At 39.2% G+C, this 126,741-nt stretch overlaps 3 protein-coding genes across 6 annotated transcripts; all 3 read right to left on the reverse strand.

Annotated features, from left to right (window-relative positions):
• Positions 1 to 6,561: 6,561 nt before the first annotated feature.
• Positions 6,562 to 34,886, reverse strand: cd82b (CD82 molecule b). The gene is made up of 9 exons (XM_042495812.2): positions 34,729 to 34,886; positions 28,390 to 28,462; positions 25,890 to 25,962; positions 19,482 to 19,606; positions 17,344 to 17,418; positions 14,877 to 14,975; positions 12,313 to 12,486; positions 9,728 to 9,811; positions 6,562 to 8,534 (listed from the first exon to the last, which is right to left on the reverse strand). The coding sequence occupies exons 2-9, from the start codon at positions 28,450 to 28,452 to the stop codon at positions 8,457 to 8,459; spliced, it is 771 nt and encodes a 256-aa protein (XP_042351746.1). The 5' UTR covers positions 28,453 to 28,462; positions 34,729 to 34,886; the 3' UTR covers positions 6,562 to 8,456.
• Positions 34,887 to 38,751: 3,865 nt separating this feature from the next.
• On the reverse strand, positions 38,752 to 89,184 carry LOC121950345 (tumor protein p53-inducible protein 11). Of its 3 annotated transcripts, XR_006106317.2 has the most exons (9): positions 85,880 to 86,033; positions 82,115 to 82,224; positions 54,237 to 54,376; positions 46,867 to 46,925; positions 46,647 to 46,695; positions 45,672 to 45,768; positions 42,600 to 42,701; positions 39,345 to 41,342; positions 38,752 to 39,257 (listed from the first exon to the last, which is right to left on the reverse strand). XR_006106317.2 is itself a non-coding variant. In XM_088080434.1 (8 exons), the coding sequence occupies exons 3-8, from the start codon at positions 54,363 to 54,365 to the stop codon at positions 41,209 to 41,211; spliced, it is 570 nt and encodes a 189-aa protein (XP_087936560.1). In that variant the 5' UTR covers positions 54,366 to 54,376; positions 82,115 to 82,224; positions 89,098 to 89,184; the 3' UTR covers positions 38,752 to 41,208. The 3 variants fall into 3 exon arrangements, 2 of the variants coding, with proteins under 2 accessions (XP_087936560.1, XP_042352241.1); XM_088080434.1 differs by lacking the exon at positions 85,880 to 86,033 and adding an exon at positions 89,098 to 89,184 and having other exon boundaries at positions 38,752 to 41,342; XM_042496307.2 differs by having other exon boundaries at positions 38,752 to 41,342.
• Positions 89,185 to 112,944: 23,760 nt separating this feature from the next.
• On the reverse strand, positions 112,945 to 123,645 carry LOC121950755 (tripartite motif-containing protein 14). 2 transcript variants are annotated; one of them, XM_088080435.1, is made up of 7 exons: positions 123,319 to 123,645; positions 116,784 to 117,745; positions 116,553 to 116,648; positions 115,229 to 115,477; positions 115,094 to 115,116; positions 114,156 to 114,304; positions 112,945 to 113,987 (listed from the first exon to the last, which is right to left on the reverse strand). In XM_088080435.1, the coding sequence occupies exons 1-7, from the start codon at positions 123,566 to 123,568 to the stop codon at positions 113,443 to 113,445; spliced, it is 2,274 nt and encodes a 757-aa protein (XP_087936561.1). In that variant the 5' UTR covers positions 123,569 to 123,645; the 3' UTR covers positions 112,945 to 113,442. The 2 variants fall into 2 exon arrangements, with proteins under 2 accessions (XP_087936561.1, XP_042352791.2); XM_042496857.2 differs by having other exon boundaries at positions 114,156 to 114,310.
• Between the last annotated feature and the right edge of the window lie 3,096 nt (positions 123,646 to 126,741).

The raw sequence follows: 126,741 nt of genomic DNA on the forward strand, positions 1-126,741 counted from the left end.
CTGAAATTACCTCTGATAAGCAGTATGGAGACATTTTGTGGTGGATTTTTATTTTTGATTAGATGCTAGCAATCGATACACACATTAAACATATTACTAAAGTCTCTACTAAGACTTTTTTGTTTTCAATGTGATTTAATGGTGCATTTGACAACCTAAGAAGAACCTAGCCAGAATTTTACACACAAACTTGGAAATGGACTGACAAATACTGTGGCTGGTGCAAACCCAATTTTGGTCTTGTGAGATAAAATGAAACACTGACCAGAAGGAGAGATCACATCTCTGACAGTCAGCGAATGAGTCAACTCAGACTGCGTATGTTGTGTGATGGCACAAACTGTTAGCCATTTTAGAGAGGCGACTGTCGCATTTGTAGTCCATAAACAAAATGCATCCATGAAAGGCTGGAACAGTTGATCCCCTACAACCCTGGTCCCGGTGGGTTAGTGAACACAGATCCTATTAAATACTGGAGCTGCTGCGTTCTGTAGAGGAGGGGGAGAAACAAACATGCACAAAGCTCCATCTGCTGTGGTCAGCTTGGGCACGGAGTCATCACGACTCTCCAGCTTACTTTCTATGTGTTAATGTACAAGAGTGCGGAAGAAATTGAGAGAAAGAGGAGAAACAGAAGGAGATAGATGGAGCAGGGAGGGAAGTCAGGCGAAGAAAAAAAAAAGTGAAGAGGCGAGAACAGCCATCCGCAGCAAATGTGCTGCGAGGCTTTCGTATCAGGGTGACAGGTGCATTATCATAGGTTAATGAGAAGCCTCGTGCTGCCTGTAGCTTCAATCAGGGGAGCTCTGCCTCCACCACCACCTCCATCAATCAGATCGGACATAAACTCCCACTCAGGCACACAGAGGTTTATACAGTATGCCAGCACACACAGTCACACATGCAAACACCTTGAAGTATTCGATGCAGAGATAGCTCATTGTAGCTTGTGGGATACACTGATGTGACAATATTGTGGCCCACAATTTGGTACAGAAGATTACAGTGTGATTATGAAGTATTTATGGATACAATGAGAGATAATTAGCGCCTCAAGCACAGCCCTCAGGTGTGATCATCTAAAGATGTTAACTACAGCTGGTACAGTCTGTGATCTCAAACAGTGGTGTAGATTCTTTACTTTTAAAAACCCCTGAAAATCTGATTTGTAATATGGACTATGGTGTGCTGCACGATTGGTAGTATTTGTGTTTTCTCTGTGCTCTTTGGTGAGGTCTGAAGTCAGCAGAGTGCTGATGAGAAAAAAAATGATGTGATATATCCATGTTACCAGATAGAGACACCACTGTCATTTAAACTTGATCAACCCACACAATGAATAAAGTTAATAGCCAAGGTTTTAATTAACCCTTGAGAAAGTTGGTTTATTTTTTTTTTTTCACCAAAAAGTTGTGAAGAAGACAATGAGCAACTTAAGAAATGGCTGCTTTTTTTAAAATGTATTTTTTTACTGAAAATATATTTTTAAAAAGGCAAAAAGGAAAGTAAAAAAACAAAGAACAAAAAAGAATATGAATAGAAGAATATGACCTAAATACAGTGACTGATGTCAATCCAGGTTTCAAAGGGTTAAATGTTGGATTTTTATTTTTTCCTAACTTACAGGGCTGCACTAAATGATAATTTTCATGATGGATGTATCTGACTCAATTAGTTGATCATTCAGTCTTAAAAAATGTCAGTATACTATCAAGATGAAAAACAATCACCTTTGAAAGGCGGGGAGTACATCATTTTTGCACTATTGGTTTACAAAACAATTAATTTATTATCAAAAGTAGAACTATGGTCTTTCTAATCAATCACTAAACTATAATTTCAGCTCTACTACCTTCATCTTTGATTTCTGCTTAAAGATGTAAGATTTAAAACCAGGTTTCCAGGTGCTGTAACAGATGGAGCAATTTAAGCAGAAGAAGCTGATTACAAGTCAAAGTTCTCCATTCATGTCAAACTAACTCACATGCACATGTGGCCAAGCCAACCAAACAAGCTTAGCCAGCAACTATAAAGTGTCAGTGCCTTCACCTGCAAAATGTTATACAAAGTCATACCGACCAGGCAAAGACTCAAACTGACCTCAAAGAAACATAAAACAACTACAGAGAAATGCAAAACAGCTGCAATAAGACACAGAGACTCACCATGAATACAAAGAGGAGCAAAACAACCACTAAGATGCACAAAAAGACCACAAAGAGTCAGAAAACAACAACAAAAAGAGGCTGGACAACTTTTAAGTGGAGAGCTGGTGTGGCCTTCTACATGTCTGTGCTCAGCCGCCCTTCTGTCACATAATCCGAACAAATAGATTGCATATATATTTTGTATTATTTTAGAAAAAGTATTGATAAAAACAAGGGGTAATGATCAGTAAGCATCAGCGGCATCAGCAAGTGTTTTTTTTTTAATCTGATATCTATGCATTGCTGCAGATTGGACCATTACAACACTAAATCAGGACAATCACAAGAAATGTGAGTAATGTAATATACCACATCATGATGACATTACACACAGTTTAAACACATATTATGTACTTCAACAATATGATTAATGATTAAAATGTGCCTTACATTTCATTCTGGCCTCACAGTCGATCATGCTTGTTGACAAAAGGGAGCTATTTCTACTGTAGTCCACTTTAGATGATGCGGTACACTGTGATTGGCTCACAGACACCAAATCGAATATCTTGGTGCATTTGGATGACATCATAGATTTAGACATTCTTGGAAAATTTCTTGAATGTTCAGGGGATCTGTGTTTGTTGAAGTGGATTTTAGCTTTTATGATTTCATAAGATGATTTTTTTATGTGAAATCTTGATCTGCATAGTAACTATAGTAGCGAATGCTTTCAGATAAATGGCATGTGCTGCAAAATACTACAATGATTAAAGTTCAACTTAATATTTTACTTAATTAAACTACTTCTACTTCGAAAAGGCTTTTTTCAAGCTGTTGTTGTTGTGGTATTTTTGGTGAATGTAAGTGTAAATGACTCCCAATTGTTTTTTCTATTTTGGCGCCAAGATTCTCTTTTTATGTCCATCTCACCAGGCTGGAGTGGAAACTGTGTGTTTTCACATATTCATATTGCTGATGCTCACCGGTGTTTGGCAGAGTGCAGCTGCAGCAGAGTGATTTCAGAGGTCTTTACTCTCCGCGGGCCAAAGAGGCCACATGAAGAGGAGAGCTTGCCCTTATCACACTGGATTAGCCCACAAGAGGAAAGAGAGAGAGGGAGAGGTATAAAGAGGAAGAGAGAGAAAGGAAGGTGGCTCGGGGTGTGAGTCAGGGTATCACTCTTCTCTGCTGCTGGAGCCTACAAGCCGCTGGGCAGGAAATGAGGCAGAGGACACCCGCTGACCTGCAGCCACTCGCCGCCTCTCAGCCTATCACAGAAACAATTTAAACAGCTAATGGAACTAGGCTGATCGTCTTTCCATCTCATACAGGAGCGCTGTGACTCATACTGCTCATTTCTGATTAGAGCTCCTCAGGCCGAAAAGTAATCTGCACCAGACTGGGGATAGACCCTGCTAGTTATGTTATTATACATATCTAGCAGGCGGATATGTGTGAGCGAGTGCGTGCACACAGTTTGTTTATGTGTGATCCCTGAAAGAGATTAAAAACAGGAAAGCCAGTGAGGGTCTGTGCAGGAGGAAGGGGCCAGGCAGACGGGTCAGTGTGCAGGTGGAGGTGGGGTCCATTGTGGGGGTGCTGCCTGAACATGTTTGGTGACACAATGTGAACAGGATGCTGGGGAGCACGGCGGGCAGTGGGGGCAGCCGCAGAGACCCCCACCAGTGTTGGATGAGCACCAGTGGAGCGGAGAGCTAACTAAAAACACACACTGATAGGGAGACAAATAGTTACAGAGAGAACATCCTGGCAAACGTACATCTCATTTGACCCTGTGTTGTAAAATGCTTGGACATGCTTGAACCTTTAGGGAGTGTTTGGTGCATTTTACTTCATTTTTTGATAATTTTAGCAGTGTTCATGCATATGGCATACATTTTGATAAGACTATGTGTTTTTGTTTATTTCCAGCTCAGATCCGACAATAAGTCTAAAAGACAAACAACAAGGGACACATCCATGCCCCTGCTGTAAAGTTTAACACGGGGGTGGATGAGGATTGACTTGCTGTTGGAGCCAGCCGCAAGCGGCCATTTAATGAACTGCAGCTGATGGCACTCTTGCATTGGCCTCACTTTTCAGAGCCCCCCGTCGCCACTCAGCTAAAACATGATCTTATCCAACAATAACTAAGTGGTTTTTGTGCCTAAGCCTAACCACACCTTCACTGAAGCATTAAGAAACGTAAAGTCTCAAAGTATCAGATAAAAAAATGGTTTGCACAATTGTATAATGCAAACAACTTTTTGGTCAATTGGTGGATTTTTTATGTTGTTTTTGTTAGTAATTTGTTGTTCCCTTTTCCTTGAAATGTATAATTACTTATTTACTCTACGTAATTATTATGATTGTCAAACTATGCTAATTATGAATATGTAATGTTTTTCTGTGTGGACCCCAGGAGAAGTACGTGTTACCTTGGTTGTTGCTAATGGGGATCCAAATTAGATAAATAAAAAAACAGTATAACAATTGCTTTACCTGCTTATCACAACATATGTTATTCAGATCAGCATATTCTTTTAACTGACTCCGGGGTACTTCGTGAACACGTGGACTCGACATCTTCATTATTCAATCTTTTATTTCATTTGGTGTCTCAGAGGGATCATCATCTGTCCCACTTCCTCCGGCCTGGACTCACTGACTGACAGCTATGTGGAAAAAAACAGAGGAAGCTTTCCTTCCTCATTGTCTGTGTGTGTGTGTGTGTGTGTGTGTGTGTGTGAGATGAGCCCAGCAGAAGCAGCACATTATCCTTCCTACAGGATACTTACTACTTATTTTTCCACAGCCTGAATACAAAGATATCATGTGCACTGGGGCAGAAACTATTTTCATTATCGATACATCTGCAGATTATTTTCTTGATTTACACTTTGTCTATAAAATGTAAGAAAATATTAAAATACACCATCAAAATATCTTTGAGTCCGAAATTACGTCTTGTTTTGTCCAACCAACAATCCAAAATCCAAACATATTCAGTTTACAATCATGTATGACAAATAAAAGCAACACTCACATTAACCCATGATAAAAAAAACAAAAGGCCCCATTATAATTCCCCACAGCTCAAGGTTATCCCTCACACAGCTTGTTTTGCTCGAACAACAGTCCAAAATCCAAATGTGTTCATCTTATTTTGACAAATCCTCAACTCTTAGGAACCTGTGAATAACTGAAACATTTTATTGGGTAAATTACTTGCTGAAACAATGATGCAGTAAGAATAGGGTTGACAAATCTATATAGACAGAGAACAGTAAGCTATATTGAAAATCGCCACTTGAACATTTTTCAACCACGTTTCCCCTCACTTCTCAATTGCAAGAATAATGTATGATTTTGTAGCTATTTAGATGTTTTGGAGGATTGTCTGCAAGTGCTGCTGACTATTATGGCACTATAATGTCAACAAGATGTGATCAGTTTTGTGCCAAAATTATTCCCTTTGTTCCTTGTCATGTCCTATCGCCTGATGAAGATCCTTTCTTTCGTCCAATAACACTTTTAATCCACTTTATGGACACTCTCCATGTTTTTTTCCTCCATGTAGCCCACAGTTGTTCTAAAGTCTAACATGGTGTTATTAATGAGAAGTTGATGTTTGGCAGTGTGGACGAAGCTCCCTGATGAGATGCGTTTCTGTCTAGTTTCGTGAAAACAGTCTCCAGAGAGGGCACTAAGCTGTACTCATTATACCGAGGTTAAGTGTCCTAGACAATAGTGGATTAGAGCAGCAGGGTCGCTGCTGTGATTGCATTATTTTGCTTAAAAGGCAGCACTGGTGAGTCAGTGGTGAGGTATTAACTCTTGGCATGACATAACATCACGCGGCTTCCTTTCCTTGATAAGAGTCACTGCACTTATCGAGAGGGGGTCTTTTGTAAAAATCCCGTTATCATACTGAAATGAAAGGAAGTGGAGCTCTTTGTTCTGTTAAGCCACCAGGTAGTCAGACTAAATTAACAAGAAAATACAAAGGCTAAATTGGGAAATAATAATAAAAAAGAGAAATGAATTAGCTGAGAGATGTAGAGCTGGGAGGTAGTGAAATAAGTGGTTTCTCGAGAATCTGCATTAAACTAATTAAACCTGCAGCTTCTACAAATCAGCTTTTTTATAACATAATGAATCCACTGATAATGAATCTTTCCTTTTACACTTAAAGCACCATAACATACTAATTCTGCTCATCTTATTCAAATATATTTCTGTCTGATCTGTAACACTGTTTAATATATACTGCCATCTTCTGGCTACTTTAGGTAAGACAACAGTCGATCAAACTAACCCACCCAACAAAATCTAAGTCTACATGTCAAGTTCTGTTAGCACTGTTTAACTTGGGTTTAAAAAACACAAAAAGATAGAAATGCTCAACAGATTCTAGTGGGTTCAGGTTTATTAATAGTTCTCAATAACAAAAAGAAACATTTGTTTTTAAACATGACGTAAAATATTTCTTCTACTAAACAGAATCTTTTTTTGTAAAAGTGTAAAAATATCTTAAACACAATAAAAAAAGCCTTCATCTCTTATTAAGATAAATTATTATTATTTTTTTAAATTTGGCAGGTCATAAAATAAAGGCTGACAGTAACTCTAACAGCTACAATTGTTCTTTTTTTTCTTTACTGGACACTTTCTGCCCTCTTGTGTCATTACAGCATGATGCACATGATTTGAAATGACTCATGCGAGACATTAATCACATAAAAGTGCAATCTATACACTAAATCAACCATGAATTCAGCAACAATAGTGTGTTTGAAATTAAGTGGAAGAACTGAGATGACGAGAAGTGGCATGAGGAAACTCAAAGCAATGTCTTTTTAAGCAAAGGCAGCATGAGTTGACGAACATTTTCTGGTCATCGCGGCCTCTAAAATATGCAATCAATGCCAGCTTCCAGCATTTTTCTCTGCTCTTGTTACCGATAATATGAAAACCAAGCAAAATGACTTCTGGGGAAAACAAACAATTGTGCAGAGAAGGGAAAATCCGTTGTGGTTGCACAGCTGCTATGATGGTAAAAAAACAGGGTTTTTCAAAATGAAGGCAGGTGTGAGGAGTTTAAATAAAAATGTACAGTGCAGGCGCTATGATAGGTTGTTCATGAACTCATGCTATGCTGAAGGAATGAAAACATAGTTCCAAGAGTAAGCACAGATTCACTCTGAGGGCTCCAACTTCTCTGATTCAGACCTAAATAGTGCTGACGAGCTGCGGTGGCAGCCACATTCTGTACATCATAAACAATAGAGAGGAATCGAAGAACAATATGACTCTTAAAACAAGAGCATGTGGGTGACGGCTTTCCCATATAAAACGCTGACCAAGCACTGGTGTGCCATAATCCCTACCAGTCATATATATACAGTTGTAAAAAAAACAGAGAAGACATGAGAATATAAAATAGGAAATAAAATACTCACTCAACACATCATACACACACTTACTTCATGCAAAACTAGTCATTTTGGAAAGCTACCGGTTACCAGTCAGACACACCCGAGAGGAGGACATGATTTAGAGACGTTACAGATGATGGAGAGCTGGAGGGAGGAGGAGGTGGTGGCGGTGGGTGTAAACGGAGGTTAATATCAGGGCTACTGGGTACAAGGAGCTGATGACAGAAGCCAAAACCTCCACCACAGCAGCCCTGCCCTGGGCCTCTCCTCCACACTCTGCACCAAAAATACCAGCTGCAGGATCACAGAGTGGCATTAATCCTTGAGAGCGTCTACCACGCACACACCCTCCCGTCTCCCTCTCATCTCCATGCCTCAGAGTCAGAGGATGCTCTCAGCTCACCAAATGTCACTACTAAAGTGCTCTCTCTACTATCTATGTTAAGCGCTTCATTGAGGTCAGCGGAGAAAAACTAAATGCATAAATGAACATTTGCATAGTATCAAACCACAAAATTCTCAGGCTTACACCAAATGTCAGAAACAACACAAATGCCTCCTGAAAAAACACATCTAATAAGACCATAATGATAACTTGTGGACTTGTCCAACAAGTGTGTCAAAACTTGATTGAGAGGTGTGTGTGTGTGCTTGTGTGTGTATGTGACATATGGGGCGTGAGAAATCTGCACAGCTGTCAAGGCAGGAGAAGCTCGAATGGTGGAGACAGCTGTCTTAATTTGTGTGTGATCATAACAATGTGAGGCATGGAGAGAAAGAGAGAGCAAGAGAGAGGGAGAGAGAGGGAGGAAGAGAGGAAAGGAGTCCATCCATCTGTGTGAGGTGTGAAGCTGGCTCTGTCTTCAGCTCAGTACTTTGGTACTTTGGTATAATCCTCCTGGACGACACTCTTGCACAGACACATGGAGAGGATCATCCCGAGGAGCTGGAGGAAATGGAGTTGGCAACTTAGTTATCAGAGTTGAAGCTGACCAGTGGAGCACTCAGTCACACATGCAGATGTCGAAGCCAGAGAATTCAAAAACAAATACAAGTGCAGACAGGTTTCTGGTCAAATCTGGGGCAAACTTTAAACAATTTCGGAGAAAATTAGCAAGAGAAAATGTCAAGTAATGTGAGTTTCTATTCACTATTGTTATGCAAATGTCAGTGCAGCAAAATCTCCAGACAAGTGCCATTAAATAACTGCAGAAGAGGATGTGACAAGACAACTTAGCGCCAGTCAAACCTCAAATAGTGGAAAACAATTAGGGAGCAGAATGTAAATATGACCTTTATGCTGCTTTTCATTACAGCGTCCTCATCGTTTCACAAAGATCTGTTGTTTGTCATCTGACACCATTTTTTTGTCAGTGAAGTGTAAGTCACATGCTTCATGTACATCATAGTTTGGCCACTAAGCCCCTTTTCATTGCACTTAGTCATATTTGCTTTTATAAATACAACTTTTGTTCCAAAAGAGGGTCTGTTACCACAGGGCTTTTTAAAAGCAGAATAAAAACTTTTTTGCAAGCTTTAAGTGAGGTTTAAAGTGTGTCACTAATGGGTAAAACTTATTTTACAATCAGCATAATAATAATAATAATGCATTCTAGTGACTTTTTATAGCACCAATTTGTGCTTTTTCTATATCAGTTTATTGTGTAGGTGTCTTTTTTCATGTATTTACTAAAGGGGACAATGGACATGTTCTAAATATTGACGAGGATGTGTCCTCTGCGTCCCTCTGAAATCTACGCCTATGGTTAAATACTCTAGGCAAGAAACAAAAGAGCCTTTAAGACATGACATGTATCAGATACCAAGCTCATGTCAAGTCAGGAAATGGTGAGCTTAGCTTGGTGCACAAGCATCCAAAAATGGTACACTGTTCCTTTAATTCATATTACCTTTGGCTAAACTACAAATGCATTTTTGGTCAGGATTTCGTCTCCTATATTTTACAACAGAGTGGCATCAGGGAGGGATTGATTCATGGCCAGTATGGTCAAGAGGAATGATAACAATGACCAAACTCTTTCAAAGTACAGTACGCAGGGCATGTGAGTATGGTAACAAGAGTAGAAAATGTAGAAAAACTCAGTCTTTAATGTCTCGGGGGAGAGATGGATACTGTACCTCCACAACTGCCACACCGACACAGATTCCCAGAATAACTCCACAGTTGTCCAGGAGCCATTTCTCCACGCTGGTTATACAGCCCTACAGCAGAGAACAAGAGAGAGAGAGAGAGGTTAAGAAAGACATGGAAAGAGGGGGGTTGCAGACCGGCGTGCAGAGCAGAGATGAATGGCTACGTGATCCCAGCCGGACATGAACAGAGCCTTTTCAAAACACAACTGTTGTCTTTGGACTGAGTCAGTGAGGGGAAGAATAACACGGCTTAGCGGAGCGGAGGAGAACGGTGCAGAGAGACAGAGACAGAATAAAGTTTCTGAAACATGCAGACCAAACAACAGAACAGTGGAGCTTTCCTGCTGTTTGAACAAATCACACAGCACAAACAATGCAGCATTCACAGTGCTGATTAAGTTATGACCACAGTGCCACACTGAGCTGGCAGCTGCAGTTACACAACACCAGCCAAACTGACTTACGTAACGAGTAAAGGTGTGAGGTCTGTTAGAACAATGCAGGCGTGCTGTAGTATTGTGCACCCAGCTGAAGGAACACTGACCAGGGTTTAGACTTAGGTCTGTTAGCATTTCCAAAAGTCACCATTGATATAAACCTCAGTGGGGCAAGGTAGCAAACCCAGGTTGCAAACCCTGTCATAAAGGCTTTATTGTGCCACTTAAATGGGAAATGTTAAGCCAACAAAAGATAAAAATTATTTAAATGAATGTTATATTCAACATTGTGGTATCACCTAAAAATAGGGCTTGAACAGTTCAATGAATGCATATAGAGGTCACGGTTAAAAGCACATGAAGTCCCTCGCAGAGTACACAGAATGTAGGAACTGATGCAGAAAATGCAGAACCAAAGGTCACAAGTGGAAGAGCTGCCTGCAGACTTTAAACCGTGCACCATTAGCAACATATGCTGAGGTTAATTCAACAAGCAGATTGATATGCTGGTAATTCACACTACAGCGAGTGCAAATAAAACACCAGAGCTGGAAGACCCGCCTGCAGGTTCAAGCTCAGCTACAACAGTAACAGACAGGGACAGTTGTGTATAAGAGGACAGTTTGTCCGCATTCTTCCACTGTTGTTTTGTATGTAAATGAAGATCGATTAACATGCTAATGCACAATTGATGGCATCATTCACATGTTTACATTTTCGGGCTCAATGCAGTGCAATATGTAAAGGTCGGGTGCCAAGGTGGAGCTAACTGAAATAACTAACTGAAATACTCTTCCTAATGCAAAAGGGTTATTTTGTATTATTTTATGCATTTTGTAATTTTTATTTAATAATATAGGAGATGCTTTTCAATTTTATGGCTTGTTGTGACCTCTTGCCCTTTGGGAAAGTGTTTATTCATAGAGTGAAATATATATGAGTGTTTAAAATGTTATTTTTTCATGATGAAAATAGTTTACCAAAGCTGTCAAATGCTCCCAGTCCCCAGTAAGAGGATGCTGTCTGTCTTTGACACTTCAATATTAATAAAAACTAATACATTGGATTTATTTAATTTTTTTGCTGTACTAAACGCTCACTGAACCGTGACTTATATCACACCCTTACTTTAACCATTTGAAACCTGGAGGGACATCACTGTTTTGAGCTGCTTGCAGATGCGTTTTACAAGTATTTAAGCCTTTGAACCCTGAGCAAATTGGTGTGGTTTCTTTAAAAATCATGGGAGAAAAGGCGATGAGCAAATTAGTGAGAAATATTTCACAAATTACAAGATATTTTTAGATTTAGAAAAGCGAGAGAAAGATATCTAGGGAAAAGGAAATAGCTAAGGAAAAACTATATTCATAATTATCATTCTTACATTTTAAAAATTATGTTACACAATTTTTTAAAAATCATTTTTAAAACTTGTTTTTGGTCATTTCGTGGTGTGTGTGTGTGTGTGTGTGTGTGTGTGTGTGTGTGTGTGTGTTTTGTTTTGTTTTGTTTTTTATTTTACTTTTTTTAAGTACTAATTTTCAGGTAATTTTCTTGTACTTTTTACTAATGTCTTGCTAGGTTTTGGGTCACTTTTGTAGTTGCTTATTGCCTTCTTCTAATGTTTTTTGAAAAAAAATCAAGCCAAATTACCCAGGTTTCAAAGAGTTAACATATTCTGAATGAGAGTAAAAAATGGCTGAGCTGAGTGATATCCAACATGTCTGTACTGTGAATGAATCACGGCTGACCATCAACTACAATTAAAACTACGTCCACAAAGTAAAAACCTGCACTAATGGGGAAAGTCCCGTCTCAAATAAAGCAGTTGGTTCAGCACAGTGAGGCCGTCTGGAGCTGCAGCTGCTCTACACAGCAGTTTCACACGGTGGCTTAGTGAGTGACTGACCACAAAAATTATGAACCAAGGAAGCACAGTCGGAAGGGTTTTACAAGCAATCACAGATTTATGCCTCTCTAAACAGAAAATGTATTCACATATACTTTGATCAGCATTTGCCATACACTTGATACTGAAATGAAAAATTGAGTTGTTGGCTTCAACAGTAAATTCACAATTATGATTTCCAACTTTGGTGCAAAAACAATGAGGCAGAATAAAGCGTTCTGTACCGTTTCATAGACGGGTACATCTGTGGACAGGTGGTTACACAGGCCTACGTCCTTGATGTCCGTGCCAGGCAAGGTCTCATTGCGACAGGAACATGGGTAGAGGTTCTCGGTGCTATTCTTGATCAAAGTGTTCTCAGACCAGTTGCCTGGACCAGTCCATCCACAGCACTTCATCTGGTGAAAGATAGGGAGGATGTGAGAGAAAAGATAAGGACATAAAGAGAAATAGCTATGGATAGAAAAGTATAAGAAACGGTCACACGAGACAAACAAACATTTATGGTAAAATGAGTAAGATGAAGACAAAAGTAGCAAATTTATTGGCTCGACATGAATGAGCATTTCTATTATGATGTTTGAGACCAATCTGTCCTTGGCAGCTGTTTTCAGAAAGATCAGGGGAAAAGAGGCTTGGCAGGACAGAGAGGGAGAGAAGGAGGAAGGAGATAGTGAAGAAAATGCATAAACTTCATCAGAGCATGAAACAATCTCACTTCAGCTGGCTTCAGAGCTGTTTTTATTTGCAAAGTGCTGATTAGTTTTATGAGTCACTTCATCCAAAGTACAAAAAAAAAATAAACAAAACATATTTTCTCTCAATAGTTTTATGTGCTGAGATTCTGAGATATCCTTCTCTCAGACTTCTGCTGCCAGCCCGAAACAACACCAGTGAAAGGAATTTTGTTTGTTCCCCTAAAAGCAATGAAACCCACAGACCTCACAGTAGAAAAAACTTCCAATTAAAACTGTTAACTGAGAGGTCTGTGGGGGATTCAAAGTGAGTGACAAAGACAAGTTGATGTCCTGTTATTAAAAGCAGTTTTCCAATGTTGAAAGCACCCTTCACACAATTCCCATCCCCTGTATTGTGCTGGGATGAAGGTAGAAAAAAAGATAAATTTTAAGACCTGGTAACATAAAACCAAAATTATCTCTCTGTCCAGATACTACAAGGGGTACAGCTACAATACCCCTGCTTGGAGACAAACTACACAAGTGTCACCAAAGCTTATGGAAAAATGGAAAGCTCCACCACTGGCAGTTATATCTAAAAAATATCCAATATTAATACCAATACTATAATTGATTCAGTTAATTTAAAAAGAGCTATACACAGTTTGTTTGTATTTTGTTTAATTTTTTAATGAACTGCTCCAAATACATCTCAAACGTGGCTGAGGCTGGCAGTGGATTTCTTGGTGTTGCCATTCTGCCGACACTGTCTAGGGGCGCATTACAATGGAAAGAACAGGTACTAAGGGGTTAAGAGTTCAATTCACACAGGAGACACTCGTTCTATAAATATACACACTCATGTTACTGTAACAGTCACTTAAGATAACATCTGTAAATCAAGCTGCTGCTGTTCATGTTGCTACATAGCATATATTCTTACAACATTACTGGCATGATGCCATGAGCTGTTTTTTTAGACTAAAGGGGTATTTATAGTACCAGCAATGCAATCTGTCACTTTATTACAGCAGATTGTCTGATGCATTCAGTTTATGTGTTTTACATTAACAGTTAATGTATTTTACATTTGAATAATTTGAAGTTAGGATGTACAAAGTACTCATCCAGTCAGGAGTACTGACACAGAAGCCGAGTAATGTGCTGCTGTGGCAGGGTCAATAACAAAACTTTTTCTTTTCTTTTCTTTTCTTTTCTTTTCTTTTCTTTTCTTTTCTTTTTAAGATTAATTTTGGGGCTTTTTTGCCTTTATTTACATGACAGTTATAGCATGAAACAGGTAGAGAGAGGGGATGACATGCAGCAAAGGGCTGAGGTTGGAACTGAACATGCGGCAGCTGCAGTAAGGACATGGCCTTTGTACATGGAGCGCCCAGTCTACCAGATGAGCTGGTAAATAAATTATTATGAGTTTAAGTGTACACTATATTTATAATATTTTCACTACGCTACCTTGTTGTCAGACAGCTGTTTCCGATGGGGAACCAAAGCTGTGTCCTATGCTCTTTTCAAAGTCAGACTACTTTGAGAAAAACAGTAATTTAACATAGCTGAACACAGGAGCTGCTTATCTACTGCTGCATTAGTCAGTTTGTTTCTGTTATTGTGTGAGTTTGGTGTTTAAAAGAATTAAATTAGATTCACCAGTCACACAATAACACAAACAAACTGATTGGGGCAACTGTAGACCAGCAGCTCCTGTGTTTAGTGAGCTAAAATGACTGTTTTTGACAATGGAGTCTGGTGGCTTTGACTTAGATCTGGCACCAGTAACAGCTTCCCTGTTGAAAAATACTGTCTGAAGCAACGGTAAAGCTATACAAATATTATCAATACACAGCAAGTTTAAACCGTTATTATTTTTTTAAGTGGCTAAATTAAATTCGGCTGCTACCCTTCATCCACAACAGTACATTACTTGGCTTCAGTGGTGGTATCCTGCCTGCTTCTCCAAAATGCAGGCAGGCCAACTGCCATCTACTGTACATACAATGTATAAACCTCATACATCCATTATCTACACCTCTACAGATCCAAACTATCCCTTTAAACTGTGAGTCTTGTGTGACCAGGTTGAAGGGTAAACTCACCGTCCTCTGAATGTAGTCCCAGGTGTGCTCTGTGGTCCTGTTCTGGCCAGTGTAGTTGGTTATCATGCCCTTTATGATGTTGGACATTTCATATTTCAACTAGAAAGGAGATGAGAATACATAATCAGCAAAGTTTATGTGTCACACCAATGCCTGCTTTTAGTTGATGCAAATGCAATAGATAGCAGTACGTGAACTGAATGTGTGTGAATGTTTGTCTGCGAGCAAAAAGAATCAACAGATTGTGTCACTAATAAATTAATCTTTGGTGCAGAGTAGAGAGACAGTGTTGGAAAAAAAGAAAACAAACACACCCACGCTAAATCTTTTTGTAAAATTTACTATCAACATCTGCACTTAATGTTTCTTAGGGCAACAGCTCGGGTGGTATTGCTCTGTGAAGTCCCATGCTGGGCTGAAACATTGCACAAACAGCTTAGAGGGAGCATGACTCTGTGTTTATGTCAGTAAGACCACAGAGCAGTAGCAGCAATGTATCTTCAGAGCGCTACAGGAGATCAGTTAGAGCCTCTCCCTATTCTGGGAAATGGCACCACCCTGCCCTGTGGTAAGCCTTAAACACAGGGAGGGCGTCTAAAGGCTGCAGACACACACGTGCTCTCAGAGATATACAAAAACACACATGTAAGGACACACATACATGCTGGAGGGCTAACAGCTAAAAGGGCAACAGCAGCCACCGCCTATCGAAAGTCCTGCAGGTGTGACGTTTATCAAAGGAAAGGCTTTTTATGTCCTGGGAGAGAATGGCCAAGTTCAGAGTATAAAACTGGTCCAAGTGGTTGGTGCGCTCAAACACAACACTCCCCTCACATGCACAATGCAAACACACTGGCTTCATTATTTAGCTGCGTTCACATCCTGCTTCTGTTGATGTCACCCTCATTTATGATGGGCATGACATGATAAAAATCGCAAAGGACATGTGATTTTAGGATGTAATTTGTAATCTGAATGCATTTTTGACATCCAGCTGTAATGTTTTTTTTATTTGAAAGGTTCGGTTTCGTATGCACTGTCTGTTACATGGGTCTTCAACATCTGCCTCATCAACATCTACCCCTTATAGGTTCTTAGAGCTGCTGCAAGGAGGCCAACATGTTATTGTTTTTTTTCTGCAAAAATTACAATATGTCTAAAATTTTGCATTAGCATGATTACAAACATTTTTACTTTTCCAACCTTTCTTTGTGAAAAGCAAATAGAGGTCAACACTGCAGCCTGAGGCTGATGTGGCCTTCTGTTTGACAACCTCCATATGTCCAGTTTAATATGCAACTCAGTTTTATCCAACATATGTAATAGAGGGTCCATACTTGTTCTCTCTTTCAGCTAAGTGGTCCTCGGCCTGAAAGACGTTGAAACCTCCAGTCTATTATATTGGTCCTGTTATAGGTAAATCACCTGATATTCGTCTTTGAACTTATTGGCTAGGTAGGGCCCTGAGCAAAACAGTCCTCTGGAAATGTGTGTTGGTGTTGGTATTGCAGTGTCAGTAAACTTCAACATAAACTTTTCAGAAGAACAGTCTTGTTTTCAGCTTTGTGACTATGACTGTGTTTTTTTTAACATATTGTGATTGGTTTTTAAATTCTTTATTTAGCTTAAGAAGTGGTATGCAAAAAACATATCAGCTTTCAGTTTACAAGAAGTATTTATGACATTGGTTTTGTTGTGACTGTCTGAATATCTTCAAATTAGCCCTTTCCTGTGTATTGATGATTACATTTTCACCCTGGGCTTATTTATTTATGTATCAAAGCCTCAATTCAACTCAGAGATAAAGGCTGAAACATATTCAACTAACTCTGCTGAGTTGCCTGTAGGGGGCACTGTTTCATCAAAGACATCAGCAGAAAGTGGTTTCTGTCCGAGGAGTGATAATTACTGTTTTAGATGAGGCAGTGTTAGACATGCCAATTTAATGTGTCAGCATATGACAGCAGCTTTAACAACGCTCATTCACCATGGATTTGTTTGTCTTATCTCTCCAACACCAACAACAAAAACACCCAACGGGGGAAACGAGAAAAACAACAATTGAAACACTCTGTGTAAGGCTGTGCTCGCTACTTCCTCTACAGTTGTCAAATATCTCCTTCAGTCCCTCTGCTTCATCTCACTTTCTGCCAGCAACTAACGTCACTTCTGTTTTAACCGAGAACACGTCACTCTCCACGCACTGAGGCACAAAACTGTTTCCTCACAAGATGCAGGGGTTTCCCTAACAGGTTTAGCTAAGACATAAATTGTGGCCAGTCACAGCTGTGAAAAGGGAAAGCAAAAGCACCCAGTCAGCCCAAGTTGTACCAGTAGGGAGAGAGAGGGCTTGAGAAAGAGAAGTTAAAGTGCGAAAGATCAAATTAGAACAGAGAGTGAACAGGGAAAAAATGAAAGACAAACAATAAATAGGTTGAAAAGGTGCATTACAGAGACTGTGTCCTACCCGATCTCTCTGGAAGTAGATGAGAACTCCTGCAGTGACCTGAGCAATGAGGATGAGTAGGAGGCAGGTGAAGTACTGTGGAGAATACAGGAAGAGTCAAAAAACTTTTAAATCACTAAAAATACTGCAAAATCAATATCTCTTATTAACAAATAATGGGAAATTAAATAAAGAAAAGGGTCATTTGAGTGGTTGTAATTGACTGCATCTCATGATAATTTTACAACGATGTGACAATGTGAAAGGTGTTGCATGTAGTGATGAACCCAGAGGGAATTAACACCAGAATTTGCAGCTCCCCTCAGCTTTAAGAAGCTTTATAGTGAGTTTAAGCGCATTGTGTATCTGTACAACCTGCACCTTTACTGTTTTGGATCTCTTTGCTCTCACGGATTTGGCAGTTAAAGAGCCAGATATTTCACACAGCACAGAGCTAAAGGCTCAAAAGAATGAACACCGGACTCATACTGATCAGTGAACACAAAGATGGGAGCAAAATGCAAATAGTGTGGCTCTGTAACTGCTAGATGTGTAAATAGGCAATTGTTTGCTAAAAGGTTTGCCATCACAGCTCAAGAGATCTGTTACTGCAGGTTTAAAAATCCCACATTATATAACTGAGAAGAAGAAGAAAAGAAAAACTCTTGGGCATGTTTACCTTTCATTTTAAATTGATGATTATCTGTGTTTTAAGTCTTTAATCTTTAAAAACCATCTGCAAGAATAATTTCAGCCATTAAAGATTTTTCTACAGCCTCATATATGTCCTCCTTTAGTGTAAGGGTGGTGTGTGCGTGTGTGTGATGGGGGAGACCTCTGCCAGCTGGTCACTGTCACTGGGAGAAGTAGGTCACAGCAGTTCTTCAGTTAACCCCCAGCAGGTTTAACGCTGTAGAGGTCATGCACCCATCCCCACTCTTGTTGTACCCCCTGTATCTCACTGGCTTTATCCCTGTCAGCCCCCTCCCCTCTGCAAATCCACACATGCTGCGAGGCCTCGACCAACACATAAGCATAAACGGGAGAGGGCTTTACTGTCAGCAGGAATCTATCATGTGTTCTTAGCCAAGCTTGAGATCTCAAGTAGGTGCATTTACAAGGATGTTTCATCTAAAATGTAGGTTTACAGTCCATGGTTGATTAGAGAGCCAAACACTACTGAGTTCACAGAGTATACATTTTGGGCATTGTATTCTGTATTTAGAGACTCAATATTAGAAATATGACGGAAAGAGAGATATGAATGACCTAAAGTAAAGGCCCCCAGTCTCCAGACTCTAACAAGGGACACTGGAGTTCATGGTCAGCACGTTTAACCCCTGGATAGCCTGGGCGTCCCTCTGCTTGGATTAGGCAATAGGACTAGGGCTGCACAATATGCAAATAAAATAAAATAAATAAATACAAATTACACCACAAAAAATTATAATCTTATGTTGTGACACATGAAACTTCATCCAAAAATTGCAGCTCCTGCAATTTGGAAAAAGCACTTTAGCCATATTTTGCATTTCTAATAATCGCTTGATTAATTGTGCTGTTTCTACTGCAGCAGCTATTCTGTGGAGGCTATGTAGCAAATCATGTCTGGATCCTTGCCAATCCAGCTACCTTTCAAGGTAATGTGATTTATATGATTTGTGGAAGTTCCAAAGGAAAGATGTGTGATGAAGTATGACATGGTTGTGTTCAATAGGACTGTTTGGCTCTCCATTGTTTTATTGCTGTCTATGTATTCCATTTCTGCTTTACTTTGTTAGTCAAATCACTTTGTAAACTCTGTTTTTTAAAGGTGGTATATAAATAAAGTTATTATCATCATCACCATTTTTTGATTGAATTTACAGAGCATTTACTGTTTATTTATTATGATACACAATTCTGGCCATAATGCTCACCCCTACTCAAAACTACAAATTCCTCACCTGCAATGTGAAACCTATTTACTTTCTCTGTCATAGAACAGAACATTTAGTTTCCTGTGTTATAACTATGGTCTGATGTTTCACACACACATTTCATTTAAAACTGCCTTTTCTCTCTGTGGTGGTGGCATTAACCCTATTTCAGCCTGTTTGAAAATGAGACCAAGCTGTAGCATGTTAGCACTGGAGTTTAAATTAAATGGCCTTCCTCACCAGACCCAGCAGACAACGGATTTCGTAGATGGCTCCTATGCAGCCGAAGAAGCCCATGGCCATTGACAAGGAACCCACTCCGATGAGGATGTAAGAAGCCACCTTCACTGTGTCTGACGATTCCTCTGCAGAAAATAGATATAAGCAGACAGAAACACAAAGAAAGAGTTAAACCTGACACAAACCACTGAAACCTTGATGGGTGCTGGAAACGAAACACCTGCAACAGCATTTTCTGCAGCTTGTAGTTAAATTCAGCTCCTTTAAAAAAAAAAAACCACAACCAGTTAGCACACAAAATGCACTGATGATTTTCATGACAGACAACAGCAGCAGGGCCCTAATCTTTGCTGCTGCTTTCCTCTTAAACAACAATGGTTGTGTGTCTACAAACAAATGTAGCTCAGAGGAAGGCCTCTTCACATGCAAAACCATTTGATACAGATAGTTACAGCGAGGCCAAAAATGATTCACGGCACAAACCTTCTACTTCTCTAAAGTCAGACTATTCTGGTGCTTTTCTCCCACAAAAGATTATTTTAATAGGCCACCAGAGAGAGTTGGTCCAATGTGTGGCGGGATTAATTGATTTCCCTCTTTGGTATGTGGAGCGGGAGAGCTCCGGCAGGAGGAGGGGGCAGGGACCGAAATGGAAGATTGGAAGGTTGGAGAGGAGATAAACTGGAGCCATTATGTGGCTGTGTGTTATCTGGCCTGGAGGAGCTCCAGAGAGTTGGAGCTCGGTCGGCAGATGAAGCCAGAATCCGAGCTCTGTGAAATGGCTCCAGCTCTGAAAGATTCCTGGGCCAAGCAAACTGGCCAGAGCTATCAGATAACTCACTCCCATCCATTTGGTGAAGAAGCTGAAAGACACAGCAGCTCCTCCATCACCGCTGCTCAATGAAAATAATACATTGTTGTTTCTTGGCTTCCTCTAGCATATTACTTGCTGATCATACACACTTTGGCACCATGAATATTAATTAACCCACGGACTGTAAAAACAAGTTGTTTTTCCAAGCACAACTTTACGCTACTACATGCACTGAGCCAACATTTGTCTACACAGACAAACAAGCCAGACTATAAGTTGCTTCAAGATTTAGCACCACCTTCATCTGCAGACATCCTCAGTCTTTATGTTCTATCACGTACACTCAGTATCACAGGATGCAGGTTGTGTCATTCCTCCAAAGATAAATAAGCTATTTGTAAGGCGGCAGTGCATATTTCTACCATGCCCAAATTCTTTGGAATAGACCACTACACCCTACTACAGATGTAGATTTTTAAACAGAGACAGAAAACCTTTTTACTTTTTGCTGTCATCAGACTAAATCTATAGGTACAAAAATAATTAGTTTCGCATGAATTTAAATTGTTGTTTACCTGTCTGCCAACAGAACACCCAATAAAAACACCCAATTCTATACTTAATCAAGAGTTGAAACGATCAGTTAATTAACTCATTAACAGAAAATTAACAACTTTGATAATAATCAAGTAAAACTTTCCTTCATTTTTTTTAAGCAAAATCGTGAAGCATCTTTTTTCAGATTCTCCAGTGTGAGGACTTGTGAGGAATGTTTGACATCAAAGTGCATGTGTTTGGGTTTAGGACTGTTGGTCAGACAAAAACAAGACATCTGAGGACCTCACCTTAAACTCTGGGAAATTATAATTCTGTTATAATAAATTGATAGTTGCAGCCCCAATGTAAAAATGGGGTGGGCTTAGTATTCGACTACTCGAGTACTCGTGGATGTCAGTGTTCATATAACATCTTGAGTAGTCCATATTGTTAAAATGTCTAATATGCCATCCCTAATATCTATCTAGTATATTTTGTACATAGATGGTGTAGTGTACTAAAGCACTTACTTACTTTAAATGTACTAGTAACAAAGTACAGGCGCTCGCACAAAGATGTCATTACATGCACGTATATTGCTGACTCTACATAGGTTACCAGAGCAACACATGTTGAGGCGGCTGAGAATAATTGAAAGCTAAAAGTACGTCAGTCGACCAATGCAGAGTGTTTATGTGGCTACAGGGTAGCATTTAAAGGGAGGCAGACAAGCATACTGTATGTTCTATATACAGCATTCTGTTGAAGCATGTTATTTCATTTTCTCTCTCTCTAACACACACACACACACGCACACGCACACGCACACACACACACACACACACACACACACACACACACACACACAAACACACACACACTCACACTCACACTCACACTCACTCACACACAGAGTGTCTGCAAAAGCAACAGGTGTCCACAGGTTCCTTAAAAACAGGAATTAACTATCTGACAAATTTGGGGAGATGAAATGGTTTAAGCAGAAGCCTCAGTGGCTGTCAAAAGGTTTAGTTATGGAAACACATTGAACATGTGAGGTACTGCAGAGTATCTAGTAAGTGGCACAACAGATCAATATCTAGAGCAGAGAGAAAATAAAGGAAGCAGTGACGGAAGTTTTAGTGTCAAACAGTATGATACACTAAATCATTTTTTTCTGCTAGATACAATGATTTCCTTTACAGTTGTTAGTATCAATGTGGAGCAGAGCCATTTCACTATTGCACTAAGTTATGGTTCAATAAATCGACACAATAGAGATTTAGTAAGTAGGCATTCCAAATATTTTTTCCGTGTAGATCATAAGCCATTTTTCTACAATTATTAAAAGTGGGAGCTGAAATTGAAAAAGATGTTTGAGTGTTAGTTTCCCTGCAGCCTTGTGATTAAATGAACACTTATTCCAATAAAAACAAACACCATGGAGTTAGAGGAAACATCATGCAACACTAATGCAACCTCAAAACAACTCTCTGCTGTGACCACTTCTAAAGTTTTAATTAAAGGAGTTTTCTAATATCCTTGGCATGCTATGACAAAACATCTAATCTTTGGATCGTTTTTTTCTCCAACATCAGCAGCTAACAATGGAACATATTCAGAAGAACTTTTATATTCCAGTTGCTATTGATTTACAAAAAAAAGGTGCTTCCTGTGAGCCCCTCCGTCAGGTGTTTTAAAGATGCAGAGCAACAGATACTGAACTTTACAACCTTCCTGCTGAGCTGCTAACATCTGTGTTCAGCGGGAGTTTCACAGACACTTTTTCTGAAGTCAGCATGTGTTCACCTGGTCACTGTGCTGTTCTGTTGAGTACCATGGCACATGTCCATTTAGGTCACTGGTAGATATTTGAAAATAGTTTCTCGGGTGGTTTCCGTGGAACTTTCCATTTAAAGCGCTAAGAATTATGGTGCCCTTCAAGAATGCTGCAGAGGGAGGAGGGGGAACTGTTTGGTATTGCAGGTCCTTTTGTAAACATGATTACAGCCACACATTCAGCTTGTATAGAGCTGAAGAAAAGTCACAGTTGACATTATATACACATTTAAAATGTAAACGTAAGCGGATCAGCTCTGTGCTTAATTTATAGGGTTTACGCAGCCCAAAGAAAAACTATTTTCCAACAAAATTGTCTTTTCTCTGTTCACGACTTTGGAAAGTTTCTGAATTAATCCACAGCATATTTCCAAACTGTGCTTTGGTACGCTCTCTGGCTCACAGACCTCCTTTCCAAGGTTGACTTTTTCTTTAAACATAAGGCAAGCTGTGTTTTGGCAAGTGCCAGCCAGATAAACTCAAGGCATATTGTCACTGAGGTAAACTATTAACAGCACTGTATTGATATAGAGGGTGAGCACTGAGGGACTGCGAAATAGGGGTCCTGAAACCAAAACATTCCCAAAGTTCCCCTGTCTGAAGTCACTGGGACAGCTGCAGAGGCCTCTATTAATATAACTCATAAAGAATGGAAACTGAAAACACAGAGATCCTGTTTATGGTCAGGCAATAGTACAACTTCTGAGGGGAACACGCAGAGTCAATAAACAGAGTTGCCTGCAGCTTTGGGTTTTTTTTCCTCTACAGAGTGGTAAGAGATTTCCAGTGAGGTTGGAAATCCAGGGAACCAGTGCAGAGTTGAAGTTTACCCATTAAGGGTACATGGAACAAAAATACATGGAGGAGAGAAGGTCATCAAGCTGCACATAGGAAGGGATATCCTCAGGGTATCAGTAAAGCAGGATCTTTGCTATCTTAGGAGGAACAGCTGGATTATCATAACAATAGGACGGGGGCTGGCAGGGATAATGGATACTGTACTGCCCTTATATTCTGGACGCCTGGCTGGAGATAAGCAAACTCAGCTCAATAACAACCTCGGAGTTATTCCTCTCTGAGCAGAGACCTCTGGGGCTGAAATATGAGTCAGAGGAAGACAAGATTCAGTCTTACTAGTTTAGGACACAAGGTCAGTTCTGGTTGGTCTTTGTCATAACTTCAGCCTCTTCACAACTCATTAGTCAAAGCAGCACAGACCTCCAGCCTAAATATAGATTTCTCCAGTTCTGCTCAGCCCTCAGAGATTGGCCTTCCTCCTCATAAAACTTTCCATAGCCATGGACTGCAAACAGAAGCTAAAAAACTAGGGCTGCAATTTACAATTATTTTTTACCATTGATTAATCTGCTTCTTACTCTCTTGTTTAATCAGTAATTGTTATGTTTCTAAAATGTCAAAAAGTAGTGGAGGTTATCAACCACATAATGATGTCAGAATATTATTGTTTTGTCCAACCTTACAGAAATGATATTTGGTTTATAATTATATGAAAACCAATGAAAGCAAAACATTTCAAAGATCATTTTGAATGTGTGCTTGAAAAATGATGTAAACAATGGATCAATAGTCAAGATAGTTGGTGATTTAATTTTAAGGAGCAGTATGTAGGTTCAGGGGGATTGAGTGGTATAGTATAGTGGCGAGGATTGCAGATTGAAACCAGCTGAAACCAGCACCTCCTAATTTGTATTCACTTTTTTTGTCTGATAATGTAAGATCCACACGTTCAGGAGGTTTTGAGATGCAACCAAATTATTTGCAGCGGTCTCTAGCTCTCCAAACAAAACCCACCCAGGGATAATAACAACAGAGACTTTAAAGAGAAATCAACACTTTTCCAACAATGCTCATTGCAGAGGGGCTGTTAACTATGCAGAAAAGAAAATGGTCCTGTCTAGAGCAAGTGTCTGGTTTGTCAGCTCTGGGCTACTGTAGAAACATGGTGGTGCAAGAATTTGATCTCCATGAACGAGGACCTGCTCCAAATGTAAATATAATTGTTTATATATATTACATTATACACTAAAGAAAACATTTTGATACATTATTTCCCATTCCTGCCGATATATCCCCCTAAATCCTGCACACTGAACCTTTAACTGACTAATGGTTTCAGCTTGAAAGATGTTATTCACTCAGTAAATCTCATAGTCCTCTCAGATTGGCACAGTGCTCATGCTATAACCACATCTGAGATTGATCTGAATGGGTTAACACTCATCATCAGACGAAGCGCTACGACCTGCATCACATGCCCATTCTCCTATAGGAAAGCAGAATCACAGTTTAGTTTAAAGAAACGCTGTATTTGACTTCCAACGCATATTAAGTTGCCAGATAATAATTTGAAGGAATTCTTCTTTATACACTGATGTTGGAAGAAAACCTCACTGCTGCTGTCGGCGATGCTCCATCTGGGATGAATACACTGAAAGCATTTATAACAAGATTTATGGCAACTAAGAGTTTCCATCCGTGGTTCTCTTTTTCTTCTCAGCTGGAACTGGGTTTCATTATGCTTTCTCTAGTGTCTTCACGGGCAGATAACCCAAGTTACACATATTGTTGTATATGACAAAGCTGATAACTTTGTCTCTTAGGGGGATGCCATGCGGAAGTTTGGTTTCTTCTTCGCTATGCAGAGTCTACAAATAGATCTGCAACAACATCTGTGAAGGTGAGAGATTATATCTGTGCACCCCTGCCATCTGGGGAGCCTAGAGAACCAGCAAGCTCTAAGTACATCACTGAGGAAACTGTTGGGGAAATAAAGCTGCTATTTCCTGACATAAGATAAAATAACTTGCTATAGCTTGGTAACTGTCACCTCCCCTGACTAACCTGCTCCCCAGGATCTCCACAGATGTGTCTATCAGTACGAGTCGCCTCTACAGGGAAGCTGAGGAAGTCATAAAGTTTCATCTGCAAGTCATATTTTTGGTATGTTGCAAAAATCCCTTTGTGGTTCCCTGGGAATAAGTCCTATGGGATGAAATTCACATAAACTCTGCAGAGTAGGCCAGAGGTTTTAGGATTTGACAAGCACACGCTCCAATCTCTATTTCCCATTCTACTGCGCTCAGACAAGCTGAACTGACATGGGTCCAAAGTGCTGAATGTTTGCTGACATGGGTGCTATCACTACAATGAAGTGGCAGCAGGACTGCGGAGGTGTGTGTGAGTGTTGCAGCACTTACGTAGAACAGCAATGAAGCTCTGGTTATCAAAGAGGACCCACAGGCCAAAGCCCATGATCAACGCTCCGAAGATCTGTGGAGGGGAGGCAGAAAAAAAATCAGCCACTAAATATCATGTGAGAGTAAAACACAAAATCTGTGCTGCTATGTCTTAAAACAGAGGGCCTTATTTATGTGTCCCCAGTCTGCCACATCTGGAATTAATCAGATTCACTTTGTCTGCATGTCTCTGTCTCACAGCAATGTGCAGGGACAAAGAGGATGTGGAGACGGTGAGAAGGCCCACTCTGCTGGATTTTCTCACAATTAAAAGCAAGCCACAAATCTACAAGTCATACTCAGTCATCCACATCCTCTTCAGAACAGCAAACTGAACAGTGATAAGCGAGGATAAAGGAGTCAAGACAATCAGAAATGGCAAGAAAAAAAGAAGAAAGAAATTAAGAAGGAAGCTGGTTACTTAGAATTCAATGACTTATGAAGAAGAGGTGCGATTAAATACATTTGTACTTCTTCTCAATCTTTTTCAAATAGGTAAACTAGAAGCGGGCGATATATCAAATATACTCTAGGTATCGCGGCTTGTTCCACTGTGATATATAAAATGACTCTACTGCAAACACTGAGTATACATTCTGACGTGGTTTTTACAGGCCACAGGCGTTTGGGCTCTCATGCTGTCTTCTAAGGCTCTCCACCTCTCATAGACACACACACAGAGCAGGGCTATTGCAGGGCTACACACTGTGACTATTTTGTCACATTTTGCTACTATGGAGGACCACTGCGATTTGCAAATACTATGGAGAGCTGTTACTTTGTTTCCAGCTCACAAAGAGTAATTCATCAAGTTAAACAGCCCTGCAATAAGAGTCTAACTTAATGAGTGGTAATGGTGGTAGTGTGAGCAGGTGAGGCTTGTGTTTATATTGGCAGCTCCGATCATGACTATTTAGTCATATTTTGCGACCACGGAGCACCAGTGCAATTTGCTGATATTTGTAATACATGAACTGGAAAGCCGTTTGTTTGTTGCTCACTCACACTGAAAGAATCTTCACAGTTAAAGGTGCTGTGGTATCTGTTTAACTGTCTGCTAACACTAACGTCCCACTGTTGATCGGAGGCTTCAAGTCCACACTTCTGGCTTGAGACGAGCTAGATCCTGCTTTGATTTATTTAATTGAACAATACTTTTCAAATTTCATTATGAAAATACTTTATTTGACCTCTTTATAACTGTATTTTATTAAATGTTTTTATAACAATAGTGCATTCAGTTTTATTAATGACAGTAGCTACTTTATTGTAACTGCAGTTCATTCAATAATTTTGTATTTTAGTAGTTAACATTAGTTTAAAGGACATTTAAAAATATTAAGATTTATATATTGTATCGTGATATAGCCTTTATATATCACAATATTATTTATAGGCCATATTGCCCAGCCCTAATGTAAACCAAGTCATCATGTGTTTGACCTTTTCTTTTGCTCTATGTTTTTCATTGTCTGTAAATATTACTTTCTTTGTATGTCTGCTTGTTTGTATAATCATTTCTCTATTTTCTTTTTTACATGTTTGAAATAAATCAACATCAAATCAAACTGAATCAAATTATCACCTCTAGACTGGAACATTTTATGAGTGGCGTCTGAAAGCCTCAGATAATTATCAGTTTCACTTTGTGTAATGCGGAAATGAAGTTGGGAACTTCTATGTAATTAAGAGGGCCCTTGTTTAGAAGTTGCGGGGGCACTGTAGTGGGGGCAAAATCCATAGATGAGAGACTCTGTTGACTCACCCTACCACTCTGCCCCAGCCCCACAACACTCATTAGAGCCCTGGTTCAGTGCTGTTCATTTAGAGGGATTGTTGAGCTCCCGGCAGTCATCATTAGCCCACCACTTCCTGGCTTCCCCTAACCTCCACAAGTCTAATCTGTCCACATGGACAAACACTGACACAAACACACACGCTTCCTATTAGGCACCAGTTGAGTGTTCACATCAAAAGGTCTGTATCAGGTTTACAGCCGCAGTCTCATTGGAAAGGTCTGGACATCCTCGTAGAGTTCGTTTTAGGAGTCTGGGGTTTTATCAACCCCTGGACTTTATGTTGTAGCCGATGTGAGAGAGGAAGAAACAAACACAAACCATCTGCTGTTGTTTAAACCTGGTTGTGCTGAGGTACTCTTTAAAGTCTCTTGCTCCAGGCAAAGTTGCAGCAACATTTCCCTGTGTATCTCCAATAATCTCTGGTGCTATTTGAATAAGTTTGCCTAATCAAATAAAAACTAAAACAGTAAAAGCCATTAAGAGGCTCCCGATGCATCACAAGTGTCTGATTCGGCTGAAGCAGCATAGCATACCAATCATTCGATCGTTAGGTAAATAAAGCCGCTGACACAGTGGAAGTCACATGACATGATTCTGACAATGCAGGCAACGCATTTGCAACTATTGCAGCACTGCAGTGATGAAGAAATGTGTTCACTTACAAAGAAGAGGAGGTTGAAGAGGAATAGAAAGTACTTGGTGACTGTGATGCATCCTTTCCCCATAGCTGCGCTTCTGGAAGACAGAAATAAACAGAATGTATTGGTTAAATTAAACATCAGAGGGTAATATAGAGGCCTGGTGTGGGTGTGTGGGATAAAAAGAGAAGACAGACACAAGATGGAGAAATTATACAATAACAAAACAAAGACAGCTAGCCTTGAGATAGCCCTGCATGCCATAAAACAAGGACAGGAAATTCTGCATAGTTGGGTTCCTGATTAAACACAGCTTTAATCTTCAAAGCAACATCCAGCCTAATTCATTTTCAACAGCCACGATTATCCAGTTTTAAAAAGCCAAACCTGCTAACGTTTTATAAGACAAAAATTGGCCTCAAATATTGGGTTTTATGACAGTATGGTATGCTTTTGAAAGCAAATTTGTTAACAAATATAGTTTAATTCCTGACAAACAAGGGGAACCACCCTGGTGAGACAGATTGGAGGGAAGACCACCACAAAGTGGGGAGTGGTGAAGTCATGATGAGTGTGTGGAGACCATGACAGCATGTGGTCAGACATGCTATTGTCATCACAAGCAAAAGAGAACCAGGCTGATCTGCAACTGTGTTTACTAGCAGTAACAAGCTTGGTTAGAAACACAGTATTTTACAGTCAATTTCATTGACTATTTCGAGACATGTGTACAACAAGAGTAGCCTATAAAACATATCCAGCCACATTCAACAGGTCTGAGTGATGTCATAACACTGTATAATCGATACTGTTGTGAATCAGACCATCAAAGCAAGCTCAGAACTGTAGCTGTCTGACTTTTCAGGTTTGGGCATGTTACACCGACATCTGCATTGTTTTACAATCAGTTTACCTCCCACTCATCTGTATTTGAGTCTCCCATGTACACAGATGTACACATGACTGCACAAGCCTACACATATGACTGCATTCAGTGACTTTTCTGTGAGTAATATTTTCCTTTCTGGAAACACCTGTGGGCCAGGCCAGCACCAGACATACAGCACAGTAGGGACACTCTATGAAACTCTGGCAACATGGTTCAGCCTGGACTCCACAAGTCAAAAGAAAATATTTACCACAACCAGACCTACTCCCTCACTGGGAGCACTGAAAATATAACCAGCCATTGTGGTTGTTGGTTATTTGAGGAGTCTGAAAATATCCTATAGAGACTACTCCCCGTGTATCAGATGACAAGCTGTTCTCTACTCTCTGTCTTTTACATCAAAACTGTAGGTTCTTCCCAATGCCTGGGCCTATAAAAGAGTCTATTTAATTCTATTTTAACACAGTGTAAACTACTTTTGGAAGCAAAATTCATGACATGGTGCTTTTTGTGTATTGTATTTAAATGATACAGTCACTTACAATCCTTTAAAAAGGATTCATATTTTGTTTGTCTTTGATTTATCTAATTTCTTTCATAACAGGGGAATCTTGGGGAAAGTGGTGGCTGGTTAAGTAAAAATTGCAATGTTTTATGATGTAAAATATCCCTCTCTGCAAATATGTAAATGTTGTTACCAGTTCAGTTAAATCATTTTGAGTTACCTTGGAGCATTTACTCTGCAGACATCTTTCAGTCACATTTGACTGCTAGACTTTTATCTTCCCCTTTAGTTGGTTAGTAGTGTGTCTGTATATACATGAAAAGGGAAGCATCACAACAGGAAATGAGTTACAGCCTAATTTAAACACGAAACAGTATTTGACACCTCTCTAAACTGTGTATATATATATATATATATATATATATATATATATATATATATATATATATATATATATATATATATATATATATACTGTTTACTTCCTCAATTAATTTCAAAAAAGTAATGCACTAATTTGCCTACATACTGTTTACAGTGACACTATATTAATGTAAGTCATACAATGCTGCATCTAATTTAATCAAATGAGATTCATGGCTCAATAGAATGAGAAAAACACTAAAAGTTAGGATTCGCAAAGTAACATAAATTGGGCTACTTATAGCCCTAGTTATTTAACCAAATCCAAACATGGGCAAATACTGTATCGCTGTAAAAAATAAAATATATTCATGTGTGGCTGAAAATTTTGGCACACGACTAGCTGAGATGATGTCACATTACACAGAGGCATGTTGGATGAGAATAAATGTTTGGTTGATGTTAAGGCACTTTTTACTAATTCAAGCATTGCAAACAATTTTTTTTATCACATGTAATTTGTAACATGACATTAGGTGTAACACATAAGTTGTAGATGTTCGCGTAGACTTAGATTAGTTAGGAAAGTTACTTATTAGCATTAATCCTGGTAACAAAGCAATATTTTAGTGGTTTTCGGGAATGTACTGGTGCAGCAACAAATCTGTTACTTGGATAGCAACATGAATCTTCACTTGGACATTTAACACTCTGAGCAATAAAATACAACACATCTTCTCTGAAGCGTCCATGTTTTTTCCACATGACAACTTAAAAGCTCATTAACATGCTGAAGTCGGAAGAATGATGAGAAGCATGTGAACGCAGCATATTGTTCCGATTCAACGTGGTTGGCTGTTAGGCACAGTCTGTAGAGCAGGCCTGTAAAGACAGCTGAGGTCAATATTACTAACCACTGATACTAGGCTATTATATTTATTTGATAACCTAAATACCAACACAATCCATGTTTACAAAACTGAACACAGTACAAAGCCCAAACCCCACAGCAGATACCCCTGCAAAGTAGATAATCCGTAAAGGAGATTGCTGGTCTTTGTGTCTAGATGGTGAGCAGTACAGTGCGGATTAAAACAGGCTTAGTTATGACAACCATTGTTTGTTGATGGAGCCCTGGCTATCTGATCACAATTCCAGACAACGCCTCAATGCTTCTTATTATATTTTTCAAACAACAAATTTACTAGGTTAAAATGAGCAGCCGAACTCATTCTGCAGCAGCCCACTGAACATATTGAGGTTAGCAGCGAAGCCAAACCAAACCATAAATACACTCTTTTGCAGAACTTTCAGGCAAGCTCACACATTGAACAGATACTGTAAACTGTGGGGCCATTTTATTGGTTTATTTTTGCTCAACCTACCTAGACAAACCCAATCACACGGGACTCTCTGAAAGTGAATGACAAATCTGTTCCAAGGCGAAAATAAGGCCTGGAAAGTGCAATGGAAATTTAAAGCAGAACCAAATGGCAAATCCAAGACACAGTAGCCTTGTATAACAGTTAGTATTCACAATGCTGCTGAAATCAAAAGACAATGTAGTTTGACAGCAGAGGAAGAGGACAGTAAAGCTCAGGCTTACGACACAAAAACCACATGAAAAAAAGAAAACGACTCTCCAAGAAAGCTGCAAATGAGTCACCTGAGCTTTTTTTAAACTCTGTGACCTCATACAGCGTTTTTTTCCTTTCATAGCCTCCATCTCCATTTATGCGGTTTGGCATAAGGTGTGATCACCATAAAAAAGTGTTTGGGGTGCACTAAATTGAAATTAGAGTTTATAATACAAAAACTAGTGCACAAGCATGCGGTGCAGATGATTATGAAGGCAGCATTAGCGGCAGATGGCATCGACTGTGTTTGTAATGGACCCAGCGTGGATCAACAACAGCCCTGTTGTACACAAAAACTGAGGCGATGTGCCAACCTCCATTTCCCACCACTTTCTATTATATTCATATATGACCCATTTAAACATCTGTGAGGCCAATGTGCTCGCACGAATTTGCCTGTGAGTAAAGCCCTTAATACCATGGCAGAATCCTGCTTTAACATCTGCAACAATGTTGTTTGTCCCTCTGTAAAAAGGGACTTTTTTGATTAAGATGAAACAGCACATTTCCAGACACAGTTGTTGGTGCAAGTTATTTTAATGCCGTTCACGAGGGTGAGAACTAGGCTTGCAAATAATGATCATTTCCAATATTGTTCATCCATGTTCATCATGCAAAATCTGTGGTCTAGACTATGTTCATCACTTGAGTTGCTTCATAAGTTGATGAGTGTCAATAATTCATGTGGGTTGGAGGGGATTTCTCATTAAGTATCAATGGGACTCTTATGACATAATGGGGTGAAATCCCACCATGGGTTCAATGCCAGGTAACTTTCCACCTTAAGGGGAAATGATGAAGTATCATTGGCAACAAGACTAAACAGAGCAAAACTGGTTTTGACCTACTACAAGATATACTGATACGGATCAGCTTTTTAATGATTTTGTCAAAATCAAAAATAATGACACCTATTACAAATGACTTAATATTGCTTTCTTAGTCTGATCAGCTAAAACCAAGAACCTAAGAATTTATTTTTGGGATCTTTTAAAAAAACAAAAACAAAAAAAAAACCAAAGAGGAAAAAGCAGGGATGCCCAATATTGGATTTTTTGCTGATATCCAATATGCTAAAATATAACAACTCATTTGTCCGATAAGCAATACTAATGTCAATATATCCTCTTATTTTCCTAATTTAAGTGATCATCAAATCCCTTCTGTAGTGGAATCTTAACATCATATTATGCATATATGCATAATTATCGTGATGGCCTACCAGCAGATGGAGACATAAAATAAATTTCTATGAATGTTATATTCATTCAGTGCACAAAACAAGACAAATAAATCAACTTTGGGCTGACGTTTTGTATATGTTCACTTTGTCAGACTACATATATATATATATATATATATATATATATATATATATATATATATATATATATATATATTTGTGTGTATGTTTGTACAATAACATGTTAAATCTTTTGGCTGAATTTTAAGTCACAAAAATCAACAATTCAATTTGTGCTCCCTCAGTCACTACAATGGAACCAGAAATATGAGGCTGAGGCAGCCTGAGGCTGCGGTGTCCTACACAGCATCAAACAACTCACCTCTGCACAAATGTGGCTTTTTAAGACACATCATGTGGGGCACATGAGCTGTTAAAGACTTTGTAATCCAGTGCTAGAGCAGTCTGTAAACTTGACACACAGCCACCAAATACACGGCTAACTGAATGGTTGTGGTGGCCAAAACCCTGAAGTAACTTCTGCCCCAGAATAATGGATTATTCTATTTATGATTTCTGCAGTAAACAAAATAAAACTTAAGTACAGACAAGAAACTTTTGAGCAGACATAAATTTGCTTGCTTCATTACAATAGGGCTTCCTGCTCAGATATGAGTTTCTGCTTGTACACCACACTGTTACTAAAAAGCTTGCACCTAGTGCAGGAAGGCTGCAAGAAGACTGCAAGAGCACTGAGGCAGCTGGATGTTGCCTCGTATGTGGTGGGTAGACATTTTACTCTTTGCTTCTCTTCAGTTTTGCCAGAGGAATCCCTCTTTATAGCTCACAACCTTTTTACTATCAAGCCTTGGTAAACACACAAATCCTAACAAACATAAGTTTATGTCCCACAGATCTCTCTTTGACAGCTTTATTATAAAACAATGGTGCAGACAACTAACAAAGAAGACAACAATGGAGCTGTATCAAAACTCGTCCATAATAGGGAATTCTTGTTATAACTGCTTTGGCACACAATCTTTTGATAATAAACTTAATCTAAGTTTATGGCTCCATCACTTTGAGTGAAAAGTCTCTGAGGACGCTGAAATACACTTCAGAGTTAGGACACCTGACTCTAAGCTGAGGACACACGTCCTGACAAACTGTACAGTCCCACTCCCTGCTGATTTTTCACTATTTCACATTTCAAGCAAAGCGTATCCTGAAAATCATTCATTTTTTGGGACCAAACATAGATATAACTCAATGAAACTCATTATATCAATGCCACAGAACATATTACAGCTGTTAGACCGACGGTAACAAATTTTCAATAAGCTGAGACCTCGCAATGGCAGGCACGTTGCTACTTTACATCACGTTTTCTAACTTATTCCTTCTTTCACTGACCCTGGACGATAATTTGACACTAAAATTGACAAAGTAAAACAATTTTACAGTTAAACTGAGCCCTTTCGTTGAATCATTTCAGCGATTTAAACACTTTAACGTAGCTATCAAAACCATATCAGTTTGGTCGTAAATGACGTTAGCTCACTTAAAACTGCCAACCGACGAGCTTCGGCTATGCTAACTTAACTGCAGTAACATGTTTGTTAATTTTCGGTAAGTTTAGCAGACATTTTTTCATTAACGGCTTTTTTATGAGGTAAACAAAGTTTTCTACAGGCAAAGAGTAAGGCGGCTAACTGACAACAACGACTCTAGCTTAAGTTACTCTTTATCTACTCGCAAATGCAGACAAGATAAAGGATAAACTTACTTTGACCTTTTGTCCGAGAGTGGAAACAGCTGAGTGAGGGTCGACCGTCCTCTGTGTCGCTTACTAAGTGACTTAACTGTCTGTTGAGGAACAAGCCGTGTGTGTGTCTGTCTCTGTCCGTCTGTGAGTGTGTGAGTGTCTGGGAAAGAGTTCACACCCCTACCGCGCGAGAGACGTGGTTACTTCATTAACCCTCTCCTGCCCGGCAAAGCCAGCCGGGCAGGAGAGGGTTAATGAAGAGGCCACACAAGTGCATTTTCTTAGGATAAATGACAACTGAATTTGCAGACTTTCATAAAATAATTATTTTCTAAGTTGTGGGAAGCAACTAAGTACATTTACTCACAGTTTTGTGTAGTCTGCTACTTTAACAGGGAAGGCTGGGTTGGTTGGCACAGATACATTCTGGTCTTTTGAAGGTCACAGTAGCAAAATGTCATATCAAAATGTTTGCTTTCCTGACCTGCACTCATCTACTGTTTTAAGACGTCTAAAAGTTTTACGGTATCAAAAAAAAATGTGTAACTTCTAGATAATGACCAAAATGTGAGTGGGGCTGGTTAGCACATGTGCCAAATAATTGTGAAATTAAGAGTTTTAATTGAAGCCTCACTGTATTTTTGAGATATTAAAACTGTTTGCTAAAGATTAAAGACAATGTTTATATTTTTTTAATATTGATTTGAACTACCAATGGCAAAAGCAGTTAGACATACCGACTGATGAATTGCTTGAAAATGTTTGTTGGTTTTAAAATTGCACAGATATTCACTTAACTTTTCATATCTTCCTCCAAGTTCTTGTTTGAATTAAATGCTTATATTGTTTCTACTGGTTGCTTCATATTTTTTTGTAACCTCAGCACTTTGACCTTGTGCGAACCAACCCCCTTTATTCACAAATCACTTACTTTTGGAAAGCATTTGTGCAACGCTACATTAAAACATATTTATTTATAGCTGAAACCTTAACCTTTCATTCACTGCTGGCTAGAATATTCTACATAAATTATGCAATACATAATAGTAAAAAGTAAAAAGAGTAAAAAGTGTGCCAACCAACCCTGGACTCCCCTAATATTATTATTGTTTTTTAAATTAATTAATACATTTATTTTTTACGAGTTACTTTGCATGGTAAATTTAATACCAAATATAATCAACAAATTAATTAGTCTATACTTTATTGATCCTCGGAGGGAAATTCACAAGCTACCAGGTAGGTAAATTAAATTATATAAACTTTAAAGGAGTTAAAATTAGCACCACCCTAACCAGCTACACAATACACACAATGTGTACACAATAATTAACAAATTATTATTATCCAATAACGTAATATATTGTACATTTGTATGAAAAGGGTAATTCTACAGGATGATTACTTTTCATTGCTTGTCAGTTTTTACCATAACATGATACAAATTATATCAGAAGATGATAAACCAGTTCTATTTACATGTATGTTGATCATAAGCAAATCAAAAATGTCCTAGACTGCCTTTTAAATGATCCATTGTAAGCCATTTTAGATGACTGTTTACCAAAATGCCTTAAGAAATAAACCAGGACTCAATATATTAAGCGGAAAGTATGGGGAGAATGCATACACAGGGGCACATGGAAGCTTTTTGCCCATAAACAACCCTAACCACACACACATTTCCTGTGCCACACAAGCCCTCTTTTCACCCTCTGCGAGAGCACTGGGGATGGGAAAGGTTATGCAGGAATATGTAGCAGGAGACACCAGGTAGATTCATTTAAACTCACAGAGAGGATCTTTATGCAGACGTGAGGAAGGTCATGTTATGACATGTTTAAAACCTCCCAAACAGAAAACATTAAACAAAAGGGTGAGCTTACACAACGGCTCTTCACTTTTCTTTGTTGAAACCTGTCAGAACAAAGTTGTTGGCTCCGTTTTGTGGTTCGACGTGTTTTGCTGAATTAAATAGGAAATTCTGCTGAAGGCTCTTCAGTGTAGTGGGAAGGTATCTTGTTTGAGGCCACTCTAGGCCGCTGGCTATCAAGTTAATGATATGGTTTATCTGTGCCTATAAATGAAAGTCCCACCCTTGCTGCTTTGAATCAGTAATAAAATATGTTTAAGGCACACAATGCTCAGGCTCATTTCATAGAGAGAACATGAGTGGAGTTACACTGAAAGTTTTGACTGAGTGGAACACTTTCCTGAAGACTCATGAATGTGTATAGTAGAGGTCAATAAAATATCAGCCTGGCCAATTATTGGGGCCTATATTTGGCATTTTGCAGATTATCGGTATCACTATTTAAATGATACAGATAATCTGTAATTAATTTAATGATTGCCAACAGAATTAATTATTAAAATGTGCAAAGAAAGTGTCAGTATGGGAGGAACCTTAACTTTGTAAAATCTCAGGGAGCTTTTTTTATTTAGTCATTCTTTAATAAAAAATTTTGATTGGTTTTATAAAAAAAGTTGCTGGGAACTTGCTGCATATGATATAAAAACTGGAAGGAACCTAGGCACTTGGAAAAAAGTAAACTGACTGATTACTGATTGCTGTATGTGATGTTGAATGTTTCATGTTTTAACTTTTACCAAAGGCATTTAAACAAAGTTTGTGTTGGAGTTTGTTATATTTCAAATTCTAAATATTGACAAAAATATTTTAATTTTTATTGTAAATAAATGCATATTGGTTCCAAATATTAGTGATCGGTCTCATTAACTACTAACAATCAGTATCATTACTGGCCTTGAAAAACCAATATAGGTCGACCTCTGGTGTGTAGATATTTCTGATATTTCAGTATGTTTGAAGTGGTTACCTTTAAAATAAAATGAATACATTATCATTCCAACAGACAGTTGAGGTTCAATGTAGCTGCTCAGAAAGTGATACAGTTTACGTCAGAAATCACCACATCCTTACGGTGAATGTGTTTACACGTACACTAATATTCCATATATGACAATATTCTGATTTATATATGGGGCATGCAAACATACTTCTGTTTGGATATTTTGCATAGGCCTTTTCCAAATACAGCACTATCTGTAATATGCCCATATTATTTGGGATTTAGGAAGAGTCTTTAGACATGTATAGCTTGTATGGATCTCAACTGGGCTTTTTACTGCAGATTGCGACAGACGGCCTCTTGCCTGTTTACAGTCAGCTCTTTGTATGCCACAAAGAAATGCCAACGTTTGGTCAGAAGGAGAAAACACACATACTTTTAAACATTTTGAAACACTTGGGTATCAACAGATCTTATTTTCACATTTAGCAAGACAAAATTATCTATGGCACATTTCAAACCCAAAGGCAACCCAAAGTGCGTTATAGATTTGTCAGGTCAAGTCAAAGTCGCCACACAGGGCTGTACAGATAATAGTTTCATTTCAATTTCAATTCCAATGTTATCTATAAAGTCCAATATTACAAATCATTTGTCTCAGAGGGCTTTCCAGCATACAACATCCCTCTGTCCTTGGACCCTCATAGCAGATAAGGAAAAATCCTCCAAAAAGCCTTTAATGGTGGAGAAAAAAGCAAAATGATAAGCAGCTCCAACCGTTCCACTTTTCCATATTTTAATGATGAATGACATGTTAGGCTGCATTTATTGAAGTATGCACAGCTTTAATCAAATTTGAAGTTGTAGCCCGCTGTATGTAGCATTTAAGCTAAAACGGTTTATCAATTTATTAGTTGATCAAGAGAGAGGACTGTTTGGTATTTATTTTAATGATCAGTGAATAATTTTGGTCAATTTTCAAGAAAAAATGTCAAAGAATACCAGCTCCCAGCTTCTCAAATGTGAGGACTTGTTTCTTTCTTTTATAATATAGCGACATTAAACTCAATATCTTTGAGTTTTAGACTGCTGTTCGGAAAAAAGAAGCGAATTTACGAAACATTGAACTTCAGGGATTTCATAATAGATAATGAAAATAATAGCTTGTCATAACAATACATATTTCCATCACAATGGATGAGGAATAAAGATGATTATATCACTTCTGAAGTCTTCAAAATAAACAGTAGTGTCCTTTATTTCAAACTAAATAGTGGAAATCCACAACAATTCATTTTTGAGGTACAATATAGCACATATATACATAAAAACACAATGCTACAACTTGAAACTGTTCGACCTGGTATGCTATTCACAACAGTACAATATATGTTAGATCTACATCCGAGGGAATGAATAGCTCAATTTACCATTCCTCTAAAATGTCAAGGACATATCTTACTAATGTCATTTTTGGACTAATTTACGTCAGAGAACCAGGAGGATGAAAGAGCTGTTTCTTTGCCTGCCTTCTTCTGCCCGTCCCCCCGAATCTCTCCTAAAATAACCTGCTGCACAGGCCTTTGAACAAGTCACAGGGCTGATGATTTGAGGCCTGAAGTATCGACGGAAATGGAGCGACGTTTTTCTTGAACTCCATAATTACCACGCTAGTCAGGACGGAGCAGTAGGTTGGGGCACACAATGTCACTCGGGAGAGCTGCATCTAATTAAACACTGGAAAAAAGGATAATTACAACTTTTCAGGAGTACGGTAGACCTCACCCATGTTTCATGTTTTCTCTATCTGAACTGAAAACTCACCCAAGTAACAAGCACATCTGCCTTCAGTGCTGGACTCTCAACTGCAAACCCACAATCACTCCGACCTCAGGACCACTCCCTTCAAGGGCAGGACTGAACGTGGTCATTTGCAACAATATGGATGGACCACCTTTGGAAGAGACCTGCAGTTTCTTGTTCGACTCAAAATAAACATACAAAAATGAGTCAGCTATTTTTAAAGTATCTTTTCTTGACTGGCTTTTTTGAGTTGCAGAGATCATCTGATGATAATATTATTGGCAGAGCTCTAAAACAGAGTTAGGATGTCGCGTACCTGAGGGCGTGCAAAGTACTGGGAGGTAGAAAAAGTATTTGATTGGGTGAACTATTATGTGTTGTATCTGTTTTAAAGCACATATAGTTTAACCGCCTTGTAAGTCAAAATTCCTTTTTAAGGCTTTTTTTCTTTGCTATATTCGACTAATGCATCAATTCACCGCCATTAAAATCTTTATCAACTTTGCGTTCTAGTTGGTGGCAGCTTGCTACACACTTCTATTTCTTTTGGTGGATTATATTGCATGCATGACGTCAAAAACACAATTAAATAGGTACAAAATAAGACACACCGAGAGAAAGATCAATCTTTGAAAGTCGTTTAACTAATACTGAACAAGTTCCCTGTTCGGTTCACAAGAACACCACGTAATAGTAAATACTTTTATTTACATATGTACAAGAAGACGGATGCAGTGTTAATGACTGTTAAGTGAATTTTAAGGCTAAGGTAAGGTGTATGTAAAAACTGTGCTACATCACTAAAGAGGAACCAGCTCAGGCTTGTTGGCTTTGCACACCGACATGCTCGGCTTGTGACGCCAGCTTTACTATAAGATCACTCCAGCTAAAGTCCTGCCCACCAGCGCACATACACACAACAAGGAGACGCTGCTGCTCTTCTATGAGGCAGTTTCAATTTCTTGACATTACATGTATTCATCTCAGTAGTTTAAATATTCCGTACAAAATAATTCCTATTCACTTTGGTAGAACTTCTTGACTGACACCTCGAGGAATAAAAAAAAAATCACTTTGTCCCTGAAAAATGTTTAGATTCAGCATTTCTTTTTGGGTATCTGAACATGGTGGATGGGCATGACTGAGAGTAAAAACTGACCTTTGGGAGTTTCCCCAGTGTGCTGACCAAGAAAGCCATCAGCAGTATAAGAAAAGGTTCACTGTCAATCATCCAGCATTTAGCTTATCTGACTATACCTGAATCTTGCACTAAGAAGATTTTCTCCATTTGGTGTGTTCAGTGGAGCGCTGTCAGAGAAGAATGCAAGAGCACAGATATTGAGGCTTCACTTTAGCGTACATACAGTGTGAGTCAACATTGACAGCATCAAACAGGAAACAACTCTTGGTCCTTTGGTGGGATTAAAAAGCAGTGTCAAGATGCAACTTTAGATAACACTAAATACTGAATATAGAAACCATGTGGCTGTACATTAACACAGTCATATGTACTGTACAAATTAAATCTATGTGACACAAGGAACACAATGCACTACAAACGGCTAGCTCCTCTTATAACCGTACTCAGAACTGCACAAAGGAGGAATGTGTGTCAAGAGGGGCTTGACCTCACAGTCCGGCATAAGAGCAATTCACTTTCACTATGAGGTTTCTCGTTCTTGTTGTAGAGTCTGGAATGCGAGACTGTGCTCATCTGTTGAATACTGGGGGTTACAATAGGCTAGGTCCCATGGACAGGGGCAGGGGGCATCCACTGGCAAAAGTAATGCTCCATGCCCCAATCAAATCATATTCCAAACCTTCTGACCCCTTGTTTGTGATCTGTGCTCTGCTGTCCCCTCCCTGGAAATATCACACGGTCAGCTCAGATCTTCTTCGGCTTACGGCCCAGGTGGTAGTAGTAAGCCATGGTGACCACTAGGAAGAGCACGCGACTGAGGAGCAGAAGCATGGCAGCATTGGGCAGGATGCCGATCTCCATTAAGGTGATGGATGTCACTGAAATCAAAGAGCAACATTTAGTATTGAAATATGATTTGTATTGTAAACACAAGGCACATTATCCACATATTTTTAAACATGATTAACCTCTGGAAAGACGATCCAACAGGAGGAGAAGTTCACATTTTTTTCCAAATCTGTCTTAAAACAATACTCACATATCAGTCGTGTAGACTGGAAATGTTATCTGTCACTGAAATCGTGTATTTTTTTTATTTTATTTTTTTACTTTTACCCTAGTCTATTTCACATATACAAACAATAAATTGTGAACACAATAAAATCCCCATAAAATAGTGTCATATTTAAGTGTTGTGTGTGACTTGTCCTGGCTTCAAATGAATAAAGGAAAGTCTGCTAGCCACTAGGCTAATATATGAAGTATGAAATGTCATATGCTAATGCTAATAATGTGAGCATGTTGTATTTGTGGGGAGCTGAATTCTGCACTTGCGTTTAAGGCATGTTTTATGTGTGTTTTCAGTCAATGAAACTTTAAAGCCCTCACAGAAACACAACACAGTGATTATAGAAAGCACACCTCCAATTACATTACACCTTGTTAGCATTTTGGAGGTGTAATTGCAGAGCGACACAAGTGTAAATGCTTACAGCAGTATAGACATTTGCATAGGTTACAGCAAAGGCATAGACATAATTCAGCCTTTAGACAGCTCAAGCAGGTGTAATTCAAAGTTAGTCTTGGTATAAAATTTACTTTTTGTGTTTTCCTGAACGTGCAGAGCTAGGGCAGAGGGTCAGTATTACAAAGAGGGTTTTTGTGCAATATCACTAACTTTGGAATAAACCAGCTTGATTAAAAGCCTTACATTAGTTTCAGCTGACCTTAAGATTTTTTTTTCCCCACAGAAACAGGACTGTGGAATTTGTCCCTCATCACTTCTACTGAATTGCTTTAGGAGTGGGTGTCCAGTATTGGGTCCAGTATGGACACAAGGAAAATTTTTGGGGACTTAAAACTGTGTTAATCTACATATGAGCATGTGAGTATTTTAAATACAGACTAACATGTAAACTTGCCCTTAAAAGTAATGCAAGGCTGTGACTCCTCACTTTGAACACAAGAGGGCAGTGTCAACATATACATTACAATAGTCAAAGGTCAAACGAATTCTGTCTAGGTTTGTCTCAACACTGTCACTCTCAAAGTGAGAAAGTGATTTAAAGAGAAACCCAAAAACCCAATAGGAGACAAATACAAGTGCAAAATAATGTCTTGGAGAAGTGTATCACCTAGAAACTGGACAGCAAAGTAGCAGGCTTCACTGAGCAGAGTCCACTGGATGACGATCTTCTCTGCTGTGTAGAGACCATTCCACATGATGAGCGACAGACCTGGAAAATGATGTGATAAGAGGGAATATACAAGTTCAGAGGCAATTGGGAATGAAAACAGCAAAAAAGAGGCAGGTTAGAAATATGGACTCCAACTCGTCCAAGAGCGAGTCCACTAACTAAACTTCTATGAGAACGCTTTACTTTTCAGCTGCGCTCGAACTGTAATCTGCGATGCAATGTGCACATGATGATAATTGGCCTATTGATTCCGTTGAATGCTGTGACTCATTGATTCTGATAAAAGCCTGTGCTCAATCATTTCATTCCCTGCCATTCTTCCAGTTTATTTTCCTATATTTCACTCCCAACCACCCACCCACCCACATACCCGCACATACACACACAAACAAGTGAAGCGATGGAAGCGAGCACGGGTGGGCAGAAAGGTAGGAGGGCTTGATGGACTGTATCCTCTCCCTGCCAGGTTCCATCTGTGTGGCAGATGAGACCCCATCCTTCGCCCCCTTTACTGCTCCTTGTCTTGTTAGACGTCAACCTGTTTCTTTGTTAATCCCCACAGCCCCGCTGACATTTAGAATGCAGAAGCCCCTCTTTTGCAGGCTTTATGAGATTGTAGAGCCGGTCCTTTCATATCGTCCTCCGCAGTGCCATATGTTTAATGTTTTATCTCTCCTCAGGAAATGCAATAATCATCCAGAGGGTTATTTTTGATTTGTTCAGATGTTACACTGATTTATCAAGATGTGAGTACAAGATAAGAGCTCAGTATGCATTTTTTCAAGTGTTCCAACAAATGTCTTGTGAGGAAGGAGGATGTAGTCTGACTCACTGGATGTAGAGTGTGGCTATGAATGCGATTTAGGCCGGTATGCCCCCCCCCCCCTTCCGCTATTTGCATGTAACTATTGTCAAAATCCCCTTTGCTATGGGAAACAGCAACAATATCCTAGCTATTAACCTTTCAAACTGAAATGGCATGTTTTGATGAGTAGAAAACACCAGTAATGAGTCCTTAAACCCAGATATGAGTTAGCATTTCCCTGGTTTACTTGTCTCAGAGTCAATGGATTTTTTGAATGGATTTTTGGTTAGATACCTGAAAAAGGTCTGTGGTAAACACAAGCTTAAAAAGACTTTCATGTTTTGTTCTACGACATAAAGTATGTCAGTAAATACCCCACTTGCGAACTCCGAAGCTTTATGTGTCTTAAAAAAGGTGGTTGCTAACAAGTGACTAACTGAGACTACAAAACATCATCACGTCAAGCCGTGCCAAACAGATTTACAGCCTCGTAGTGATGGCAACACAACCGTACTGTAGTTTGTTTATAGCCAAACGTTAGCTTAAAGCAGCTGTAAACAATTTAAATCAAATGCATTTGTGCAGTATAGTCAGTATAGTAGCACACCAATGTATTGCGATCATATGCAAAGAAGGTTTATGGCATGTCTGCCTTGATTTTTTTTCCACTTTGTAAAAGCCCAGATGCTGTCTTGGAGGACCCTCTTGTCTGGCGCTGATCAGTTTTCTGACACGGGCATTTGGAGTTGATTTGTCATTTTTTTACCCTGTCAGTGGGATACGCCAGCAATGTTGACTTCATCAGTGTGCTGATTCATTGCATTTCACATGAGCTCCTGTGATATTGTCTTGATAGTGTATAGAGCCAAATAAAGCTAGCAACTTGTCTGTGGTTTTAACAGATCTAATCAGCTCCCTTAGAGCTTGTGTATAGTCAGGCTTTACTCCACTGCACTGATCATCAAATTATGTCTATGTCTTTTTTATCAGTAAATGCTGAATCGCTGTCGACATACCTTTGTTACTGTTTTTTTTTTTTTTTTTACATTTTAGCAAAGAATTAGCCATGTTTATGACAGTGCTCACCTCTCTTTGTGCATATATTCCAACCAAAACAAGACCAAACTCAATTTTGCAAGTGCACTGTCGCTGCATCCTGGGCTTAGTGCCGCCTGATATAATTGCATTTGGTTTTTAAAAAATACAAACAACCCAGAGTGTTTTCCCCCTACAGCACAATGATAATGTGTGCTTCAGACATTTCTCTAGCTGACACATACAGTGTTGTGGAGATAGGTTTGGCAACAAGAGACTAAGTAGGAGGGAACACTTTACACGGATGAAATATGTTGCACTCTTATGTCAGAGCGTCAGCATCAGGACCTTGTATAGACATATATTATGGCCTGATTTAGCTTAAAGTGACATTGAGATGAATACCTGCAAGCCTTTGCTCTCACCCTTTATTCCCATGCTTCCTTTCCCATTGAGGAGCAACCTGTGTGTCACCTGCCTCTCTGTCACAGTCACATTGTGCCTTTCACAAAACCTTTAATCACTTACTGAGTGACTGACTCATCGACATGTTTCAGAAGGCCATTAATATAATCGCAAATGCCATAATTACCTGGCATATTTATGAGCTCTGATTGTCTCCTGTGATGTGTCACAGAAGAGCAACAAAAAAAAACTCAATTTAATGCGTGACTGAGTGAGAGAGCTGCAAAATTTGAATATAGAGTAATACATTGCCTCCAACCAGCACACACACATACAGTAAATACACTGTAGTGCCATCCCTCATTGTGTTCCTGCTGGATTTAGATCTGATATATGGCGCCATAGAAACAGAGATTGGAGCTTTTGCTGTGAGAATTTTGGAGAATTAGTCTCTGTACTGCTGTCAAGTCCTCATAGTGAACTGTAGATACACAGAGCTGAATCAAATTATGTAGCCTAAAGGGACGATTTTGCAGCAAGAACAGAGCTTTTTGTTCGTCATCTGAATGTGCGTGTGTGATCTGTAATGAATGCAACAGAAGGCATTAACAGAGGGGACCACGTGCATTTGTGTACATTACTGTGCATGTACATAAATAAATCAATACAAAAATGCTGCTGAATGAACTCCCACATGTTGCAGTACATTCACTGTACTGCAGCTACGTATGAAGAAGCATGAATAAGAGGGAAACAAGACTTACTAAGCAGTGCTCCTCCATAAAGGCGAATGGAGATACTGGTCGTGGAGAGCTCTTCCTCAAAAACGACCTCATATAGCTGGTTGGGAAACAGCAGGGCCTGTGTGGGAAAACAAAAGCACAACACAACTCTGTCATTTCGTCAACACAACAGCACTCTGTCCTCCGAAAATGCAGCAGCAATGACAAGGTCTTCCTGTTAGTGAGTAAGAAACACTGCGTATGCCCTGAACACTGTGGATATTGAGCATTTAGCTTCTACAGTTGACACAAATTGAGCTGATTCTCCAGATGCCCCTCAGTGATAAGCTGGGAAAGAATCTACACTCACTCACTGCTGAGCTTGCAGAGTTTTATTTTTTCTATTATGAAAATGATTTCTTTCTCTACTTAACTGTCTTATATACTAGTAGACTATAGAGAACGTATTGAATGATTCCTAAAACCCAGGAAATGTTTGCATTTCAGCACCACTAGTGCCCTCGTCTCAAAGTCAGTGTTTTTTTTTTTAAAATGGGTTTTTGGTTAGCTGCTTGAAATAAGGTCTGTGTTTAACACAACCTTAAGTTACTTCCATGCCATGCCACGCTATGCCATGCACTGTGGTAGGTGAGGCAAACTACCCTACGCAACCATGGGGTAGTTTGTTTACAGCCTAAAGTTACCTTTTTACTTCTGGCAACTGCATTTAGGCTTTTAAAATCCTAAAAATGGTGTTCATTTATAAAAAATTATCTTGTAGAATAAAATGTTCAAGTATCATGAAAGTTGGTTTGCCACAGAACTTATTTTCTGCAATAATCCAAAATCCAATGGAAAAATCCCAAAGGCTTTTTGACGAGGGAACCAGGGTCAAACTTCTGGGTCCGCCTACAGAAAAACCTCATCCCTAGGGCCCTCTATTAAAATTGAAAAATGAGTGTGAAACATCCTCTTTATATCCTCTTTACTGTGATGATGACTGTAAGCAACACTTACCATCAAGGCCATAACTGTGAAACCCACTGCAGAGATGAGTATCCACACCCTAGGAGGAGAGGCATTACACTAAGTACTGTATACTTCCTGTAAACACTACTGATTGTGCATTTGTTTTCTCAGAGTTTACAAGATGTGTGGTATAGTGGAAGTGACACAGAGATGACTTTCCACAATCTGTTGTATAACTGTGAGCTGGTCTGAGCAGTTGAAATCTCACCTCAGCCCAATGGGCTCTCGTACTGCGAACTTCATCTCATTTCCGAGCATCTGACTGATCTGTTAACAAACAAGGCAAGACAAAAGAAAAAGGAAATGAGCGATGAGAAAGGAAATGTAAAAGCAATCATGTCACCTTAACAGATATATATTATGACATCCCTAAACAAAGTACCACATGACAGAGAATAAAGTGCTCTCCATGCACCTGCATTTCATGTTGCCAGCACATCTGCAGCAAGCTACTGCAAAGAAACACATTAAACAAAGCGGTAGGGAGAAAAGGAGAGAGACTGAGCGTCATGAAAGACTCAATAAGATGTTAATTAGAAGCTGTGAATGTTTTCACCTCCTTAATCACCCCCTGCAGATTAAGAGGGTATGTCATAACAACATCTTGCAAGTGAATTCTGGATGATTAACCAACCACCAAGTCTATGCCTTTTTTTCATTGCTATAAATTAACTTAATCCTAGCAACATGAGTACCATGCAATATATAATCCTGAGAGCCTGAAGCAGTTAGTGGGAGAATATTTTGACAAATTGAAAGCAATTGTTAAGTCCTGTTGAAAAGAAAAACAGTTAATATTTCATGAAATGTCATTCAGAATGAAGTTCATCAGACAGCAGTATTGAGAAGGCACACCCAAGTGTTTCCTTAGCAATATCTGTTAAGATAAACATCTCTTATCAGATGCTAGAAGACAATTATCTGGCAACTTGTTTTTTAAACTGTGCTCCATCAGACTCAGTGGCTACATTTCTCTTTAGTCTGATGATACCTGCGTCTTAAAGGAACACTTCACCTACAAATGCTGATTTGAATATCAATAACGCACCCCGTGTTATTTTGAATTTGTGCAGAAGACTTTCTTTTCACATGCTTTCGTGAATAAGAATACAAACACTGAGACTGAATTGAAGTCATGGGGGCTGCATTTAACAAGCAACACCATATCAAAATATCCATTTACAAATTGTCCCACAACCCGTGCAGTTCAATCAGTGTCTTATTTAGTCGTGTTTTTGGTCGTGTGCTTCCACATACAGGTGGTGCACCTAGTTTAGCAAACAAGTATTTCAATTCTGCTTGTGCATTCCAATGAGCATAGTTCATACAAACACGCTTGCACAGGCCCTTTTCATCTGTGCACAAAACTGAAAGTTATGTTTTAATATAGTTTTGCTTTTGTTAAATTCGGCCCCCTATGACAAAAATTCATCAATAATTTTCTCTTTCATTGGATTTTTTGTTCACTGTGGAGGCATGCAAGGAAAACTAAGTAGTTTTCACAAATTCATGGTAACCTGGGGTGAATAATTGATGTACAAATGATGATTTTGTGGGTGAGCTATTTATACTAATGTGCTGCTGTCTCAGGGCCAATAGGATGTGCTGATGAAACAATAAATGGAAAGATGGCTGCAAGCTTTAGGCAATCAACTCGAGCTGCACTGATTCATGCATATGTGACAAACCTTACACTTCTTATCATCCACAAAACACAAGCTGCCTATTTGACGGTCTATTCTAAGGGATGCTTTGCTGATTTCCAATCAGCTTCGTATCATAACAATGTGGGTAGCATGTGTAAATGAACTATGGTAACCTTCTCTCGATCTAACCAATGCCTGGATCTCCCTGCCCTGAAATACTTCAAGTTGCAAAAATCTCCCAGCACTCCTTCTGGCAGTGGGGAATATGTAAATATATCTGGGGGAGTGAAGAGGTTGGAGTCTAGAACCAAACTATGTTCTGCTGTGGTAATAAACATCTCAAATGGGAGTTATCTGAATGAAGTCAATTCAATCAAATTAAATATATACGGAGAAAATGTATTGATGATACATCTGATATTAACTTAATAATTCAAGTCTTTTACATTCAATGACAAACACTTGTTGGCTCCAGCTTCTAAAATGGGAGATTTTCTGCTTTTCTGTGGGTCTTTTTTTTTATGGAATATTTTTGCATTTCAGACTGTTGGTCTGTCAAAACATACAATTCGAAGACATGTCTTTGGTCTCCGGGAAATGATGATAGACATTATGTAGACTAAACAAATTGCAAAGACTGGTGGGAAAACAACCTGTAGATTAACTGATAATGAGGAGAATCGCACACTGAATGCAAATGTGCACGAACTCTAGAAACAGCGAAAAATCCTTGTGCTAAGGCTGCATGCAATAAACAATGTGTATACTGCATTGCTGCAGTAAATCATCTAAAAAGGAAAGCGACAATCTATATGTATCTATGTATTATATACTTAAATTCATGGGAAAATGTCAAGATATCAGCTCTGAAATATTGCAGATAAATTCAGATTTTTTTTTTTTTAAACAGATAAAAATATGTAAGGACATGGAGGTAAACAAATGCCTCGGATAAATCACAGACAGGGCAAGAGAAAAAATAAACCCAGTTTTCTGCCTGAACAGACAGTAAACCCACAGAGAAATTATAACTGTTGTTTGTCTGTGAATCTGAAGTCCTTCATCCAAAGCCTTCAGGTCTTATCACTTAACACAAACATCAATGAATTCCTTCATCATTAAAAACATCTCTTCCCTCAAAAACTGCTGGGTTGCAGTGAGACAGGGCATCATCGAAACTTAAAATACACTGAACCATGAAAACCACTAAAGCAGAGAAGATTAATTATTTTCTGGCTAGCAGTGTTTAGAGGGAACTCACTATCAATTGGAAAGTAGTTTTCCGCTTGATGCCCCTGTGAAATGTCAAAGTGAATGAAACAAAAGCGTTCATGACATATACTGGAAAGATTAATCAAGGGTTTTCAAGGGTTTTTTCCTTCTATCATCCCCCATCATGTATTATAAATGTTACTGAGTACTGCATCTGGAAAAAACAAAACAACTGCATTCCTTGAACAGCAGACAATCCATTAAATCTTGCCATGAGAAATATCCTCATTAATGTTAGAGATGAAGGTCTGAAATAAAATGAGACTCCTAAAATGTGCATATGTTACTTGTAACACAAATATGACTGATCATGTTATTGTTTTGAACAGACAGACTTATACAAATGGTCTCTTTAGTAGCTTCATAGAACTAGCTACTATTTTATGATGGAAAAAATAGAAGAGAGGAAAGTATGAGATTGTAATTGAGATGGAGAAAAAAAGAAATCTCTGTTTCTTAATTTTTTTAAAAATTTTTTTAGTTTCTTAAACATTTCCTCTTGCCAGTGGCTGCAGTTGTTTTTATATCATTGCAGAGCCATTCAGATAAAAACAGCCCTGAAGTTAAACTCCTAAAACTATAGAGAAAAAGAGTTTAAGACTGCACTGCAGGCTGAAGCGCCTGAACATGAATCCACTGGCTCTGATCCAGCTGTGATCATGTGACCAGGTGCACATCCTTCCTGTGCCATGGTTTCAGTGGGCTGTTTTTGACAGGAACACATAAATATTCATGACTGGCATGAGAAATACTCAAAATGAGCGTCAACTGATGGCACAGCGTTGGCTTGGGCCGGAAGAGAGCGGAAAGGAGTTAAGGGGAGAGAGAGAGAGCGAGACCGAGAAACAGGAAAAGGAAGAAATACACAATGCTGTTTGTGGAGAAATGCTTTATCACAGCTAGTATGGCCTGGCCTTGTCATCAGTCACTTAGTCAGCTCAGTAAACAAAGGGTGACTTGTCACCAGAGAGCATGAAAAATATTCAGAAGCAGTAGAGGAAGTAGAATCTCTTATTCACCAGACTAAAAAACTGTGTCTTATTTGATGGATGTTGTCACTTGGTGCAGCCACATTAAGAAGATAATAATCACTATTTCAGATGTCTTTCAGATGTCTGGTAATGCTCTGGGATGCAAAATATACACAAACCATTATGATTTGTCTTATCTGTGAAGGCCTGGGCTCAAGCTTGATTGGTGCGTCATAACCTAAGCTGTTAAGAAGTGTTACAGTTGGTTAAAGAAATGGACAGCGACACCAAGAAGGGCAAGATTTCCTGGCACAGTTCCACTCATATATGCAGTGATGTTGATAGGTTTGTTCATGGAGCGAGTGGGTCTCAGGGAAATTATGTTTTTTGACAACTGAAGTGTTAATATCATGTCATATGGTTAAAATTGTTGAATTATGAATTATATTAATATTTATGCATGTTGACGATGAATCTGAAAATAAAACAAAAAAAATCCCAAATATTATGAAGTAGCTTTATTTAAAAACATAACACAAATGCTTCCAGTTCTAGTCTCCCACTCATTTCACCAAATCAGAATATCAACATATATATATACTTTTTAAGAAAAGCTTTATTTATATTTTGATATACATTTTTCAACATGTTTTAAAGCGTTATGTACTTTAACCGTTAGCCCACATTACCCGTTGTCGTAACAAAGGTTCCACCATAAATTTGACCATATTTCCACTTTAAAATATTGTAAAACTGTTATATAAAAGCAAAATCACATTCGAGATCGTGATCTGCGGCCTCATGCCTACGACAGAATCACAGCCATGCTGATATTCAGTACAACAGCACTCCCTCTTGTGTAATAATGCTTGAATATTTTTTCAGAATGTAAGTATAACACTTTATTTAATCACCAAAATTTAAATATGCTACTGTATGAAGTTAACGGTTAAACATTTTGAGAAATGTGCTTACTCTCTCTTAAGTTTAGGTTTTATGTTTTCCGTTCAATCATTGAGACTATGAGCAAAAGGGGATCTCGTTTTGGGCAAGATGCACGGTAAGAAAATGGCTGTTTATAGCAAAAATATTATTTCAACACATTGCATCCCCTGGATTGTAAAGCATGATTGGGTCATCATCAACATAAATGAGCACAGCATCGTTCAGAGAACTGATTTATCAATATCATGTTTTCAGCAATGATTGAAATCTGTGAAATCTGTCATGAGCACTGCTCTAGTTGCAGGAAAAGCATTTAGTCTAGGGCTTTGATTTTCTGCACGAACCCGAATGGGCCCAGTCCGACCCACCTGGTTATAATTTCTCACTATTCCCTCAGGCTTGAATTGGGTGGGATTCTCCCCAAATTAACGTTTATTCATTTTTTTATGGAACTGTTGTGAATGATCTCGTGCTTACATGGTACTTTAGCAGGAGTTTTAATGGACTGAATCAAGACGGAAAGAGAGAGAAAGAGGGTGGAGAGAGAGGGAAAGCGACAAAACATGGAGAACCAGGGGAGAGAGAAAGAGAGAGAGAGAGAGAGAGAGAGAGAGAAAGAGAGAGAGAGAGAGAGAGAGAGAGTGTAGGCGAGAAAGGGAAGGAAAACCAGGGAAAGAAATAGGGGGACTGCAAGGCCATTGGTTGGCAGTTTCCCCTCCCCTGCAGTTGATGTAAGATATAAATAACATGCAGTGGAGAGCTGGGATCATAATCTATGTGCTGCATGGCCATGCATACAAGACGCACCGAGGGCAGCTGCCTGCTTTGCTGAACCTGTCATGCATGAGATGACAGAATAACAGAAAGAAGAGAAGAAGTGGTGTGAGGAAACATGCCAGCCCTTAGGTTATATACATATTTTAATATTAAAAATATCTATTTTCTAATATATTTAAATCTAATATACTATAGGTCTATATTTACAGTACAAATTCAGGTTTTTAAAGCGGTGTGGGCCCAAAACTACTGCTGTGGGTCGGGCTTGGACAGAAACTGTACGGGTTCATATAGGGTCAGACCTGATTTTATGGGCCCAATCTAAGCTCTAATTAAGGCTCTCTTGACATGATTGAGACTATGAACATGGGATCATCTGTGCAAGATAGACAGTTGAGACCAGCGGTGAATTATTATGATTATTTTGACAGTAAGGTTTCCTTTGTTCATTTCTAACTCTAACATTGAATGTTTGCTCACAATGCAGCATTATCAGGGATAAAAAATAGGGTGTATGTCCTGGACATGTTGATAGAGAGTTTACTGTGTCCTTCCAGATTTTGATGTGTCAGAGACGCAGGATGCGTAGCTAGCGACGTCACTACATATATCAGCAGAAATCCAAAGCCTCTCTCTCACTGAAGTTGAAGTAAAAGGAACAATATTTCTTATCTGTAAGCAGTAAAAGAGGCAGGAAGAGACAGTCAGTGGACTACAGGAGCACTTCCTTCCTTTGTTTACAGGGACCACTGGGATAAAGATAAAGTCAAATGTTTCCCCTCTGAACCAACTCTACGCAGCTAACTGTTCGATCCCATGGGTTTCTTTACCACAAACACTTGTGGCAAGGATAACTAGAATAAAAAAAGAGTATCAGCACAATGCAGTTCATTGTAAGAGCAACAATTTAATTTCTAACTTAAGGTCAATGCCACATTTAAATAGGGAAACCTACTACTCAAAAGAGCACGTAGCACAATAGACCACATTAGTCAAAGTACTGTGTTACTGTACTTTGCCTTGACTGTTGCTGAATCACCACTCAATTATTAGTATCTGTCCTCATTAATCTTTTTCAGCTAAAATAAGCTTTGTTGGCATGGATGTTAAGGTATTAAGTGTTTCTCTTGCCCTATCATAGCGCTCTGTGAAAAGGATCTGAGGGGCAGATGTCTGGGTTAGGCTCCTCGCTAAAACATTGGGAGAGAAAACAAACACTCTGAAGGGCTGAGAAAGGGGGGGCGACATCTCATCACAAGCTATCAGCCACCACCGTATGCCTGCTTCCTTCTGTTCCCTTCTCCCACTTGCTCGATCAATATTTCAGTAGGGAACAGTCAGCTCCGACTATGCTCATTTTAATGAAATCTGATAAAAAATAATAATTAGGATCTTGATATCTGAGCCCACTGAAACAAAACAAGACATTATTGTCTGTCTGCAACTGTGAAGCTCAGCGTGCATTGATATACAGAGGCGTCTCCTGGCATGAACCATGTGTGCTGTTGTGTTTTGGTATACACATCACTGTGCACAGTCTATATCAGTGTGTGCATACATGAGGCGGGGATATAATGCATGAGATGCAAAAGGCAGGGAGTCTCTCATGGGAGCCGGTCACATCTCAGTGGAGCGGCGAGAGCTCATGGGATTACGTGATCTAGATTCATTGAAGCGTGAGGAGCAAATGCACACAACGGGACACAATGAGAGTGATGAGCCAATTAGCAGGCCATTGTGGCTTTTAAAAGGAATCCATAGCTCTTCTCAGTGTTAATGAATGCATTTAAGGGTTGAATGCCATTTTTGCATTGCTGCAATATTATCCATTCGACTGATGAACACGCGCTCACATTTTTAACTATGTTGTTTGTCGTGCAAATGCACTGACTATTTCCCTTTGTTGTCTGCATCACTGACTATATAGAATAAAAAATAAATAAATATATTGCGTGACTCAATCTGACCTTTGAGCGATGTACTTCGCCATCATCATCCTCGCCACCGACTCCAAGGATCTTCCGGCTCTTCAGACGACTTATCAAGTCTGTCTGACTGTGCTTCTTCATCAGAGGAGGGTGTGGTTTAGATGCCATGGTGCACACACCTGACAAAGAAGCGGAACAAGAGGTACACAGTTAGTTTGGAAGGCGAGCAGTGTCTGTGTGGTGGTACTGGAGTATTGGCGGAGGAAATGAAATAGAGAAAGACCAGGAGAGAAGATGGGCAAAAAGGAAATTATATAAGAAACACTATTGCATCAATGGAGCTTCTTCTCTGTTATTACCCCTTGCTCTGAAGAGGACACCTCTCTACAGCACAGGCAGGAAGAGGCATCTACCAATCTACCAATAATCCCTTTGAGGACTTCACTTATGCAACACAATTACATAACATGGGTCTGGCAACCCATAAAACCTTCCTCTTAAGTCAGATTGGAGGCAGAGCCAGATGTCCGCGAGGTCTGCTGGTAGACTAACAGATGCAGGTGCCTGCTCAAAGAGCCAATGGATTTGATATTGACAAAGGCTATTGCTGTACACACACACACACACACACACACACACACACACACACACACACACACACACACAGAGGTGTAAATTAAGTTGAACAAGTTCCAATGAAAGTGAGAGATTGGACAGAGGTTTGTATTGCCTACACAGGATTATGCCCTAATCATTGCTACAGGTACATCTATTTCTCAATGGAAATGAATATTGGGGGCTGCATGATATATACTGGTTTTTATTGTGATGACAACTTGTGCAATAAACACATCATGTGAGAATGACAGATATTGCATCGGGGGATTTTTTGAGTTAGTTCAAAGAGAGTGTTAGTAGAAAACTGCACTTTAAAATGGAACTACCTTTAATTTTTTGGGGGGTATCTTCTGTGTTCAGTTCAATATGTTCAATAAAAGAAGGCTGGAAATAATTTCCTTTTAATTTTTCAATTCAATGAGGCATTTGTTGTATTTTAGCAGTAAACTGAAAGCAGCAGAAAGGCTGAAATGAGCACACTTTGGAATCTGTTTATTAGGTTATTGTGTTTATATAAGTGAATAACTTTGATCATCTTGTGTCAATGCAATGTTCTGCTGGGAAACCTTTAGTCCCAACATTCAAGTGGATGACACACTCCACCAACCAAAACACTGTTTAAGGACAAGTACTGTTGTGGTAAAAAGTTGACACCTCTGATGATCTCTCTATAATTAACTTTAACTTGAAACTAATTTATCTAGTTCTTGCAAGCTTTCTTCAGGTTGGTACAGATGTCTCAGTCAATGAACGCTGGAGAGGAGCAAAACCAGATGCAAAAAGGGTTTATTGCAGTCTTTGACAGGACAACAAACTCCAGTCAATCCCGGGATAAGACTAAATAATACTTTTGATACAGTCACTTTTATACTCTTTCTTTTGGGGACTGCTGGGGTCTCTCCTCCTTCCCAAGAGTCCCCACCTTTCTTATGCTCTCATCTTTTGGCTTTGACTCTAATGGTGTCTGGCAGTCCAGCAGGGCTCTCTGTACTTTTCCACACCTCAACCCCAGCTTTCACATACCACCATTATTTTCGAGAGCATCAGCACTATATTTTTAAAAAATCAATATATCTTGGTTTATTCACCATACACAGGTTACAAACTGGTTAAATGTTTACTTTGTTTCACGCATAGATTACAACTACAGCATAATAGACCACTCAGTAGATAAACACAAAATCAAGATTCTATTTACTTATGTAAAAATCATATTCAGCCACTTTAAAAGGGTGTGTATGTGTCGTTAAACTTTTCACCTCTGCTGTGTGTGTGCTGTTAAACTTTTCACCTCTCCTGTTGCTCACATACAATGAGATGGAGCTACTTAAGGCCTCATACCAAACAGATACTTCTGGCCTTGAATCTCCCCATTAGCCTCATACAGCAAGATGTAGCTTTTCGCAGCCTAATGCCAAAAGTTGCTCTGGCCTTGAATGTCCTCATTATGCCCAGTTCTTATCTTGGCAACTACTCCTTCTGTTCCTCTGTAGGCTGCAGCATGACAATGCACCTTGTCACAGAGAGCAATGGTGGCAGATCCTTAAAGTCCTGTGGGTTATGAGGTGGGGTACTGGCACATCTCACAGATGCTCGACAGATTGGGATCTGGAATTTGAAGGCCAGATCAACACTTTCAGCTCTTTATCATGTTCCTCAGGCCATTTCTGAGGGGGGGTGTCCTTGCTACAGGTCTGCTACAGTTTTTGGTTGTGGTGGAGTGTGTCAGGTGGCATCCACATGAATGCCGGGACCCAAGGATTTTCAGCAGAACACTTTTGAAAACATGATCAAAGTTATTTACTTCATCTGTCTGTGGTTTTAATATTCTGGCTTATCTGTGTATTTTTCTCATATCATCGTGCAGCCCTAATAAATAATCACTGGCCTTATTCCAACAATCTACTGTCTTACTTTTGGCACATTTTCTAGCTTAAGCTCTCAGCATGACTTATTTTTATCCTTAAATACTGCTGTGATTATAACAGACCAAAGCTAAACTGCTGCACAGCCAGACAGCTTTGTTTGTTTTTCATGTAATAAGAAAAGTGTTTTGTTTTTTGTTGTTTTTTTTTAAAAAAAAGTACTGTTTATAGTTTGCTACACTTTTTGAACTGTGATTGGTTCCACCTGTTTTAGAACAAATGGTCTTCAAGTATTAATAACTTAGACTTTTCAGGGTTAATTAATACAGCCCATTATTATCAACAGTTAAAATTTCTGCTACACATTCAGTCATTTCCTCAATGCATAAAACTAGAAACAACTAAATGACAAATGTTAATGTGCGATTTGTTGAATTTTCTGCACATGTTGGCTGCTAACTGTGACAGCAGGATGCACTGCTGTGGTCCTATTGATCAGTTTTAATGAATAGTGCCTCTACATTCAATGGGGACAAGCAACAGTCAAATCAAAAGAGACTCTCATTGAGTCAATAGTGTAACCTCCACCATGGTTCAACTGGGGGCGAAAAGACCCAACAAATGTGCACATGCACGCAACGAGACGGCCTGTCTAAAAATTGATGACTACTCAACAGGGCAATTCTCCAAAGCAGTAAAAAAAGAGGAATTATTGAACTACTCTCTCTTCACGCTTCTGTGAACAGAGACCTTTTTATGCAGGTAAGGGAAAAAAAAACAAATAATCAGTGCTTCAAGGAAACAACAGGAAGTGCTCAGTTTTCCACCGATTAGAAAGTACACTGTAAGAGTTAGAGGCAGATGGTAGGCATTAAGTAAATACAAACAAATCCACTTCACAGAGGGCAAACAGTGAGGTGGTATTAGAGAGTTGATTGCTAAAATAAAAATAAAAAATTGAGCTGATGCTCTTACATGCAATAACACAGCGGCTAATTTTATGGGATGTATACCATTTCAGTGATACCTCAGCCAGAGAGGTGTTGACTCACAATATATTTTATTTTCTGAGGATGTACAGTTTTTTTGAATGTTGTGTTGGCATTTTGGCTGAAACAATTTGTAGATATATTAACCTTAAGCTGAACTAATCAAAATGTTTCCAAATGATTAATCATTATTGTCAATTACCCGGTAGAAGATACATGCATTTGCTGGTTCAAGTGTCTCAACTGTGATAACTACTTCTCATTCATTCAGTTTAATATTTTGTAAGGATTAAGTTAAATATAATTAAACACATGCTGCAGCCTTATTGTACTGGGACAGCCTGAGATTGTAAGGTTCTCCTAAAACTTTGTTCTCCTCACCCTCCACTTCCTCCTAATGATGCCTTTGGCTTGAACAAGAATGTGTGTTAATCTGAGTACATTTCTGTCTGTGATACATATGGCAAGGCTTAACAGCACTCTCTTGTATTGGCATGCCTACATAGGCTTGCAGCGGTCACTGAAGGTTACACAGCATGTGTTCAGGCTTCTGTTGTCAAACATTCCACTTGGACTCCCACACAGTGTATGAGGCACTAGACTTTCCCTTTTCTGCAACTATCAGCAAGAAAGAGGCCCCACAGAAGGAAAGTAGACAGGAGGAGGATAAATTTGGCACTAATAAGCAAACCTATTTTCACAACTGGGACAGGGAATCTGACAACAGCATGTGCAAGGGCTGAAACTTGCTGAAAATAAATAAGATTGCATTTTTTTTTTCAATTTTCCAAATAAGTTGCATATTTTAACCATATATACAGTATGCTGTTTTAAAATTTTGTAGCTAAATTGACAAAGAACATCTGTCTTTCTTTTTTTGCTAAATGTAAAGTTGGATGCTCACATACTTCATGAATTTGTGCACTCTCAGTCAGAATGATTGTGAAGAGACATTACATTGGTTCCCAACATTTTAAGGAGTATAAGAAAAACTTAAGGTCTTTATCTCAGATTATTATTCAAGATGTTAACTTAAAATAAATCTTACTGGATAAGGGGCAGACCTGAACACAAGCTTTATCTGGAGAGTTTTCGCTCTCTGCTAAACAGCCTCCTCCTGCATTAAAGGTATGCCGTTAATACAACTATAAAGTTATGACAACAATGGCCAAGCACTAGGGAGAAGAAAACACTGTTTTGTTTTGTTTTTAAAGAGCTATTAAGTATGTATGATTGTTAAAATAAAAATAAAAATGCCCTAAAATTATTAGGAAAAATCTTACCTTATCTTCAAATTCTCCCTCATTTTGTGCATAAAAGTGACCAATTGTATTCTACAACCTCCCCATTTACAGAGACGTAAACGAGCAAATCATCCTTTCATCCTTTGCCTTTGGTGTGAAGTAAACGTGCATTGCTGCAAATGACGCATAACAACAATGGCATTGTGGCCCCCTGAAGGTTGATGCTTTCCACCACTACAAAATCTACAATAAAGCCATATACATTACACACCTCACTGCATGCTTTGGTAAATCACACATTTCTCCACACATGCTAAAATGCCACTGCATGTCTGAAAACCTGCTTACCAATGCTCCTTGACTTGCCAGAGTAATGCTGATGCAGTTGCCTAGCAACTGTCAATGGACCAATGGCTGCTTAATTATTGTTAGCAACTTTCATGATTGAAACCACCTTTGATGATGAGGTCTCTGCTGAGAGCCATCATTGACGCTGCTGTCATTCTCCTCGCTGTCATGGGTGACATTTTAGGCTAAATGGAGACTTTGATCTTTGTCCAGTCAACTGGAGAAAAGACACGCTTTCCTAATGAGGGGCATCTTGTCAGCAGAAGAGGAACTAACTTATGTTGTACCTTGCTCCTTCAAGATGGCAGTTTACATATTATCTCAAGTGGTGAACAAAAAACACATCTCATCTGGATGATAAGAGCAGCGTCAAACTGATGAGAAGATGAGAACAAGGTACGGGGTGTGTAAAACAATTAATTATTGAGTGAGCTGGACAGGATGAATAAAGAGAATCTGCATTCAAGTGCAGATGAAGTGCAGACAGCAATCCATTTATCGGCAACCTAGAGTAGAATTTTAGCATTTACAGAAGATGTATTGAAAGGTTGAGAAGATGTGTGTGCAAAGGACTTGGAGCTGTCTCAAGGGTGTTCTGGTTGTTATTTAAGTACAACTTTAAATGTCTCAGAGTCCTATTGACAAGTCCTGTTATCTCTACACTGATACCTGAGTTATATTTTTCCAGGGAGAGCACAACTGTTCCTGCAGTTCTCTAGCAATTATATTTATTATTTATTTAACCTGAAAAACTAACTAAAATTAACTGCTCTACATCACTTTGTTAAGATACTACAGAGCGCGGATTCCTGTTCATCCAGGTGAAAGGTGGTCCCTCCACTCACCATGTTATCCTAAAGTTTTTTTTTTCTTTCTTCTAATTAGCGTTACGGTATTATTGCTATACTTTTTTCACTATACAATATTATTGCAATTTTAAACATTGCTGAATGTGGCAGTAACATATACTGTATTACAAGATAAAATTTTAAAGATAAAGTTTCTCACTTCAATGCTTTTTACTGCTGCAATTATCTAATGGACTGAAAAGTTATTGATTTTATTATTCTAATAGGCCACCAGAAGTTTAGTTTGTGTTTATGATGTTAATAACTTTTATAATAAAAATGTGATACTTGGTGTCTGTGTAAGGATACAAAATTGCCACACAAAGTATTGCATATATTGTATCAATTCCCCTTGATACAAACTTGTTAGTTCATCCACAGTTTTGACAATTACCAACTCCGCTTTGGTTGAACTGAACCCTTAATTCACCAATTCTTTTCTTTTGTAATTCAAGTTAGATAAGAAAATATGATGTTTTTATTACCTGCGACCTCGTTGATAGCTAGTTGTTTACAGTCCTGTAACGTTATCCCTTATTTTTATACATCTATGTGTTACATGTATACTGCCTTTTAGTTAGACTTCAATGAATGAAATATATTTACTGTAGGAATAAATATATTATTTTTAATGTGAACAAAACAAATAAATAGCAAATACATTAGTGTTTCAATGCCATGTTCAATAGTGCTAATTTTACAGTTTCTGCCTCAGTGGAACCATTACACTAAGATGCATTAATTTAAAACAAAAAACAACAACAACAAATTGTCATTACTGATGAGACCAGAATAATGGCAGGTGAAATCATTACTTAAGATGCGCTTATATGAAAGTAGCTTGCATTTAAAACTTTGTCAACATCCAGAATTTCCTCCAGAACCGTTTTTTTTTTTTTATCTTGGCAAAACAAGAACTCAAACAGTCAATAATAAGCCCCATATAATAAAAGGGATAATTTTCTAGAAGACATAAGATATTCCTGGAGTTGTTTGTTAATTGTTAATGAGGGAAACCTATTTTTATTCCAGAAATCCTGTTTCCCATTTTAAATGTATGCCAGTTGAAAGAATTTCAAGACATGGTAAATTAAAAATACCCAGACTAAAATAAAGCACACCCACTCGACACATTTCAGCAATATGACGGTGGTTAAAGAGACTATCAACAAAGTAAAAAGGCATACCAGCAGATTTCTCAAAGGAACTGCGTGTGTGAGGATGAAATGCATATCATACCCTCAAGGCAGCCTCAAGAGGATGGTGTGATGTATGCGGGAATGCAAGCTATTGATGCATCCTGAAGAGATAAAGTTTCTTTCACTTTCTGTGATCGAGCATGTCTTTGCAGAATATCAATGCATTTACCTCCCAGTGGGATAAACAAGGAGAGAAGACAGAGCCTTATCATAGAAGACCATTTCGATTAATCGGTGTGTGTGGGGAGAAGGCCAGGTTAATCCACCTGAAGTGAAGAAAAGTGCCAGCGACAGTATGAGTAACGAACAGTTTTCTCTGTTCCTTCGTAAGGCTGTTGTGACAGAACATGTGCTGTGAAAATGAAAAGCTGCTCAGCAGAAAGAAGATATTGTGGGAACTGTGCGAGCTCCCCGTGAGATCTCTGCTAAGTGACAAGAAAGACTTTTGGTAGAAACTAATTGTATCAGATGAACAAAGGAGTGTGTGGGTGTGGAGGAGCAACTGTGAACAAATGTGTTACTCAAAATAAGAAAGCAGACTCCACAGCCTGCTCATCTCCTCCTGTTTTCCATAAATAACATGAGACGCAGTCGCCCAGTAGCCTCTAAATCCCCTCACTGCCATGTTTGGGATATCTAGCAGCATCATATAGTGCCAGGAGATAACCCACAAAACAACACCTCTACCCAACAGACTCTAAACAAGTCTGAGCAGTTCATCTTCAATGAAATGTCTGAGCCCTCTTAGAATAATTTACTAACCCGAGTGAATTTATCACCTCTCGTGGTTACTTTGTGTTAATGCTTTGGATTTATCATTGCCCTGAGGAATAGTGGAGCTTCAGCACAGTGCAACTTTAAGCTGACCACAGGAAGAGCCAGTGTCCTGTGATGTGATGGGAAGAGATTAGGCACACTTGACTACTATTGAATTCAAGTGTCAAGAGTTGCTTCTTTGTGTTGTTTTACTGCTTTAAAAACTAAGCCGACGCAGTAAAATCAGGATCAAGAAGAGGAATCTGGAAATGTGGAGAACTTCTTTTTAGCAACATTTCACCATTATATTTAGTATTAACAATATATTCAGGCTGCTGAAAGGTTGAATTATTCTGATGTTTCCTCACCAGCATGTCAAATTTTGAATTCTTGTGTCTTTTAAAGGATTACTTTTGATTCACCAAAGTCACACACTCAAAAAAACCAACCAAACAAACAAAAACTACAGATAAAGAAAGCAATATACCAGCAACTCCCGTATTTACTAAGGTAAAATTACTAGCATAAACAAGTTTCACTTTTTGTTCAATTTCTTGTCGGAAAGGGCAATGTGTTTTGCAGTATTGAGCAACAGACTGCACAAGTGATACTTGGATCATACTGCACAAGTTGTGTGCAAGTTTGTAAACAAATGCTTGATGCTCTTGGTGGTATAACTTCAATTCTTCAGAAATTTTCTCCATTTTTGGACTCTTCGTTCACCATGGAGGCATGCGAGAAAAACAAAGGTATCTTCACAAATACAACATAACATTTTCCTGCGCAATCATTTATTTTTTGCCGCCCGCCGCGATTAAAACATTTGCCGCCACAAATCGATTTATAGTTTTGGAGCTGGGCCGTTCACTGGGAGCGCTCAACCCACGCTGGTTCACAGACAGAGACAAACAAAAGACATTAAAGTTTGCTCCCATGGTGAATACATTATGTACGAACGGTCATCTTAGTGGCCGCTTGTAGACGTCTGGTCCTTAACTTTACCACTGCATCAGAGCTATGTGGCGACTAAAATGCATCAGCACAGCAACATCAGCAACAGCTGTGTTAGTTTGCTGGTGGGGAAAGTAGCGGAAATATCATTATGATAAGAATTTGTAGTTGCGTTTTCTCATGATTGTATCTCTAATTATGTGTGACCACATCCAATCACTTCAGACTGAGGCACCAGTTTTCCTTGGTGCAGGCAAACATGAATGTCTGACGCCCTAAAGCAAGTGAACCTTGGTAACCATAGGACTCCACTTTGAAGTCTGTGAGTGCTCATTCCACAACAACCTCACATACTCGACAGCGACAAACTGATCTACTCCCACTACCTACAGGAAATGTTTACAAGATCTGCTTTTGGATAGGTATTTTCAGCATGCAGCATCACGGGCGACTGTGATCAGAACCAAAGGTGTCCAGAGTGTTTTGATGAAATGGGAACAGCATGAGGGAAAGGCGTTGTTTACCTTGACAATGTGTTGGGCATTTGAGGTTTGTCCCAATCTGTGGAAAAGCCCCGGGGAGCCTACAATGTTGCTTGTCTTAAACCTTCACTCATTTTCTTTTCTTTTTCAATGTGTTTGGTCAAAAACCATAACTGTACAGCCAACTGCTTACAGAATGTTGTAATCATGAGTTATGCTATGCCTCTGCACTCCAGTCCTTACTATTCAGCTAATTATAGCCTTATTGTTGTTGTTTTATTGCTGTGCTTTATCAGAACTGCAATGAGGTGTGTTAATTCCCCACAATGATTGATTAGATGAAATGAGCACTAAGCAATGTTCACGTCAAGGGTTTTTTTTAAACAGTTCATTCATTCAATAAAACTTTGTCATGGATTTGTCATTGAAACAATTCCATAATAACTCTAGACATATTAACTAAACAGCAAAAGGTGTGACGAAGCTCTAATGGAAAGCTCCTTTTGTGTGTTGGTGTGCATAAACTGTCAATTAAGTCTGCAAGGGGGGAATGGACCTCATTATTGCTCCAACAAGCTCATTACAGCTACAGCCCACCAAGCACTGCTAAAGAGGAGTAGATTAAAACACTGTAAGGATCACAAGGTGTCCACACCCTGACTGTTATATCCTTACACCCCTTCTATTGGTGAATGGCTGTATGCACGGTATACTGTTTATTTGTCTCAGCAAGTGATTTGTAGAAATATGTTCTTCTAAATTTTTCTACCAGCCAAAGTGGATAAGGTAACAGGATTTAGAAAACAGCATCAGAAAATGTAGCCTGAAATTTGATCAGAGTTGAATCAACACCCCACTGACAAAATGACAGAAATGACATTTCCATGCACAAAATAGTTTGTTTTTGCCCTTATTCTTAAAAAGAGAAGCCATTTTGTCCAAAGTATTCCAATGGTGGAGGACTTGTTCAACTGTGAGAACACAGCCTCCCTCTTTCATTTCTTCACCCCCGGTCTTGATTCTTCTTGATATTTGCAAAATATCCAAAAACCTGTTGATATCCAAGTCATTCCTAGCACTGTAAGTTTTACTGCAATTATTCTGTAAAAAACATTAGATTGCGCAGGTGTTGAAAATATTGTGGCAACCTCCTGTGTCTGCTAGATAAACTGTCAGATCAGAAAAAACACAGGAGACAAAAACCCTATCACCACGTTATGCGAGGAGTCCCAAAACTACTGACACATGACAAATCCTAAATTGTGCCGTTCCTCTTCATGTGGCCTGAGTGATCACACATTTGACACATTCAGTTGACCGTGACATTAGCACGTCTCAGTCGAGGGTAGGCACAAGGTAACAGCGATCTGTACATTATATTGTGTCAGTGGAGAGAGTGATGTGCAGATGTATCCAGCCATCTGGAGGCGTTATGACGAAGATTTTCTTCAAATCATCTAAAGTAATGGTTTCCATGCCTAACAAATGCTGGCTCTGATGTGGTGGAAATAACAAATGAGGTTCAGTTGTGGCAAAAGGGCAGCGAAAACAGATGAGCGGAGAAAGCAGTGCTTATGACAGCTGGTGATAAACAAAGGACAATGAAGAAGGCAGTGAATTCCTATCTTGAGTCAGAACAGGCCACCAATGCAACCCTGGAAACTGTCCTCTACACAACACAGAGATGATCTGTGCCTGCAGTCAGTCTGAGGAGAGAACTTTTCCTCAGTTACTATCAATGGATTACTGTGCTGAGTCCTAAAGATTAATGCTGTTAATCATCTGGGGAGAGTTACCCTGGAATTAACCAGTCCTAATGATTCCTGGGATTTGGAGTTTCCCTGCCTAATATTCAGTTATTACTTTGCACTGCAGTGAGGGAAATTACCCTCCTGTTGGCTGACTTACTCCAACATGATTATGTAAGGAGTGTTCCTCGAGTGTTTTTCTAAAGATCTTTTGGGAGTCACAATAACCTACAAAGCCGAATATCCCAGTAGTTATCGCCCCTGTAACGAGATGTTAGTAGTATATCTGTTAGAGTAAGGTTTTTAACGACGCATATCTGTCGGAAAAAAAAAAGATTTCAAAATTATAAGAACTGAAGACATCGCTCAAGAATGTGCATTTATGAATAACAATTTCAAGCAGTGTCCTATGAACTCAGCCGCAGGGATTGTGGATAATGACTGAGTTCACATAAGAGGGGTTCAGCTGTGTCTCAGTGGATGCAGCCCCTGCATCCCTCCTCCTCCTTGCACTACAACTTCTCCTTCATGAATTAGTTACAAGAAGAATAAAAACAGAAGGACTGTATTGCATTATTTTTGCATCATTTGAGCACTGCTGTGTTAATCATATTCTGAAACGTTTTAGAAAAACTATTTATGGAATCAAAGAAACTCACCAGCCTAATAACATTAAATCTACCAATCACCAAAGTTTTCCACACTTTAATTTGTGGCAAGCAGCCACAATCAAAACATCTGCCGTTTTTGGAGCTGGACCGAATCTTAGGAGCACTATTGAAATATTTACACTGTTCGGTTATTCGATTCTCCACAGTCTCTGAATGCAGAGGACACTCTGGGCACAGATGGAGCATCGAAAGTGAAACTTAAATGGTCTTTCTGCTGGGTCTTCAAGTTTGCATTCACTCACAGCAGCTGCTTCTCTCATCCATTGATCTCATCAGATCAGCTCTAAATGAACTGACTGATCAATTATCAATCCCGGGAATCTCAAACTGCTGCTGAGGAACTGTGCTGTGTTCACAGACCCACAGAATATCAGAATTTAGAGAGGGGACATAAACGTATTTAACAGGAAAAAAAACAAACAAACAGATAATACACACTAATTCTGTGAGAAACACTTAACACTCTTAGGTAACAGATCCACTTTGTAATAGCTACTTGCTCCATTTTAATTTTGTGAATACGTTACTGCTAGTCCTAAAAAGTAATACAACCCCCAATTTTTTCATAATGTAATTTCCAGGAAAAAGAATATCTACTTATGTTTGTGCTACAAAAACATAGTGAGGGACTGTAGTTTGACTTGACAGTGATTTGTACTCAAACTCATGCACAATGTATAATTTAATGGTGTCTAAGAAAGATGGGTAGTTATTTTTACCATGTTACATAGGGCCCACGTGAGGCATGGTATAGCGGGGTCGGGGGGCTGCCAGTGATTGGTTGGTGTTTCTATCTATGGGGCCATCTTGACACGGCAGTCTGGCTGTGAAGCCAACGCAGAAGCAGCAAAATCGTGGTGAGGTAAAGCAAAGCTGACAGTTGGTGCACAAGCACAGCTGGGAGGTGAATGATCTCCTCCACGGAGCAAAACCATCAGAGCTCAGCGGGGATCCATCACACATGGAGAAAATAAGATGAGAACAAGGTCCCCGCCTTCAAATGTACACACTAACAAAGCTGACACAAATCTTCAAAGCTCTGTCTCTGCAGTGCTGTAAGACTCTGAGAAACAGCCAACCAGTAATTATTAGTACTACTATATAATTAGAATTATTACTGTTATGCACTGAGTAACAATTCTGGTTTTTGTTGATTTCCTCACCTCTGCAGCTGCATATTATTGCACAGTCACTATGATTATCAATGATCTGTGTGCAGAGCCTTTTTCACACGCGGCTGAAAACCTGAAATTATTTAGACATTACCCCAGAGGAGTTGTATGTGAGACTGCAAATGAGTTGAATTGGACATTAAACAGATTTTATCCTGCCAGTCCTCTACTGCAGAGTCTGTGTCATGTCCGATTGAGCCCATGTGTAAGAATTCACCAAGTGGACCTGTTGACATTCCTGTCATGAGGCACGCATTGAATCGTTAGAAAACAAACATCCGAGGGCGAAGAGGAGTTATTTTTAAGATGGAAACGTAAATGAGACAAATTAAAGAAACGGCAAGAAGATCGGTTATTTATGCCCAAATTACAAACCGGCTACGGGACTGTGGTGTAATCCGCGTCATGTCCATCCTACTGCACACTCTACCCAGGCGCCACCCCTCACAAAAATCCAGTAAGAGAGGACACTTCCGACACAGACCACTCCTGTTGTGTGCTGCATGTGTGGAAGAGAAACTCTGGACAATGTCCTGACCTGAATGACTGGACATTGTTCAGAGTTCATATGAGAAATCTCATGGAAAAAGATAGTTGATTGTTGAGTCTCATCCCCAGGTCGTAAAATCTTAGCGCTTTGGGTTGGTGGCTCGGTTTGACTAAAAACCCAAAGTGTTTGTATTTGCTGGCCTGGGAATGAGACTATTTTTCACCAAAGTTACACAAAGCAGCTGCAATCGTTATTGCATTGTTTAAAAAGAAGAGACACATTTCCTTTTCATTACTGAAATGAAACTAAAGCTTCAAAACTTAAACAGAGAATTTAAATTGTGCCAAAGCTTAAGAGAGCTTTGAAATTTAATGATCCTTAAAATTCAACTGTATGATCATTTTCGAGGCTGTAGTTTGTAGTGCTGTTGAACTATTGCATTGCATGATACATTAAGATATATATTAAACCTATAATTAATATAAATGTAGCGGACAAAATAATAGATACACCAGTCAGCATAATACATTACAATTCATCAGCACCACAAACTGCAACCTGTGAACTGAATACCCTTCTGAAAAGCTGTACATTATTACATTAACCATTTGAAACCTGGATCTACATTAGTTGCTGCACTCAGATGCCTTAAACAAGCTGTTTAACCCTTTGACACCTGAGCAAATTGGTTTATTTCTTTTGAAAACACGAAGAAAAGGGCAGTGCAGTTAATAATTTGGTAAGAAATGCCCCACAAATTGCAAGAAATTAGTAAAAGGTGACAAAAAAATGACTTGAAAATTAATATTTAGAAAAACGGGGAAATAAAAAAAATGGAAAAATGTCTATAAAACTATATTTGTGATATATTCATGACCTTTGAAGGTAATTTTCTTTCCTTTCCTTTTTTCTGGATTATGTTAGGTAATTTTTTTTACTAATTTCTTACCAATTTTTGACCAATGTCTTGTTAGGTTGCTCATTTTCTTAACCCCATGTTTTTCAAGAAATCAAACCAATTTGTTCAGGTTAAGGTAAGATTTATTGCAGGACTTCTGTATTAGATTACATTTGTTTTAGCAACTTTTCACCTAATAAACTGGTAATGCAGGGTGCAGAATGTCCTTGTCTCTGCAGAGTTAAGTCAGCAGAAACGTAGTGAAGTGGAATCACAGGTAGCAGGAAATACCAACTGTCAAAAACTTGTAGTCCGGAGCAACTGTTAGCCAGGACTAATTAAAAGATCTAATGAGGCAGGCTTTAATGATGCACAACAAATGGTTATTAGTGGATAAAACTATGTGCACCCAATTAATTTCCCCTCAAGACTGCTGGCATTCTACAGGATTTTTTAAAGCATCTCAAGGGTAACCACAGATGCTCCAGCACACAAAACACCATCACAGTAAAATTTGTGGATTAAGGTGAATTACATTTTACTACAAGATTATGGATAATTGGGAGAATGCTGTACTTTCTTTGCTTGTGGGTAACATAATAATTACTTTCTTGAAATGAACACAGTAAAAGACACAGCAGAGCCTTTTGGAGTGCTGTGAAATAAATATTGCATGGGAGAATAATAACATTAATAGTATTATTATGATTATGGGGTTGTTTTGTATCATCTGGTGCATATTGGTAAGAGCTGTGTGAAATCCGAGTAGCTGTTGGGTAAGTATATTGCAATGGATAATGACTGTTTCTGTCCTGCAGTGAAGAAAATAAAAATAAAAACAGAAACAGGCACTTTGCAGTTTAATAGTCAACAAATTAATGCATTGTAAATTCCTGGGGTTAGTAAAGTTAGAAACTGGATCTACATGTTGGCTTTAAAACTACCAATCATTTGAAGGTTGATCAATTCCAGTTTAGCAGGTAGATTTTCTGACTTAAAATCCTGTGGTGGCCTGTGTAGATATTTTCCTCCCTTTCTCAGGAATAATTTAGAGAGATAAATCCCTTCTCATGAATCTTGGGGCTTCAAGGGTGTACAGTGGGTTTAGTTTGAGAGATTAAGATACACTTGATCTGCATTTCTGACACTGAATCTGAGTTTCAGGGTATGATATATATTAATACTCAAATATGCGCATAACATGATTTTTAGTATGATTGTTATGACCATGGATAATGTCACTCCACCACTGAAATGGCCACATTACGTTAGCTACAGACAGAAGCTATATAGTTGACTCATCGAATGCTAATGGTAAATTAACAAGTTAAAATGACTAACTGGCTATTTCATATGATATGACAAACCCTGACTAAAGGGGATTTCTGCTGCTTACCTAATTAAACGCATGGTTGCAGTATAAAATTCTAATTTATTGATTTACTTGATCCTTTTAAAATGCAACATTATTTAATGAGTTGTGTTGATGTAATAATGTCGATAATTACATCAGCTTCATATTGTGTGCAATTTAAATACAAATGTCTGCTTTAATTGATTCAAACAAAATTCAAGTTGACACAACAATGGAATTGGATGAATAATTTAACTTTTCTCCCACTTGAGTTCAGGATTTCAAGTACCTTTTAGTCATATTGCCAAGCCCTAATCTGCAATTTGCAAAAGTGAAACAGACGTTTCTGTGTTCCTGAGGAAACAAACAGGGCTGGGGACAAATACTTTCTTTCCATGTGTCATTGAAAGAGTCTTATGGCCAATAAAACAGTTTGCTAGCTGCCCACCTCCCGTAGCCCCCAAACTGTGAAGAGAAATAGAATAGAATTAACCTCTGTTAATGAATTTCAAAGTAATGCCATACTTAATATGTAAAATGCTTCAATATGTGCTGCCAAGGACAATTGCTTTTTTTTTTTGATAGCCCAAATCAGTTAATGTCTCTTTCTCAATACACATCACAAAGTTAATTCCACAGCTGATTAATTTCTAAGTGTCACAATATGACTGTTTCAAGCCATCCACTTTTTCCCTCCTTGCACAGCTCATCTTGGTTGTTAAAGCACTACCTGGTTGCTAGGCAGCCCTGCTGGAAGACGAGTGCTCATTTGAGGGCTCAATCTGCGTCACTAAAGGATCTCTTCATGTGGAAGTAATTGGTAGGTAAAGGTCAAAAAGAGATCCTTAAAATATCCAACATGTGTCTTTTATAATGCCATCTAGGAACGTGTAGTTCATATCAAAAAAATATATTTGCATTTTTATCGTCTGTCATCCCACTTCCGTTCCTGAAGGTGTGTAAGAGAGCTCGTCATATACAGGTAATTAGATGTTCATGATTCCAGGCACAATAGCGGTAATGGATGCACACACACGCGCACGCACGCACGCACGCACACACACACACACACACACACACACACACGCGCACACACACACACACACGCACACACACACACGCACACACACACACACACACACACGCCACACACACACACACACACACACACACACACACACACACACACACACACACACACACACAGACACAGACACAGACACAGACACAGTTTCACACAGCAATAACCACATCTCTATTGCCTATAAAGTTCAAATGAGCCAACAGCATCAACATTAATGTGTGTCAGTGCTGGTCCGCTTTTCCCGTATTAGGCCTGAAGCAAGCCAGACCAAGAACAACCACTTCCATCTTGTTGTCACACGCTTGCATATTGGGCAACATCGTGGGCTCACTCTCTACATAAGTGAATGTGTATACATAACAAAGTTTCAGCATTCGGAAAGAAAACCTTTAGTTTACATTCTAACATTACTGCCATGACACATATACAAACACAGAAAGAGAGTAAGATGTTTTACAGGTTAGAGTGGTGTTATTGATCCACCAACACTGACATTTTGTTCACTGGTTGTTTAATGATTATATCAGTTTCCAACTCTGATCTTTAACTTGCTTTTTACTGACTGAATTTTAAAGTCGTATGTTCTAAGTTCTGTCATGATACTGGAATTTCTAACTTTCATACAATGCCTAAAAAGGTATTGAATGCCATTTTCAAACACAGGAGTAAAAAATTGACAATGAAAGCATTCAAGTTAAAATTTTTGTTATAAGATAAACATAAACTGGCTGTAACATGAAAACAATGACTTTGCTTTCCTTAGATGGTTGCAAAAAACAGCATAATGACTGCAATAAACATCAACAATAAGTGAGTGTGAGACACTGCAGCTGGTTCCAAGGCCTGACACAATAACTGGTTTGTTTAACGATGTATTGGCACAGGAATAATTGTGATAACCAATATATTATTGCCATTTTGAGATCATTTTTATGCCACTGATATAATGATAATACAACTGCATAATAATGCAAGTACATCCTTTCAAAAATCAATGAAAATTTTATCCTTGAGAATATTCAGACATTGCAATTGGCATAATAAACAGTTAACAGATTTTTAAAAAAGTAATTAACATGTGTTAATGTGTACTTGAATGTATATATAAGTTAGAGCACCTGACATTCTTACGTGAATATAATATACAAATATGCATGTAAACACAAAGGGCAATAATCAGGTCATTAAACGATGGGCGTCATGTCCATATATTGTACCACAAGTCGATAATGTAATTATTGTGACAGGCAATACTGCTGAAAATGAGTATTGAAACTGTTTGCAATATTCTGAATCAATATGTATCAATAAAACAATAGTTTTTGACACTTGTTTCAAGGGCAACAAGAACTGATGATGTTGACATTTAATTTGTTGGTTGGCCAGTGTGACAAATCATCAGAGCTCACACTACAAAAGAGAAGAAGAAAAGATCGAAAACACACGGGACAGAAATGATCCTGGATGTGCTATACTTCACATGCTTCCTTTATCAGCATCAAAGCCTGTAATGACTTTGGATGGGTCCACTAAATCAGCTGCGATATGAGAGATTTGTTCTCAAATTAAATGGCTTTAGAGACAGAGGATTGACATAGGCCATCACACTGCCCTCGCTCTACAGCATGTTTACGTCTCAGCTGCTGCAGCAGGTGTGTTGTGCTGCTAATTTCTTGCGATTGTCTACTTTGTATATCACAGTGTAAACCACTTCTATAGCACTGATAAGACATTGTTTTTTTTGTCTCCATATGCCAAGAAAACTAGCCCAGTCATGATCATACCTGCTTCAGTGGAAAACATTTGTGCCGATACTGAACCAAAACGTTTTCCTATGCCTAAGTTTGGGAAATGTAAACATTAGGGGTGTAAATTTCACAAATTTCTTCATGGTGTATTATTATATCATTTTTTTGCACTTCATTATATTTGCTAATATCACTTTTGATGCAATTTTGATACAATTTTTGTTCAATTCATTTCAGGGCCTGCAACTAATATGACACATTCTCAGTACATATCCTTATTGTCTTTTTTTTCAACTGCTTGCCATTATCTGCATGGCTGTTGCGGGAGCTGTCTCAATGTTATAAAAAGGGGTGATGTTGGTCAGAAATGGTGACCCAGATGTGCCCTGGGAATGCCAAAATATATGCAGATCTTAAAGATGATAATACGTATCCATGTTTTCACTTTGCATCAGTGATATTGGAGCATTGATTATTATTATCATTATTATTATTATTATTATTTAGATTGCTGTAACATACCCCCAATACATTTTTTAAACTCTTTTGTTCATTGTTTATCAAAATACACCAAACTGATGAGTGCATCATTAGGCAGGTTTCTGTTAACCCTCAAATTGTGCAAACTGAAATTGTGAATATAAAGTGCAAAATGGAAACACGTCATTAAAAAAAAAACAAAAACATCCCATTTATTGCAAAACATTTTTTACACTTGCATGAGTCGGTATTTAAGGCAATTTGAAAATTTTCCTTTGTAAAACTACAAAGGAAACACTTTTTTTTCACTTTTATAGCTCACATGATGCTATGGCTATGTGCTTGTCAATAGAAACTGGCTCCCTCATGATAAAGCAGGCACTGGAAGAGGTGTTACTGCATCACAGACCTCTTCAAAAGTTGAGTGGATCATCCCAAAGTTTTGAACCCACAATTCCTCTGTGTGGACTATGACCTCCCAGAAGACCCTCATACATGGCGGCTCCCATGTATAAGGGGCTTTCCTTTACATTATTGCTTTCATAACACGCCTATGTCCCCTTCTATTCGAAATAATGAAAGCTAGTGCAGTGGCTGCAGTAAAAATAAACTAGGGATCGACCAATTATCGGCTTGGCCGATAATATCGTCCGATATTCGGAATTTTTGCGATCATCCGCATCGGCCGTTTTTTTCACCGATAACCGATAAAATTAATTAATGTATTTTAAAATGCGATCCTTCGGCTCTGATGCAGCCGTCTCTGCCTGAAGTCACCACTCTCTTGGTTGTGTAACAATATCCCGCCCACATCCCTCACTGATTGGCTACATGGCACAAGTGAGCCAGTGACAGCCAATCAATCAACACTGAAGCCTCTACATGCAGTGCCACAGACACAGAGGAGAAACAGAGGACTGCTTCGGTGGCTGATCCAGCAGAAAAGGTAAGCAGTGTCAGTCGAAGTTTCAAAGCCCTTTAGGATGATTTTAAAAATACCACAACCTTGATCAATATTAGTGATAACATGCAGGCCCAGAGTCGACATTTCACCAACCTACTTGTCTAGTCACATCAAGCATACGACTTTGCAAGATAGGACTAGCATCACTCACGACAAAAAAAAAAAAAAAAAAAGATGTGAGTGAAGATGACCTGAAGTCCCTTGCTTAATTAAATAAAAATATGACATAGGTAGGCTGTAGCAAGTATAAGGGAGGAAAACCTGCAGTTTGGCTGTTGAGATTAAACTTTTCACAACTTCAACATGGGATAGGCTATTTAATGATGGCTCACCGCTACATTATAATTGACTCGACCAGCCGCTTTAGAGCTGGGGCCAGACGCACAATAATAATAGGAGACACTTACGGTTATCATTACTTTGTGGGAATAATTAATCTCCTAACGTGTCTCAGCCCGTGGGGCGGCTCCTGGTTTGTCAATAAACAACACCCGAGGCGATTATAGCCTGTAAGTTTAACACCACACGCTAACGTGTCCTTGTTTGTTTACAGTCGCCTCTCCCTCAGCGCTCATGCTGTCACTACACAATGATCACACAGAATAGATGTTAAATATTCGTCTTTTTGCCGGTCACTCGTAAAGTCCAGGGAAATGATGGGCCATCTCAGTGAGTCAAGCAGAGAGCACACGTCGAGTTTTTTCAATCAATAAATTTACCGTCGCGTCTAGAACCCACGTGTGTAAAGTAGCCTTTATTGTTTGCATTTACAATTGCCAAGTGCCTTATTCTTATGCAATATGACATACACTTCTAAGCACAATAGTGTACATTTAATGTTCTGAGATTCTGAATATGAATTCATTTCTCTAAATAAATAAATATAATAATAAATAAGGAACTATAAGTGAAAAACTCTGGTGAGCACTGAAAGTTGTGTCTTTATTTACTCATGCTGTTTTATGTAAAATTTTAATCTGAAAAGTAACTATTATATCTATAAAATGAATGTAGTGATCCAAGGTTCTGGCCGCCCTCTTTATTGTTTGGTCTTAATCAGGCTGGATCAGATGTATCCTACCTGAGAGGGAGAGCACTTAAGACATCATTAATTAAATGTTATTAATGTAGGCTATCATTAAGAATATTATGTAGTGTAGTGGAAGTTTAACAGACAGTTTTGCTCTAATAAATGAATATATATTTTCTCTTTTTTAATTCTCACTCTTTTTTTTGTCTCTTTCTCTAAATCCTCATTACAGATGGATGGATCAAAGAAGCGGGTGAAAAGTACAGTATGGCAGTATTTAACACAGTCAGCCCCAGCTACTAGAAGGCCCCTGCACTTTTTGTTTTAATAGGCATTTCAATTAAGATTATGTGTTCATGTTATTATGTTAATTATGTGTTCATGTTATTTTACAAAAAGTTAAGGCCATTTTTTTCAGTGTAAACAAACAGTATACTGTATTCATTCTAATCCCAGGTGTGTTTCTGTAAATTTTGACACCAAAATTTTCATTTTTACTGCAAATAAATATCGGTTATACATATCGGCTATCGGTTTCGTTTGGTTATTAATAATCGGTATCGGCCCTGAAAAATCCATATCGGTCGATCCCTAAAATAAACCTGCCGATGTTTTGAACATCCATCACCATGCGTCTTAGAATGTTATCACGAGAGTCACAAAGCATCACTCAATGGAAACGCAGTAATCTCGCAATTGGGTTTATCAACATTTCAAAGTTATCTCTTAAGTTATTTGCAAATCGGTAATGGAAACCTGCCTATTGTTAAATATACCACATTGCCTAAATAAAAATAGTCTTTACTAAGAATATGTCAATCAGGAAATATTAGATAAGTAAACACGTTTTTGACCATGTTCAGACAGTCAGCATGCAGCCAGACAAAACATAACTGACACAACAGAATTGGTCAAGTATGACCCAAGACAACTAAATCTTTACACACTCTGCAGAAACATACATTCAAGTTAATTAATTACAATAGCTCAGGGTTAGAATGTCTTCTCTCATAAGTCCTTTTCTGTCAGAGACAATCCTTGTCTCCAAACTTAAAGCTATCTCTCTGTCTGAAACAAAGAACTCGATTTGAGCATTTCATCAGACTGTCATTGTTTCTGTGTTACTCAGCTCTGATGCAATGACAGAAACACTCGAATCAATCCCCCCACATCAGTAATCAGAGCACCTTCCACAAACAGTGCAACACACACAGCTGCATCTGTACCAGCGCAAGCACATACCATTCTTGCTACTATTCAGACTCTATGATTGGTTTGTCCATCATTCTCCCACACTGCAGACAGAGTGCAAATAATAAAGGTTCTCTGTGACAGAAAATCGATACTTGGAACATTGCATGTACAGCCTAACTAAAGTTCAGCCTTCCTCTTGTCTGCAGAAAATACAAGGCATTCTTTAAAAACAGAAGTCATTCAGTCTGCCTTTGTCAGTGGACAGCAATGAATTGTGCAAAATAATCTGGTGACAAACAACATAATTACTCTCATTTCCTTTGAGAAGGCATTACATTTGGAAATAATATGTACCTGTTCAGGAGGTAGAATTCAGCCTATAGCTCACCAGGAGTAGTAGACACAGGCCTATAGTCATTCGTTTGTCATTGGGCACTAGTTTTAATGTGGACCAAAGCTTGCAGCAGCATGTATTTTTTCCAAAAGCTCCTCAAAACAACCCCCAAACCCTGCGTGGTTTCTGTGTGCGTGAGTGTATGTGTCTGATGTAGGGGAAAATCACCCTCCTAGCCCAAATGCATTCAAGCCATATTCAGACTACCAGAAAAAGGTCAGACAGCTTGTCACTAAAACCGGGGGCAGATTTTGCTCAACAGCCCACAGCAGCAGCAATCTGTGAAGACCTGAAGCTAATTGGATCGCTTTTCACTTCCACAGAGGGGATAAAGAATAAAAAAAAGAGGGCCATGGCAAGGGAATAAAAACTGTTGCTGAATAATGTGTTTGTGTTCATGTTTGGTCTGAATATTTCCAGTAGAAAAACTTTAAAATTTCCAACTTATGTCCTAAAAAAAAGATTTTCTACCACAGGGCCATACTGCCAATTTTTGTCACACTCTATATTGTTAACACATATTCACATATGTCGAAGTCACCTCTTGGTAAATGTGAATACACCCACGCAGCTTGCTAATCAGGTTTTTTACCGAGCAACACAAATGCCATGAGGGCTCAGCTGAGTTTACACAGAAACAAATGAGGGAATCAACCTTAGCCAGTGGCAAATCGATGCCTGCACAGGATGGCTGATGAACAAGAGTGATGAGGTAAATATCTAATCGGGGGAAAAGGTTGCATTTGTCTCCTGGCTCTGTTAGCTCCAGTTTATTTCCTCGGCAACAGCCTGCAAGATTTGAATCAATTTAATAGAAAATTAAACTTTTCAGCAGCATGATATTCATTTCTCTGCCTCATTAATGTCAGAAATCCTGTCAGAACCAGCAGTCATCCAAATAACACATCAACAAATACAAAACACTATTAATGGCGGGCAATATGGATGTAAAAACATCACTGGATAAACCAAATTTTTTTTCACATACAGTATGTATGATTCAAAACACTTAAATAAATCAGTACAGTAGCTTTAATTACAATTTGCTCAGAATCATTAATTTTTAAAACAGAACTTTTTTTAAAACAACAACACAATATGATCATATCATCAAATGATTCCACTGAGAATCTGCGAACTATAAGATTTACCTATTGTCCAGGTCTTAAGACGTAATATATATATATATTCAGTTGGTCTGCATTGGCATGCCATCACTTTGGCAAAGTTACAATATTCAACATTTTTTTAGAGCAGCGTGTATATTCCATTAGTAAGAAAAACCATACAGTTTTTGTTTAAACACAAAAATGGTATGTGATGGACCATGTAATCCCCAAATTTCTTGTTTGCAGAGGTGGTAAGCAAACTTCAGCCTGATGTCTTCAGTGAATCAGTGAAAAATATCTGTAAAAGTTTTACTTTAATTCCCAACATTATGACATGCTGTTCTGATTTAGGGTTGGGCGATACGGGCTGAAAATTGTATTGAAATAATTTTAGGCTAGATGAGTAAGACAAATTAAACAGACTCGTCTCATCTTGTTATCAGTGCTGTTACTAAATAGCAGTTCAAATTCATTATATACGCATGTGGCCACTGTGGCTCTTTCAAAATGAAACACTTTGGAAAACCCCGTCAATTATTGCTGCATTGAGTACTGAAGAGTTTTTCCTTGAAGCAGTAGTATTTGATCCTTACAAAATGTAATGGTGCAGTTTTAAAAGTAAAGAAATAAGCTTATGCTTAATGTTAAATCTCCAAAGTTAATGTGTGATGATGAAGGAAGTGAGCATATATTAGGGGCTGTAATTGTGGCATCGTTAGACAGAATATGAGTCAAACAGTACTTTGACTCAGTGGGCTATGTGAGCAGGGTTTGGCATAACCAATGGCACATGGCCAATGAACATTTACGGCGTGCATGTTGACTGGCCACACTGGCCCTGCATATCAGAGTCTAGGATGTGAGTAATGTCTTTAAGACATAAAAAAATATCAATATTTATTTTGTACTCAACACTTCCTTTATCTGTTTCTAATTAAATGCCTTTTGGTGTTTCTGTGTACAGAATTCTGTCATTTGTTAAAACAAGGCTTTTATTACTATCTGTGACTGAGCACAAGCCTCTTCACCTTTTCTCTCTAAAAGGAACATCAATTTAATTTATGAGATGAAAACATGCAAAACAGCTACTGTGGTATGTTTTGTACAGCTTTTTTTATCTCAACATGTCAAATCAATAACTAAAAGACAACAACCAAAGCTAACGGAAACTTCACTGTTGGACATCATAGATAATAAATCAAGAAAAGTATGGGGAGAAAAAGAGTTATCTTTATTCTCTGGTTTCAGGGTTGATAAAAATATACAAGGGGCCAGTAAAACTCCAATCTGCTGGCCCAGGGGGCTAGTGGGGGAAAACACTGGACATTGCACGCGAGTTAATGACTCGCATGACACTGCATGATGTTTTGATAATTTCAGCTCTGTCTTAACAAAGCCAGTCTTGTAAAGTCTCTGTGTTACTGCTGTTGCAGCTCCTGTACTGAGAAAAGGAAGTTGGGCATCAAAGGTGCTGCATCAGGGCAGGATGAGGATTTTTTTTTTCTTGTAGTGTCAAGCAAAAGTGAGTGTTGATCTGGCTCATCAACACACCCGCAAGACATAACTGATGTGTGTGGATGGGTGTGTATGTGTGAGTAAGTGTGAGTGTTGTGTGCACCCAGGGCTTGTTTGGCGTCACGACTGAATTATATTTTACCTTGGGTTTCAATCATTTTTGCATAACAGGAGGCTCGGTTATTATCATGCATTTGCATACATTTGCATTGAATATGCTTCATATTTCAAAAGTGTGATTTATTACCACTTAATTTGTGCAATAAATGTTCGGAGGAGTAAAAACTTTTACAATGAATTTAAATCAAATCAATCTTTTATGCTTCTATCAATAAATGCATAGGGAAAGTCTAGTGCCTGCAAGCGAAAATGTTTATGCGGACTATACAAATGTGAATGTGATGGAGGTATGGATGTATTCAAGCCACCAGCATGTGTCACGCTTCACAGCATGTCAGGTTTGAATTGGTAAAAAACAGGAGCACTTGTTGTTGAGTTTCCATGTCTGAATTCTGTTAATTATATCCAGAACAACATGCAAAACACTGATACTAATAGTCATCTTTCATGTTTCTTTAGCTTTTTTAAAATGCAGGAGAGTTAAAACAAATCACTGTGAAAGAATTTGGACAAGGTATAATATCAGCATGAAAAATGGAAGAGGAAGAATAATCAATTATTTGTGAACAACACTGGCTCAGAGAGCACCGATAACCAGTCTGGACACTTATATTTGTAATACTCCATTTTGGCATGGAAGGTTCTGAGTGCGTGATTGTACCAGATGTGCAAAAATCAAAACAAAAACTATTCTGCAGCTGCATCATAGGAATGTAATTCCCATCCGTATATATACACCATCACAACAGGAAAAGTCACTTAAAAGACATTGTTGGACAAAGGTCAGCCCAGTTGGACCAAGGACATCTACTCTGCCTGCAAACACAGCTGCTACTGAATGCATGTTGCATGACAGAAAATTGACTACATTTGTGTTTTGGACTGCTTGACAGCTAAAAGATGCAATGTGAATATGTAAACTTAGGCTAGGGAAAAATGGCTTGACACAAATTTGAATATTTTGTGACATTTTCTAGACCAAATAATATGGTCAACATATTAATAGAAAATTAAAATAATCACAGCTTGCAGTTACAATTGCATACCAACTTATTTAATGTCAAAATGCTCAAGCTAATAATGGGTGGCAAGCAGAAAAAAAAACAAAACAAAAAACAAAACAAAAAACAATTGTATTGTCTGTGAACCTTAACAGCGATTATTGAGCCGAATTTCATATTTATGTTGAATGATCTTGCTGTTAATCCATGTTTCATAGCTGTTGGGAGAAGCTGGCCTTAAGGGCTTTAAGTCAGACAGCCCTAAAGTTTTGGTAATAAGATCATGCTTTAGGCTAAAATTAAAAGATTAATGCCAGAAAGCTAACTTGTGTTGTTTTATTTATTACAGTGGAGTCAACTTTATTGCACCTAACTGGTCACAGTGGGTGTAAATCACCAGTTTCTACATGATACAATATTAAATCCGTTCTTTGGAGGATGATAAGATATTTGCTAATATCACAAAATTTGCCTAGATACAGTTTTGATTTGATTCAATTCAGGGGCTTGTGATTAACATGAGATGATGTCAGTAAATATCTTCATGGTCTTTTTCTTGGACGCTTGCCATTGTCACCCTGGCGCTAAACTGCTTGCACTGTTTGAATGTTTAGGAAGGTGGTGTGCTTGAACAGAGCTGGCCCAGATGTGCGATGGATTTCAAAGTAAAGTTGAATCTTAAATATGATGATGTGTATCAATGTTTACACTTTGCATCAATAAAATTAGATTGTTGATCATCATGATCTTTTGTAACAGATTGTATTGAATGGGCATATGATATCAATACATACCGATCACAGGCCCCTAAACTGAATCAAATCTAAAGCGTATTATGGCAGACTTTGATGTCAGCATATATTGTATTGTTGTCCAAATTATAAATATAATATTTTATCCTGATAAAACTAGTGATTTACACCTATAAAAATCTATGGTTTTCTATAACAACCACAGAGAAAATACTTCAGTGAAGCAGCCTCTAGATGAACCCTCTGTGTTGAGTAATCAATAATGCAGTACACTAGCAACAGTTGTTGGTATAGTGGAAACTACATGTTCAGTGATGAAGTGCTGCTGTTTAAACAGAATCAGTGGGAGAAGTGAGAAAGGCGCAACGCCTGTAGGATAAGGATTATGGTAAGCAACTTGCATAGGTACGGCTCCGAGGTGATAAGGTAAACCTATGGAGAAATTAAGCAGCTGCCTCAGCTCTTAACATGCAGCTGAAATATTTCCATTTCTTTCATCATACTGTAAGAGCTGAGCCCTTCCAGTAAAAGGTTGCCAGGAGGTCAGCTTACTAGACATACTATGCAAGTGTTGAAAACGTTAGACTTGATGTACGAGTACTGCTGAGGAGAACTGAAAGGTGACTTTGTTCAAATGGCAAGGGGGAAATGTGAAACCATTAACAAAAAAAATCCCCATCACAGCACACACACACACAAACAGCCAAAACAATCACAATGCTCCGCTGTGAGCATGAATACATACATACAAACTCCAAACAACTCGTCTCCACAGCAGCTGACCAGCACAGCCTGGTATAGTCCTCATTTTGGGTAATGCAGGCCTTTTACCACAGACATATCAATTGCTAAACAATTTTAAATCAGAGAAGTGACACAACACTTTTACTTACTGGATACAGATACGATTAGATGTGGAGTTTGTAGCTTCCTTCTAAATCCAGTTGCTGCTTCTCCACTACTCCGCTCTTCAGAACGTCCTGCAGGGTCCACTAAAGTTTACCTGTCAATTTAAAAGATATAACATTTTGAAATAAAACATGTCTCTTTTTTCTATAAAATGCCTTTGACGGATTTAAAAGACCAGAGTAGTCACACAAAAGCCACAGAAACATTTTTGAGCAAACAAAAGATGATGCAAGCAAGTCAAACAAAAGATTGCCCCACATGTTATACAACATTACAATATCAAGTAAGGCGATTATCAAAGATAATGAATCCAAAATGAGATTTTTCTGAGTTTATGCAGACAGCTGGAAACGCCTGGGGGAAATGAGTTGCCAAGAAATACACACAAAAATTGCTCGCAGTGTTTTGACACCATTCAACGATGGAATTGCTTTTCGGTCCTCCCCAGATGTAATCAACGAGTTGAGCAGCCTTTCACTGCCATAAAACGGTACAATCTGAGAAGCAACATATGGTCTTAGCTTCTCTAATCTTGTCCACTGGAAATAAACAGGAGCACAGCTGCTGTCGTCTCATTATTAAAGCCTATGGCAAACCCACTGTCACACCAGGCATTAGGAAATTAAAAGCAAAGATGCCAGGAAGAAAGCTATCCTCATTGGCAGAAATATATAGCACACAGCAGAAGTCCCCTGAGACAAACCAGAAGTCAGTGAGATGAAACTAAATATAGCTAACCACCATTATGCTGAGGTAAATCATATTGGTTGCTATTTTAAGAATGCATCCAAAGCGGTAATTACCAAAACAATGGCGGTGGATGAGTTTCATGCTGAGCGCTGTGATTGTAGAAAAAGCACAACTCTTCCAAAAAATTCCATTTACAGTGTCTGTTTAGAGAGCAATCACTTTGTGTTACTGTATCTGATCTGTCAGGGACAAATGCCTCAGGCTGCCTAAATACTGCCCTCACACTTTCAATGGCCGCTATGTTTGTACGTGTACACTAGAAATAACCATTAAAATGATAATACTTATAGCTTGTTGTGTAATTAGTGGACTGTATTTTAAACAGAGGTGGTAATTAATCACTCAGGGGTTAAAACAAAAAAGGGGTCACCATCTGCTTTGGCTATTCAGCATGCAGCATGTCAAGAGTGTGTGAAGGACCTGTGGGATTGCCTAGGGCTGTACACGGTGACGCTGCCTGCCCCAATGCCTCTACACAAAAACTACACACGCATCTACATGTGCTTCTGCTAAACTCTCTCAGGATAACTCATAGCCCAGCTCCACTGAGATCAAGTTAACCCTTTATCTATGTCTGACATGGATGCATTCAAAGCTTGCAAAGAGAAATTATTATTTTTCACTTGTTTTTGTGGCAAATAAAGCACTATTCCACCAACAGTAACTTTGCAGTGAATGTGTGTACTTGAGTCGGATGGTCATAATATAATGTCATATTTCCATTTGTCAGACAGGTATTGAGTACAGTTGTTAGACAAGGTGTACCACCTCTTAGTGACACAGAGAGCGTTACTGTTGTTCTACATGAGAGCCATTAGTGAGAAAAAATTGCACCACAAACTGGAAGGGTCTTTCAGGGTTGGCTGAGGTGACAATATCCTGCAGTCACACACATTCATGGAGAAGGAAAACAGTCGTAAAGGTCATTATCAGGCCATAACTGACCCATTTACCAGAGCCACTTCTGCATGCAGAAAGTAGAGTGCCACTATGTTAACACGGTGAGAATATCTAATGGTTTGATTGCTTTGGCTAAAAAGAACAGAGACGCTGTTGAACAGCCAGAAAAATTTGATCTGATGGCTGTATCAGCACAGCCACATTCATCTTCAACAGACATCCACTGCTGCCCACTCCACGTTCATTTTAGTCATTTTCCACCAAGCTGAAAACTTTGTCACCATGGGCACAAAGAACAGAGAAGGGAGCCCTGTTTCATCTTTCCTATTTCCTCGGCCAATTAGAATCCCCCGCCCGCCCACAGAGCCTGGATGACATGTTGATTCCTAATCACAAAGCGATTAGAGAAGAAAACTGTGCGACTGCTGCCATGGGAATAAGTCTTGATTCATCAAAAACACAAACCAAGTAAGCAATTTAAAAGGCTTCATGCTGAGGGGTAATAATATTCCTCATCCGTCTCCTTATTTGACATAACTTTTTTTCCCATTTTAAGATATAGGCTAAGGAATGTAATAACCACCATGCCACTTCCCTCATGTCACGCGCTTCTGTTTGACTCAAGCCAGCATTTCAGTTTGCGTTTGTTGTATGTTAAAATGTTTGAAGCTATACAAACGTGGGCATGTCAATGCACAAAGCAAGCCTTCAGCTGGGGAGTCAATTTAAAGGAAAAACACAACTGTGCTTTGTCTTCCGCTCCTTCTTAAACATTCAACAAATTAGTTGTTGAGGTTGGAGAGAAAGGTAGGCTCCCATATAAGTTTATATTTCAGTCATCCCATGAAGAATAAGGAGAAAAAGCATAGCCATAGCTTACTATTGAATAGTGTTTTGTAGACAGCGTATTGTGTTGCAGACAGTGTTTTTCAGCTGTGTTTTACTGTTTTGCAGACTGCTTAACAGAAAGCTCTAGCTCGGTTCACAACACTGACAACATGACAGGGCTGCAGCATTGCTGAACTGCACTTGGGACAAGTCTCGACACACCAAACACTAACCTCAACTGTTAGTTGTGCAGCAAGCTTTCACACTGAGTGATCCGTCTCTCCCAAGAATGAGCAGCCGCTTAGTTCAACACATATCATTACCATTTCAGTCAGTCTCATCTGATCATTGCACTTAATCTCACTTACAACTTCAAGCATACATTTGACAAACTCCTTTCATTTTTATATAAGTATTAAAGCACACTATATTGTATGTTTCCCCTCTTCCTTGTGATAAACACAGCTGGTACATTGACTTTTTTCTTGGAATAATGCTAAGTGCTGCCATAATTGGGCAATTTCTGTCACTAAAACACACAGACACTCTGGCACTCACTCCCCTGCCACACCGGTTAATCCACTTTCACCTATTAGGCAGTCAACTCTGCTACCTCCGTTTGAAATCTTGACATTTATTCAAAGTGTTTTTTGAACGTGGTGACTAAAATGCTTTAAAAAAAATAAATAAATAAAATAAATAAAAAGCTCAGCTCTGTCAATTTGAATAATGAATCAGGCTTTTAACTGGTTAGTCGCTGACATTAACCCCTGGCTGCTAAATAACTTCACAGTTACTGGGTGGGGTACAGCAGCAACTCAGCCGTTAGTACGTTCATGGAGCTATCTAAACACCATATATATATATGAAGAGGTCAATTTTTTACAGAAAATAAGTGGTTCACTTCACGTTAACATTACATGCCATTAACACGAAGGGAAATAACTTGTTTTATTTGACACAAATGTCCACCACGCTCAACTTCGCTTCAGCTTTTGAAATGTTACCAACACTTTCAAGAAAATTCACACTGACTACAACAAAACAACTTATCAGCCGGATGAAAAGAGATATCGCTCAAAGAAATAGTCGATAGGCTGTCCGCTCACGACCACGAAATGACTTATATTTACGCTAGCAGTTAATGTGAACTCTCCCAAGAAGACGTAGACAGACAAAAGCATAGCTTAAAGCATTTTAAAAGTAACACTGTAGTTCGCGGGACGGACGATACTAAACACGTTTAAAAGCACAGGTAATGTGCAACTTACAGCAGGAAGTGGAGTGGTGTCCAGAGTTTGCTTCAGAGTATATCGTTAGCCGTTATCACAGTGATTGAGCGGGCTGGATAGTATGGAGGCTCATCGCAGCGCTCCCTGCTTTCAACGGAGCAGCAAACAGTGCAACAGAGCTGGACTCTACCGTAATAACCCGCGCTCACACCAAAGCGCACATTGAATTCTCCATGCCGTAATACATAGAATAGTGGACCGTAAATGTGGTCGACAGTGAAAACTAGTTTCAAAACAAAAACGCCATATTCACAGGCGGTGAGGGAAGAAGTGCTCAAATATTTTACTTAAGGAAACGTAACTATACCCCCGTGTAGACATACTCTGTTACAAGTTAATGTTTCGCATTCACAATCTTACTTAAGTCAAAGTACAAGGAGCTGAAGTAAGAGTAGGCTACTCATGTAGAATGGCCCATTTCAGAATAATGTGTATTATCACTTGACAGTGGTGGAAGAAGTACCTAAAATCCATAGGCTACTTGAGTAAAAGGACATATTTCTTACCAGTAAATAACTCTAGTAGAAGTTAAATTCACCTATAGGCTTACAACTTGAGTAAAAGTCTTAAAGTATTTATTTACTGTACTCAGTTATAAAAAGTAATTTTATGATATCGCATGTAGTTGTAAAAGCTCAAGTAAATGATGTTAACAAAAAAGTTAGCATTAAGCATTTTTAGAATTATAACATTTACTTCTTAGTAACATGTAGCCTACACCACCTTTCAAATTGAGCCTACATTACACTTGAAGAAAAACGGTGTTTTTCCACATATTTAAGGATTTAAATAGCAAAATCCAAAGTGCAATAGCCTATGTTCCCCTGAAGTGTAGTGGTGTAGATGTAGACTATAAAATAGAAGCAAATGGAAATACTAAAGTAAAGTAAAGGTACCTCAAAATTGTTTTTAAGTACAGTATCCTTGATCCTTGGATTGTAAGCACCATCCGGAGGGCATACTAGGTGACCCAAATCAAACACACCCACGATGCTCAGGTGAACAGATGCATGCTGGGTCTAGCCACAATACTAAATGCTAAAATAACAACAACACCTAACTGTTTGTAGCCTGCCAAAAGAAGAACAACATGGCGCATTTGCTGCTGATACTGCTACATTAGCTTAGGAACTTCTCTGCTGGCCCTCATCAAATCAGGACTTTTTGGATTTGAGGCGCTCAGGAGGACAGTGAGGCTGATTGGACTGCTTTAAGAACAGACAATGAACTCGCAGATTTTGAGGAACTTCACCTGCCAGGACATGAAGACACCAAGAGGGGTGAGTACAACTTTGCCCAAACGCTCAAAACTCGCGCAGGGTCTGTTTTGGCTTCAGTGTTTGCGGGCTGTCGCTGCTGCTTTGCATCTCTGTGTTGGCTGCTATGATGATTCTTTATTCTGCTGTTAAATACACAGGTTATTTATTTATTGCACCCGCTTTTTTGTTTATTTTCTGTGTAGGCTTACTGTCTAGGTTTTGTGGTTACGCGTGGTTAATGGTTGCCAGGCTGCACTGAGGAAGTGTGCAGTTATTCATAATTGCTAATCAGTTGTATGCACAGGCTGTGAACAGAGAAGCAATGCATTGTTGGTTGTTATTGTTTGGACAAAGGGTTGGTGTGATCAACACCACCACGTCGTGATGTTCTGCACCTCGCATGTTAATGCACTTTATTTTATACCCTGAAGCTGTTTTTTTAATATGGTAGTTATATCATATACATTGTTACCATTATACATTCCTTTATACAGAAGTCATTTTTCTCTGACTTTAGTAAAATGTTTTTAAACTATCAGTAATTTTATTGTTACAACATTATACTCTTTGAATCCCTCCTTTGTGCTGTTTTTACCTTACTACATTTATCTGATGTGGTAGACTTGTAAAATACAATGCATTGCTAAAGGTTAAACCAGTTAAAACCAGATTTTTAAAAAAAGCTGGAGCTATTCGGGGTCCCATGTCACATCTCAGATGAGCAGTCTGATGAGTGATTTCCCCTCTAAACTTTTTTAGACTGTCTCATTTTTGAATAATTGTTGGAGACCCACAAAGAGGAAATATTCCTTTGTTCATATCCCATTATTCGTTTTACAAATCCCCCAGGCTGGAAACCACTGAAATGAATAACCAAACTATCAGAAAAAGACTAACATAATAAGGCTAACCAAAATACTGCTCACTGACTCAACAATAAACAAACTAATATTGAAATATCTAGTAACGAATCAGTCAAAGGGCACATATTTCTGCAGAATTTTTTAAAAAATTTTTGTACGTACTTTTGGTATATATTTTCTTGGTAATACATATACTTTTACCTCACTTGTATTCTTTCTTACTCTACAAAGAGTATTTTGGCATAATGTAACCCCCTTAATGTCTCTGTATTTATATCTTCCTAGACTGTACGTTGTCTCTTTCCTCTCCTCTAGTGTCCACCTTATTCACTGACCAAATCATGACATACTGCAGTTTGTCTGTTATTGTCTGAGTTGTTTCTCTCTGATGTCTATTTCAAATTCAGAAAAAAAACCAGAAAAAAGTTAAACTTAGTATAACAATATGTCAGCAGCTCACCTGTCTGTGCCTCAGCAGCCACGGGTTCAATTCCAGCACACCTTCATTTGCTGCATGTCATCCCCTCTCTCTTGCCCTTTCACACGCCAGCTTTTCCATCAAATAAAGGCCAAAAAGTAAAAAAAATATTCTTAAAACAAACGTAGCATCACCTTCTGTGGTGTAAATGCCTTTCAGAACTGACTCTTCATGAGTTGCACCTGAAAACTAAAATCAACAACAAGCACAGTTTGCAGTAAAATTTGACTGAATAAATCAATCAACACTACATCACTGAAACCTCTGAAACATAAAAATATTTCTCTAAAGATTTACACAGTGACCATGATGGAAAAAGTCTGAAAGCAATGAAAAATGCAAATACCATTGTGAGAAAATCAGCTGTGGATTTCGTAATTTAACACAGTGGTGTGTGATTCATAATCTTCATTTGACAACTGTGCCAAAGCAACTGAGAAAAACGGTGAGATTCTCTGCAGTTTTTTTTATTCAGTCACCGAGCAAGTTGCTTCTACACAAAGGTAATGGCTTGAATGTGTTTTTCAAAAACTTACAATGGCCCTGGGGTGCAAAACGTTCTGCACATGCTGTGGCTGGGCTAATTCCTGTACATACCTGTATATTTAGATTCCTGGAGTTATTCGTGATCCTCATTTAAGTCATTCCAATGATGCACCTTTACAGCATTTACAGGATATTACCAGGCACTTTCAGCAAGCATGTGAGCCTTTCTTTCTATCTCTCTATCTGCTCTGAGCACTTGCACTGGTCCTGCTTCCCTAATATCTGCCGGTATTTCAACATTAAGCCTTTCTTAATATTGCACAACAGTTGCAGTTTAACAGCCATCTATTTCTACACTTTGTCTTCAGAGTCCACGTGGGAAAACGGCAGGGTTATTTGTCTTTAATTGCCTTTGAAACAGCATCAGGGATGCTCTTGTAGGTGCTAATAAAACAAGCTCCCCAGCTTTGAACAGAGGTGCTGAATTAGTGTTGGAGGAAGGACCTCTGAGGATTCGCTGGCAGAAGCAGAATGAAAGGTGTGGGAGGAGAAAGGTACATGGAGGTTGGCAGCATGCAGGATGGAGTTGCACACTTTGAATAAAACAGCTTTGTGGCAGCTTACTGTAGAGAGACTTCTCTGATAAACATCTCATAGTAGCACACATTAAAGAAAACAGCCTTACAGTATCTTAATCTACGCACAGACACGTCTCTGATAAACATCACACAGGCTTCAAACAACAGGTTCAAACCATGTCCCCCCCCCCACTATGTGACTCTGATTTAATCTGACACATGACCAGAACAAACTACCTGAATATGTAATTTTGTATTCTGATTGAGGCTTCTTTCATGTACATATTGAGACCATCAGCGACAGCATCATGTTTGCATGTCAGAATTTTGATGTGACTCTTCGCTTGAGTGAATACTGAGGGGGACTGTGATCAAGTTGTTCAGTGGAGAGACAGTGATGTGTTGTATAATTATTAGGACTGTTGCATTAGTGCAGGCATGACTAGCCGATGCATGTTTGCAACCTGCAAAAACATATGGCTGGTGAATGTGGCTGTGGTTAAAGACATAAACAAAGGAAGTGGTGGGATGAAATGTGATTTTTATAAAGGAGTAGACAATGTTTTAGACAACAAACCCAGTTGTGAGCCTGCAGAGGAACATTTAATTTCCGCATTACTGGCTTTGTGTCTTTGGTATTGTTATTCTGCACATGTAGGTCAGTAAAAAGCTGATTCGGCTTTTGAAAACCAATCATTGAAAACCATAATGTAAAGACAAATAAAAAAAAGAATTTGGGCAGAAAACGAGAACATACCTTTATTTGCTGTAAATCAATATTCCTAAGTGAAGGAGCTTTGGGAGAAATAATCAACTGACACAAAATAGACTCAACAAAGTGAACACTGAGCAAATGCAATGTTACAGTAGTAACTTTGAGTATTAATAACACAGCTAAACAAGCATTACCGGGGCGCCGGGTCTCTCAGTGGATAAAATGGCGCCCCATATACAGAGGTTGTATCCTCGCTGCAGCGTAGGTGGGTTCGATTCCGGCCTTGACCCTTTGCTGCATGTCACCCCTTCTCTCTCTCCCCCTTTCACGCTTAAACTGTCCTGTCTATTAAAGGCAATAAAAGCCCCCCAAAAAATAACAAAAAAGCATTACCAAGGAAATCCAGTAATTCACACATAAGCCTTTTAGACTACCTGTTCAGTGTCGTAAAGTCCATCAAATCCTTTTATCCCCATTTAAGTTAGTCTAGCGCTAGAGTGGCAGTACCTGTCTCGGCCGACGGAAGTGTCTAGTTTGCTTACTCAGTGGGTCCAATAATGCAGACGCAGTGCAGATAATACCTGTAATTTTTTTTCTAAAGATTATTTTTTGGTTTATGCTTTTAAGTGTGAAAGGGGGAGGGAGAGAGGGGATGACATGCAGCAAAGGGCCACAGGTCGGAGTCAAACCTGCGGCTGCTGCGTTGAGGATTCAGCCTCTGTACATGAAGCGCCCGATCGACAAGTTGAGCTATATGGCGTCCCAATACGGGTAATGTTTTTCATGGTAGTTTAACGTTTTTGGCTTCATGCGCTTCAAGAGCAACTTTCAAGGTACAAGGTAGATTTATTAGTCATTCTTGTAAAACTACGTTAAAATACGACTTATACATCTACCTTGTAAGCTACGTTTTTTAAACTACGCTTAAAAAATAAAATTAAATTAGGAATAAACGTAGCTCAGCTTCCAACTCTGTATTGAGCTCTCTACATACATCCATAATCTAAAATCATACACTCTTTGTGTTTGTCTAAAGAGCAAAGCAGGCGTACAGAATAGTCTTTATTGTGGCCCTATCGCAGGATCTCTGTGTAAAAAAACTACAGCTTAAACCTTTTTTGCACAACATATGGGTCTTTTAATAAATTAATAATGTCAGTTATTGGAATAACCTGTCAAAGGATATTGCAGCACATAAAATCTGGCCCATGGTCATGATTCAGTGGCATTTTTGCCCACCGGCATGATTAAGACGCCCACCCTCAAGTGGTTTATCAGGATGTCAGACATTCAAGGGAAATAGTGACATTTGAGAGGGAGCCATGATCGCTGTGGGTGGATGTTGGAGGTGAGTGGCAGGCGCCGGCAATTAGGTGAGAGGGAGGGAATGTAGGAGGTTAGGTAGACTGGTGTGAGAAAAGCTGAGACGTGTGAGGGAGAAGACATTCAGTCAACCTTTATTTATACTATGAGAGCACGTGTCCTGTGTGGGAACCTATAGAATGAGGAACTCCTGTGCTGTGGAGAAGAGGTAAGATGAATGGCCTGTTTCCTGGGAGTGCTTTATAAATGTATACTGAGGACTGCAGGTCTCATCAATCTGACAGAGAGGGGCCAACCTACATTCCTCTACAAGTCACAAGCGATGAGTTCTTCCCCTGAATTTCAGAGCGCTGTGATGTTCTGAAGAGTCAAGATGTAGGAGCGCATGTAAATCATATCATCAACGTCCTGCACTGACAAGCTCGTGGAATGAATTATGGTTTGGGTGGAAATATGAGGGGTTGAGGCAGTGATGTTTTCACTTTTATCATAATATTTTTCAACACATCCCATTTTTAGCCTGCAGACACAGAAACATGCACATGTGCTGCCTGTGATTTCAGCAATGAACGAGGAAATGTGGGCTCCAAGAAAGGGGCTGGTATGTGGGAGGCATATGTGCTTTGTCTTCACCCACACTCAAACCTGTCAAGCAGACAAACAACACTCTTCTTCCACCCCCAACCAGCAGCCGCCAATTGGGTGTTTGATTATTGCACATAAAGAGAGAGGACTATTAAAACCTATTTTGCGTACTCTCATAGGTTTGTTGTGCAAAATGTCAAGTCAATTAGGCAATGCCAAAGTGCAACAATTCTCTCTACTGCAGTGAAAGTAAAAAAGATTCCTGTAATGCAAGAAAATCAGTGTTCTTGGTCAAGGCCACTCACTTTCATCACCAACGACAGGCGGACTATGAGATCCAAATCATTTTTGTCTTGTCGCCCTTTTCCAAACGAATACAAATTGCTCTTCCTTCCAGAGAAGCCGCAGATCAACTCCACATACTGAACATCTCAGAGGACCTTGGCAACACCAAGGTCTCATTATCAGCTTACTTACTGACGTCCCACCTCTTCCACTAAAAATGTTAGACAGCTTAAATTCTCTTGCTGAGCCTTGTCTCACTTCACGTCCTAAGATTCCAGGATGCTTTAAAAGCGTTAGATATCCTTGGCATGTATGGCAATCATATGACCTTATCCTGTTAATCCCGGCTTGCCTCGAGAAAGAGTGATATGCTGTTTAGGATAAAGATAGTGACATTTGTTTCATTTGAAGGGATGGTTTATTTAGGCTTGTTGCCAGCGGGCTAAGAAAACCAATACCAGTGATCACAACAGGAAGACTGCAGGAAATCGAAGAGGACAGTGACTTCCTGGTAAAGAGAAATAATCAGCCAGTAATGCCAGGTGAAAGAGTGTGTTGATATATACAGCTGTACGACGAGAGGTGGTTTATGGAGAGAGCCGATGAAGGGGAGGTTGAGTGTATTTTACCACAGGGATAAAGCATTGGGCCTCATTCACAATAATATTTTTTACATTCTTTTTTTATTTGGTAGAAGAAAATTCTACATCAGACTCATGATGTGTCCTTAACATGCAGAGTTGCTCACACCTGTATTCTTATAAAGATGATTCCCATTGTCCATGTAAATTAAAAAAGTGCATGTCAGTTCTCCAAATCTTAAGTGGCATAGGTGAATGCCCACCAATTCCCATAAAAGCGCATGAGATTGTAGGGCTGTGTGCACACACAGAAACTGAAATGAACAGTTTAGAATTAAAAGTCCAGTGAGTAGGATTTAGGGGGATATAGCGACAGAAAAGGAATATAATACTCATAACTAAGTTTCCAGTAGTGTATAATCACCTGAAACTAAAAACTGTTGTGTTTTTGCTACCTTAAAATGAGCCTTTTATATCAGATACATACTGAGCAGGTCCTTTCACAGCGTTGGCCTTGTTGTTCTACAGTAGCCTAGCAGGAACAAACCAGACACTGGCTCTAGAAAGGGCAAGCTGAGTTTTTGCGTCAGCCACCGTAGTTCCTTGACGTGCTTGGCATATGGGAGAACTTTCAGATTGCAGCTTCACTGCTAGATGCCACTGAATCCAACATGTTTGACCTTTAAGTCAAGAAGGAAAAAAAATGTGTGAAGAGGGTGGAGCGCCGAACTCCAAACCAAGCAGCAACCTCAGATGCCAGTTGATCCCTTTGGAATCCCATGTTAAAATCCCTAACTGTACAGCAGAAATGAACATGTTTACAGCCTGGTACAAAAACGGTCTTGTCTATAGAGCCAATTTCAATATTCATTCAACTGTACGGGGGTAAATTTTTGTATAACTCACGCATTTACATTTTATTAAAACCTAAAGTTATGCATAATTAAAGGCAGGCCACTCTGAGTGACAGGCTGTCTTCCGATGTCCTCAGCCCCCAGTGAGATCCACCCTTTTCACTAGTCCACTGTGCCAACCTTTTGCCCAAAATAAAGTCACTTCTGGCTTGAAAAAAAACAAGATAGTGACATCTGAAATGCTGAGCTAGAGGCTTCAGAATGGGAATCCACAAACCAGTGGGTGACGTTATTGTACCTACATCCATCATTTCTAGTGCGATTCTGTTTGCTGTGGTGTGCTGGGGCAGCAGACTGAGGGCTGCAGATGCAAACAGACTCAACAGACTCATCAGCAAAGCTGGTGATGTGGTGGGGGTGAAACTGGACTCCTTGGAGACAGTGATGGAGAGAAGGATGCTTCTCAAACTACGGAGCATCCTGGACAACAACACCCACCCCCTCCATCAGCTCCTGGTCCAGCACAGGAGCACACGGACCAACAGACTCAGACCACCCACCTCAAAAACTGAGCGTCACAGAAGGTCCTTTCTCCCAGTGGCAATAAAACTGTACAACTCATCTCTGTAAATTCGCTGTCATCCTTCCACACTCACTGCACAGTGGCAGGTTATTTCATAAATGACCCACTTATTGTACAGTCTTATTTATTTCTTGCGCACTGCTCTTTGCACTATGTATATAGTTTATTCTGTCATTATGTGCACTATGTGCATTGTCTTGTTTTTCTTACCTGTTTGTTGTTGTTGAGCGGAGCACTGTTACGAATAGAATTTCCCTTGGGATGAATAAAGTATTCTGATTCTGATTCTGATTTATAGAGTATTTGCGCCAGACATACAAAAAAAACTTTAATAGTTCTGGAGTGGAGTGGTATTTCTGCAGGAAGTAAACGCCAAAGGAGTTGTCATATTTAGTAGCGTCAGTAGCCGATATAAAATAACACACAAAAGAGATGCATGGGATCACTTGTTCAGTGAACGTTGTATCCAGAGAAGAACTCATTAAAGTGAGAGAAAAAAACGATACAATTTCAAACCAGAGGCCAAAAGAATATTACCAAACAGAGAAGAGACACGCTGACCACTGGAGGGGCACAGGCTTTCCCTCGTCAAATAGATCCACACGGCGCTGGAAGCCAATGGGGCATGATATGCAACATCTTGCATCAGCATTAAAAATGACAGGGTGCAGAAATAGGCCAATTTAGGGACCATAAATAGTGTGATCACTTACCAATTATTAGATTGGTTTTTATTTCTTTTAAAAGACCATAATATTTGGTAAAATAATGAGAAAACCTTGTACTTTATATCCTAGAATATTAAGTATTAAGCAGACAAAATAACCATTTACTTTGCACAAACATGTCAGCAATCAAATGTGTAAAAGTGTTACTGAGCGTGCTCAGATTCTGCTCTTAAGAGCAAATCAATTGAATCGTTCATTTGAACGGTTGATGAATGAGGCCCATTGTCCAAAATAGCTGTTATCCATGACGTTTACTGTATCAAGAGTACAACTGTCCTGGTGGACGCCCCTGCTGTCATGTGGAAGCACAAAAATGGGTGTTGGAGAGGTTGGAGCAGGGTGGATTGTGCATGATGAGCAGTGGTCAGCTGTGGTTTGGCTGTTTATTTAACAGCGAGAATCTCCCATGAGGCTCAGCTATAGCCCAACAGTTGCTTGAAAGTGGAAGGAGGCAAAGGTCAAGTATTCTTTAAATGCATGCCCTCCCTCCCTTCCACTCTGTCTGCAGGCGGGCTCATTGACCTGATCTCCACCAGACCGGACAAATGCACAGCCAGTTAATCATTTCCTTGGCTCTGCCTTTACTTTGAGATTAATCTTTATTTTTCTCTATCTGATCCTGGAGAGAATTAGAGAACCCACTAATCCAATAATAATCGGTACGCAAAATGAATTACCTTTCCACTGAATAACTTCCACCAAAAATAAATAATAAGAGATGAGAACGGCATTGTCTTTGTTATACACAATCGAGATGTTGTCCATTGCAAACACGCTTTGGAATTCCAGGCTGCATACAGATTGCATAAATGGGTTTATTCATAAAGATTAAGCAAATGGAAATAGTCTTTTGACATAAAGGAGCGCTCCGAGGCTTTGGCCCCTTTGTGCCTCTACGTGGGATCCAACTAAATATTTAGCACCTAAGCTGTTCTTCCAATGGAAACAATGGCTCTTTTTTCTTTCTAGTATAATTAAATTTCCTCTTTGCCTCAGCCAAGAGCTATTTTAAGAATCTGGCTCTTTTTTATTCTAAGCCAGAGAAAATCATTAACCCAAACACAGGCTTAATTCAGATTTGAAGGCATTTTACTGCACAGTTTTGACAACAGAGGCAGAGTACTTGAGTCAGAAGGGGCCAAATCAGATTTTATATGATGTATGAATGTTTCACACGCTGACTGATGTGCCAGAGGTGTTAGAAAAGAACTAAACAAATATATATATGAAAATGCAAGCTTTAATATAAGGTGCAAAAAGGTCTCAGCTAGACAAAATGCTAATGACTTCATTAAAAAAAGATTAATTCTAAATAATTCAGGTTTGAATTAGAGGAGGTGTTGACTGTGGCTTCTGCTGACTGGATGCAAAAACAGGACCACGCTTGGTAAACACCAAGTGTGTTTAAACTGTTTAAACCAATAAATGTAAGTGTAATTGATCAGGGCGTATAACACCCACATCTATGTGATACATACCAGAGATGGTTTACATCCAGCCAGGGCTGTACAGTATTTCTCTCCAGATCAACACTCTTCACCCTTCAGGATGAATATTTGATTTCCTGCACATGGCTGCATGTAATATTTTTATCACATTTCATCATTAATGTTGAGGAATAAAATCCCTTAGTGTAAGAGGTGAATAATTTCATAGCAGATATTGACTAGCTTCTTCCCCTCCATTCATGAGCAATGCAGACAGGCAATCTAACACACCTCAGAATGCACAGACATGAGCACTATTTAACATTTTATAAGGACAGTTTTGTTTTGCTGGTAGACTTGGAGTGTTTAATGAGATGTTTAACGTGAAGTAGCTTGGAAAATCGCAACTTTTTATAGAACAGCTTGTCCTCACATTAGCCTCCCTCACTAATATGTGCATAGAAATGTTTTCACTTTGTGCATAAAGTAAGTGAGCATGCAAAATTACTGTTGGATTCATGACATGTGCGCACAGGCCAGTCGGAATCATTCTGCATTGACAGGCGTGTGCCTGCTATTTGCAATCAGCATACTGCCATGCCCCCATTTATCTATACAAGGAAAATGTTTTCCTGGAAGTGAATTACAGAGAAGGTGGTGGAGTTGTTTCTACACACATATTAAAGCCCTGACACACCAGTGTCAGACCGTCAGTGAACATCTGTGAGAGATTTGCTTTGTCCTCAAAGCCACAGACTTCTAACTTCTAACTCACCCCACCCTTGTAAACTTTCTTTTTCTATGAATCTATCCTTTATTGTATCCCATGGCAGAACCGCTAACTCTCCAAAGTGTTTCACTGAAGAAAGACATGTTTGTAAAAAGGTTAACAGGTTTGTAATCGGGATGGGTGATATGGCTTTAAAATTATATCATGATATTTTTAGGATATATTGCAATGCACAATATATATCTCGATATTTTGAAATCTCATCTAAACTACTGTAAACTACTAAAATACAAAATTATTAAATGAACAACAGTTACAAATAATGTAGCTACCTACATAAAGTTAAGTTACATAAATGACTGTTACAATAAAGTTTAATAAAATGCTGTTATAATGTTAAATAAAGTAAAGTGTAAAATTAAATAAAGTACTGCTATAGTTAAGTTAAATAAAGCACTGTTATAATTAAATAAGTTAAAGCGGAACCCATGGTGCTTTTATTTCGAAGGACCTGGCTTTTCTCTGGCTGAAAGTGTGTGCTGTGGACTTGAAGCTTCCGGTCAACATATGGATGCTAGCATTAGCAGAAAGTTAAACTGTATCCGTGGAATGAAGATTCATCTATTGTGAGCTGGAAACAAACTAATAACTCTCCAGTTCATAAATTGCAAGGATTTTCAAGTCAGACTGGTGCTCCGTGATCACAAAATGTTAGTCATGATCAGAGCTGTGCAGATGGAAAACACAAAGCTTCACCTGCTCACACTACTGCCACTACCTCTCATTAAGTTAGACTCTAACCGCAGTGCCGTTAAACATGATGATCTATTCTCTATAAGCTGGAAACAAACAGCTCTCCAGTTCATATATGAAGAGTTTTTGCAAGTCACAGTGGTGCTCCATGGTTGCAAAATGCGACTAAATAGTCACCGTCTGAAGCTCTGCAAAAGCCCTGTATTTTTGTGTGTGTGTCTGTTAAAGGCAAGCCACCATAGGAGAGCGCTAAAACTTTTTTTCTTAATTTATTGAAGCATCATTATCAGCAGTAGCCGTTTTCTCTTCTAGTCCCTTTTGATAGAGTGATAAAATGACATTTTTGCCTTTTTTTTGGACTCAGATCTGTGATCTTTGACTTAGTTCTGGGAAACACAGCACTTTGGCATTGTAAACAATAGGAGGATGGACCCAGTAATAGTATTTTGAAAGGGCATTATGCCAGACTTAAAGGTAAAGTAAGGTGAAGTAATGTAGATTTATTGGTCATTGTTTTAAAGAGAGTTTAAAAAACGAAATTTAAAGAAAATTTAAATTGTGTTAAAGACTGGATAGCCAAAATAATCAGCTACCTGATCATAGCAAGCAACAAAGTATTGACTCCTATCTACCACATCACGTAAGACTAACTAGTGTGCCGCCACTCGGTGGATGTTTCCAACCGCACGCGTCTGTCCACTTCACACAAGACACTGTGTTGATGTAGAGGCCAAACCATGTAATTCCAACGTCTGACTTCATGACATGATGTCATGGGGCCCAAAAAGACTTTTCCCCATTGACTTACATTGTGAAAGAGATGTGTGCCTGCAATCAGCCTATCCCAGCAGACAATGGTTGAGAGGCTGCTGGACTATCACACAATTATTGGTTGTATTTAAGCACTGTGTCACTTTGTGAATGTTATATGTGTTGAGAAAAGGTCCTTGTGACTTCAATCAATGCAGAAGTAATACGTTTGTGAGGGAAATGACTTTTTTCTGTGGAATTGGATCTTGGGGAGAATTGATTCTCTGAGACAAAGCAAGTGGTGTGCGTGATGCCTTATACTCATCTTTATTTCACACCCTGACAAAATATGAAATTATACCTGAATATTAACGACACGTCGGTTCCTCACCTGTCCATTTAGAGAGATTTTTGGGGAACTGATAGCACACTATAAATTGCTCCTAGAATAAATCTAATCACTCCTGCTTGCATGCTCCACTCTTCCCTCCAGCTCATCTCACCAATTTTCCTGTGCCATCAACTGTTGCTCTGCTCCATGTTGGCTTCATGCTTTGTCCAATATATATATAACAATATATCATAATTACTATTTTGACCATTCGGGGAAAATACCTTTGAGACTGTGTACAATTGTATATGATTCATCCACTGGGTAACATCTTGAGATGTAAGTGTGCAGTCAAATGTAAAAAATAGATTACAAAGGAGTCATGCTTGGTGCAAATGATAAATAAGGGAGATGTAAGGTTCTTGGGGAGAATCTTTGGCAAGCTGACAGATTAGAGCTGAGGCTGTGAGTGGGTGCACAGTGTTGTCTTCACACACCTCTGCAAACACCCACAGGCACGGGAAAAACAGGTGGAAAGAAAATAAATGGACTTTTCACTGTATCGGTAATAGATGGGCACAATTTACCTCCTGAAGTGTGACAAAATGGTGATCATGGACCTGCATAGAGAATGAAAAATTAGCTCCTTTATTAAAAATCTTGAGTAAAAGATTGTGCTGCTTCAGCTCATAAAGTAAATAAATCCAAAAGCCATTGAATCATAAGTCACTTTACGTCTGCAGCAGGCCCATCCCGTGCCTTGATATCCAGCTGAGAAAGATTTAGATAACCTCAGCTCACCAAAGACGTTCTTGAGTGAAGGCATACATTGATTTGTCCTGTATCCTGCTGACAGGCCGGTCGTTGCATTGATGAGAAGAGAGGACTGAGAGTACTGTTCTTTCCTCTCCAACAGGAGGTGAAATAAGACCTTGACTGGCACTCTTGTAGTCTCTGCTCTGCCTGCTGAAATATGATAGCTCTCCAGCAATCATTTAATCATGATAATCATGACTTAATCCCCTCTACTATGTATATGTGGGAATATGTCCCCCTCAATATTTGTAATGACCAGGCATGTCATCACATCCTCCAAAAGCTGAAAGAACGCTATCTGAACTGGTGTTTGTCAGTTTAAAGGCCCAGACACACCAAACCGACATCAAAGAACTAGCAGCGACAAAGGTTGACTTTTGTGCTGCCTCATGTCGCTTGTTTCTCTGCCAAAAAGTTGCACATGAACACACAAAAAGGCTACAGCAGACAGCCAACCAGTACATATGTTCAGGCCTTTGCGAGAGGAAATACTCTTCCATACCAGAGAAAGGCGGTCTTCTGTAATCGTCATTTAAAAAGGAAAAACAGAAGACTGTTATGACGCTAGTGGCACATTATCAACACAGTCCAATTTTAACAGAACATAGCATATTTACCATGTATAAGTAAGCTAGAATTGATACACACCATAAGGAAACGTTTCTGCCAAAGAGTTAAATAGCTAAAGAAAAATAATGTTACCTGATATGAAAAGTTTGTTTCAATCTCACTCCCTCTCACCTTAAGTCAATGTACTTTTTTCACCTCTGTTTTTCTTCCCGTGCGCTGAGCTGAACAGTGATCTCATTCACCGACGCTGATTTAACATGCCAAATCAGCTGAAAAAAAGTTGACAAGGGCTCTTGGGTCCGAAAACAGGCTACTCACTCTCCCAAACAGATGCACATTGTTAACTATTATGCACCCACCATGTGTGTGAAGTTACCGGGTACATGTATCCGTTAACACTGATTCCAGACATGGGTCACTTCAAACATGAATGTGAACAGTCTAGGAGGAAAGATCCGATCTAAGGCGATAATCTGAAGCATTATGTCCTGTTATATCAACATAGCCTCATTTACTTTTAGATTGCATCAGACTGTCTATATACTAAGTCGAGCTGCTGATTCTGGTGTCTGACAGAAGGTTTTGCCCTTGCTCTCTAGGGATAAAGAAGGACAGCCAACTTCTCTTACACTTCCCTCCAGTGCTTTATCTTTGGATCAGGATATGTTTCCTTTGGAGCACACAAAAAGCCAAAGGCAAAGTCAGTGTGATCCTTCAAAATGTTACTGCAGATATTTCAGGCCAGCGTTGTCTTTCTGTACCTTCACAGATGAAAATCTTAACCAGTTTTTTCTATAGAAGTAGGCAAAATTAATTATCAAGTACTTTTTTCTGTGGCTGTCATTGTTTAACACTGAGAAAGTGGCAGTGAGACATATAATGACTGCAAAAATTCAGACCTGTATAAAGTGGCACTTGGTAAGGTGTAGTATATGTAGGCTACTGCGCAGTTGTTCATTGCACAGTGGAGAGTACTGTTGTCACAAACAGAGCAGCAAAATGTCTGGCACAGTGAATGTGACACTTGCTGTTCATTGTGCTGAATCTAAAAGTTTGCATTCATTCACTCTAACAGAGACTTTTTCACAACAAAATATCTGCCTACTGCTGTTTAAGTTTTTACAGTTTTTATTTTATTCTTTGAACAGAGCAGAATCCATATCTGACATCAGAATTTAATTTGGGCACACAGTATGCAGCAGCGCATTTACCGTGCCTACACTGTAAGATAGAACACTACTCTCCATCACAGCCCTGTTTTGTGATTTAGGTTGTTAAGTGTTTTTTTTTTTTTTTTTTTGATAAGTGCTTTGTTAAGTTTTTTTTTTTTTTTTTTTTTAACTTAAAATACCCTGCCTAATGCATTGTCAAGGCACTCATGGTGCTTCAATGGACTATTATGGCAAACACCACCTACACACTTAACTTGTAGCAAAGCAGGCTGAAGGAAAAACTTTTTTGATATGTCTGAAAAACTAAAACAACTGATATCTGGGAACATTATTGGTTTAAAGTTTGATGTTGCGTTAATCAGGCCCTACTTATCCTTTGCAGAGTATCCAGTTAGGTAATTTTTAGTCATGCTCATGTAAAATGAGGATGAAAATGAGAGGCAGAGACAGAGGGAAGTGTATTCAGGTGTGACCAGCCTGCTGCCCCAGGGACACCGACGTTATTCACATTTCACCATGAGACTGAATCTGAGCTGTGAATAAATCATTCCAGTCAGCAAAAGCTCGGAGGAGAGAAATGGCAGCGTGAGAGGAAGATGGAGAGAGAGAACTGTGGGAATACATAATAGGCTGAAAGAAAGTTAAAAAATGAGAGAAACAGAGAGAGTGGTGAAGTTTTTTTTTTAATGAGCATGCTTCATTTGTGGGATTTGGGGACTCATCAGAAAATTGCAAAGATCATATTTCAAGGTTTTTATCATATATACAAGGTACCAGGTAATTATATTGTCATTTTTCTTAAATGTAGTTAAATAAGAAATGAAATTTAAGGTGATCCTAACATTTAACATCCGCCATATAACAACTTACTCATTACAAGAGTAGCTATGCAATAATTATTTGTAACTTTTGAGACAAATGGACCAAGGATGCCCCTGACTGCAATGTGTACATCCATATTATTATCAGTGTTCATAAAAACAGCAATAATGTCATGATTCATACCAAATATTTCCATCCATGGGCTCAAACAGCCACATACCAATTACCTTGAAACCATAAAGTCCCCGTCTCCATCAGTGATAGAAAAACATCCCAGACAGCTGAAAGTAGGCCCAGGAGGAAGGCAGGGGGAAATGAAAATGTCGGATGATTACACCGAGAATGTAATACAAGACCATACCAAAAAGGCCCGATTGCACTGGGCAGAGTTGATGGTCTCAGGTCTTCATCTCCCAGTCTCAAAACTGCTGTGAGTGAAAATGCCAAACGTTATCTTGTTCACAGTAGTTCAGCGCCTGTGCTCTCCTGGCTGGCATTTTGATGGTGTAGGTGAGAGATGAATTTGATGTCACTTCTCCTGGATTCGCCATCGACATTTATGTTGGCATATGATCAATGAACGTCAGCTGTCTTTATTGTTACATTTACAGTATTTCATTTGTCACCAGCAATAAAGACATCTATCTACACACAGGCAGCTAGTTGCACTGATCCTTCCAAAAGCAGATCATGACTGCATGGTTTCCTCCATGGCACTGTGAAACATTGTTTCAAACCAATCGCAAAATAGCCTGTGACTGACTGCACATGCCAAACTGTGGAAATCAGCACCTGCAATGTCTGCTGTTAGACTTCTAATCATCCCTCTCAACAGGATATTTTGGGTCGTTTAGTCTCACAGGAGATTTACTCAAATTAGCCAGTAGATGTACAGTATATTTCTACCCATTATCATTTATGATTTTAGTTTTTTTAAGACTGCATTTTTTTTAACAAAAATTATAAGTTTTTGTCCTGTTATGCTGTATCATGACTGTTTTATTTAGGTTTAAATTAACCTAAGTCTTATCGTGAGACATGTATCAATCTATCTATCTATACAGAGTGAATATGTTCAAAACAACAGCATTTAGTTGAAGTGTTTTTCTTATTTTGCACAATGAATGAATATTACATACACCGAAAATAATTTTATTAGTATGCAGAATATGATGTCAATTCCACTACAGCCAAGACCTGATGATCACAAAAATTAGACAGAGAAAGAAGTGGATGTATTGATATCGGTATCTGTTATCAGCCATTTGATTTGTTATATATCAGCATTTAAAAAAATAATCCAATCTCATGTATCCCTATTCATTATGCCGGCTTTGCTTTTTTACACAAAACCAAACAATGGTGCCATCATGTTGTCTTAGTGTGGGATTTTTAGATAGCATACTGGAGTTAGGGAAGCAGACATTTTGGTTGCTGCTCTTTTTCTTTGAGTTAGCTGCTTACTACTGCTTGCTACTTTTTGTAAATCCTGGAATTGCACATCGACCCCCTCCCCTTACACATTTCTAACACCATATTTAGGGAGCTTTTTTCCCAAAATTTCTGTAACTTTTTTAAAAACTGGCAGTCTGACATTCTCACCCACCGTGATTAGCTAGCTGTGCAAAGGAGAGAGCGTTAAACTGGGTTTAGCTTTTTAAAAATCTCCTTGTCCCTTCACACAAAAAGTGCCACAAATAGTTGAACGACAGAGTGCAACACAATGAGAGTGAATTCCAGGAGAGCCTTTCTGCTAATGTGCCTGTTATGTGCCTTCATGATTTGACTCCTGTGTGGGAGAGGCTGTACATGATGAGGTTCACAGGAACCATGGCTTTGACAGAAATAATAAACTGTACTATTCTCATTCTCAGCCAGAGCAGAACTAGTGAGACACAACTAACCCTGACACACATAATTAAGCTAAAACAATACATGCACACACAGCAACACCGGGTCCTCGGCCATCACATTAATGGCATATCAATAGCTGTCCAGCTGAGACATTGTTTTCCCATCCATAAGCATTTGACTGTGAAACCGTGCTTTGCATGTGAGCTTGATGAAAAGAGACAAAACAATCAACCACCGCTGCAATGCAGTGAAGTTAGAAGATTAAAAACACCAGACAGCTCTGTTTCTGTGCTGATTTTGTGTGCGCAATGAGCAATCTGCAACTCCAGACCAAGACACAGCTTCAAAGGTGAAAGCAGAGAGATCAAGAGCTCTAGCTGTGTCTGTCTGGAAAGTGAAGCTGCAGGATGATTACAGCCAACTGGTTCAGTTCATCTACTCCTACTGAGGTCATGAGGAGTCCCAAAAGACAACTTCAGGAGGCAAAAGTTTAGAAATAAGCACAGATGGTAGTCTCTTTATTGACTGACAATTCAATTAGGTGTATCTGAATTACCTTCATGGAACAAATCCAACACATTTGGCACTCCAAATGAAGACAACAATCTTATGCAAATAATAGTCACTGTAGCTTTTCTTCACGTAATACAGGGTTTAGGTTTTTAAAAACAAAGCCACAGAAAGAATAGATGGAATCGCAGAGAGTGATAAAAGAAAAAATAGATTGTGCTGCTGCATTGTTATATAGATCTCTGACTCCAGCAGTGGAGGGGGGCACTTTGTAAGCTTGAAACCATCTTCAAAGTAGTGCAGAGGCTTATCGCTTCTGCTTCGTTTAATAGTTTTTCCCAATTTCAAGAGAAAAGTGTTCAATTTGGAAGCTGGCGTTTAATTTCCCCAGCTGCTTTCTATCAGAGGTGGCACTCGCCAAACGTTTTTCCCAGCTACGTTGCCTTCCTTCACCAGGGAGGTGTCTGAGATTGTTTCGGGTTTACTTCTATTCAGTTCATTGATCAGTCATGGGACCTACAGATCCAGTCTGTTCACTTAAAGGTTCAGTGTGTGGGATTTACAGGGATATATTTACAGAAACACTATATAATATTAATAACATTTGTTGGTTTTTAATCTCCTGAAAATAAAAATTGCTGTGTTTTTGTTGCCTTAGAATGAAGTGTTTATATCTACATACAGAGCAGATCCTCTTCCACATGGTCCACCATGTTGTTTCTACAGCAGCCAAGAATGGACAAACCAAACACTGGCTCCAAAAAGGGCAATTTGCGTTTTCACATTTTCAATTCGTGCACTGTAGTTTGTCTCCACTCTTGGCACACAGGAGAAGTTTCACTTGGTTGCTGTTTGCAACCTTATTACCCATTGTCACTAAATCCTACACACTTAGCCTTTAAATAAATATATAGGAATTAAGAAGGCATTGCTGTCAAAGAGAGGGTAAGATTTAGAGAAGTCATTTTGGTAAATCCACTCTTTTATATTTGTTCTCAAAGAGCAAGAATCTTATGAGAGAAAAATATGTTTAAATGTTCCATATACAACATTCAGAGCATTCAGCAGCAAACCACTATTTGTGATGTAAAGATATAGTGGAGTAATGGGGTCCTGAGCAGAGACTGAAGTCATGTTCCCTTTGTGTGTGCTGTAATCTGAGCTTTTCTGTGGTTTGTTATGGTAAGCTTGTCTGGCAGTGCTTGAATGTAAGTACCAAGCAGCAACCTCTAAGGGTGAAAAATGAAGCCATAAGGAAATGCCAAAACTGCAGTTCCTTGTATGGCCACTTGAGGCTGGCTCCAAAACAGAGTCAGTCCCCAGAAATAAACATGTATGCAGCCTGGTACAGAAAATGGTTTTGCTCTCCACAGCTAATTTCAACATTGATGACAAATGTGCAGGAGATTTTTTTTTTTAAATAACTCAATCGTTTACATTTTATTTAGGCCCACAGTCCTGCAGGGTGGTCTGCTATGAGTGACCGGTTGTTTGCCGTTAGTGAGATCCACCCCTCACTCGTCCACAGCTCCTACCTTTTGTCCAAATATGGTCACTTCTGGCTCAAAAAAAGCAAGCTGGTGACTGCAAAAATGTCTAACTAGAGGCCTCAACACGGCAGTCCACAACCAGTGGGTGACATTGTGGTAGCTATGTCCATTATTTATACAGTCTATAGTTAGAATAGGTTTATATTCCTCATTACCCCCACATTGCACTGCACTGATACAGCAGCTACTAGCACTGTTGCCAAAGCTAGCACTGTTTATGGAGCCGGCACAGCCGCCGGCACAGCCGCCGGCACAGCCACTTTCACGTTGAAAACGGTGTCCACACAACTCATATGGTCTGAATTTCACGAAGAGCCCCTCTTAGTTTAAGGATGTATGTTGTTCACGTCAGCTGCTTTTGGAATTCCATTAAGATGGTTATCCATAAATCTCAAGAAATGGAAGTGATGTGAGTCTATGTTTTAAAAAAATAGTTTGAAAAGACTGAATATTTACAGAATTTGCTGTATATTATAAAATAGAGATTATCCACTAATTGTTCGAGATGAAAAGTCAATTTAAAATTGCACATTTGAGATTGACTTTTCATCTTGACCAATTTTTTTAAAGTTTTTTTTTAAAGATATGTTTTTGGGCTTTTATTGCCTTTATTAGATAGGATATAGTGTAAAAGGAGGAGAGAGAGAAAGGAGGACATGCAGCAAAGGGCAGAATCCGGACTCAAACTCACGGCCGCTGCGGCGAGGATACAGCCTCTGTACATGGGGCGCTCGCTCTAGCAAATGAGCCACCAGGCGCCCCAATCTTCAACTATTGAACGAGGCCATATTCAACAAGTTACATATTGTATATTTTGTATATATTCTTACTGATATTCTTGCTTATGTATATATTGTTGTTCATTGTTGTAGTTTTGTACACATATTTGTGTTTTTATATTTTTAACTTGCATACTAGTTTGATACAATACATTGTAGTATAAGGCACAGTTTTATAGATTTATATTTTACAAACTTTACACATGCACATTACCCTTATTATAATTTACATTATTACAGATTAGTGCTGTTAGTCTATTTCTGTATTTTACATTTACTGTATGTTTTCATACCTTCATACTTAGCTTATTTACATACTGTGCTAATTGTTTATTCTTACTGTATTTCTCTATTTTATATTTTTATATCCTGGTGCTGGCATTTATTTCTACTTGCAATAATTCTCTATGCTGGCATCAGAGTGACTATAGCGAACCGCAGTTCCCCCCCGAGGATCAATTAAGTATTTTTGAAATTATCTTTGGTAAAGAATATCTTGTAAATCTGGTTAAAATATTATATGTTTTTGCATTTGTGGTCGTTAAGGAGAGTTGTGCAATGTGTTTTATTTTTGCATTGCATTCCCACACTGCTTTGCACCTCACTGTGTGCACTCTTGGGTGCATGAACAAGACACTGAATACAGTACAGTGGGGTACAGTGTGTGGGATGGAGGAGGCGGAGACAGACAGGCACCATACAGCTGACAGTAGCGTTTGAAAGAGAAGCTGCTGCTATTTCCTCCTGATCTTAATGTGCTGACATGTTAATAATCAAAGGGCAACACTACTAAATAACTCAATAATTAGACAAAGACATTTAAAAGGTAATTGTTGACCATCCAAATGTTTAAATTACCATGTGCCTGATATGATCAGAGTGCTTTAAGTCTTTTTCATGCATTTAGAAATTATACATTTCCACAATACTCTTTAATCACATGACAATGAGCAGCCGTGCAGACAGATGTGAGATATGGTTTTCATCAGACAGGATTTTATCAATTCAGCGCCGTCTGACGGACAGATACACAGATAGTCGCTCATGAAAGTCATGAGGTGTTTTTTTTCCTCATGAAACGGTCGAGGGTAAATTGATTTGCCTGGGGAAAGGTACAGGTAAAGAATAGGCATGTCACTCAACAATAGGCCCTTCACTTCTTCTGTCTCAGATTTCCGTGGACCTTGCCAAGTCTGGCAGGTGACCGGGTGAAACATGTAAGACTCCCTGATCACCTGAGCTCCCCAACTGTTGCCATGCCAACAGAAGATATGGCCACAAGGCATGACGAGTGTGTGCTGAGATTTGTGTCAACCTCCTGGTAATACTTGCATACTAGGCTGTGTACTTACAGTGTTTAACAGAACATAATGTGCTGCACTGTCGAAAAAACACACTGTAGATGCAAATTTATACAGTTTATATTATTCCATGGCTAAACTGAGTAAAATCCATCGTCAGTATCTGCATTATGTGATAGGTGCAAATTGGCTGAAAGGTCACTTACTCATTTGTTTTGAATTTTTCCTATCTTACATGATTATTGGCTTAATGCGTTCAGGTTGTTTTCTAGGATTTTTAATGATCCAACCAGATCTGTTCGTGGCAGTCTTTGGTTGTTCTAAGATGAAAAAAAAAAAAGAATGGAACAGACAGAGAACCTCCTGTGCTCTGATGCAAGGATATTAAAAGATGTCAAATTATCATTTTAGAAAGGTTGCTATGAGTGAAACTAACATATTTTTAAACCTGGACCTCATTTCTCCATGATTTTGTGTCTATTTGGCTACTGGAGACGACAATTTTTAAAATTCGTCTAGCTTTGAAAGAGACTGCTGCAGTCGCAGCAGGGAAACAGGCTGCAATGCAATTCCCTATGGGTCATTGTGCACTGCTAATTTACATCCATTAAAGGTGCTTATTTTTGCCACTGACAGGCTCAGGTTGTTATTGTTATTGTTAAGTGTTTGACAGCATTTTGGAAAAGACCCTGCAGATAATTTAAAAGTCTTTCCTCACATTTTTGTTGTTTTGCATTTTGCATACTTTTTAAAATTATGGCAAACAGCAAAATATTTAAAAATCTTTTACATAACATTAAGCTACCAGGGTTTCCCACACCCATTTATCTGTGCGACAAATAGATTTTCTATTGTTTGAAGCTTTAACAGTTGGTTAGAAGTGCTATTGAAATACATATACCATTCGGTTATTCATTGAACCACTCTGTCAGAGTGCAGAGTGTACTCTGGGCACAGGTGGAGCAAAAAAATGCTCGGCGCATCGGAAGTGAATCTTAATTGTTCATTCTGCTGGGTCTAAAAGTTTAAGTCTACTCGCAGCTGCTCCTCTAATCCATCGATCAGATCTGAAGGACTGATGGATCAGGTATCCATTTCGTGATTCATAAACTGATGCATGAAGAGCTTCACTGCGTGCTGCGTTCATGGAACTGTTTGCTGTCTCCATGAGTAACTTATACATAAAAACATGGTAAAATAGCCCAGTTTCTTTAAGGCTGGCGTCAGCTGTATATCTCAGAAGATAGTGGTAGTCAACATGTTGTGCAAGAGCAGTATCTGCTGTAGTGGACTGTAAGCTGATTTCTGCCCTCTCTGGAGGAGGATGTTGTCCTGTTGTACTGCTAATGAGTATATGCCTTCTAATGAGCACAAACCCTAATTAGCATATATCCAATTACTTCAGAGCTCAGGTTCCAGGCTCTTTTCAACAACTAATATGTTGTAGGAGCAGTTATTACCTTCCAGCTGGGGCTTGGGAGGTAGTCTGTCGTCCACTTTGATCTCTGTCCATGTGTCCAAGTATCCTTGGGCAAAATACTGAACCTCAAATTACAAGTGCGTGTGAATGTTTAGGTGAACAGGTGGCACCTTGTATGGTAGCCTCGGCCACCGTGTGTAAACGTGCGTGTGAATGGGTGAATGGTTGGAGGAAAGGCGCTATACAAGTTTAAGTCCATTTGCCATCCATTTGTCATTACATTTGAGTCAAAGAGCTAAGCATTGGATATTCAAAAAGAATAAACAGGGTGCCATTTTAAAACACTTAGAGCACTGTTCTGAAAGCATTTCCAAAATCCTCAAGTTTCTTGTTAACTTCTGGATTGACAGAACAAAGATGATAGCCAGAAATGACATGAATCAAAAATAAAACATGGTATTATCTGTATATACAGTGGTATATATTCATGTTGTCTTCTAATATTTCATATTTTCATATGAAATAATGCATTCATATTTTATGTTTCCCAAAAAAAAACAGGGCTTTTCATTTCTGGCTACTTGGATTTGGAAATACAGTTGTAATTTGGGAGATGGGATGAAAATTGTTTTCATGCAACACACTGAATATGTTGTCATCCTGATCTTAAGTGTTTGTGAAGACTCTGGTAGAACATCTTTAGAGGTCCAGTGTGTAGGATATAGTAGCATCTAGCAGTGAGGTTGCAGACACTAAAGCCAGTGTTTGGTTTTTCCATTCTGGGCTACTGCAGCAACACATGGTAGACTCTGTGGAAAAGGACCCGCTCCATTTGTAGATATAAATGGTGTCTTTTAAGGTTACAAAAACACAACAAATTATAAACTAATTAAAATATTTGTATAAAAATCATACCATTTCTGCCAATGGATTTCCCTAAATCTTATACACTGAACCTGGGTTAGGGGTTAAGGTCTCTGTGTTGTTGAGTGATTATTTTACAAAATTTTGGATGCTATATGACTCAACTGGAAATGCAGTAATATATAAGAAGCAAAACTTGTGGCTGTAAAGACAACAGATGTACGTGTTGGTTGACCATAATGTAGCAGGACGTAATGGTTGACTCGGGCCAAAATTTCCCATTGAACAATATAAAATGAATTATCCACCGTTTCCCAGCAGAGCTACAGCAGTCTGTGCTATATGACAGCATATATCAAGGTCTGAAGGTAAACACAGAATTGCTTGACCTCTGAGCAATTTTAATGAGGTCAACGAGCAATCAAAAAGCTACAACTTCAGAGGAGTGACATTTTGTGGCATTAAGAAGGCAGTCGCAGTGGAAGGATTGCTGTTTGAAAATCTCTGACATTGGTTATTTCATGCCATTCAGCGCTCCTTCCTGACAACAATGGGAGGTAAAAGCATGCAATCTGAGGGAGAGTGCTGCAAATGACGCCCACTTTGACCCATTTACTGTACTGTTCAGTATGCCTGAAGCAGAAAGGTGTGAGCAAATTAGGTTTAAATAAGACTTGACAGTTGGATTAATCTAGATTCCTCTTTAATAAAGTATTGATTTCAAAGTAAATACCACCCTGTATTACCTGGCTTTCTGCTCTTATTTTGTTCTTTTTTTGTTTGCCTTTGAGATCCCTAGTGGAAAGGAACAACATATTACCATAAATCAACGGATTCCCAAAAAGCTTACTGACATCATAATTTAAAGGCTTTTAAGCTACAAGGCAAGGCTACATCATCTGGGTAATTTATCACTGTACACCACCATGCCAATGGACATGGTAATTTAGGATTGATTCTTTGCATATTCCTCTGAGACGCAAAAACCTGAGTGCCTTTCACCATAGCAGCCGGAAGAAGTTATAGCTAACCTATTACGCGAGGACATTTCGACACACTTGTGCTGTTCTGTGAAGGATACGGGAGACTCCTGGGATCACTAATGAAGCCCCTGTCCTTTGATTTAGTGATGCCCTATTAAGAACCAATGTAGCGGTCTAGAGCTCTCAGTACTTCTCATGCATTTGACTCCTGAATAAATATCTGACACATTGCTCCCTGCTAAAATACTATAAGCCCGTAGCCCGTTTAATGTTTTGCTGGTCTGGAAAAGCTTGTAAGGGCCTGGCTGAGTTTGAGAGACCGTTGGATGGACAGGGAGAGGGGAATTTAATTATGTCCATTAAAGCCCCTTCCTTACTCCCTCTCAGACTTTGTCTTGTAGTCTGCCTCCATGTGCCAGCCTGGGAAGAGGGAAAGGCAAGCACAGAGGATTTATGGCTACCTCTGTGGCTACTAGTGTGAAATTTGTGCCACAGTGGATTCAACTCTCACATGTCAGAAACTGTGCCAAATAAAAGTCCGTCAGAAAAGGAAGCAGACATTTCAGTGAAACAAGTTATTAAACTATGAAAATGTAATGGCAGGTGTTGATTATGCCTTGCTCTTTATTAAGCGCTATCCCCCTGAGCTCTCTATCATCCAGCCTTTTTTTGTTAGAGCACATTTACCACTGTCGATCCTCAGGATTTTAAACTGCTCCATTTGGATCAACTTTGATCCACGGCCAGCTGTCGCTGCACCACTGGCATGCTGGTACTTTACCAATCAGCCAGAAGGAGTCCATGTAAACACCACTTTGATCCCTCTCAGTGACGTCAACCACACGAACCCCCAGTTAGAATAAATGAGCCTCATTCTGCAAGGAGGAGAGAGATTTAATAACAGTAGCGATCTGTGAGGCTGTGCCAATTTGTGCCAATGGCCGTGTTTGTTGTCAGTAAAGCTCACATGCTGCGGGGGCAGTGAGAGTTCAAAGTTAACACACCAACTGTCACCTGTTGGGGGGGCAAACACACCACCCACTCACACACCTGTGTTTCTATTTTAATGCAAATAGGATGCAAGACAGGTTTACTTTGTGTGTGATACTTTGACATTTTATTTCTATAAAAAAGGACAAGACATAAAAACATTTTTAAAACACATTTAAAATGGAAATATTATCCAAATCAACTTTTTTTTAAAAAAAAATATGCACTGATAATCTGCCTCCAATGTACAAACTTGCCCATTTGCTATTTTTGGCAAACTTCAAAAAACATGAAAATTGAAATTCTGATACAAAGACAAATATGTTGCAGCTGTTTGGAATGTTGCATGAATAATGAACAGCATTTCTGGTTCGCTACAATTCCAGTTCCATATATGATAAAAATGTATGTAAAAATCACATTTAGGGATATTTGCTTAAAAAACAGCATTACATACAGTGCATGACTAAATTATCATCCCCGAGACTTGTACAGGTTTACATATTTTTTAATAATGAAGTGGTTTTAAGATATAAAAAGGCACAGCATTTCCATGTATTCTGCAAATTTCCAGCATGATCGACATGCCAGCATTGCATGGTTTACGACTCATACAGATCACAGATGGCCAGGTGTGTTTTAGACACAGACAAGGCTGGGTACAGAGGGTCAGTAAACCTGTGCTTGAAGGAATGCATCAAAGCTAGACTGCCCCCTGGTGTCACATTAAAGAATGATAAAACACCCTCATCAAAGTCGAGGAACACTCCTACCCTCTGTAGCCCATCTGCGTCCACAGGAACCGCCACCTTGTTATGCAGAGCCTCCACCTTCCTTCTGTCACAGGCCAGGCACCAGGAGTACGAGTTGAAGCCCAGACGAGAGTTGTCCTTTTGGCCTTTTCTCTCTATCTGACCCTCACACAGCCCCACCTTCCAGCGGCCTTCATCTGCAGACACATTCACCTCCCAGTACCAGCGCCCCTCCTCCAGGGCACAGGAGGCCAGGACCTGTGGGAAGGAGCTGAAACGAGCCTCGTGGTCCATGTAGGCCTGCTGGGCTTCACTGTAGGTCACTTTCCTGTTGTTATCAGACAGATGCAGCTTTGGATGGGCTGTATCTGCATCCAAGGAGGGAGCAGTGCCATCTGAACACAGGAGAGGAAATTAAAGAAGACTTTAGATGAGAAGATGAAGACTAATTGAACATGCCACCTTTGAGGCCAGCAGGATACATTCAGTGCTTTGGTTTAATTAGCTGTGATTCATCACTGAGTGGTGAACGGGTGTGGGTATAAAAGAAACACTTGTCTCACAGAGCAGTCTGTAGAGGTCTCTGTGTTGTCCTGGCACAGTGATGATGACTGTGTCCAGACGTTTCTCGGTCCACCTCTGCAGACAATTCAGACGGCCTTGATCTACTTCCTCTGGAGCCTCGGACTGGTCCACATAGTTCCCCATATCACTAGACCTGGTGACGAAGAGCAGAGAGCACAGAGAGCATGAAGATTTAAGTCTACTGCATTTCTTTATTCCCCGATGACCCTCTCCAGGAATCACACAGGGCAGGTTTCAATTAACCCTCAAATTCTGCAAATTGAAATGGATAATATAAAAAATGCCTAATGGAAACACGTCAAATTAGAAAAATGGAAAAGGTTTTTATCCTCACATGAGGCGGTATTTCAGGTGATTCGAAAGAGCCATATTTTGCAAAACTGTAATGTAAACACTTTTTTTTTTTGCTTTTATAGGTCACATGATGCTATGGCTATGTGCTTGTCGGTAGGAATTCTCCCTCGTGCATGATGCAGCAGACGCTGCAAGAGGTGTTGCATCGAATAACTCTAAACTAAAAGTTTTGTGAATCATCTGGAAGTTTTGAATCAATTCCTCTGTGAAATAAACCTGCTAATGTTTTGAACATCCATCGCCATGCTTCTTGGAATATTGCCGCGAGAGCAAGAGTCGCATAACATTGTTAGAAAAGTCGCAGAACATCACTACATGGAAACATCATCTCGCATTTGTGTTTTATCGACATTTCGAAAATATCGCTTAAGATTCTGTGAAATCGGCAATGAAAATCCGCCTATAGTTACAAAAAACAATACTAAAAAGTGCTTGAGTCTTTGCCGCTTTTAGAAAATGTTCTTCTGAAAGCTGTCTATGAAAACTGGCACATTAAGCGATTGACATGTTCCACAATCACCTCTTTACATGCAAATAGGGACGTTGAGAGAGAATCACTTACAGTTGGGCAACCTTGCTGTATTCCTGTTGTGAGAAAAATAAAAAAGACATTTCCTTTTGTTAGTGTTCATAAGCCAACAATACGTCTTATATTTTACCAACAAAAACAAACAGTAATGTATGACATCAGACACACCATAATGAAGACCTGGTCCTGAATGCGTTTGTCCCCCTTGGCATCAGCCAGCGCCTCCAGGGTGTGGAGGCCTTTCTGAACGGATTGCAGGGAGCTCTGAAGGTGGCTGAGTTTCTCCTCTAGTCCCCCCAGAACCCTGTTCTCCTCCTTAGTCACACACCCCAGAGCTGTTTGCTCCTCCTGCTCCAGGGCCTCTCTGATGGCTCTGTACTGCTGCTGCACCCCTGCTCGGGCTTCACTAAGAACCACCTGGACAGATACAATGTAAATCAACATGTTATACAATAATCTCCATTCCTAAAAGGCTCTTATTGCAGTTAGAGTTGGTGTTTTTCCAAGCAATATGAAGGCCAAACTTTAAAATTAATTTTTTTTACACTGCTGATGTTTTTTTTATAAATCTGACTTTTATAAGCCTGGCATGTGTGATTACAACATGTATAACCATATCCTTGAGTAAAATAAGAAAAATACAGGACAGGCAGGTTTAATAATAGCACAGACATGTTTAAAAACTCATTGAAAAAATAGATAAAAACATCCCAGATCAAGCAGTTGAACTGGATGGACTGACCTTGTGGGAGACATTAGGACACAAGACTCTGATGCAAATTCAAAAAATGCCCTGCAGGAATTGAATGATGCCACCAGCAGCAACATGCCCGAGGAACTGGATGGAATTTTCATAGTAGCTGCTGATTTTAATCATCTCACCCTTCAACTCCAAAGATGTAGCAGGATCAAGGACAAAAACAATTTAAATTTTTAAACTTGGTTGAAAAATGACCACTAAATCTACCTTTTACCCTCTACCACAAAAAAAGATTTCTAAAAAGCTACGGAAAAGAAGAGTCTTAAACTTAGTTTTAAAAATGGCAACATTTGGAGCATTTCTTCGTCCAAGAGGAGCTGATTTCTGCAGCAGGCAGTATAGTGACTAAAAGCTATTTCACTACATGTGGTTTTAAAACTGTGTACCACTAATTGACCTGTCCTTGCCCTTTAAGGAAATTGTGTTGCATTCAATGGTTTCCTTTTTTTAGGCATGGACAAAGTGACTCTAGAGGGCTACTGTGGTTTGGAGACAGCACAAGATAGCGTGTCATCTGCATAACTATGATAAGCTACTTTCTAGTATTAAAGAATTTCACCAAGGGGGAGCATGTAAAGACTGTATTTTTCATGGTACTGAAAATAATACCGTCAGGATTTCTAAATACCCTGGTATACCCTGATACCACACAGGCCTAACTGTTATCTTTCAGTTTCAAGTGACATAAATACATGCATGATTTAATGTTACTAATGGAGCTGATTCTCTTACTCTGAATGTCTCTTTCTTCTGTGTGAGTTCAGTCACCCTGTTCTTCATTTGATGTTCAGCCTCCTGCAGCTGCCTGATCTCTTCCTTTAGGTTCCCCTGAGGAAAAAATGTATACAGACAATAAAACAATAGGATATTTATTGTTAAGGCAGTGTTTACATCAATCTCAACTTTATCCACAATTACTGTGTATCTACAGTTTATATGTTGTGCTGTGAAGTCACCACGCACCCTGAGCTCTCTCTCTGCCTCCCTGATGCTGATGCAGATGTGGTCCCGGTGCGAGCCAATGACCGTACACACCGTGCACACACACACTCCACACTGTTGACAGTAGATACGGTTTATCTCCTGGTGCTCCTGGCACCTCCAGGGGGAAAAATCCTCCATGGGAGGGACCAGGGTGTGATTCTGAAAGACAGGGGAGTCCAAGTGGGGATGCAGGTGCTCTATACACATAGATGCTCCACACACCAGACAGGTCTTCACAGCAGACTGACACCTAGTTTTAGGGCAATAATGACAGGGCACAAGGCTGTCATTTTTGCTCTCTGACCCTAGGAAGTTGCCAACACAAACTGGGGATCCTGAGGCAGCGGCAGGATGTTTAGTGGGTATCGGCGAAGGCTTGCTGACAGGATGTACAGGAGACTTCATTTTACCTGGAGTTGAGACTCCAGGAAAGGAATCAAAGCTGGTGGACGAGGCTGGTGTCTTTGGTGATGTAAGAATTCTTGTCACCTGTGTGTCTTTCTTTGGGGTTGCCAGAGCAGGTGCATCACAAATATCTACTTCATTGGAGGTGTCAGAGTCATCCAGTGAGATGATTTCTTCTGATTTATGCTGGTTCTGCTGGATTGAGATGTCTTGGGGCACATCACTTGCAGGTACTGCCTCGCTGTCAGAGATGTCGCTGGAGGATGTGCCATCACCACGCTCAGACTGTGTAGATTCTGGGGGCACTTTCTTGTTGGGTGTCTCTACACTAGTCGACTGCCCAGGTTTATCTGAGAAGGAAGTGGTGGGGGTCTCCGTGTCACTGGACCGTTCGCGGGGAGATTCCACAGTTGATCGCTTTGTGTCAGGTTGCTCTGGTACAGGGGTGCTGGCTTTTCTCTTCCCCAGAAGTCGGCTGCTGAGCGAGGGCCTCCGCAGAATGGAGTCAAATGTGGTTTCATCATTACTGGATGTGCCTTTAAAAACAAAATACAAGTGAAGCAAAACTGGTCAGAGAGGGTAGACTGAGCACTTATACAGCAATACTTCACAAAACACCTGCAAGCTTCATTCTGCCCAGCACAACTGTGCTCAACTTTTACTGCTTACTGGGCAGTTCTACTTTAGGCAGTTTAAGCACTGACTGTTTAGCTTGTTTGCACTTTTGTGAGTCATTATGTTGCCCAGTAAGCTGATTCAGGAAAGCTGGCAGCCTGCCATAAACTGGCATGCAACTGGTAGTGACTAGAGCAACACTAAATTTTGTTGATGAGATGAGAAACTGTATTTACTGAGATATGGTCATGTCATGACTAATATCTAATCTGCTTAGTACAGTTAGTATCAACACAATTGTCAGATCACAACTGGTATTCAATTTAAAATGACTGCCAGAGCAGTTGTGATTTAAAGTCACTGTTTAATCCTTGATCCATCAGTCTTAAATTAAGCTGTGAGACATAAATTAGATAATGTAGAACTCAGGGGGGCACAATGTCAAATATTTGTATCCTCAGGGATGGTCAAAAAAAAAAAAAAAATTGTCACACAATAACCAATAAGGTACAGTCCCTTTAAATTAAATATCTTTGACCTGATGTGACAAAACACAGCATTTGAGGAAGTTATTGTGGGCTTTGGGAAATGCTGATCAACATTCTCACCGTTTTCTAAAATTGAATAGACCAAACAATCAATTGATTTATGGAAGAAAATAATTACCAGATTAATTGAAAATGAAAAAAATCATTAGTTGCAACTAGGCCTGGGCAATAAACCGAAAATTTATCGATACCGAAATTTACAACGATAACCGACGTCATTTTGCCCATGTCGGTATATTCGGTGTTTAAAAAAAAAAAAGAAAATGAAAGTTGGTTTTGGTTACGTGTAGGTAGGCTATGTTCTCATGTCCCTTTAAGATGCTGTACTCCGTCGGAGACGTGACTCCGCCCCACCCAGTCTGTAACAAACAGGGAAAGAGAGGTGAGGAGATGGAGGACGGTTTGAGAGTTGTAGCGGCTGCTGCGGCGGCTGAAGTAGACGAAGTTGATGTGGTCGAGGGAGAAGGTGAGCAGCTTGTTCCAAAAAGAAATGCTTCATCAATCGTTTGGCAGTATTTTGGGTTCAGAAAGGACGATGTCGACCAAAAAAATGTGAAATGTAAACTGTGCCAAAATGCCAAACTGTGACTTGTCGCCACAGTAACACATCCAACCTCTTCCACCACCTGCAGTACAACCACGTGATTCAATTCAAAGAAATAAAAAAAGCGAGAAGCGAGAAGCGATCAGGACCAGCAACAAGTGCTTCCACCACCAGGCAGCAGCCTATAACCAAAGCATTTGCTAGTACTCAACAATATGAGCGAACATCAAAAAGATGGATCGAAATCACCAACGCTATAGGCTACCATATAGCAAATCTATTACGCTCCCCATTGCTACAGTGGAGCGCAAGGGGTTCATACACCTTATGAAAACCATCGACAAGAGATACAGCCTGCCATCGCGAAAATATTTTTTGAAAACAGTGATTCCCAGGATGTACAGAACAGAGAGAGAGAAAGGGTCACTGCTGAGTTGAGATATATTAAGCACTTTGCAGCCACATCCGATCTCTGGTCCAGTCGCACCATGGAGCCCTATATCAGTCTGACAGTACATTACATCGACGACAAATGGAAATTGCGCACCAGAGTGCTTGAGACGGCATATTTTCCATCTGATCACACGGGAGAGATGGTCGGACAGGGCTTAAGAACGATGCTGTCTGCATGGGACATCAGGGAAGAGGACCTTGTCGCCATAACAACTGACAATGGCGCCTATATTGTGAAAGCTGCCAAGCTCAACGGATGGACGCGTGTGCAATGTTTTGGACACCGGCTGCACCTGGCAATTGGTAAGTGAGCAGATCTTAATGGGGATATCTTTTGGTGCTGACCTGCTGTTACATTGTGTGTTTTTGTGTGTTCAATTGTATAATGTAGGACATATTAAAATATTAAATTCTGTCTTTTTGCCACATAATAGAGCTACAGCAGTAACGTTTTAGCTAAAGAATTACAGTTAAATGGCTATAGCTATTTTTCCTTCTCTTAATGTGTGTGTGTGTGTGTGTATGTGTGTGTGCATGCATGCTTGTTCTTCAGAAAACGCCCTGAAAAATCAAGCCCCTGTGGAACGGGCAATGAAGGTCTGCAAAAAGATCGTCAGTGCCTTTTCTTACATTTGAAAAAAGAAGAAGGCATTACAGAAGGTACAACAAGAGATAAACCTGCTAACCTCATTAAGCTCAAAACAGCATGTGTCCAACCAGATGAGGGGATCCATGCAGATGATGACAGCAAGGATCCTGGAGCAGAAGAATGCCATCACACAGGTAGGCTATGATCCTTGGTACTCTATTGTGTGTCTTTTAGTGGCTGGGCTCATGTAATGATTTTAGACTTTATTGTAATTGCTCTGATCTGTCATTTAAGATGAAAAGCGCAATATAAATAAAATAAATAATAATAATAATTATCATTATTATTATTACAGGTCCTCGCTGATGACAAAGCATCAAGGCATCTTGTTCCAAAATGGTCAGACCTGGATGTCTTGGAGGCTGTAAACAAAGCTCTCGCTCCATTGGTGGAGTTCACCGACGCCCTGTTGGGTGAAGAGTATGTCACCATCTCATCTGTGAAGCCTGTCCTACACATTCTCCATTCACGAGTGCTGGCTGAGGAAGAAGATGATGTGGCGCTGACCAAAGGCATCAAATCTCACGTCCTTATGCATCTTTGATGAGAAGTTCTCAGATCCCCCCACTGTAGAGCTTTTGGACACAGCCAGTTTTGTTGACCCAAGATTCAAAGCAGCATACATTTCTGCATACTGTGTCACCGCCATTCAAGAGAAAGTGAAAACAGAGATGAAGTCAGCAGCTGCAGTCCACACAGGAAGTACCAGAGAGCACTGAGCCTCAGCCTTCTACATCATCAGAAGCAAAGCCAAAGAGATCACTGGGAAGCTTTTTCAAAGGAAGTGAGGCTACCCCTTCAACTGCACCCATTGTGTCATCTGAGCAAGCAGTAGAAGCAGAGCTGAGCAGCTACTTAGTGTCTCCTGTGCAGGATAGTGAGGGAAATCCACTAGACTGGTGGAGGGAGCATCAGGTACACTTTCCCACTCTAAGTAAAGTGGCAAAAAAGTACCTTTGCATACCAGCCACTAGCTCCCCATCTGAGCGGGTTTTCAGTTCTGGAGGAAACATTGTTACATGCCTCAGATCCTGCCTGAAACCTGAAATGGTAAACATGCTAGTGTTTCTTAGCAAGCACCTGGAGTAAACACTAGTGCATAGAGTAGAGTGATCACATGCAACAGCAGCCATGAGTCGGATTCACATCTACAACACTAGTCTGAGTAAACAGTTTAGGATACCAAGTCTGCTGCTCCTTTTTGAGGCAACCTGTTCAAGACCCTCTTATTAAGAATCATCAATTTTATATTGACATTTTTGCACACGGCACTATTTAAAGTATTTGCTTAAAAGACTTTACAGCTGTCAATTGTCACCTGTCACATGGCAGTGTTTAGTGTTTATTTGCAATATTTTTTTCAGTGTTCTATTGACATTTTTGTTCATGACATTATTTATTATTTTACAAGTGACACTACCTCCAAGGCCTTTACACAGAGATAGGCCTTTGCACAAGGCATTGTTTAGCCTTTAATATTTACTTAAAAGCAACACTACCTCCAAGCCTTTGCACATGATGGTATTACCTTTGCACAAGTCATTGTTTACTTGCACAAATGTGAATTTTTTTTAGTTTACAAGGGATGCAACTTGTTTCTCTCATTATAGAGAACCTGATTACTTGACAACTCGAATGTGGCCATTTTGGAGTAAGCTCTTTGTAATATCCATATTTAGAATTTGTTTATAAGAGATTGTATTTTTAATACTTTGTGTTTGCAGGAAATTTAAGTTATCGTTTACATTTCAAGTAATCTGTGCTTATCAGCTGTTCAATAAATCTTAACAGCTAAAAGCACTTAATTTGTATTTTCTTCATTTATTTTCAGACAGTGTGGTTTTACAGTCCTTTAAAGTGGCAAAATAATTGCAATAAATAGGTCCAGGGGAGTCATACTATGAATGTAACTGCCACAGCCCCATCTATGGCCAAACTTTTTTTTTTGTGCAGGGGGCGCAGGGTTATCGTCCATTTAAAGTTATCGAGGTGAACTGCTCAATATATCGTGATATTGATTTGAGGCCATATCGCCCAGCCCTAGTTGCAACCCAAATACCACAAAATTATAAACACGTTAGAAATTAATGAGACCTTTACTCTCACTGACTGTTTGCATAAGATAACCAAAAACTTTTGAGAGATTAGATAAAGTCCCTGACTCTGTAAACAAATATTGAACTCATGACCAGTGAGTTAACATTATTCAAAAATTATTAATTTTATTAAAAAATGTATGTATTGCAAAGATGCAATTTTAACTACCTCTGTTAAAACCAAAGGACGTGTGTGGAATAGAATATTTATGTTATAATTGAGGTGCCAGTATTGTATTGAGGATTGTTTGCTTGTCTATGTGTTTCCCCCCTCCCTAAACCTGACCCAAACCTGGGACTGTACTTTATTTATCAGACGAGGAGGATGACTGGAGTGTGATTTTTTGAAAAAAAAAAAATCTTTTCAGTCATTCTCCCTCCACTATAAACAACTTTTTTATTATTTTTACACCAAATGTAGGAAGCACTGGAGCCAATGCAACTAGGGCATTAGTTATTACCAAAACAAACATCTAACTTCTAAAGCAAACTCAAAATAGTCCTTCAAAGTGACGTGTTAAAACAATCATTGGATATTTTATTTCTGTTTTTACAGTTCCTGGCTATGATAAATGGTGTGGTTTTGCAATTATTTTTTTTTTATGAAAACATGTTTTTCAAACCCGCTTACATGATTTGCTTATCAAAAGTTATTCAAAATAAATATAAAATACTAACATTTAAAGTTGTATGTTCCTCCCCTACGCAAAAAAAACCACATAAGTCCCTCCCCAGTGCTATATATATGTATATATATTTTTTTTTAAATGCTAACCAGTTTGAAACACCCCGTCTCCCCTCATAAATAACGAACAGTCCCTAACCACCGAGGCAGCGCTTGCATTAACGGTGGGAAACACTATTACCTGACACAGCATCAGCGTGACAGCTTATTCAAGTAGGTCAACGTTAGTTCCGGGACAACTTTAGCTAGCATTAGCAACCACCTTACATTTTTTTTAAAAAATAGGTATTATCGCAGGCCAGTTGAAGAAGCTATGTAAGTTATGATTTCTAACCAAGTCGTTAACGTTATCCAAGTGATGCCTCAAGTTAATATAGAGGGAGACCACTCACGTTAGCTACGTTAGCTAGCGTTATGTTAGCCAGTCCTATCTTGACGTGTGTATTCGGCCACTTTATGACCTGTCCTCCTTTTTATCCGCCGGACAAAAAGCCAACGTTAGCGCAGTTTAAACCGTACCTGCAGCGCCGCGAGGCTGAGTCCATCGACTGTTGTTGGGCGGCCGCTTGCTGCCAAACGCAAACGGCAGCGTCTGGTACACTGTTTTGCACCTGAACTCCGGACAGTGGTACGGCCCGTCTGGGGACACACTCCACAAGTCTCCGATACACCGCTGGCAGAACCGGTGGTTACACTTCAGAGTGACGGGGTCCCGGGTCTGCTCGTTACACAGGGGACACCTCGCCGGGGTGTCCAGCGATGCTCCCATTTTGTTTTGGCTGATATTTAGTTTCTGCTTCCGCGATGCGCTGCAGCACAGGCGGGGCTACACGTTTGAATCCCGCTTCCCCTCCCGGTAGTGCCTGTCTTAAAGGTACAGTCCATCAATGGGTGGATCTTTCAGTACAAGTTAAAAAACAAACAAACCACACAATAAAAATACTCCATTACAAGTAAAAGCCCTGCATTCAAGGAAAGGAAAGGTACTGAAGTATTTGCAAAACAATATACTAAAGGCATTAAAAAATATAATTATTGCATCGTTATTTGTATAATTCTATTTAATAAGTGTTTTTATTAATATGTGATTTATTTTTTTATTTTTTGTGGATTAAAGTCAATCAAAAAAGTAACTAGAACGTTGGTGTGGCTTTGACCGGAACACATCTAATGAGCCACAATCGCTGAAATCTGTGTGTTAACATTGAATCTTTATTCCATAACAATGCATGGTATTTTAAAAGTCCATTTTGAAAAATCAAAGCAACCAGTAATAAAGTTGTTCAATAAATGTTCCTTAGTAAAAAAGTACAATGAGAATAACTTTTATCTTTTTTTTTCTTGCCACAGATCTCAACTTAAAGCTATAAAATTTTCCCCCAGTGCCCATTCATATCATGACTCATCATTCTGGCTTGTCCCAAGGAACCGTATTTTACATTTTGTGATTTACAACAGCAGTGTGTTTTAACCATAAAAGGGCTACAAACATCGAAGCCTCCATTAAAATCTCAACGTAGAAAGCTGCAAACATTTTGTGCACTCACTTATTGTACTGCCAGGAAATGCAATTAAATGAAATGAAGTTATTTCTCATTTCACCTCCTTGATACCGCAAAGGACTCCCATGAGGACCATGAACCACACACAATCAGCCATAAACCAGGATAGGATCAAGTGCTGATCTGAAAGGCTGCCAGTATTGAGTGCTGTGAATCAGAGTAATAACCTTCTAACTATTCTTCTCTGTTCCCGAAGACAAAAGCATCTGAGCTGCAAGAAATATGTTTTTGCTGTTATGCCTTAAGCATCAGCTGCAAAAAAATAATGGCCAAATGTGGTATTTTCTTATTTTCTCTCATGTTTCTCTCCCCACAACATTCTTGTCTTTATGGTGGTCTAGACATGTGACTTGGATAGAAAAGGCTATTGTGTCTTGTGAGTAAGAGGTTAATCTTTCATAATCTTAAAAGAAGTTTTATCTCTCAAAGAGTCAGCGTTTTCTTTGCCTGCGTTGCCTCGAAATATGAGGTGAAAGTTGTGGCCTATCACCGGACAGCTATATTTAAATGTTGTGCTCTGTCTTTTTAATGAATTATTAATGGAAATTGAGGGTTAGCATTGAAATTTTTTTTAAAAAAGTAAATGAAAACATAAATATACACAAATACTTCTATAAAATTAAAGTTTACTTTTAAACCAAAAGAGCAAAGAAGTGTTCACTCTGTGAACATCCTGTGGCTCCTTGCATAATACAGGAAGTCATTAAATGATAAAGTTTGTGGCTCTCCTTTACTTCCTTCTTCTTTTTTCCCCTTAAACATTTATATGACTATTGGTGTGGTGCCAGTTTTTTGTGTAAGGTTAGGCTTATAAGAACACTTTAACCAACAAATATATCTATTCACCAAACTAGCATGAACATTTACTTTGTCTTGACCTTGAGAATAGTAGGTAAACTAACTCAAGGACGCTAGCTTTTTCTGGAGCTTTTGACTGTATGCGGTCAACATCGGCAAATGAATGAGCTTGCAACATCCATCTTCATAACAAATGACCAAACTCATGTATTTTTGAAGACTGTGGTTGAGTTGGAATTGTTTAATTAAATCTAACATTCATATTGGAGAATTGCCAAAGTCCATTACGGGATGCATGCTGTCTGTAAAAACAAACAAACCCTAAACTCTTCATTTATGGTCCTGTTAAACTCAGTATTTATTATTATGGTAAATATACAGGCAATTTGTATGTTGTGACCATTTGCTCTATGTAATTAATTTTAATATCCTGAAAACAAAGGGAGTTCATATGGTAATGTTTTCATTTTTACAACATTTATGTACCCATGAAGCTTCCTTTTCTACAAAATTCTGACAGTTCAAAGATAACCCTGCAATCCATTATATCCAGACCTGGGAAAAAAACACCTCTGACACAAAAAAGTGCAACTTAATTGTCATTCAATCTGAAATTTGTACGTCAAAATCCAAGATCCACCAAGCCTGAGTTTGCCCACATGAACAAACCTGACGTCACAGCAACATGGCTGCATGCACAGTGAACCACATGCAGAATTACCTTTTCATCAGTTATTACTTTCTAGTGTTATATGTTGTGTTTGTGTTGTGAAACATGCTGGAACAATAGCTGCCATTTCCATTACCACTGAGTTTATTTGCGCTTGATATTAGTCATGTTTGTCACGTGCAAAACGAATGCACACAACAATCCTGTGCTTTGGCTTCAGTGGTTCACCCTGTTATGCTTGGCACCAGTTTGCACAATTTTTAGCTGTTATACATTATTTAGTTTTGCAAAGACGAGCAAGACAGTTCACACGCCATTTCTCTTCGTTAATGGCGCTGTGGCAATTGATGTAGGTCCGCTTGTGAAGCTCAGACTTGACATACAAACAGCATTTTACTGTGGGCGTTTCCCAAAAAGATGCACCAGGATGCATTTAGTTGAAAAGTCAGTCATAGCAAATTTGACTTCTAACTTGCAATGAATTGCTGCATTAGTGTTAAATGTGTCACTTAACGGCCATATTTGTCCCTTTAAAGGGGTTCTCCCAGCAGTCTGTAAAGACAGGTGACTTGCATGAAACTGATTTTTTGCAAAGATGAGAGCAGCAGAAGCTAAGGTATTCTGACTATAGTGCATGGGTCAGACTCTAAAGCGCAGGATCCCACATTTTCCATGATGCAAACTGACTAAACCACAGGTCACACATAGTGCATTCCATCTGCACTGAGAAGGTGTAAACTACCAAGTTCCCAGTCAGAAAATTTAAACTGGAATGCCCCCTAAGGTTGGATTTCCAATTGGGAAAGTTGTAATGTGTTTTTGTCATGGACTGTAAAAATAATAGATGCAGCTAATGTGATGTCACCTATTAGTTTGTGGAGTGTTGTATTGAAGTGTCCAATTTGGCAGTTT

This window comes from Plectropomus leopardus, chromosome 7 (genome assembly GCF_026936395.1).
Source record: "Plectropomus leopardus strain MGB_pleo_1.0 chromosome 7, ASM2693639v1, whole genome shotgun sequence".
Taxonomy (NCBI): Eukaryota; Metazoa; Chordata; class Actinopteri; order Perciformes; family Serranidae; genus Plectropomus; species Plectropomus leopardus.

Bases quoted from the DNA above. Each gene is read 5' to 3' on its own strand.
- cd82b (XM_042495812.2), bottom strand. From the start codon at position 28,452: ATGGGGAAAGGATGCATCACAGTCACCAAGTACTTTCTATTCCTCTTC. The intron at 12,487-14,876 runs GTGAGTTTACCC...ATCTTTCACCAG, and splicing joins GGGACTACATTCAGAGGACG to ATGAAGTGCTGTGGATGGAC. The intron at 8,535-9,727 runs GTACAGTATCCA...CATTTCCTCCAG, and splicing joins TCGGTGTGGCAGTTGTGGAG to CTCCTCGGGATGATCCTCTC.
- LOC121950345 (XM_088080434.1), bottom strand. From the start codon at position 54,365: ATGGCATCTAAACCACACCCTCCTCTGATGAAGAAGCACAGTCAGACA. The intron at 42,702-45,671 runs GTAAGTCTTGTT...ATCATTTTCCAG, and splicing joins TTATGGAGGAGCACTGCTTA to GTCTGTCGCTCATCATGTGG. The intron at 41,343-42,599 runs GTGATACACTTC...CTTTGATTTCAG, and splicing joins CTTTGCTGTCCAGTTTCTAG to TGACATCCATCACCTTAATG.
- LOC121950755 (XM_042496857.2), bottom strand. From the start codon at position 123,568: ATGGGAGCATCGCTGGACACCCCGGCGAGGTGTCCCCTGTGTAACGAG. The intron at 116,649-116,783 runs GTGCGTGGTGAC...TTTTTTCCTCAG, and splicing joins AGGCAGAGAGAGAGCTCAGG to GGGAACCTAAAGGAAGAGAT. The intron at 115,117-115,228 runs GTGTGTCTGATG...TTCTCACAACAG, and splicing joins AGGACCAGGTCTTCATTATG to GAATACAGCAAGGTTGCCCA.